Raw genomic sequence first — 144179 nt, 5'->3', positions numbered from 1 at the left:
CTTCCATATCCACTCCACAACAATCTCACCCCCATACCTCAGCATTTCACCACACACTCCATTAATTCCTGGGGCCTTTCCCAACTTGATCTTCTTCATTGCTTTCACTACTTCCGTCCTACTGATCTCTTCCTCCCTCCTCTCATCTCTTCTTCTCCCAGCCATTCCCCAACCACTTATACTCGCACTGCTGTCACTCTCTACATTCAACAAATCCTCAAAGTGCTCCTTCCATCTCCTCAATTTCTCTCTCTTCTCCACCAACAATCTATTATTCCTATCTTTCACTCCCCTACTATTTCCCCTTTCACACTGCCTTACTTTCTTTACCTCCTTCCAAAACAATTTCTTACTCTCCCTCCATTTCACACTCAGATTCCTCCCAAGCTCTTCATCCACTTTCTTCTTACTCTCCTTCACCAGTCTCTTCACCTCCCTTCTCCTACTCACATATACCTCTCTCTTCTCTCTCTCATCTTCTCCCCTACCTCTATACGCTACCCATTCACTATATGCCTTCTTCTTTTGTTCCACAGCTCGTCTCACCTCATCATTCCACCATGCTGTCCCTTGCACACCCTTGCATCTCCTCCTCACTCCACAAACCACTTCACAGTATTAGTAATAGATAGATATACACGTATAACATTTATCAAACTATCAGGTAAAGTGACAATAAATTCAGCTTTAAAATTTTGGAAAGCAACTGCAGTATCTGTAGCAAAGCAAATGGAGACGAAAGCATGTGAGATGGACAAGAAAATAACATGCATTCATGGATTTATGGAAAACATGTATAGCCTGATGAAAAATGCTGTGAGGAGTTCTATGATTGCACTAAAGCATGTGTAAAAGTGGAAGGGGGTTTTAACGAATACTGTAGTTTAATATGATGTGAAACTACTGTGTTGTGTTCCCACAGATTTTCAGTGTATACAATAAAGGAAAATGAAAAAGGTAAAAACCTGAGTAACACAAAACTGACTCGAACTAGTGAGGTTAACAGACTTTAACTAGATCATATTAACATTACAGGTACACAAAACAGGGCTATTAGCTAAAGATGGAGTAATTCATACTGGATAGTTTTGCGAGACTCTGAACAGCAATGACTGGTACTGAAACAGAGATGGAAAATGGCCACATCATTGTCTGGATAGGCTATGTGCACTCATCTCAGAAGGGTTGTTTCTGAGGTGTAGATTTCTGCTGGTGGCTCATCTAGCTAGAGGTGCTGGATAGTTGTGGCAGCTATAGGCTTATGTATGTGTTTATGAAGCATGGTGTTGGGTGAATGAAGAGGGACACTAATGAGGTATGCCGTGTAGTGTTGGAAGGCTGTTCTTTTTTCTTTAAAAGGATGATACATAACATGATAAAATACAAACTAATAACTGACATGTGGAGGTGTAGGAGGACTACTGGGCCTTGGGATAGGTCGGTGCCCCCAAACAATAGGCTCTGAAGCCTTTGCCCAGAGTCGGACACATTAAAAAAAAAAAAAAAAAAAAATATTAACCTGAACATCAGACATAACTTTTGTATACTCAGTGAACCAATTTACTTATCTTCTATGCAGATTCAGCTTCATCAGGCTGAACTATTACTAAGGTTTAGTTTAATTCACCTAAATTTGGCCCACCTGTTATTCTCCTGTCTAACCTGGACCTGGAGCGTGAAGAATGGGATGATTCAGAGCGTGATCTGGAGCTATGGCGGCCTCTGGAGTAAGATCGAGAACGAGAACGTGAGCGAGAGTGTGACCCAGACCGGCCACGAGTCTTATGTTCCTCAGAAGTGCGGCTCCCATTTTTCTTCTGTAAATAATAAATACAGAATATGTAAATCTATGTGTGTACAGACAGAGAGAGAGAGAGAGAGAGAGAGAGAGAGAGAATGAACATTAGTATATAATCAAAGGATGCTGAAAAAATTAACACCTTCAATATGGGGACATTATATTAATCTTTTATAATCACTTAACAATTCTATTCAACACAGAAGCTCTTTACACTGGAAAGATCAAATATTGCCTTCATTTACCCCTTCCCTACAAGAGGCATCCTCTATATGATAAAAGTTTTTTTTTTTTTTTTTTTGTGGGGGGGGGGGAGTCACCTGTCTGAAAGATAATACTGTATTATTAGGAGGGCAGCTTAAATCTCAAAAAATCAATACAAATGCAACAATTCCCCCATCTTGGTTAGTGGTATTTACAATGGCTAACAACAGGTGGTGGCAAAATCTTCTCATCCCGTTCAATCCAATGATGTAATTTCTATTCCATTACTACCACTAGTAGGCTATTTTATTGAGTTTTTGGAGAGACTTTTCTAGCTGGAGGAGTTAGACACAGCCTTCAATAACCAACACTGTCAAGTTCTTCAGCATGTACTTTTCTCTTACAAGGAAAAGTCAATTTCTTCTCATATCTTCCCAGCAACATATTATGGTAATTTGTGCTACTGTGCAAACTACACACTTGCAATGATTAAGCATCCTTAACTAGTCTCCTATCTAACTTTCTAACCAAAAGGTTAATCTGACAACAAAACTCCCCAGACTCATATGCTGTCAAGCTACCATCTTTTCTTAAATATTATTAACTACCATGTTCTGTGCTTTCCTGAACTCGTGTTCTCTCCCCCTCCACATTCCTAGTTCCTTAACTCCACTTCCCAGGTATCCCCTTATATACATAAAATTTTCAAGGATGACCATACCTAAATACTATTAACAGTGTCCATGCGCTCATGGAAAAGTCAACTACAGACATTCTAAAGGTGCGCACTTTTCATTCCTCAGCATACAATTATGAATGATCATGACCCAGTACAAACATAAAGTCTTGACTTGAATACAGGGTAGCTGGCAACACCTCAATACTGCTTGCAGTAGCTGATTTTTTCTCATCCAACCATTTACTGCTCCTGCTCTGCATGGAGCACAGAGGCCTGGGGCTATGCTATTCAGTCCATGCGTTTAAGGGGAGATCGACCAATTACTGCTTCACAGTAGTAGTATATGCGCAATAAACCCCAACCAGTCACTGGATAAGTTCCCTTAAGGATGGGCCACAACTGCGTGGAGCACCTTCACCCACTTTACTACCATGCATCCATTTGTTCATTATTTGGGTACCACATAGTGCAGTACTGCTACGATTGCTTTCTTTAAGTTTCAGACAAAATTTCTTGGGTTTGACTGGGAGTGAGGAGATGGAAACAGTCCTTACCTGCCCACAAACATTATTTGTGGTGTAAAAAAAGCTAATCTTGCGAGTACATTAGTTAAGTTTAATGTGTACATTTTATTAGGTCAGTAACAATGATTAAATAAAATAGCGACATCTGACACGTTTCCACTCGTCGTCACAATTCATACCAGCAGTGTTATCAATGTAGCAATGTTACGGCTAAATTCAGAGGTTTTAAAAGCAATCTATCCAGTAAATATTTAAATATTTTCTGTACAGTATATGGATGGATGGAAGGATATCTAGCGTTCATTTAAGTCCTGTCTAGCATTTTTTCCCTTAACTTCCCTCAGTCTGGCAGATTTTTACCACTTTTGAGACCTATCCAGCAAATTTTTATTACTTTCCTTTGGCAACACTGCACGCCAGCCAGGCCTAAAGTCAGCCATTATCACGCAATGGATGGGAGTAGATGTCTCAGGCTTTGTCACGATTCCCCCTTCCTCCCCATTTTTACAACAATCCTTTTTGGCTTTAGTTCTCTTCATTGTCACACTTTTGCTTTTGACTCTTGCCCTCTTCCTCTTAAGTTCTTTCATGAAACTGCCCCACATATTTTGTTCATTCATCCATCCATCATCCAATCCTACATTGCCCCATGAGGAGAGCAGGAGCCCGGGGCTAGGCAAGTTGGTCCTGATATTTAAGATGAGAGTGACCAGCCTCACTTATCCCTGAGTGGCATTGCATGAGCAATAAACCCCAACCACCCCTTGGATATAAACCTTCACCGGCTCAATCCAATTGGAGTATCATAATTACCCACTAAACCACCAGGTGCCATAATTTGGTTATATGGTTATCACCCAATGTAATAAATGGTTTCCTGGTGTACAGGAAACCATTTGGCTCATCACTCCGTGTAGACTCACCACAAGCAGACAGAAGAGGAAAAAATGAAGAAAAGTAAGACAGAAGAGGGAATGTAAAGTCACTCATAGGCAGAAGGATGAGGAAAGAATGAAGGAAAGAAAGACAGATGAAGATGAAAGGAAAGAAGAATGGAGGAGAGGAAAGGGCAGACACCTAAGAGCAGCATTACATCGAGTGAGTGGATGGTGAGCGCCCTCACCCATTTTGTTACATGCTGAAATTTCATCGTGTGAATAAAAATGACCAATTTTCCCCCAATAGTTACACTGGTTTCACTAACTTCACTGAATATCGGCAGATTAATTTGCTTCTTGATAGCAACACACGTGGTTAGGGGTTGTTTTTAGGTACATCCAATAATCTCTCTGCCTTGATCCTGCATTGTGCTACGAGGTGCTCCATTTGACAAATTTTCAATGTTCTGCCAGTCTCTGTATCGCTTATCTATCTGTTAACTGTCCTCTTCTTGATGTTAAGCTGCCAGGATATCTGTTTTGCTCGAATATTTGCTAAATAAAGAGCAATAAACTGCTTGCATTGACAGGCTGTAGTATCGTGTTGAAGATCCATCTTGCTTACAGTGCTCACAGGTTCTCCTGTGTAAATATCATCCCATACAGAGAATTAAATGTGGATAATAATATATTTTTAGATGTTTATTTTTCCGATTTGATGGCACTCGTGATATCTGCGGGTTTTATTTTATGGGACATTTTTCCTTCAGTATTGCTGATTTAGGACATAAAATAGGAATTACGAGAGTTTTTCCGCATTTTAACCCTGAAACCATTGAACAATAGGCTGTGTGTTTCACACTTCGTATGGCTAAACCTTAACATTAGTATATTGTGGATTCCTCTTCCGTAATGTGAGATATACATGGTAAAAACATTTATACTGTATACTGCTTTATGGTGTTGTTTACCTAAATACTGCTCTTTCTGGTGTGCATTTTTAAAAAATATATCTGAGCCGTGGCAGTTGCCAGATACCACTTTCTGGGCGAAAAGTACTGGGAATTGGGTAATCAGGTACATGGTTTCCTGGTATACAGGAAACCATCTAGAATATTACTCTACAGCCACCTGATGGCAGCGCTGCATCAAGTAAATTGGGTGCTCCCATCTGTCAAAAATGATCCATTGTTCTAACTGAAATTAAAGAAAGTTTTAACCATGTGAACATGAATATCAAAGAAACTAATGCAGTTTCACAGCAAGACACATCATTATCAATGGATATTAAAGGTAAGAAAAAGCTTTTATGCTAAAACAAACAAACCACCAAAATGCTTCTGCCACATAACAATAATTTTACGGCATGAGAGATAACCAATCTATCTTACAATAACTGTTAAAAACTAGACTACAGGAAATCAGTGCTCACCTTGTCATCCTTGTTAACACTGGTATCATCATCATCATCATCATTCCATATGTCATATTTTGACAGGTCACCATCATCATCATCATCATCATCTTCACCTTCATCCTCTTCATTATCAACAACACTCTGCAACAACAATATGAAATGGAATGTCAGGACTATTTTTAAATATGAAGTAACACTGGACATCAGTTAATCTGGTCAGCACTCTTCAAATTTATGTAACAAGATGCAGAATACAACTTGAATAATTTTATTTCTAAATCCAAAAACTGTACATACATTGCACCACATCAAATAACAAGAGCAGCATACAGGTATATGTAACAGGCTACATGCAACACAAATTCTGTATGAAAACAGAATGAAACCTTTTTCTCTGATGATGATGACGGGTTCTTGTTACGGAACTTCTTTTTCTTGCGACCAAACTCATCATACTCATCGTCAGATTCTTCTCGCTGAATATATTCCACACCTTCACGCTCGTTAAACCCTCCACCATATCCAGTGCGCTCCTCCAGGTCACCAAATTTTGGAGCGTTGCACATATTGCAGGTCTGCCGCCGAGCCCAGTTTACGTTGCCACATCTGAAACATGGAAATAATGGTTTACCACACTAGTGTATTTACAATTCCTTTTAACCTCTTAAAACCAGGGGTATCTTTTATACTTTTTGCAAATACTGTAATTCTAACCAACTTTGGTAAGACATCTTGAATAGAGGGAAACTGTGCTGTACTGAGATGGCAGCCACGCCAAAACAATGCTGGCGCGTAGGAGTTACACTACCCATGTCTACTGTACGTGTTTCTGATACTTACTATAACAGTATGTATTTAGTGGGTATAATCTGCTGTAAGTGGGAACGTTTGGGTTTACAAATGGGATGTCCAGTACCAATTAGGCTGGGAAAAATCCTGTAGGATCTGTGCTTTTGTCATCATGCATGAGGTTTAGTACCAATTACATGCGATAACCAAAGGATCACTGAACATGCCTAGCTGCTTGACGTATTTCTGCATCAGTTGTTCGCAGACTAATTAGTGTGCAAAGATCGTTTCAGATAGATACACCCTAATAATAATCAAACAAAACTTACTTGCTGCACTGCCAGTCATCAGCACTGAAGAGTCCATGCGACTTTTCTGCTGCAGCCTTTCCGATCTCCATGCCTAACTGACGCTTCTTGTCACCTACTCCTCCTCCAGTTCCTCCACGCTCTGTGGTGCAAATATTGTCAGGGACCACTTGCACTAAAAACTTAGTGTAATTATTAACCATGCTTGTATAAGACAGCATTCTACACAGGGACGATGAAATGTATCATAGTAACCACATTTACCTGGAGAACAACGGAATAACCATGCATATCAAAAAAGTCACTGCACTCATATCACAACAAAAAAGCACATATAATAGATACTTTCAATTTTACGCAGTGTAATATCAACACTGGCTGCCTAAACAGTCATGTTAAATCTCAGAAGGACATCAGTGTCAATTAATCCTCTAAGCATCCTGTTTTACTGAACATTCTGGGGCACTTTTGACAATTCAACTACCAATACATTATATGTGCATTCATCACACAATATAATTTTCTTCTCAACTATGGCCTGATAACTTTTTACCTGATACCTGATAATATGCCAATTTACTTCATATACAGTAATACCCCAATATACGATACCCATAGATGCAATACCTCGGCTTAGCAATGGGGATACAAATTGCACCAGGCCCCAATACCCGATAGGCGAGCCCCAGTTTAACAACGGGCCCTCCAATGTTGCGCTCACAGACGACAGGCCAAAATTTTGAATCGCAAGTGTTCCAGCGGCCAGCTGAGCCCACCTGCCTCCCAGGATGCACAGAAATGTTCACGCAGGCCCCATAGCCATCGCTCACCCCGCGCTCAACCATATTGCTCTTCTCGCACCGGCCATCTCAGAGTGGGGACCTCCTTTGCGCTCGCCCGCCACGCACTGTGTTGCACCACCAATGTTACACAAGTTGCTATCACAGTGCATCGTTACTGTGTTTGAGCAGTGCCATGAGTAAAGCAGTGATATTAACCATGTGTGGAGTGCAATATTGTGTGATTCTGGGCTCAAATAAATGAGATAATGTCTGGTAAGCATGCTGCACGAGGTGGGAATAGTGGTGGTGCTAGTAAAGACCCTAGTCGTGGTGGTAAGCAGCCTGCTAGTGGTGGTGCTGGTGATGTTCCTGCAAAGCATGTACATAAGACTGTGTCACTGGAGGTGATTTTGGACATCCTTAAGCGGCACGACAAAGGCGAAGGTGCGTGTTCTATCGCCTCGGCTCTCCACCTGGTCAAGTCGACAATCTCCACAATCATATAGAAGAAGGAGGCCATTAAGGCTGCTGCTAGGGAGGATGCAACCTTATCCACCTCCTGTACCACCCGCCAGTGAAAGCCTGCAGTGGAGGAGCTGGAGTGGATGCTGCGCACGTGGGTGGAAGATCATAACCAGCGGAAGGCACCCATGAGCCAGGCTATTATTTGCACTAAGGCTCTTTTGCTCTGGGACAAGCTAATGGTCAGGCGTGAGCTTGATGAAAATGAGACCTTTAAGGCGAGCCATAGGTGGCTTGACTAGCTTAAGAGGCGGGCAAATCTCCACCACGTGAAGATGTACGGTGAGGCAGCGAGTGCAGATACGGTGGCAGCGGCAGCATTTCCTGATGTGCTGAAACGCATCATTGTGGAGGGTGGCAATAGCGCGAAGCAGGTCTTGAATTTTGACAAGACTGGGCTCTTTTGGAAGAGAATGTCTTCCAAGACATATCTTGCAATGGAGGAAAAGTATATGCCAGGATTCAAGGCCTAAAAGGACCGACTGACACTGCTGCAGGGGGGCAACGCCGAGGGTGACCTCAAGTTGAAGAAAGCCGCTCCGTGTCTACCACTCCGAGAACCCCAGGGCTCTGGTGGGGTATGTTAAGGAGAACTTTGGGGTTATTTGGAAGTTGAACAAGAAGGCTTGGTTGACTTCAGATATCTGTTCGTCCTATTTCCACTCGTATCTCTCTCGTGTGCTGAAGAGGTATGTGTCCCATGAAAATTTGGCGAACAGATTTCTCCTGGTGGTGGATAATGCGCCTAGCCACCCGCCTGCGATGATGGAATGGGCCAGCAATATTGAGGTGGTGTTCCTGCCCCCCAACACCGCGTCTTTGTTGCAGGTGATGGATTAAGGGGTGATTGGTGCCTTTAAGGCCTACTACTTCCGCTACATGATGAAGCAGTTGGTAAGGGCCTGCGCCAGTGATGACAAGACAACAGTGCAGCAGTTTTGGAGGGGGTATAAATATGCCATGCCATGGAAAATACAGTGCTCCCTTAACATCCACAGGGGTTAGGTAAGAGACACCCGCCTATGTTAAAAATCCACGGATATCTGTTGCTCCCCTTAAAAACACCCCTGGACCCCCCTTAACCCTTTGGCTGCTGTGATGACAACATACTGACTGTGCTCATTGCGAGAAATAGGAAAAAAATTGTGTGTTTTCAACTCACGTTTTAACCCACTTATCATTAATCTTGACAGCTAAGACTTCTGTCAGTCAAATGTCAATCTTTCTACAGTAACTCCTCATATTTCTATGCAGTTTACTTCGACGCCTCGTTTTTCATGCAAGATAAAAGTTTCCAAGTTGTCTCACACTTTGCTGATTTCCCTACGTTTCACTGCTCCCAGCCGGCAGCCAACGCCGACAAAGTTACCCCAGCCACTATACCACTTGGGTGGAAGAAACTTTTCCTTCACCTGACTGTGGAAGGTGAGTGGCAGAGGGAAGACGACACTCTGGGGGCCGTTATGGAAGCTATCAGACACACAAGCCAAGACACATCAGAGGTGGACGAATCGGCTGTAAGACAACACTTGACACACTACGACCTAGACTCAGGTGTGGCAGACATGACAGAGGAAGAGATGAACTCTAGTGAAGAGGAGAATGAAAGGCCAGAGCACACTGCAGAGGGCAAGATGAGCATGCAGAAACTGTCCCAGACCCTGTCCACAATAACCGACATGGCAACCACCTTTGATGCATACTGTACACCAGGACTACGCCTGAGGCTACCACCATCCTATTGACCTTGACTGATCTGAAGTCTCAAGTGATGGCTGTCTACAACAGAAACATACAGGAGCAGAGACAAGCCCGGATCACACGATATTTTCAGGAGAGAGAGAGAATGTGGCTGCTATTCTGCAAGACCTGGACGTGCCAGCAGAGGTGGACGAAGGAGAAGTGGACAGAGAGGAAGTGGAGGTGCTGGAGCCTGAGTTCGACTTCAAGGGCTTCGGCCAAAGTGTTGGGGCTTCCATAGAGAGGCCCATGTCACCTAGTAACTAGCCCATCTACCCTCAACACACCTTCACTTGCCACTAAAGCCAGTCTTCACTTTATTTCTGGTAAGGATTTTTGGTGTTGCAGCTCTTTAGAACAGCTTTAACGTCTTTTCAGGTACATGTTTATTGTGTTATGCTGTTTTAGCACTAGTAAACACTCTTCATTTCATTTTGGGTAGGGCCTGTTTGGTGTTATAATACTTTATGACAGGGTAGGTACATGTCCCATCAGAATGCTCCTCTATATTTCCCACTGATTCTCAACTTCACACTTCAATGTTTCACATTTCGTGTGGTTTTGGCGGGAACATCCAAGCAGCGAAAAACGAGGAGTAAGTTACTATTATTTGCAACAAACTGCATGTCCGTAGGCACTCCAAGCACGGAGAACAATTTGAGAGAACACAAGGTGTGTTTTGACAATCTGACGCAGGAAATAGCCCAGGGAGGTAGAAATTTCCACCAAATCACAAGATTTTTCCAAACAAAATAGAGTTACAGCGATGTTACCTCATCACAGTAACTGCAATAATAATAAAAACAAAACACTTCTAGCCAGTCTCCTATGATTTTGTTATGATATTCCAGTGTTTATGTTAGACTTTAGCGAAACAGTAACCATTTGAGGAAAATCATTACAAACTTTATCAAACTTCATGAATGACTTTTATTACCACTTACTTTTATAACACTTATTGATATATATAATGTCATGAGTCATTCCATACCACACCTGCACAGTTTGAAACTGCAAAAATGTTCACTAGCTAATGTGCTTAACATCATGACCTCTCTGATTATCGCAAAAATATCACTAAATCTATCTATCTATCTATTGCCAGACGCCTCAATTCCGTTCGGAGTGGCCACAAACAAAGTGCCTCCACGTCGCCCTGTCCCCCGCCATTTCACTGCCCCGCTTCCAACTCACACCCCTCTCTCTCATATACCTCTCCACCCCATCCCTCCATCTCATCCTTGGCCTCCCCCTCCCTTTTCCCCCCTCCACCTCACTCACATACACTCTCTTCGTCAGTCTTTCACCCTCCATCCTCTCCACATGGCTGTTTTTAGGCTCATCTGGGTGGGTTTTGGACTTGGTTTGGGGGGAACCCAAGATGGTAAATGGTCCACATTGAAATACATGTTAAAAGTACCCTGTTACATGATACCCCACCTAACGATGGGGTTTTACCTAACCAATCAGATCGTTAAACCGGGGTATGCTTGTACATGCTTTGAATATAGTACACCTTACATCTTTCAAATCTGTTCATAGCTAGGCTGGCAGACCCATGGAATCATGGTACTCCTAGCAAGTTAGCCACTGTAAAAAAAAATAAAAAGCTGCCCACAGTTAAAGCTGCTGTAACGGTACTAACTAGTATGAAATGAAGAGCTTAATAAGATGTGAGGTGAGAGCAGTTGAACAAACAGGGAGTGGTAAGGGTAGATGAAAGAAAACAGGAATACAGTTAAACTAGAGACTGATTGACTACACACAAAAAATCATGGTAGACTAACAATACAGGTCACTTATGTCATACAACAGGAGTAAAAGCAGAAAATGGATGGCTAAAATATATACATAGTGTATATACATAACACTACTATATAATAAATAACAAATAAAGTCACCTAACATTAACATTCATACAATACATCACGAACACACCATAAAACTATGAATAAACAAGTTAAAACTACACATAAAAACTTAAGCTGACTGCCAAAGCCTTCAACAAACAAGAGAGTGGCTCCTGTCATAGATGTCTCTTCTCAATAACTGAGGAGAGAGGGGAAGACCTACCTTCTGCCCAAAACCTGGAAATGTATCAATAGTAAGCATCGTCAAGACTGGGACACTCAAGTAAGAGATGCCACACAGTCAATAGGACCAGACAGTTTTCTCAGTAAGGAGAAAGTTCTCCCTCCAGGAGATGGTGATACGTCAGACGTGTATGACCGACCCATACATGTCAAGGCAACTTCCCAGTGATGTGTTTTGGATCTATATCACTGTATATATATTTTGGTAATTTTCTTTAACTTTGGGAGAAAAATGAAATATTCCAAACAGGAAATGCTTATGTGCCAAAATCTAATTCTGAGCACAATGTAACTCTGGTCACAAACGACCGTATGAGTCAGGCACACACCTCACAGAGTATGTTTTGTTACAGTTTTTTTTGTAATTAAATTGCTTGACTATGAAAGCTGAAATAATTTATGACTTTATAAACTGAAAAATCAACTATGTGAATGTAATCTGTGTAAGTTGTACGGTGACCATCAAATAAATCAAAGTTACAAAAATCTGGCAGGAAATATCTAGACTTTCTGGCATTGTCAACTTTGCAGCCTGCTGTCAAGTAAAGGTATATGTAGTTTAGTGTTTACATGGAAGGACAATGAGGTTATGGTGATATTAGCATCAGCCAATCAGTAACATCAGCACATTGTATAATTCATGCCAACCGCGCCACCAGAGCTCAGTGCTCAGTGAATGGGCTTGTCATTACTGAATATAAACAAAACTGAAAAATGCAGGATCTTTGAAATGGTTTCTTTTCAAGGTTATCCTCCTATAGTAGGACTTGCCCACGTTTGCGGCTGTGGTGTTGTCCGCACCTGTGTACAGTGTTGCCACGTTTTCTATACCGTTATCTCTCTCTCTCTCTCTCTCTCTCTCCTGGCGGGAAATGTGAGCCACCCTGAGTACTTTTGATTCTTTTATAAGTTATTTATAATTGTGCTTTCATTTGTTAATTTGGTTTTGTTATATTTAGTGATGCCGACAATGCATTCAATGCATGCCCCTCTCCTGCCTCTCTCTCTCTCTCTCACCGACTGGGTGTGGAAGTGTTGCCGCTCGCGAGTGAATAATGTTTTTTTTTTTTTTCTTCGGTATTGGCATATGCCTACTATTTTGTCCTACATATTAGCTTATGATTATAAATGTGATTATTCCTCGCCCTTAAAATTATGGTAAAAGCCGGTAAATGTGAGCATTTTTCCCTAGCAACATCTGTACAAGATATGCTTGGGTCTACGGAGGTACGTACTTTATCTTAGGCCAGTGTAAGTGTTGCCACTCACAAGAATTACATGAATTATTTCTTTTACTTTGGATATTGGCATATTTCTTCTTTTTTCAGGCTCATTCTATTATATCCATAACTGTGATATTATTACCCACCCTAAAACTACGCTAAAAACTATTAAAAGTGACTACAATTTCTTTTAGCAACACTGTACAATATGTATGCCATGTTTCTGTGTTACTGTATAAATATTTTATGCATAATAAGATTACTGTTAATTCATCCATCAAAATACACAAGTGTAAGTTTTATTCATCTGAATTTATCGAATTTGTGATGCCTTGTACATAAATAGCTTCCGTTTCACATCGCAAGTTGGGGAAACGTGGCACCATTGTACACAGGTGCGGCCACACCACAGCCGCAAACGTGCGCGAGTCCTACTATAGTGAGCTAATTAGTGTTTCTCCCCCCCCCCCCAAAATTTAAAGCTATCTTGATGAACACTTGTACATTTTCAACTGACTTTTAAATTTATTTATCTTCTACTGTACTTTAACATCTCCAATCATGACTCGAAAGAGGAAAGTTTGAACACTTGTAGGACATACTGTAAGGGTAAAAGTCTTACTTTGCTGCAATGACATCTACAGTTCTTTGAAACAAGTGCATATCCAGTCACAATTGTACACTTACAGAAGTACAGCATCTACAACAGAATTCAAATTACATTTAATAAAACTTGGGTTACATGGGGTTAGGCTCAGTGGCCATACTGTGCAGGATTATCATGTGTGGTTTAAGTCACCACCTAGGTACATATGAGGCCCCTAATAACATAGTGTACTGAGCGCCACTGCAAGCGAAACTGAGTTAAGTATACCACTATGTAGCCCAAACCCTCTTTGATCTGGAAAGCAACCACGAGGTACAGAAAGCAACTGGCATTAGGGTCCAAATTCCCCTTCTGTAACATGGTCTCACTGCCCGCTTCACCTCACTGCATCGACAAGCCTTCATGTTGGTCACAGGATGTACCAAGTGCCTCCCAGTAATGTGTTGTCTGGTGTTACCGGATACTAGCATTTCTTTATGCTCACTGTCATGCATTTTTTTTATACCATTGGTCAGTCCTTGTCCGAGGCTCAATAACCACACTGGGGAAAAACGCAGCTACTGTTGTACCTTTCAGAATGCTACTAATTTCTCTTCTACCAAGATTAGCATGACATGAAAGTACGAACGTAAAAAAAAAAAAAAAAAAAAAAAAAAAAAAAGCACTAAAAAATATTCATTAGTTCCAAAGTTTCTCCGTTTTCAACATGTGGTGTTCGGTACACTATGTTATTAGGGGCCTCATATAAATATCCACTCATAACTGCACACTTAAAGAACCAAAGCACCAGGAACATATTTTAGATATTGCTCGGTAACACCTGCGTTACAGTTAGTTATGTCCAGTAGCCATACTGTACAGGGTCATCATGTATGACTTTAGTAACATCCTAAGTACACACAGTAAAAAAGTATATATCGTGCAGGAGGGGTACGATGATATCCGAAATGATCAATATAGCCTGTGTAGTACTTGGAAATTTAATGGTTTATCATGTGAATGTGCATCCAGGGACAATATCAATCATAAATTGTCATATGAAACCTATCTATGACATACTTAGATAAGCATGTTTGACAACAGGGAAAAACCATCAAATTGTTTCGGGCCAAATGTGCACCAATACTTTTTTTATCATGTGTACATAACCAGTTATAACTGCACACTTACAGAAGTGCAATGTCTGCAACAGAATTTTAAAAAATATTCAATAATATATGGATTATTATGGGGTTATGTCAAGTGGTCAAAGAAGGTTCTTCCCAGATACAAAGGAATATTGATTCATGTAATAGGCTAGTGCAAAAAATATAGTACAGACACACTTCCTAAGGGTTTCTCTGGGTATTTCTTTGGGTCTAGCAGCTTGTACAATAAACATAAATTTTTTCTGCTTTTTTTTTTTTTTTTGAGTATTCATGTAAAAGGGAAAGGATGCTGCTAAATGGGCTTTAGTGCAAACAATGGCAGTTTGGGGCTGCCTGTACTACATGACATGTACCCCTCGTACCATTTATAAAGTACTGTACAGTACTTCTTGTGAGCAAAAATCCTTAATTTAGATCTAACCTGTTACTGACTACTTTACAACATCATTCATTCATTCATTCATTGCCAGACGCCATGTATCCCAGACGGGGTGGCCAAGGGCTTAGAGTTAATTGTTTTTATAGGGAGGGGCACTAATCCTCCACCAACCCCACTTGACACGTAGGGATGCCAACAGCATCTGGTGTTCCCAGGCGGTCACCCATCCAAGTACTAACCAGACTTTACAACAATTATCTTAATTATCGTGGCAGCTTTGGCACAGCATACAAAGTATCTGGTGGCACTAGGCAAAATAAAAAACAAAGCAAATCTTACCTTTCCCACAACGATTACACGTGCTGCGTCTGGCAAAGTTGACATTTGAACACCTGAAATAACAGTAATTTATATCTCAGCAATGACCAAAACAATACATCTAAGGTTGTGTCCGCAACAAATTCCTACTGGCAAAAGCTGTTGCAAGAAGGAGTTTTGCATCACTGTGGCCTAGACAAGTGACCCCACTGGATGCAAGCAGATGCAGCTGAGTACTTCATTAGGTTACAGTTATGTAGAATTCCCACCTGCACTAGCAAGCACCTGCTGTAGACATGGCCCAACAGGGTACAAAATAATTATTAAACTATGATAGTTTATGACAACCTTTCAGCATTATATCTGAAATTTAATAGCTGGGGTACCTTGAGTTAGTACTGACACACAGTATTAATAAGTACCTACTGTAATTCTTTACCAAACAGGAACACCAATTTCAACAAGCTACAGTACATTAAAACTCATGATCTCAAGGTACCCTAAGTAATAATGGTACATATGCAACGCAGATAGTTAACTGTTGAATTCTGAATGCAGTAATTGATTGGAGCAAAATATATATGCCTATTCTGGGGTATAGTAGTTAAGGACGTGGCTAAATCGCCCGTGGCAGTGTTTATCGATGATCACTCCAACCGGCCGCGTTGTTTACCAACCATCGCTCCAACTGAATGCCTCAGTATATTAAACACTCAAAACAATAATAACCATGACAAAGCTATGGGAAACTTAGTGAATTAACCAAACTTAACCTAACCTTAATTGCATTTGAAAGACAGCTTTCAAATTAAAAAGAAGTGCATTAGAATGTTACACATGGACAGCTACTGGTAGTCGTTGGCGGAATATTTACGCATTTTAAATCCTGATTTATATTCAGATACAAGTTTATAAAAATGCCCAGTAGCTGTGATAATCCAGGAAAAATAATAAGAAACCTGTGAAAGATGCATTTCAATAGAAAATATGGAAAGGCCGTGCCCGTCTGGTAAAGAATTAATTATTAATAGTTGTGACAAGTGTTCGCGGGCCCTCTGGGCCCCTCGTACTTGCTCCTGCAGAGGGCTCTTGCACTGTTATGATACATTTTAGTTATAGCTCTGGGCAAAAAATTCTACGGAGATCCTATGCCGGGCGCCTGGAACAGCATTTTTTGGTCAAAATTGATCGCTCATTAAATATAGTAAAAGTTTTTCAATCGTGATGGGACCAAGTTTTTTCACATCGGTGAATTTTTTGCGATTTTTGTACCAATTTTGGTGCGATTTGAATGTGTAGTTTCAGCTGCCCAAAATACACACACACATCTACTGCTATAGTATATTAGATAAATGGAATGATATACATGATGTTGGGAATCTAATCAAGTTGTTACAGAAGAGGACCTAGTGATCTGTGTAGGACTGATTTAAGAGACCAACTGACTCCAAAGCAACATCACCATCTAGCAGAGACTTGGAAAGATTGATATCCTGACAGAAAAGAACCACCTGTAAGCCTCCAGCCGTCAGTGACAATGTTCAATTTTAAACCTCTGACCTCTTGTGCTAACTATTCAAGTCAATACAATCATCTCATCAGGGTAAATACCACTCTGACCATGAAATATTTTCCAGTACTTTAATAGATCTGTGTATAGCACCTGTACTTGTACAGAGTAGAGATCAAGTAATACAAGTCATTCAGTGTAAACCAGACCAGGAGACCCTCAATGTGCTTAGACCAGTTTCCATGGAGTGACTCCAAAAGCCTGACATCACCAAGGTATCCAGTGTTCCACAGGCAAGAACCATATTCTAACAGGGGTCTAATATGTAACTAATAAAGACAAATCATTAACTCCCTAGTGTGTACAGTTCTACAAATCAGCTGACAAACCAGCAGCTTTAGTAACTACAGACCTACAGTAATGTGATTATGGAAACGAAGTGGTGTCAACTAACATACCAAGGTTTCTATGGGGGGCAACCACAGATACCGTATAGCACAACCTTGGAGTAGATATTCTATTTACCCTTAAAACCCTATGTACCATGATCGTTGTTTTCCAAGTTTGGTACGTAAAGTCCAATGTATTGTGATTGCTGCAAGGTTAACTACATACAACTGGACAGCTGTAACCCTACCTCTGTAATGATTTAAACTGTACTGGATACCTAGCCAATGGAAACTAAGAAATCTGGCGGTGGGAGGCATGATTTGGCCCCCTCCCCGGGTGTGGGGACCCTCCACTGCAGGCCATCTCTCCACCTCCCTCTGCCCCACTCGATCCTGCCCTCAGTGTCCCCTCCCACCTAAATTACCCCCCACACCCTCTCTAGCCCATATTGGCCATGTGTGGCAGGCAAATTCCCTCCCTTTCCCCCCTTCCTGATGCCACCCCACACTCCCTATTCCCCCTTATTTCTCAAGCACATTCCATTCTCACTCATAGCAAGGAGTGCCATCTTTTTATTTTTGACAGTTGATTGTGCAACTAACCATTAGACATATGAGTGAAATATCCATTTTCTGGTGTGTAAAATCAAGCTCTTCAAATCTATAAGACCAAAATTTACTCTGATGCAATTTTTTTTCTTTCTCTATACGTGAGGGGGTAACAGTTTTTATTCCGGCATTCTTTGACAGTCGATATTGCGGTAACCATTAGTCATGTGAGTGAAATATATATTCTCTGATGTATATATTCAAGCTCTTGAAATCTGTCAGAAAAATTTTTACCTTGGTGAATGTGAAAAATCGCATCCTTTTTGCAGTTCCGAGGATAATGGGGCTGAGAGATTTGCAGACTTTAGGGGTTAACCCTTTAAGATTCAAAGGACTATTTTGAGTCATTTGTAATCCAACCTCAGAGATTCGGATGACGCTTTTAATCGTCATTTTAAGAAACTTTTGTAAAATATTCACCATAAATCGCATTAATGCATCATAACAAAGAGGCTCGAGCATGATGTCACGGAATGGTTGCTCTATGTGTGGCGGTACTGCACAGCTGGTCTGACTCATGGCTTTGTTTCTTTATAACTTTATTCTTGGTGAATATTTTTCTACAGCAAGGTATAAAATTATTGGTTTTTGCCTAACTTCAACTTGTCACTTTGACTTTTTATTTTCTTTGTTTTCCTTTTATGAACACTCTATGATAAAGTACAACTATTCAGCTTCAAAATAACACCACAACCAGCATCCTATCGTAAAAAGTGTATTTTCACTGACCAATCAAAGAAAAATATCGCAAAGCAAATATACGGCTGAGACTAAAATAAAATTGTGTATCTCTTTCCTTTCGCTTTACTGCACAATGAAATGCAAAAATTACCATAATCTATACATCATTGTAAAGGTCTATCTATCTATCTATTGCCAGACGCCTCAATCCAGTTTGGGGTGGCCACAAACAAATCGCCTCCAAGTCGCCCTGTCCCCCGCCATTTCACTGCCCTGCTCCCAACTCACACCCCCCTCTCTCATATACCTCTCCACCCCATCCCTCCATCTCATCCTTGGCCTCCCCCTCCCTCTTCCCCCCTCCACCTCACTCACATACACTCTCTTCGTCAGTCTTTCACCCTCCATCCTCTCCACATGGTCAAACCACCTCAGTGTGTTCCTCATAACGCTTCCTATCACATCCACATCAACACCACAACGCTCCTTTATATCCTCATTCGTCAGCCTGTCTCTCCCTGTGACTCCACAGGCTCCTCTTAAATAACTCATTTCCACTGCTCTCACTCCTGACTTGTGTCCTTCCAACAACGTCCAAGCTTCACTTCCATACGTTAGAGTTGGTATCACAATACTGTCATGTAGTAACTTTTTCACTTCCATGCTCACTTCCCTGTTTCTTATCACTGCTTTCAAAGAACTAGCAACCTTTCTTCCCTGCTGTACTCTTTCAAGCACTTCACCCTCCAAACCTCCATCCTTACTCATCACACTACCCAAGTACTTAAACGTACTCACATTTTCCAATTCCTCACCATCCAACCTCGCTGTCCATTCACTGACTTCACCTCTCTCAAAGACCATCACTTTACTCTTCCCTACATTCACCTTTAGATTCCGTTTCTTACACACTCTCCCAAACTCTTCCACCAAGCCTTGCAGCTCCCCTTCGTCTTCATCAACAACACAGTATCATCTGCAAACAACAGTACAGGGAGTTTCCAAACACTATCCTCTCTCACCAGGGCCACTCCAACATCCACTACCCTACCTTGTACCTCTTTTATTACCCCATCCATGTACAGATTGAACAACCATGGAGACATGACACATCCCTGTTTCAACCCAACTTTCAGAGAGAAAAATTCACTTAGTTCCCCGTCTACACGCACTGCAGCCTTCGCACCATCGTACATACTCTTCACAGCATTCAACAACTTCCCATCTACTCCATATATTCTTAACACTTTCCACAATCCTTGTCTCTCCACCCTGTCATATGCTTTCTCCAAATCCATGAAAGCCGCATACAACTTCTTTCCCTTCTCTAGAAACTTTTCCACTAAAAATCTAAGAATGAATATCTGATCTACACAACCTTTTCCCTTCCTAAAGCCTCCCTGTTCTTCTCCAACTAATTTCTCTGTTCTTTCTCTAACTCTGTCAGTAAGTATCCTACCATACAATTTTCCTATTATACTAAGAAGACAAATGCCCCTATGATTACCACACACTTCTTTTTCCCCTTTTCCTTTGTACAAGGGAATAATTATACCTGACTTCCAATCCTCCAGGACTCTACCTTCCTCCCAGGCCAATCTGCACATCTTCCACATCCATTCTACTACCATCTCTCCCCCATGCTTCAGCATTTCACCACACACTCCATCAATTCCTGGGGCTTTCCCTGATTTAACTTTCTTCATTGCTTCCACAACTTCTATCCTACTGATTTCTTCCTGTCTTCTCACCTCCCTCCTTCTCCCAGCCACTTATACTCGCATTACTTCCATCCTCTATGTTCAACAATTCCTTAAAGTGTTCTCTCCATCTGCTCACTTTTTCTCCCTTCTCCACTAGTAATCTACCATTTTTATCTTTTACTCCCCTGCTAACTTCACTTCCACCCTGTCTTACTCTTTTCACTTCTCTCCAGAACATTTTCTTACAGTCCCTCCACTTTACACTCAAATTCCTTCCAAATTCCTCATCCACTCTCTTCTTACTCTCTCTTACTAAACTTTGCATGGTTTAAACCAAATTTGCATATCTTTACTCATTATTTTTTTGCCGAATATTTTTCTACGGCAAGGTATAAAATTTTTGCTTTTTGCATGACTTCAACTCATCATTTTGACATTTTATTTTCTTTGTTCTCCCTTTTTTTTTAACATACTACGATAAAGTACAACTATTCAGCTTTAAAAGTGACACCAAAACCAACATTCTATCATGAAAAGTGTATTTACACAGAGCAATCAATGTAAAATATCGGGCTGCGAAGATGTGGGTCAGTGCGAGTTGCTGACTCTGGCACAGACAATAATCTGCCCGGCCCAAAATTCTGATAGGGTCAATATCAAGAATATGAATTTCCACAACTTTGTATGCTCACTTCTATGGCAATAATAGTACACTCTATAGCCTGAATTTTAATCATTAATTGATTTTCTTATCTTCTGATACTGCTGGTTCTATTATATGGCACTGCCACTGCATATAAAAACTAAAGCATGACATGAAAAATCTAATGGCACTATTGCATGTATCAGCACTTGTCCATGAGCTAACAAAACACGTGACTTTGCGTTTCATCCTATAATTATCAGAGTCGTGTGCATTCAATATCAAATTTTCGAAGACACTACAGAACGGCTCTGCAGAGGACGTGGAACCCTCTTTGAAGTCATAGTTATTATGGTATCAGCCCACAACATTCGTTTCCACCATACTACTCAACGTGATAAATCTGTTTAAAATAATTCCCCCAGTACCACCGCTGAGTAATAAAGCGTTTATTAAAAGTAAGTCTAACCTCTGCCTGGGCGACAATTTCAACCAAAGAGGTCGCCGAGCATAAACAACGCTAGGTTCACAAACCATAACATCGTTTTTTCCTAACCAAACACCCAAATTTCCAATAATTCAGTACTTACTTTGGATCCACGCAAACCCAGTCCCCTTCTGAAGCTTTATATTTTGTTGACATGTTACAAGATGCTTCCACTATGGATTAATAGACAGCTTAACTGGCATAAACCTCTAGCAGCCTCCCTACCGAGTCTCCCTCGACAACGACGCAGCGGTTATTCTTACAGCGCCCTAGGACTATTTACACCAAGGTCGTGTAACCCTTTTTATCCAGCTGCACCGCGGTGGTTAACTTTGTTGTACAGCACTATCCTCACAGCCTATAAATGAGGAGCCTTTTTGTACATCACTATCCTCACAGCCAATGAATGAGGAGCCTTATACCCTGTCACCTGTCTCACAATCGTCCCACCGTGTATTTTGTAAAAGGACCACTTCTCCCTTCTATCAGTCAAGAAGGGGTAAACCCCGCAGGGTGCACAGTCTCATTCATCCTCCGACTCCACCCACGTGGGTTCCTCTGTGCGACCCTCCAGGCAGCGACTCTTTCCTCTCTAATCTTCCGATAGCAGTGAGCGACCTGCTCCAGCCATGAGGAACGTGGATTCCCCTTGGCCTCCTCCACCCTGGGTTAACTCTGAAATACCCACTCCAAGGGGAGACCACAGGGAGGCGCCCGGACGGGATGACGAAACACTAACCCCAAGGAGAGACACAGGGAGGCGCGTAAAGGCCCCAGGCTAGACGGGACGCCCCTCACTTCCCCCACACCCCAAGGGACGGAGCTCTCTCCCCGGTGGAGTCCCTGTTGGAGATTGTCTGGAGTGGCCCCATCGTGAACCTGGGGGTGTGCTCGCTACAGCCAGTGCCCCGACATCACCAGCTGTTGCCAGACTCCCCGAGGAAGAGACGCCGCAGACAGCCCCTGACGATCTCTCGACGCCAGCAAGAATGCAGCCCCCAGCCGCCGAAGGATCCTCCCAGGACTCCCGGCCGGGACCTACTCAGACCAAGCAGCGAGGTGTCCTCCTCCTCAAAGGGCAGGTGCAGAGCAGTGTGCCCGCTTGCCCCGTTCAGCCCCAGTTCCGAGGGCTGGCGCATGCACCGAGGCCTCACTAGAGAAAGGCCTTCCTCTACGCAGCCCTGCAGCCCACGGCGGACGATCTAGCACACGATGAAGGACCCGCGCCTCTCTCAAGAGTGCGCACCTGATGGGACACCTCCCACATCTAAGTGACACTTGCAACTACCTGGTCTCCCGTAGTCCAACTCCTATTCTTATGTACTGATATTGTGTTTGTTCTGTCTTGTACTGTGTCCTGCACTTGTATCTTTTTGTGGTAATATATGTGTAAGATTGGCTAGCCTGTGTTTGAGCCCTGTTCCCTTGGTTGCATGCTCTAGACCAGGTCTTGGAAAGAACCCAAGTCAGTTACTCGTACTCAGAGGACAAGAAGTTAATCTCTGAGTACGCAGCATAACAAACTTATTCAGAGATCACCCTGTGAGCAGGATCAGCCTCAAGAAAGTGGGCCACATGCCCATACAGCTGAAGTTGGTGTTGACATACCTCGATTCAGTCTCATGGAGTAGTTGCTCGCTATGCATCCAGTTGTACCAGCGATATCCCATGGTCCTGTGAAGGCAGTACCAAAGGAGTCAATTTCCCACTTCAGGTCACTGTTTAGTGTCCATGTCTCACAGCCATAAAGTAAGACAGGGAGAACCAGCACCCTGAAGATGCAAACTTTTGTTCTTCTGCACAAATAACGACAGCGCCAAATACCCAAATTGAGTGAATCCATAACCCCGTAGGCCAGACCAACACAACGAGAGATCTCACTGTCTGATCTACTGTTGTTATGGATCACACCACCACGATAAGTGAATCTTTCCAAGACTTCCATACCCTCACCACATGCTTGAACAGACTGAACTGCTTCATCCAGCAAGCCACCAAATGCCCTTTAATCCCAATGGCTCCGCATTCTCGTGAAATTCCTCGAGGGCACTCAGTAGTATCTCCAGCAACTCTGCTAGGATAACTGCATCATCAGCAAAGTCAAGGTCAGTAACCCTGAATTTGCCAACTGATACCCCACAGTGACTCTGACTAACAGCCCGGTCCAGTACCCAATCCATACATGTGTTGAAAACTGTGGGGGCAAGGACACATCCCTGTCCTACCAGAACTTACTGGGAAAAAGTCGGATGTTACCCCCCCACACACACACACTTTGAGAGCACTCTCAGTGTTTGAGTACAAGCCAGCAATCAGTCGGATTATCCCTGTGGGGATCCCACAGAGTTGCAGGAGTTTCCATAGAACCTTACAATTTACAGAGTCAAATGCCTTCTTGAGATCCACACAGGCTGCTATTGTCAAAACTCAAGCTGGCATTGCACAAGCACTCAAAGAGCTAAGATACGATTAACAGTAGACTTCTTGGGCGTGAATCCAGATTACTCAGGCCTATGAAAGTTTAGCAGATGGTCCTGGATACGCATCAGGAGAATGTGAGCAAGAACTTTGCCAGGCACACTGGGCAGTGTTCTCCTGGTTGGATGGCTCATGTTGGGGACAAGCGAGTATTGGGCTTGCTGGGCTGAGTACTCTGAGCAGCTGTACATAGCCGAACCTCCCGGGGGAGAGCTTCTGTCAGCTGGTGTACAACAATTGACTGCTGTCATGCTGTCCCTTCTCTAGATGAATCAAGAAGGCAGTGGCTGGGTTGAAAAGTGGTAGAGCAACTGGTGTTTGTAACATCCCAGCAGAATTGATCAAAGCTAGGGCGAAGCCATGGTCAGGGGGTTACATGCAGTCATAGAAGCTGTTTGGCAGACTAGTATAATTCCTCCTGACAGGACAAAGGATTTGGTCACCCCTATCTGGAAAGGGAAAAGGAGACCAGCATGGCTGTTAATTACGTCACCCTTAAGTAAATGTTTAACGAAGTATAGAGTACATACATATACATCATGGGTATTCTTTTCTTACTCATCTCATTCAAAATGAATGGTTATCACTGATTTAATCCCTAAATACGCTCAAGCCCATCGACAAAGCAGCTGAATGCAGTTCACGTCCAGACTCCATGACATTGGCTAGGGACAGAGGTCATGAGGCACTTTAAGCCCCTGTCACATACTTGACTCAAGGGCCGACCGCAGCCGGACTCAAGGTCGTGTCCTAGTTGGCTCCCATGCCTCCCAACTGGCCCCGAGTCTGCTCTGCTCATGACTGCCACACGACCGCGTCATGACTACCTCACGACTGGTCATGACGTCTTCAAGAATGCGACAAGATTGCGAGGTGACCATGAGGCGATGGAGCTATGAGTCTTCAAATTTGAAATTTAACGAATTTTTGTCAGCCACAACCGAGGCACGACCGCCCACGAACGCAACACGACTGTGTGACGCATTTGGGGAATGCACCCCGACCCCCCCACGACACCCCCATGACCGACCCATGGGGTAGGGCATTACATCTGGACCACCAATGACACCCATCGCGGGGCAGGGCATCACACCTGACCCACCAATGACACCCAGCCTGGGGTAGGGCATCACACCTGGACCATCAGTGACACCCAACCCCACCTTATATAACCATCCTACCCCACAACATCCACACCAACCCCTCATCATATTGTTAACAGGTATAAAGACAGGTAATTGATGTATGGTAATAGATTTCCAGATTTTATTAAACAAAAATAGGTTTTATTTTGAGTTGGCTTCATCAGCAGAGTTGTCAGGGATCAGGAAGGCTCTGGTGGGTCGGTGGGCAGGTGGGTGGTTGGGTGGTAGGTGGATGGTAGGTGGGTGGTTGGCTGGTAGGTGGGTAAGTGGGTGGTAGGTGGGTAAGTAATAGATGAATAAGATGGTGGCAGGTGGGTAAGTGGGTGGTGGGTGAAGGCAAGTGGGTAGAGGCAGGTGGCAAGTTCGTGGAGGCAGGTGGCAGGTGGGTGGTGGCAGGTGGCTGGTCAGTGGTGGCAGGTGACTAGTGGGTTGTGGCAGATGGCAGGTGGGTGGTGGTAGGTGGGTGGCTTTTTGTTGGTGACAGCATCATGACACGCAACGACCCATCACGACACATCCGATTGAGCTTAGACTGCTTCACGACCGACGTATGACACTCCCGACTGTGACACAGCTGTGACACGACTTTTGGCAAGTCGTGAGGCGGCCACGAATTTTTAACGCGCGCTTTAAAAAATCTTGAGGTGCGACGAGCCGTCCCAGCGGCTCATGAGTGCCCTAAAGAGTCGGGGCTTTGTCGGCGAATCAAGGGACGATTAATGAAAAAATGCGTTACGACCAGGGGCGCACCCAGGGGGGGGGGGCCGGGCCCGGGCCCCCCTTTAGCTCTCTGGGTCCTTAAAAAATTTATATATATTTATTATGATAACAGCAAAACATGAAAAATTGGCAAGTACAAACAAAGAGTAATACATGAGCCAGCAGCGCCCTGACTCTAAACCTGCATATGACCTCCCAGTAATTATTGGATTACCTGACCTCACCTCACTACGGGCCCCCCCCTTAGAAAATTCCTGGGTGCGCCCATGGTTACGACCTTGTGTTGCGCTGCGGTTGGCCCTTCAGTCGCATATGTGATAGGAGCTTTAGCCGCAGGGTTCTGGTTGGCTATCCCCTTAATTCAATGGCCACAGTCAGAGTAAAAAATACAACATAAGTGGAGCAGCCCTAAACTGCACGAAGTCTCCGTGACAGGTTCTTCCAGATAATGATGTTGGATGCAAGGGGCTGAGTTGTGCGCTATTGCAGCATACTAGAAATGCTTGGTGTAGGCTATAGAGAGAAAAATGTAGGCTACAGTTTTGTGTACGTAATATAGAATGGATATAATTCGTTGGAAAATGTGCAGAGAAAAATGATAAATTATACATGATGTTTGGAACGTTTCTTATAAAGACAGATTGAGAAGACTAAATCTGCACTCACTAGAAACGCATAGAGGAAGAGGAGACATAATTAAGGTGTTTAAATGAGAATAAATAGTTGAGATATTAGCAAGAAAGTGAGCATGCAAAATAAAACGAAGTAATGGTTTCAAACAACATATATTCCGTTTTTAGTAAGAAAACAGGTATAAATTGGTTTGCCAATATAGTCGGCGAATGAAATAAGTTACCTAGGGATGCATTTGCTGCCCCTTCCTCTAGACAACCATATAACAAGTTTCGGGTCCCTCGACTAGTCCCCGCGATAGAAGAATGTACCCCCTTCCTCTTGGCGAGATTAAAGGGTGCTAGAGATGGTGAGTTTACCTTCATAAATCCTATTGTTTGAGTGGTCATGTAATAACCCAACTGAAACTTAATAAATTAATCACGCTATCCTGGCCGAGATTCGATCTCAGACCCACATGCTTCATAGCTGCACAAGTTACCATTGAGCCAGAGAGAATCCCCTGCTTTGTCTCTAAGCAACATGGGCATTTATAGACCCCATTACATCACTCTTTTCTTCCCTTGGTGATTAATTTGGTCAGTTTCGAACACATGTGGTAGCGTAGCTCATTGGAGGCCACCATGGGGCCGTTGCGGACCACACAGGACAGCTCACCCTCGGGATGTAAGGACTAAGACGCTGTCAGCATCATCGCCCTCTAAGCCTCGCCTCATATCCCACACCGCTGCCAACCAATATAACAGCTGAAATGGAACTTAACAAATTAATCACACTATAGCTGGCCGAGATTCGATCTCAGGCCCCTGCGCTTTAGAACCGCGCACGTTACCACTGAGCCAAAGAGAGGATCCCCCGCTGTGTTTCTAAACAACGCGGGCGTTATTAATCTTGACCAGTCAAACTGGCAGCACAAAAATGCGGCGTGTCTACTCTGGCCCTTTCGTCGAGGAGAGTGTTGAGAAATACGGGGTGCAACTCCAAAGGTATACTCACAACTTTCCCAGGGACACTTTGCTCCAGCACAGCAGCACCTAGCCAAGACAATCGACACTTCAACAGAATCTGCAGTTAATAAATGCATGGGCAGAACTCGTATTCACACTCTTCTACCAGTCGAATGATACTGAGCCCTCATTCAAAACAACACTAATCAAATAAGTTTTACTAATTGTTATGCTAGATATTTAAGGGTCGGCTTCCCGTCCCTTGAACGCCTATTCTGCAGCTAGGTTCCCTTTCTAGACCGGAGCTTAGTAAACTAAGAGAGACACATGGCACAAAAACTCAGGGCAGCAACCTTACACATATATTGTTAAATTCTGAATGTGGAACAGGTAGATGTCACAAACAGGAATCTAGGCAATTATATAACATGTACTGAGATCGGGAGTAGCAGTATCTCACAGGATACTATTGAGACAATAGTTCAGGATAAAAGTGAATAGTACAATGAACAGCACTTAAGGTGTTGGGCAGGGGAATCGGTCACTGTAACTTTGAGGGAAATTTACACAGTGGTTGAAATAGGTAGCTTGGCTTTAGGTCATATGTCGCGGAAGAATTATATTACTAGAGCCGAGATATGCATTCACTGAGGTCACTGTAATCACTGCTAGGCTTCTCTCGCCCTGCCACTGTTTCACTGTTGGTCTATACTTCCGGTACTGTAACACTGATAGAATTTGGGCTTAGTTTCCCTCCAGTATTCTAACCCTACCCGATGTCTAAGTCACTGTTTCACTGTCACTGCACTTCCACTGTCACCCGCTGTCGGGACTGGACAGGGTGGCGGCGTTGGTGGAGGGCGGTGGGAGAGCTTACAGCCTGGCTCCTGAAGGGGGCTGAGCTCCGCCAGGGGCCTCCGTATCCTGCGGCCACGGGATCACTCGTAGGGGCGTCCTCAATCGTCCGGGGCTGCGTGCGGCGAAGGGCCCCACACTGTCAGGGCTGGGAACTGGGGTTCGGCCCTAGGGACTGGGGCCGAAGAGTTTCCTGAAGCGCTCACTAAGGCACCTGCTGGAGAACGAGTGTCGTCTGTATCGGGGTGGGGAGAGGTCTCGTCCAGGGGTCCTGGGGGCAGCCTCAGGGGCCCGTCGGCCACGGTCTCCTGCTGTCGGGGACGCCATCAGGAGTGAGCTGCAGCGTCGGCCTCGGTAGGAGTCCGTCAGGTAGGGGCCCTCTGGGGCTGGCTGTATGAAGAATAGTCCCGGAGATAGTACAGGGCCTCTCCACAGATCCTCGAGGCTGAGGCCTTCCTCCTGAAGGTTGCCTCGCTGGTGGTGGACAGTAGAGTCGTCTGCGCCCCCACCGGTCGGCAGGTCTGATGGCAGAATGCTCTTTCGTAGTGGAGTCACAGGGGGCGAGGGGCTTTGGTGCTCCTCCCTGGCGCAGCTGCCGGCTGTCGCTGGGTTCCCATGGGCAATGAAACGAGGGCGGCTGCAGGCTGTCCCTTCATTGTAGGCGCAGCTACCGGCCAATGCCTGGGCCTGACTCCCTGACGGGGGTGTAGGTGAAGGGCGGCTACCAGCCGTTACTTGCCTGTCGGCATGGCTACCGGCCGTTGTCTGAGTCCCGTACGAGGACGACTGCCGACAAGGAGTGGCTACAGGCCGTCTCCTGCCGACGGGCACAGCTACTGGCCATTGCCTGTGTCTTGTCCTGAGGCAACTACAGGAGGAGAGGGGACATACCCTTCCCTCCCCAGCGTGGCTACCGGCCGTTGCTGGTTCCTGTAGGGGGGTATAGCAGCACCTGACGGAGGAGCAGCTACCGGCCATCTCCAGCTGTGTGGCCCAGCTACAGGCCATAGCCTTTTAATAAGGGTTCCTGCGCCAGTGTCATAGCTCAATACACCTCTCTTCTAGCTCAATGTTCAAGTTAAAAGCAGTCCTCCATATGCTTTGGGAATATGATCACCTGTGAGAGAACTGTTATGAATGGGATGATGAAAAAATTGGCAATCTATCAGTTTTATTTCAACATACAAGTACAAAGTAATAATGTGGAAGCTTCAGAGCCCTTTGGATATATGTCCCTGGTGGGGGAAAGTGATTGTGTCACATGGTGTAAGAGGGGAATATAGTGAGTTGTGTGGTGGTGTATGGCTTCACTGTATTTAATAAGCAGTCAAGGCATTCTTAGAGAGTTTCTCCAATCTAAAAACAATGTGCACTGCAATGACTACAGCGAAAATAACGTGTACTGAAATATATTTTTCTATCTATACTGTGTGTGTAATATATATATATATATATATATATATATATATATATATATATATATACCCACTAAACTACCAGGCGCCAAAATTTGGTTATATGGTTACTACCCAGCGCAGTAAATGGTTTCCTGGTGTACAGGAAACCATTTGGCTTGTCACTAAGTGCAGAGTCACCCACACGCAGAAGGAAGAGGAAAGAATGAAGGAAAGAAAGACAGAAGCAGGAGTGTAAAGTCACCCGTAGGCAGAAGGACGAGGAAAGAAGGAAAGAAAGACAGAGGAGGATGGAAGGAAAGAAGGATGGAGGTGAGGAAAGGGCAGACACCCGAGGGCAGCACAATATTGAGTGAGTGGATGGTGAGCGCCCCATACATATACACACACACATATATATATATGAAGCCTCTGTGGTACGGTGGTAAAGTGTGCGTTTTCGTACACTGGAGAACGAGGGTTTGTGCCCTGCCAGGGTAATAAACTTTGGGAGCGTTCTTCTGGCTACGTACTGCATTGGCGGACACAAGGGGTGCTGTGGTTGAACCAGTGTCGCATACTATAAAGTATGCTTGCACTCAGTCGGCTTGCTTGGGCCAATTACATTTGGTTCACAGACTACACACACATCCAAAGCCACTTCAATACTACAATTACACTTACAAGCACTTCTCAACCTACATACAATCTCTACCAGACAGCCTAAGCCACTTGGTACAGATACATTGGCTGTATCGTCCCCACTTCGGTCGGGATAGGCCGGTCCTGCAGTGGACATTCAAACGGCTGATGAGATGAGGTGATATATACTGTATGTATATACAGTATACTGTATTTATATAAAGCCACGTTGTTTGTCCTTTAATCACGTCCAAACCAAGAGGCAGAGACCCCCAGACCCATATATCTTCTGAATCACGGTGACCCAAGGATGGTTTTACGAGAGTCAAAATTCAGATCTGAGTCATTTGAGGTCACCAGTACTGTGTTCATCTTTTTTGGCCCGGGCAACACCGGGTACCCCTGCAGCCCATTTATGGCCTGGAGACTCACATGACCTCCAGTTTGGACACAGGCTATGTGAGGTTGACCTCCGAGGTCATTTGAGGTCACTGGTCGGATGTCATTTGTCACCGATAATACACGCTTGAATGACTGGACCCAACAGCCCAATTTTTGGCATGGAGACTCACATGACCTCCAGTTTGGACACAGGCTATGTGAGGTTGACCTCCGAGGTCATTTGAGGTCACTGGTTGGATGTCATTTGTCACCGATAATACAAGCTTGAACGACTGGACCCAGCAACCCAATTTTTGGCATGGAGACTCACATGACCTCAGTTCGGACATAGGCTATGTGAAGTTGACCTCTGATGTCATCTGAGGTCACCGGTTGGAGGTAATTTGAGGTCACCAGTAACACATGCTCGAATGACTGGACTTAGCAGCCCAATTTTTGGCATGGAAACTGACACGACCTCCAGTTAGGACATAGGCTATGTGAGTCTATGTGAGGTTGACCTCCGAGGTCATTTGAGGTCACCAGTTGGAGGTCATTTGTCACCGGTAATAGTAAACAGGTGCACACAAATACTGTGCGTTAGTCTGTGAAAGCTGAAGTAGAAAGTTCCTGGAAGTCTTAAAATCCCTCTTCAAAAGCATAAAGAGGTACACCCATACCCCAATATCCGGCAGTGTTGTGTACCAGTGGGAGTGTTCGGTCAGTGAGTACGTCGGATATCGAAGCAATTTTCCCTGTAAGATGCTGAAGAAAAGCCAGAGATGCATTCCAAACCCAAACCCAAACTCTCATAATACCTTAATCAATAGAGACTGACACAGAAACACCAGAGGCAATGTTATTATTATCATAAACAATACTAGTGCTAAGAAACAGATCAAACATCACATGCAGGAAGGCAGGGTGGTGGAGGGCTGGGGGGTAAGGGAGGGTGACGACAAGCAGGGGTAGGGGAGAGAGACACACAGGGATGGGGGAGGGTGCAGGGACAGGGAAGGAGGCAAGAAAGCCAGACAGCCCTCCCCCATTAGTCTCACTCCCTCACCACCTTCACTCATTCACAAGGAGGGGTGGGGAGCGTGGCAGGATGGAGAGGGAGACAACCAGGGGTGGGAGACGGCAAGGGGACGGGAAGAAATGCTTGGCAGTGCCGAGTGTAGTGGAGGATGGAGGAGGGACGGGGGGGGGAGAGGAGGGACAAGAAGGGGGAGAAGAGAGGAGATGGAGGGAGGAAGGGACGACCAGAAAAGCCTCGTTTCAAACTCACGGAGAGGCGAAAGGTGGGACTGCAGAGGCTGGTGAGCGACGGACATTCAAAGTGTTCAGATTGTGGGAATGTTCCCCTATTTCTTGTGTTCAGTCTACCAAAGTGCCAGTTATTGATGTGCCAGATAATGGGGTATAGGTCATGGCCTTTCTGGAGTAGAAAGAAAGACTGAACTAAAACAAATAGGATTAGAGTGTTCGCCTTTCTGGCCCGGCAACACCAGGTACCCTTGCTCTATCTATCCATCTATATACAGTATATAGCGTGATCTGTGCCCTATCCTTGAGAAGAAAGTCCATTATATGTCAGACAGGATGCATTATTAATCCCTCGTAAGTAGACCCTATGTCTTTCAACTTTGGTATGACAAATTATTTGTAATTTAGCGTACGTTACGCAAAAATCAGAGGATTAATTCATGTTTTACAAGGTATTTCATTACATTTCTGTCAATAATTATCACAATAAAATAAAAATTACACACATTCAGTACTGTATTCATTCTACTTTACTAAGGCATCTTTCATAGTCATGCTACTTCACAGTGTCAGATTTGGCACAAATAAGTAAATGTGAGGGAGAGTGGTTGGAGCTATAGACAACTTCTGCCCCAAGACAGTTTACCCCTGACTTCATCAGCTTGGTGTCAGCAAGTCCGTGAAGTACCTTCACTCCTGGCACCTTTGCAATCACCAAGTTCACTACAAGCTCCCACCACAGTAGAGGGAAAACTTCCATGGGGAAGTAGAGACACAAATGGCTGGACCAGGGCCAATTCTTCACTAGGGCTGCCAGGGAATAAGGGTTCCATGTCATTATGGCGACACGGGCTGTCCTGGATTTAATTTCTTCAACAATATCAGCAATCTTGGTAAAGTTTGCAAAAGAGTCAATGACAAGAGTCACCTCCGGTTTGCAAAACATACTGTTCAAAAGGTCAAGTAGTGGTATCATTATGAGCACCGAGGTGACGGAGTTTTGAAGGTGCACATAACGAGGCACACTTAGAGAGGTTTTCTGTAAAATCCAATGAATACTTTCAGGGTCATATCCTTCCAAGAACTCGCTCAACACTTGCCCTTTAAGCATTTCTTTGAAAACATCTCCTTTTTCCGGGACGTCAGTCAACAGGTTTTGAAACATTCTCCTTGCAGATGCAAATGACCATGGTGCCTGTACCTTTAGTGTTATCTCTGCTATTTCCTTCAACCTGTTCTCATCCATTTCTCCACTGTGATAAAGGAGATCAGAAATGAATTCTATAACTGGAATCAATCTTTGTAATTTCTTTTCCACATCCTTGCTTCCAGTAAGTCCTAAAATATTCTCAAGTGGCTCCTTGGATTCAACTGTGTGATGACTAATGTATTCAGCAGCAAGAAACTCCTGGTGACAATTATGTGTAAATGTCCATACAGTGCACTCTGTTAGACTTGCCTGGGTGCGACAGTGCAGGAAATAAGGTAATGCTTTTGTACTGTCGATATTATGATCTCGACCTTTTCTCTTGAGCTTTTTTATATCCATTTCACTGAGGTGATGCTGATTTTTCTGGAGGCTGTTCCATGCTATCTCACCCAGCCACTCACGAAATAAGTCATAATCAGTCACATTTTCCTTATCTTCAAACCTCTGCACTATAAAATCTGTGAGGGTCTTGTATAGCTGAGCAACAGTCCTGGTCTCCTTGGCTTTTGCTGAGTCACTGATCCAAAGACAAGCAAGGAGTGCAAGGGTAAGGGGCTTCTGTGTAAGCGCCTGTAGCTTATCTTCCTGGTCACTCAGAAAACTCAGGAAGGCTTCACACTTGTCCACTTTCTGTGGGTCTTCTTCCAAAATTGCAAAAAAGTAGTTTTGGATGTACTGATAGCGCATGGCCTTGTTGCACCAGGCAACACTGAGAATTGTGTAGCTGGAAGTCACTTGATGAACTCTGGACTTAAGTTTTGGGACCCACTGAGGCTTTGAAGTGATGATTATTCTGCTTTCTGGGAGGGAATGCAAGATGTCATCCAACAACTTCTTTGCATTTTCCTGGGCTTCATCATAGCCATCCACTACTAACAATAGTCTCGGATCCTGGAGCATGGGTATGACATCGGATTCATTAACAGAACTAAATGTCCTTGGAAGATTGGCCATTAGATAAGAGGAGAGTGATGATGACGATGTGATATACCTGCACTGGATATAAAGCAATAAATCTACATCTTTTAAGCTGGATGGTGGTTCATCCTTTGACCACAAGTGAACAATATACTTGCACAACGTGGTTTTCCCAACTCCTGATTCTCCCTGAACAACAATGACTCTTGCATTTGGATTTATTAAGTCTTCCAGCGAATACTTTCTGGTCGTTCCTTCATCACTAGCATCCACAACATCAAGATGCACATACACCTTCTCAATGGTAATGCTTTCATATGGCCTTTCATGGATCCAAGTGACGGGTGAGGAGGTCTTCACTGAGGCCCTTTGGTAAGCTTGTTTCAGTTCCACCTTGGCTTCAGTTACCATTTTATCTGACAAAATGTTTTTCATTTCCTTTACACTCTTGCAATAATTGACAGGATCAAAGGCATTACTCAGAGCTTTAAGTTCTTTCTTCATGTCATCTATCTGCCCTTGTAGATCAACAGATTTTCTTTCACTGGTTTTCAACAGAATATTTTCTAAGTAAGATTCTAAATTCTGAAGTTTAGTTTTCAGTTCCTCATTTGTGAGAGAAGTTAGCTCATGTGCAAATTCATTTCTTTCTTTCTTTACACAAGTGATATAATACTCTAGTGTGTCCCCTTCGGTAGTCCACACAGCATTACCACTGGATGCCAAATTGCATGTGACTCGCAACAGCTTACTCAATAAAGTTATGTCTGATTCTTTAATGTTATCTCCAGTAACAATCTGTCTTTCAGCAACTGTAAAGTTTCTTAAATAATCAGAATCAACGAGACTAGTATTTCCAGACAATTCAGTGTATGCTCTGTACAAAACTTTAGCTGCAGTGCCTCCAGGACGTAGAGCTTTAAAAAGGACAGCCATATTGAATTCTTCAGGAGTAAGTGGGTTCTCTTCATTGAGATCACGACTACATATTGCTGATATGGATGACAGACCAGGTCTAATGTAAATGGTGTCATGCTGGTCTGAAGTAACAGTGCCCCCTCCTGGCTGTGGTGACTCAGGTGCAGATGGACAGTGATGGCTGGGAGTTTCTTGGGGTAATTTTTGAAAAGAATCATCAAGATACTGTGTCTCCTTTGGCATTTCTGCAATTACATCACTATAATGTTTTCCGGTCTTCTCAGAAATCTTACCTATCACAATTTCCAAATGCTTGTGTATTCTGCGTGAACGATCCGTTATCGATTTACTGTCCATTAATACAATAGTATCAAACTCCTGCTTAAGAGTATAAAGTGAATGTTCAAGGATGTCAGCTTCTATGGCCCACTCTGTGTGGTCCTTCAAGTCACACACTCTTTGTAAGAGTTTGTAGAGGAGACCAATGGGCATACATTCTGGCCCAGTACTCTCATGCTGCAGTAAACATCTTTCCGTGATTGAAAATGATCGCATTGGTCTGAGAAACTTACTCTTTTCCTTCAGGTAATAATCAACCCTTCTCCCATCCAGAACATTTAGCTGATTGTATGTTAATCTAAAAACTTTATGTATGAGTTGTTGTGTTGCTATTTTGAAACAACAATCAACATCAGAGAGCATGGACTGAGATGCTAGGGAACCTAACACTTTTTTCTTGACACTGGTTAGGTCAACATTCTTCTTTTTCTCTACCTTTATTAGGATCCCAATCAGGCACTCAACCAACTTGTTCAGACGCTGGTTAAGGTTGTAGTCAGTGATGCCAGAGGCCTCTTTCAGTGCTTCAATTTCACAATGCGTGAAGTAGATAAGGTACTCAAGCGTGTCTGAGTTCTTTTCCCAAACAGGATTCTCTCGTCGGGCCAGCCCACTCACATATCTCAACAATTTGTACAACAACTGAATATTCAGCTGCTCTACTGGTCTTCCTGAATCCAGTGTCTCTATCTCCTTTGGCAAGAATACATTTGATATGTACCGTGGAACATTTTCCTGAGAGCAGTACTCCTCAAAGGTTTGTCCCTGTAACTGAGAGAGATAACGGACTCCCTCAATGTAGGTAAGATGAATGGCCTGCAACACACTTTCATTGCGGGCCAAAGTTGCTGGTGCTGGGCAGCCAGTGTTCGGCATCTTGGACGAAGCCATAGCTGAAAGAAGAAAAAAAACTAGTCAGGAAACAAAATTACTCAACAACAAAAAAGTAAAACCCCTTCAAGCTGTACATCCCTGATGCTGTAATAAGCCGCTAGAGTTCAGTACATACTGGTATAAGGGGAGATGACCAGCCAACTCCCCTTGATGTCATTACATGAGCAAAAAAATTCTAGCCACCCGATGAAGACTGAGCCCATAAGCATGGCAAGACCATCATTCCATCTGGGCAGTCTACTTACTAGACCATCAGTCCATAGTAAATATGGAATGAAAAATAATTCCAACAAAAAGTTTCTATCTTACGTATGTATTTTTCTTTTTCTTTCATTTCTCTTTTAATTCTTTAGTATATTAGAGTACAAAAACATTGCTATTTAACCAACTGAATCCAATGATGACATTCTTTTTGTTTTCTTGCCTCTTTATCTATTTATTACTAGTATTAATCTTTCAGCTCACTGTTGATGCTGATATCTCCAGATGATGTTATTCAACTAAGGACTGGCATCTCTTTTTGAAGGATTAAATGAAAGCTAAATTTAACACCCCTGTTTGAAAAATTTCTTATAAGGTAAATAAACTCATCTGGAGGTAGCAAGAATAAATGAGCAGTATGTCACTAATCAGCCATTTCCCTTAATTTACACCATCAATGTATGGAAAAAAGAAGCTGTGATATTTTGGAACGCATCCCTGATATATAACAAGGATCAACTGTACAAGTAAGGAATTTAGGACCAGCCCAGAATAATTACGAAGTACTGACAGTCTGCTGTTGTTCTTGCTTAACCCCAAGTTTTCTGGCCAGGCAGACCTGCTGGGCAAAGTTAAGCAACTGCTTCTGTGGGGTTGTCCTGCAGGTGCAGTGCAGTACAGTTCATGCACCATGTAGGGATCCTGTGACCCCTTATGGTAGACAGCACCTCACCAGGGTCAGACTTGATTCCTTTCCATGGCACCAGAGGTGCAGTATAAGAGTGAAGAGAAGAAGTAGAACAAGGGGACAGAGGAAAGGAAAAAAGGAGGTACAGGAAGCAGGAGGACGAAGAAAAGATGTGGTTGAAAACGAGGCAAAACAGATAAGAGATGGGGTAGAAGGATGACCAGCGGAGGCAGAATTAAAGGGAGAAGAGGTGGAGGGAAGGATTAAGAGAATGTATCTAGTTGGAAGGAATGAACAGCAAGGAAGAGGAAAAAGGAGGTATCTGGAGAGAAAAAGGAGGCAGAGAGAAAGAGGAAAGAGGAGGTAATGAGAGAGAGAGAGAGAGAGAGAGAGAGAGAGAGAGAGAGAGAGAGGGGGGGGGGCAGGAGGGAAAGGAAAAGAAGAGACAGAGTTTGACAGCAGGAGAGAAAAAAAGTAAAAGTATGGAGGGAGGAGGACGAGAAGGGAGGGTTATGGAAGGAAGACAAAGAAGTCACAGGATACAGAAAGGAAGTAGATTGAAGCAGGAGAGACAGGGGAAGACAGAAGAGGCAACGGTAAGAAAGATGAAGCAGAGAGGTACAGAGGTGGAAAAGGAAAGCAAGAGACAGGAGGTAGTAGGAAGGAGGATAGAGATAGCAGGAAGGGGAAAGGGGGCAGCCACAGAAGGAAGGAGAGCAGATAGAGGAAGGAGGCAGGAGACTGAGGAAAGGAAAAATGAAGTACACGAGGAAAAGAGAGGAGGAAAAGGAAAAGAAGAAAGAGGGATAAAGGAAAGGGAGGGAGGTGGAGGAAGAAAGAAGAAAGAGGAGAGAGAGGAGGAAGAGGGAGGGATGATGGGGGAGGGAGATGAGAGAGACAAGGTAGAAGGAAGTGGTAAAGATTACGTGAATGGAAGAAAGAGATGGGAGGCAGTGAGAAGGAAGACATGGAAAAGAGAGTGAAGGCTGAGGGAAGGAGATGCGGACAGGTAAGAGGAAAGCTTAAAAAAAAAATTATAGTTTTACACTTCATTCATAACTCAAAAGAATGACCATCATCATCATTTTCAACATCCTGGGGACGTGTCACCTAGCACTTGTGTGTGTGTGTGTGTGTGTGTGTGTGTGTGTGTGTGTGTGTGTGATGCTTAACTTTTCCCTGGAATTTCTGTCTTGGTTACATAACTACTCAAGAAAACTTTTAAAGAAATACCATGGCACGAATGTCTCCAATTGCCAAGAAAGTCATCTGCAATCCCCCAAAAGTTGCTGTTAAGATCGAGTTGCCTGGGTGAAGCTGCCAGGAAAACCACTCGTGTAACTAAGACTACCTGTAATCCCTTCAATCCGATGACCTTTCTTATTTTATAGTAGCTACCGCCAGACGAATTACTCTAGCACTGAAGAGACATTGCTATAATACATGGCTTAGATACAGCCTGTATTAATCCCAGGGCCGGATTTCGACATGGTGAGGCCCTAAGCTACGGGAAACTGCAGAGGCCCTTTATGACAAGTGTTAACAGCATTAGGCTCTGTAACAACGGAACTTGAAAAGAATGCCGCCAAGATGCATAATATATCCATGCCGAGTGGGTTAATTAGGTTACATCATACCTTAAATATAAATTATAATTAAACTGTAACAAACCTTTTAAAAATCTTACTTTGAGAGGCCCCTCCAGGTTGTGTGGCCCTACGCTGTAGTTTGTTTAGCTTAGCCTATGCCTAAATCCGGCCCTGATTAATCCCTTCACTACAAACAGTCCTCCTTCCGCTGATTAACAACATGAGAAAACTTAATGACACTGCTGTGGAGTTAAATGGGATGGATAAGATCCAGGGACAGGAAACGGGAGAAGGCTTCGAAATACAGTAATGCCTCCTGACTGCATGAAGGGTTAATAAGGCAGACTACTGCCCTAGAATGACAAGCAACAATCGAAGTTACATCGGTACCGGTGGGTGAACTGGGAAGAAGGAAAAAAAAAAAAAATCGTCCACATGAAGACACAAAAAAATAAAAATAAACTTCGTCCACATGAAAAAAAAAAAAAAAAAACGTTCACATGAAAAATGCACAACTAAAAAAAAAAAAAATAAAAAAAAATAAGTCCATGGGAAGAGAACAAAAAATTGAAATATAAAAAACCAACTTCGTCCACAAGGAGACGCACAAAACTAAATGAAATAAACTTTGTTCACATGGAAAGAGCAAAACTTCATCCACGAAAAAAACAAGAGGTTCCAGGCACAACAAACCTCGCCCGACAGCAGTTATTTTATCGGTGTTAAATGCTGACTCGGTACTCACAGGCGACTAGATTCTGAGCGGTTTTCCCGGGCAACTTGATTTGCGACAGTTTTTGGGAGGCTTAATAACCTCTTTTCCTTGCAACGACAAAATCAAAGTTTTTTTTTTTTTTGTACCGCCATATATACGGTCTAAGCTAACATCAAAATGGTACAAATTACACAGTTATAAGAGATAATTAATGTGTGAGTTAGAAAATAAATCGTTTAGGAAAAGATGTTACAAGGCCTCCTAACGCTATGGGAATAGCGCAGTCTTGGCCATTAGCTGAAGTAAAAGGGGTTAGAGATGTCTGTCAGGTTTAAGTAAACGAACTTAAGCAAGAATAAGTCTGATAAGGGGCCACCAGACTGAATGGGTTAACCTCTTAAACCGAAAGACGTATTTTTAAAACTTATTCTAAACAGCTGGGAAATGTTTCTTAATGAAAGGGTTACTAAGGGCAACAGGAAATCCCTGATATATAGAAAAAAAAACGTAGCCTACACTGAATAAAATAATCTGAAAGTAGCGAGAATAAAATACAAAATAAGTCGCCCAATGGCAGGGGTTACGGGATATTTTTGGAGCATGAGGAGGTCAACGGAGCTTGGCAGTTGCTGAGGGCAGATGTACAGTATATACTCGCCTCAGAATACCATATAGAGGCACCGTAAAACCACTTCCTCGGCGATTTCTTCTGCTTATTAAATCGAATTATTTACGTGTGTATTTTTCATTCCTTTGTCATACCTACACTGCATAAATGACATCAAAGATAATATTAATGTTCCATGCGCAGGAATAAACTAGAAAGGAGGAGGTGATACGGACGAGAATACAGTAGCTGTCACATACACGGTATCCATGGTAACGATGCCTGGGAATATCCAAGGTCGACGGAAATACTTTACTTCTGTAGAGCCCGTTTACTTTAACTTGGCTCAGATGTGTCATTCAGCAGCTTACGCAAATCAATAGCAGAATAACATTATAATCTAGTTTTAATCCCTTGCTACATCTCAGTACTGCAGATGGAGAAATGCAATTTTTTGATATAGTCTGGAGTTGAAAAAGTGTAGGACTAGGGAAGGGATCTACGAACAAACATCTGTTACCACCGGGAGAGACTTTTCGAACTGGAAGAGGTTAAACTATGACTTTCACTAACCCCTTTACCACCACATGTCTCCATTAAGCTGAATAAAATCGTATGGTAGTGAGGGGAAAAAAAAAAAAAAAAAACGCAGGGCCATCGTACTGAAGGCCTTAACTGTTGGGGGAAATATGAAAAAGCGTGAGGATGGACTCCCTCGACCTCTTGTTTTTGTCATCAATCATCAGTACAAAAACAACTATTACTACTACTACTATTCCTACAACTTCAAGTTATTACTACTACTACTACTACTACCACCACCACTGCTACTATTCCTACAAGTTACTACTATTACTACCACTGCTACTTTTCCTACAAATACAACAATTACTACTACTACTATTCCTACAACTACAGTTACTGCTACTACTACTACTACGATATTATAGTCGCGGCGCGCGACTCTGAGGTTATTATCGTGCCCTGGCAACCTATCATTTAAAACTGCGTCTGATTTCGTGTGTAAGACGCATGTGATTCGTGTATAATATGTTCGCATTATACTATTCGTGCATAATAATATGATTCGCGTATAATGATACGAAATCGGACGCACTTTTGAATGGACGGTTGTCAGGGTACGATAATGACATCAGAGTCGTGCGCCGCGACTATAGTTATATTATTATTATTATTATTATAGTTTGTGGTAGGTGGGGGCGCTCACCATCCACTCACTCGATGTAATGCTGCTCTTGGATGTCTGCCCTTTCCTCTCCTCCATCCGTCTTTCCTTCCATCCTCTTCTCTTTCTTTCCTTGTCCGTCTGCCTACGGGTGACTTTACGCTCCCTCTTCCGTCTGTCTTTCTTTCATTCTTTCCTCTTTTTTCTGCCTGTGGGTGACTCTGCAATGAGTGACAAGCCAAATGGTTTCCAGTACACCAGGAAACCATTTACTACGCTGGGTGGTAATCATATAACCAAATTTTGGCGCCTGGTTGTTTAGTGGGTAATTATTGCACTCCAATCGGATTAAGCCGGTGAAGGTTTATATCCAATGGGTGGTTGGGGTTGATTGCTCATGTAATGCCACTCAGGGATGAGTGAGGCTGGTCACTCATCTTAAATGTCGGGACCAACTGCCTAGCCCCGGGCTCTTACGCTCCTCATGGGGCAATGTAGGATTAGATGATGGATGGATGGATGGATGGATGATGATGATTGTTATTATTATTATTATTACCGGTAGTAGTAGTAGCAGCAGCAGCAGCAGTAGTAGTAGTAGTAGTAGTAGCTACTACTACTACTACAATTACTACTGCTTCTACTACCACATCATCATTATTATTCTTATTATTCCGCCACTGTACCTTTGAGTTTCAGCTGGGGGCCAAGGACGGGTTTCTGACGATCTTCACACAACGCTGGCCTTCTACTGCTATCTCACCTGCGGGTAGACGATTCTATTTCATTAACATGAAAGTTACAGCTTCACCCCATCAATTACTTACGAGTTCCTTCTTGCCACCTTCAGACGATTTCATTAAGCTTAAGAAAGACTTTTAAAAACAGAGTTAGATATAGCCTTCATTTCTTCATTCAGTGAGACTATCCCTGACATAAAAAAAGAATCGTCTGGAAGTAGTAAAAAAAAAAAAAAAAAAATACGTCCCCTGGTTGAATGAGTTTATAGGCAGTTTATTGACAATTCTATGTGAAGGTAGGATGTTTATTTGGTACCATTTCCCATTTCATGATAAGAACAACTCTAGTATATCATATAATCTCCATTTTTAGCCATTTAGCCATGTGATTATTTTTATCCCATTCTTGCTATCTCCAGACGATTTTACTCAGCTTAGGAGACACTTCTCCAGCTGAAGGGGTAAGCCACAGCCACCAATAACCCCCTCACTACTTGGGTGCTTCCCTAAACGGAATCAGTCGTCTAGAAGGCAAATTAGGAAGTAAGGATGCTATTTGGTTTTGAGGTGGATGAGACTGGGAGTACTAAGAGAAATTACTCTGAGATGGTTTGGCCATGTGAGGAGAATGGAGAATGATACTGAGTAGACGAGTGTACGAGTATGTGAGTGAGGTGGAGGGGGAGACCAAGGAAGAGATGGAGGGATGAAATAGAGCGATGAGATAGGAAGGTGTGAGTTGGAGGAAGGGCAGCCAAACGGCGGAGGACAGGGTAACGTGGTGGCGATTAGTCTTTGGACACTGCTTACAGGGTTAAGACGTCTGGCGATAGACAGATAGACTGACTGAAGTCGCCCAACAAGAAATAAAAAATACATCAGACTGTCGGGGTTAACTCTCCAACCTGAAGACGCCTTTTTGTAGTTTACTCTGGTTACTTCCCGACGATTTTACTCGGCCCGGGACGCTTTTCTAATTGGAGGGGTTAGATATAGCCTTCCTTCATCTCTTTAAGACTTGGGTGCTTTCCTAGGATGAACGAAATAGTCTGGCAGCAGAATACACTGAAAATGACGTCCTCGGGCTGAAGAGTAACAAAGCTCATCAGAACGTTTCTTTCCTCCGTCCTGTTCTCTCTCTCTCTCTCTCTCTCTCTGTTTTTGTGTCCCCTTTTAGTTTACTATCCACGAGCCGTATTCCCAAAGGCTCAACCTTCTCATGGTCGGAGCAACTCTGGTACTTTTCTAGCTAACGCTGGACGATTTTATTCATTTGAGTCATAGAAGCCTGAGCGTTAATGCTGTCTCCATTAACCTCTCATCATTGGGACAGCTCTTGTATGTATTAATTTTTCCAGTTAACGTTAATTTCATTCAGATGAGAGTGAGTCGCAGGAGCCTGAGAATGTATGCTAAACCACTCTCTCTCTCTCTCTCTCTCTCCGATAAACTAGTCTCCAGCAACCATATATTTTCAAAAAATTTAGGTTCCTTGTATTCTTTGTGTTATTATTGAATCTTTTTTTTGTGACGTGTTTGGAAGCTGCACACACACACACACACACACACACACACACACACACACACACGTCAACTAAATAATTCTCGCTCTTCGCAAGGTTATAAAATGCACGGATGATGATAGAAAAAAAAAAGAAAGAGAATAAGTGTAAGTTAAACATGACAAGAAAAGGGCGATAACCATATGGAAAAATATAAAAATGAATAACAAAGAATCATGTACACGACTTCGGTTCACGAAAGTTTATGCACACCTACAAAGTACTGGTGTCAGGATTTTCCGACTTCCTCTAGCGCCCTTGAACGCGCTCTCTCTCTCTCTCTCTCTCTCTCTCTCGAGCGTTGTTTAAATATCTGATAACGTTTAGGCCTTAACTCCTTCAGCACGAGGACGTCATTTATCCTAAACTCGTTACTATAGACCTTTCATCTGAACTTGATTCAGATTTTCGTCTTTCTTATTTTGTTTCTTGTAGCTCGTGACAATATGCTACAGCCGTACATGCTTTCCAAAGCACTTCTTCATGACTAGCATTATATTCTTTTGTTAATAGTTACAACTCAGCACTTGGGATGGAGATGGGATAAAAAAAAAATTCTGACGAAATCAAGAGTACTCGAATTGAAGGGTAACGATAGTCTTCACTATACTCTTTTAACCTTACTTGTCCCAAATTTTCCTTTTGTAGCTTTACGTGGGCCAGTGGCAGAGTAAGACACTGCTGCGACACGACATCATTTGCATGACACTTCTTCGTGACTAACAGTTAATGCTACAACTTATCATTATTGACAGAAAGCAGTTTTTGGCCAAGTTACAGTAAAAGGAGCATATTGCGTTTACTGTAACCTGACAAAGATCCGTAATCCCTTTCAGTTCAGTTCATGGCCAAGTGTAATCAGACTGGTGGGTCGATTTAACTATACAAATAGCTCTTTCACCTTAACCTGGCCCAAATTTTGGTATTTTGCAGCACATTTCCCGTAGTTTAGAGGTAGTATGACTGTTACACGGCTCTGCATCCTTCCCATTGCATGTCTGTAATTAACTGTATATTCTAGTGTTAAGTTTTCGTTACAACTCTGCAGTCAAAATGGAGATGTGAATTTTAGTCGAAGTTAGAGTGAAAAGAGTACAATAACAAAGGAGATCCGTTCCCACCCTATAACTACAACTTGTCAAATTTCACGCATCAAGTTAATTCAGGGCTGGGTTCCGTCAGATGAAAACAAACCGACTATAATCATGTCACCCAGCTTACGGAATTTAATCATCCCCAAGCTAGGCAACTATGGCCATATAGCCTCGCTAGGTTACAGGAGCGCACTACCGGTACCATTTCCGACAACGGTAACTCATCAGAGGCTCCAACTTGCACCCTCGCGATTAGGAGTCGGGCGCTCTACCTCCGAGCCACCGCGTCCCCAGCCAACTTAAGGCCGCTCGATGCATGACGCCTGAGAAATTTAGTAATATTTTAGTTGTTTTGCTATGTTTACAAGGTTTTCAGGATACATGTGTATTTAGCAACTTTGCGATACGTTTTGAGAGCATGATTAATGAAGTGAAGTTTTGCAAACCAGGACAGCATGAGTGCCGCCATGGCATCGGCCTTGGCGCCGTGTTGTCTGGAGCAGAGTTGCTAAGTTTGGATTACAGCGTGTTTTCTCACAGTTCATAATGATGCCTAATTCCTTTCAATTCGGTTGATGGCTATGTTGATATGACTAGTAACCACAGCAACTTACTCCTACCTGATAACTACAGTACGTCCCATCACAATGCGAATGATGGCATAGGCTAACAGGACCGAAAATACTGCCCTACAAGTCCTGGCAGTTCAGGCACACACCGGTCTCGCTCATTTCTTTTTTTGTTGTACGCTCTAACACATGCTGCTCGTGAACAAACCATGTTCACCACGAAATTTTTATAATGCTCACACACAAAACCACTGATTTTAACAGCAAAATGAAAATGTAACAATTTCACTCCTGCGCTCTGATATCATCACTAGCACTCTGTTATAACGAGTAAAAGCAGAAGTTACAAAGTTGTGATGTCTTTGGCAAACAAAATATTATGCTGAACTTGCTAGAATGCTGCCATATTTGACACAGCCCTAAAGGATAAATGCTGCTAATGAAAATAAACATCTAGTTGTAAGTTATCTGGCTACTCTTGCATTCTTAAGTCGCTAAGGCATCACACATCAGAGCTGCCAGCTGCCTTGAGATGATAATTTGTTGGTAAACAGAATAAATGGAGGGTTTGGTGGAGGAGGGAGAATTGAGGGAGAAAAATGAGGACCTTGGAGGAGAAAGGAGTGAGGGACAGAAACGACGAAGGGACTGAAGAAAGTGGGGAAAAAAAGTTATGGAGGGTTTGGGCATACGGGAAGTGCGGGAGAAAGTGATGGAGAGCCTGGAGATGGGAGACGTGTTAGACAAGTGTTGGCGGGCTTAGTGAAGAAAAAAAAGGGGGGGGGGGAAGTGACGGAAGTCTTGGAGAAATCGGGAAAAGGTGATGGCGAAGTGAGGGAGGACTTGGAGAAATGGAGCAAAAAGTGAGGGAGAAATGACAGAGGACTTGGAGACAATGGAGGGAAAGATGAGTAGTGAGAGAGGACTGAAATGGAGGGAAAAGTGAGAGAGAAAAGTGATGGAGGACCTGGAGAAAATGGAGGGAAAACTGAGGGAGAAGAGTGATGGAGGACTTGGAGACAATAGGGGAAAACTAAGGGAAAAGGGTGATGGAGGACTTGGAGACAATGGAGGGAAAGCTGAGGGAGAAAACTGATGGAGGACTTGGAGAAAATGAGGGAAAAGTGAGGGAGAAAAGTGCAGAGAAGTGATGGGGGACTCTGAGAAAAGGGAGGGATAAATGATGGGGACTGGAGGACTTGAAGAAAACCAGGGAAAATTGAAGAAGTGATGGATATAGTAAGACATGTCAACAGCAATTCTGAAGTCCCTTCCTGATTGACTCCCAGGTTAGTTGGCCCTCCCTTTCTCTCTCTCTCTCTCTCTCTCTCATACACACACTGTGTTGATGACGTGATGGTCCGTATTACCGTTCTTTTCGGAGATATCGTACCGTAACAGCACTTCCTCTGCGTTTTTTTTTTTCTTCTAGAACCATACCATCCTATTCTAGGCTACTGATACAGTGATGCACACTGTAACGATGTTAGAAGATATAAATAACATACTAGATAATATTAACTTGTGGTGAGGAAAATAAATCGGTCAGGAAGAGGTGCAACGGTCTCTTACGCCAACGAGAATACGGCTCTAAGTAACGAAATTTAAGGTGGCATAAGAAAACACCTCTTCTGTAGCGACTCATTTTGCATTTTCCACCTTAATATTCTCTTGCATGTTACTCATACCGCTTTAATATCTGGGGAAAGAGGGTACATTAATGACATACAAGATGATAGTATATATATATATATATATATATATATATATATGCGAAGGAACAATTGCCATGGAAGAGGTGTTACGATATCTCTGTAGTCACCGCTAATACAATAATCACTACTTATATATATATACTGTATACGTAGGCGATGCGTCTACACAGCATAAGTCCATCACTATCCTCCCTGACACCTCATTTTAGTGACAAGCATCTATCGGCAGTGAAAAGTAACAAGCCTCTCTCACCCTACAAATCTTAACCAACAAACATAAATGTGAAAGAAATAAGCGATACACAGGTGAAGCTTCGTCACTAACCCTTACCATCAACGAAGCAATAAAACAAAGAAAAATGTGAAACGGTCTACAGTTGTAGCTTTATCTCTACACCTTATCAGTGCTGGTACCGCGAAGGTTTATCACACAATGAGGAAGTGACGATAGCAATTATCAGGGCCACGGATACTACACACATACCGTAATAAACACCAGGATCCTGTGTTGATGGTAACATGAGATAACGAACGTATGACGAGATGAAAAGACAACCTGGGAAAAGGAGAGCAACAGAAAAAACGCCAATAAAAAAGATGAAAATAAAGAAGAGAGAAACGAGAGAAATTGATGGGCATTGCGAAAAATATTCAGACATGAATAATAACGAAATACTGAGGAAAAACAATAAATGCTTGTAGTCTACTGAGGAGGAATAACGGAGGGGGATGAGAACCCAGGAGAAAGAGAGAGAGAGAGAGAGAGAGAGAGAGGAATGGAAAATACTAAAGGTGACGAACTATCAGAAATATATGGGCACAATTATGCCCGCCTTTTTTTTTTTTTTTTACTCTAATTTGGCCTAAAATTGCAATCTCTTTATCACAGCTGACCAGCTACAAAAGATAAGCATCAGAATATGATATTAGTTACCCGGAAAGAAAAAGTGCCATGGAAAGGATGTGAGCCTTAGCACTGTCTTTTTTCCTGACACTGAGCTGAGTGAAAACTAGAAGAGGACTCAAATCTGGAGAAAGTTAAGGCGAAATGAGTATAACAACAAAATAATGTCCTTGGGTTGAAGGCGTTAATTTTTTTCCGTTCTTTTTTTTTTTTTTTAATTAAACCAAGAATAGATTATTGTATTTTCAGCTCCGGAGAGAATATTCGAATTCTGACTTTAGCCTTCATAAACCCCTTCAGTACCCACGGTCTTTCCAAAGTTAAATGCAAATCGTCAGGAGACTGAACGAGGGGAAAAATTGTGGGAGAATAACATCGAAATCCAAAACGAGGGGATAAAAGGAGAAATGACACTGAAATGCAAAACAAGACAGAAAATGAGAACTTGTGACTATATCCCATTGGAGCCCGGTATATTGGACAGAACTGGGATTTTTCAAGTCTTTATGAAGTAGGGAACCCCCCGGTAGGGACCTATAAGCTTTGCGACTATGAGCCGATAGGCGGAGGGCGGTACGCTTAGTACCCACCCATAGCCATGCCTCGCCCAGCATCCCCGGGATCCAATGGGATAAACAGACGTCTGCTTTGAAGCCATTCAAAGTACCAGTATATAGTCAAACATACTAGTAGAATGATGTAGGTTCAAAAAACTAAAAGTACAAAACTATTCTAAAATGTGATGTGAAATACAGGTAAATACTGCATACGGCATATTTATAGCCCACTGCTGCTGCTGCTGCTAGTACGACCATATATATATATCTATGAGTACGACGACGACGACTGCTGCTGCTGCTACCACAGTAATTACTATTACTATTATACAAGTTAGGAAGAACCTTTACCACTGAAGGGGTTAATGAAAGCCAAGTCTAACCCCTCCAATTCAAAACGTTCCCCTCCCAAGTTAAATATAATTATTCCAAAACGTTTCTCCCAAGCTGAAAAATTCTGCTCTTGGTATAAACGTTTCCAAGTTGCATAAATACAAGTGGCTATAGTAAGAATGAAAAACAAAGTCATACGAGTGAAGGTGTTAAAAGTGAAGTTACGAGGAATTATATGGGGTAAAAGGAAAAAAAGGTGTTAAGTGAAGTTACGAGAAATTATAAGGGGGCTTAAAAAGGAAAAAAAATATAGTGAATTATATTCTTTTCATTTAAACTTCGCTACGATTTTCATTTTTTTGTACTACTGCAATTTATTCCGCGTAGCTAAAAAAAAAAAAAAAAAAAAAAAAAAAAAAAAAAGCTAAGGTGATATGATAACTTTCAGGTTCTTACGACTCAGCCGAATAAAATCACATGGTAGCTACTATATAGCTGAATTAAAGGACTATAACTGTCTCAACGTACAGGGATACGGTGACACGGTCTTTTATTCAGTCTTGCTGCCTGCTGACGACTTCTTCCAGCTAAGAGGAATTTCCACCCTAAAGAGGTTAGATACAGCATTCGTTTTTACCCTCTTCATTACCAGGGTTCCCCAGTGATAAATTATCTGTATATAATAATAATCATAATAATAATAACAGCTAATAATAATAATAGTAATAATAATAATCTTATAAAATAATACAGGTACTACTACCTCTACTACTACTACTACCTGTACTACATCTACTACTGCTACTACTACTACCACCACCACTACTGCTGCTGCTAATAGTAATAATAATAAATCAACATAGTGGGTGCAGAGAAAATGCTTAAAAAAAAAAAATAATAAAACAATTAAGGAACTGCCATATAATAGACTACCGGTACGGTAAGAACTACTGATAAGAGTCTCGTCACTACGATAACGCATTTTAGATGATACCACACTATTTCATTCAGCTTGAGTCCCCTGGTAATAAAGGAGTTATGGACGTACCGGTCTCTAACTCCTCTGCTTAAAAAAAAAAAAAAATTTACGTCCACCCTAAGGTGAATAAAATCGTAAGGAGGATGCATGAATAAGTGCATATTGACTTTAATGAACTATGGCACTAGTAATTAAAGATAAGGATACATTAACCCTTCCACTCCAATGGCTATTATCATTATTAGATCTATTATTATTATTATTATTATTATTAGCTGTTATTATTAGCTATTACTAATATTGTTACTACTCCCGCTACCACCAGTACTACTGCTATTACTACTATTAATATATTATTATTCACACTTACCAGATGATTGTAGCCTACCTAGCTTTGGGAAGATCTTTATTACTGAAGTGACTAGGTTAGTGAAGACTTATTTAATCCATCCAGTTTGGAAAGATGAATGATAAGGAAACAATACCCCCTCCCTTGGATAACCTATTTTATTACTTTTTTCTTGTTAACGATCACACGATTTGATGTAGCGTAAGGGAAAGATCTCGCAATGGAGTAAATGAAGGCTTTATCTAACGCCTCCAGGTTTAATCATTTCTTTGAATATATACATGTAAAACTGTCTGCAGATAGCAATAATGCGAAAAACAGGCTACACAGAACTGAAGAACAGGAAAGGAGCAAAACATAACATATGGATTAATCCTTCTTGCGCGACGACGAAAATTATACTTTATTCTTACCTCCAGACGATTTTATTCTGCTTGAGAGAATGTTGGAACTGGAGGACGGGCCATTCACTGCTACAGCTGAATAAAATCGTCCGGTGGTAGCAAAAATTTAACTGATAAATGCGTCAGCAAAATTTAACTCATAAATGCGTCAGCGGATGTTGGGAAATTGACTCTCTCTCTCTCGTTTATTCATGCTGCCTCCTGGTAATATAATCCGTTAAGAATCGTCTGGCGATAGCAAGAATAAAAAATAAAAAAAAAGATTAAATGACGGGGAAAAAAAAAAAAAAAGCATGCAGTTCACACAAGGATTACCGGTCCAAGCCCCCTCTTAGTAAAACCTGCACGTCCCTGCCCTTAGGAGGTAGTCTACTCAGGGGAGAGGATTCGCTAACAACCTTGGAAGTCATTTGTTTTCTGCTGAAATGACATCGAGAGTAGGACCATGATCCAACCAGCACGATCCTCTTGTCGGTTCAACTGCGTGTGAAGGTGGTCTACTCTTGCACCTTTCCTAGAAAACATTAGGGCTTCGTAGAATGTCATCAAAAACGATTTTCATGGCAAATCCCACCTTACTTTTGTTCTGCGCTGTACCTATTTCCTTCCAATACCATTAAAGTACGCACAATTTGTATTAAACACGAGCATGTGAAATGTAACGTGTCAAATAAATTGCTTACTTGCTAACTTATAAAATCGATGGCAGCGAGAAAACGCCAGTATCACCCCCAACCTTTTTACGATTAACACCCCATAAGTCTACCTCGCTTGTGCCCGGGGTCAGAGAGTGATTTCGGTTTTATCCTAATGGCAACTGTAAGTTAAATCACGGCAAACTACAGGACAAAACTATGTGGGAAATACCGTAAGGTTGGGAGCTTCACTGGTTAAAGCCTACTGCTGCCTCGTCGTACGGTATATTCTACGACTAGTTGATGTTTGAAAAGTATTAAAAAAAAAAAATAATACTTACGAAGGAAGATTTAGATATCCAACACCGCAGTCCCACCATCGTAACTCCCAACTCTATCACCACCTCAAGCCCACTAGTGTACGATATGTGAGTGAGGAGGAACGCGCCAATATCACTGAAACGTTTCGTCCATGTCATGTGCTCGGGGATTAACGCATAATGTATTTTCTTTTTAAATTTGTTTTACTTCTCTTAAATGTCTATTAATATAGAGGCGTTAAGGAATGGAGACAGCCTAAATGTTTTCCTTCAGCACTTCAAGTATTGCATAATGCTACAGTAAAAGTCCAGTATATATGTATCTACTTCACTTGCATAATTTCAAGTGATTTTCATGCTCAGAGTTTCAATTACAGCAGTGTGAACAACGAATGTGGGTAAAAATGTGTTAAGATAAACACTAAACGGTACGTTTCCTCTCGAGATCACTGCAACTACACATGCTACACGGCCGCCGCGCTGCCAGGTGTATGAATAAGGGTGTTCTCCCACTACTGGGGTTAGGACTCGGAAGGGAGGGATTTTCAAAACATATTTACGTTCGGTGTCCAGATGTAGCCATGATTTGGATTTCGCATGGATAAGGAAAGGACAGTGCAAGATCTACCTGTGTATCTAATTCTTGCCTTAAAAAAAAAAGTTACGACTGGAAATCGACCGTAAATGTTTGGGAATCCCACTCTAAGGGACGTAATCTGAAGTCTCTTCCTGAGCTATAGATTTTCCAGATTACACAATATCCTTTTGAATTTGATTAAATCTACTTAATATCAACAGTTTGCATCAGCAGCCTACAAGAGGATTTTTAACACCTTCAATCTGGTGTAGTTTCCATTTTAATCTTGCTAGCCCAAGACCCTTTTATTCCAGTCTGGGAATATCTCTCGTATTAGAGGGATTAACAAAGTCTATATCTAACCCCTCCAGTGCGAAAAGTATCTACTGAGTTAAATATAATCGTCTGGAGATATCATCACCATCCACTCGCATTTTCCCACTCAGAGGTGAGGTGAAGTAGGGTCCATAAAGCAAGAAGAGAGTAAAACAACAGTGACCCAGTGAAATGGGTCACACACTCATTCACTCGTCATTCAAGCCCCCGGAATCTTGACTCTGCCTTAGGCATAACCACCACCCACGTATTATAAAAGCTGCATACTATTTATCAGATATAGTCAGTCCGATAAAAAAATAAAAAAAAAAGCGGGGGGGGGGGGGCATCCTTTGTTATGCGCTCATTACAAAATTCATCCAACCAGCACGATTCTCTGTCAGTTCCCTGCCCTCATCGTCTTCCATATCTCGCTTTCTATACACTCATTTATCATAATAATAATAATAATACCAATAACGTTAAGGGGTGATGTGCACAATAAATCACAATAAAAAAAGTGCAACGAAGAGGTCGTATCAAAAAAATAAATCGCTACGGATGAGGTGCTAGGGACCCTCCTAAAGTGACAAGAATACGGGCCTGAGTTTTCCTCTTCAATCATAATTACAGCCTTTAAAAGTCAAGTAACTTTCTAACTGCATCGTATCATCTATGGAGATTACATGTTTAACTATATATTTTTTCACTCTATCTGTCTATCTATCTATCTATTGCCAGACGCCTTAATCCCGTACGGGGTGACCACAAACAAATCGCCTCCACGTCGCCCTGTACCCCGCCATTTCACTGCCCTGCTCCCAACTCACACCCCCCTCTCTCATATACCTTTCCACTTCATCCCTCCATCTCATCCTCGGCCTCCCCCTCCCTCTCCCCCCCTCCACCTCACATACACTCTACTCGTCAGTCTCTCACCCTCCATCCTTTCCACATGGCCAAACCACCTGTGTGTTCACTCTAACCTGGCCTAAAATTACCATCTGTACACCCTGAATGCTGATTTATAACGACAGACTAACTAGAATATGATGTTAGTCACGGAGAAGTGTTATGGAAAGGATATAGAGCACGTACCAAAGTCTTTTCAGGCCCTGGTCTAAACTGTGTGGAAAAAGTTGCAAGAGAACGAATATCTGGGCCAAGTTAAGGTAAAACAAGTATAGTTTTCAACCCGAAAACGCCTCCCCCCCCTTATTTCCCTTATTCCTGTTACCACCCGACGTTACAATTCAGCTTAGGAGAGCACCCTAGTAGTGAAAGGGTTAATGTCGGCTATAACTCATCCAGGTCGAAAGTCTCTCCTGAGTAAAATTATCTGGAAATAAGGATAAAAATTATACATGTCATCGGACTGTTTTATGAGGAAATTAAAAAGTTACAATATTACAAAACATGAGGTATTCACTTACCATTAAAGCCAATAAAATGCAGGAAGGTGCTGGAGACGAACTGAAAGTCTGAAGGCTGCATAAATTAATGTGACTGAAAAGGATACAATACAAAAAGGAAAAGTAGCACCTCACTCACCATTTACACTTTTGAAATTACAGGTAACATTGTGGTACTTGGGTAGTGTGATGAGTAAGGATGGAAGTTTTGGGGTTGAAGTGCTTGAAAGGGTCCAGCAGGGAAGGAAGGTTGTTGGTTCGCTGAAAGCGGTGATGAGAAATAGGGAGGTGAATACGGAAATTAAGAAGTCACTGCATGATAGTACTGTGGTCTCTACCCTAACGTATGGAAGCGAGGCGTGGACCTTGCTAGAGGGGAACAAGTCAAGAGTGAAAGCAGTGGAAATGAGCTACCTGAGAGAAGCATGTGAAGTGACATAGTGGGACAGGTTGACAAATGAAGATGTGAAAGAACGTTGTGGGGTGGATGTGGAAGCGACTGAGATAATTAGGAGAAATACACTGAGGTGGTTTGGACATGTGGAAAGAATGGAGAATGAAGGACTGACTAAGAGGGTGTATGCAGGTGAAGTGAAGGGAGGAAGAGGGAGGGGGGAGACCGAGGATGAGGTGGAGAGGTGGAGTTGAGAGGTATATGAAGGAGGGGAGAGAGTTGGGGGAAGGGCAGTCAAATGGTGGGTGACAGCGACTTGGAGGCGTTTTGTCTGCGGCCACCGTTTGCGGCATTAGGACGTCGGGCTATAGACAGACAGACAGATATATTTTGTAATGTTTCATCCGGAGTATCAAAACGTAGGGAAAGGGGAAAGGAAACGTAACAGTATTAATTTCGGAAACTGAAAACTAAACCTTCACTCACCATTCAGATCTTTTACATCAGGTGTTGGGGAGGAACGCCTTCAAGTAGTGGCACTGATATGACTGGGTGGTGGTGCTGTCCGGTTATGCTAATGCCCTCCAGCACCCTCTCTTATCTTCCGAAAGAATGGTTGACTGTACAAGGGTAGCTTCAGTCTGCAGTTCACCAGGTTCACATTCACATGAGCTTGGGGTCGTTACTACTACTACTACTACCAACTACTACTACTACCACTACCACCACTATTACTACTACTACTGCTACCATCACCACCACTGTTACTACTACTACTACTACTATCACCACCACCAATACTATTACACTACTACTACTACCACTACTACTACTACTACCACTACCACTACTATTACTACTACTACTGCTACCATCACCACCACTGTTACTACTACTACTACTATCACCACCACCAATACTGTTACACTACTACTACTACCACTACTACTAACTACTACTACTACTACTACTACCACTACCACCACTATTACTACTACTACTGCTACCATCACCACCACTGTTACTACTACTACTACTATCACCACCACCAATACTGTTACACTACTACTACTACCACTACTACTAACTACTACTACTACTGCTACCACTACCGCCACTATTACTACTACTACTGCTACCATCACCACCACTGTTACTACTACTACTACTATCACCACCACCAATACTATTACACTACTTCTACTACCACTACTACTACCACCACTATTACTACTTCTACTGCTACCATCACCACCACTGTTACTACTACTACTACTATCACCACCACCAATACTGTTACACTACTACTACTACCACTATTACTACTACTACTGCTACCATCACCACCACTGTTACTACTACTACTACTATCACCACCACCAATACTGTTACACTACTACTACTACCACCACCACTATTGCTACATACAGATAATATTCTAACTGCGTTCCGTTTTACGATGTCACTTTGTAACGTTATATCCAGCGTTTCAAAAAGAAAGGACAGGAGGAGACCTAACACCTCTCTCCCCATTCCTGCCTTATAACACTGAGGTAGAGCTCTAGCACATTATCTCAGGTAACATTACAACGCATTCTGTTTTATTGCTTTATTAGAGTGTTCCCATCCTTTGTACCATACACAGTGCATGAGAAGTATGATACAGGCATCAGATATACAACTAGGTGGTAAATTAGTTCGTAACATCTCTCCCTTAGCGATTTATTTCTGCTTATTACGCCTCGGTTTCCAAATGTATATTACTGATGCACAGTATGTCAGTTAGAGATACAAATTTCATACAAGTGAACTGTATTATGTATTCTTATATATATATATATATATATATATATATATATATATATATATATATATATATATATATATATATATATATATATATTCTTGCTACCTTTAGACGACTTTGCTAATTGGTGCGCCATTCTCTGTGGTAACGGGGTTAATTCAGCCTACATTAACCCCTTCACAAACGATTTCTCATCGTAAGATGAATAGAGTTGTCTGAAGGCAAGAAAAATAATGATGATGATAAATAATAATAATAAATGCGTCATGAGAGTGAACGAGAAAAGGTGTAACGCGCAAAGTTAATCACTAAGATGAAGGTGCTACGGAATCTACGCCAACGAGAAGACAGTAACTGTGTCCCTGGGGCTTTGGAGACTCGTAACGCCTCTTCGTCAGCGATATATTTTGCTTACTTCACCTTAATATTCTCTTATAAGTAATTCACATATTTATTTTTTACATAAAAAAATCCAGTAATAAATAAATAATACAGTAAATAAGACGTATGTACCAGAGACATTAATCGGCTAGCTAATATCCTTTCTCTCGCCATTTATTTTCACATATTAACACATCAGGGCGTATTCACACCGGATCGCAGGCCAAGTTTACGATAAATAAAACTCCTATGCCGTTAGCTTTCATAAAGGATCTTTGTTAATTCTTACGATACATAAATTCCCATGAGTTATCTATTATAAGGAATATTATTTACATTTTTCATCTTAATGTTCACAGTAATTTGGTTGTGGGGTGTTTGATACCTGTGTGAGAAAAAGAGAAAAATAAATGCAGCTAATCTAACATATAACTTAGGCTTAAGAAAGTCTATGAATATGCCTCCTTATCACCTTCACCCTGATGACGGTTTGTTTTACTCTTCTCACTCAGACGAATTTTCTTGAAACTTAGGGAGAACAGTATGTAGTGAAAGAGCAATCTAATATTCCCCATTTCTTCCTTCACTACGCTGATATTTGATTTTATTCTTGCCACACCCAGAAGAGAGGAACTGACCGTACGTGTTTGTGAATCCTGGTTCAGATGGCGTATTCCCTTAATCCAGAGCCCGGTTTATTGCCAACAAAATAGTATGGCTACCCTCGTAATTTTAAATTTTGGGATACTGTTCATGACGAAGAGTTCCTACTCATATACTATACTGATAATCTTTCTCAGTAACCATATAATTTTCTCTTATATTTTCAGTTATTAAATTGAAACGATCAACCTGGATAATTAATTACTTACAATTAGCACACATACCGAAACATGTGAAGATTAGAATTCATCAATCCTGTGGGTACAGATACTTTTGTTGAGTTTGTAAAGCTGCAGTAATGAGCCTCTCCAAAAATCTAGCGGAAAAAAAACACTGAGCCCGGGCAGGTACACAAACCCTGTGGAACATGAGCTCACACATCATCACCATCCTAATACATGGGGTGGATACAATTATGCGGCTGTAGGACAATTTCACTTAGCTTATGAAGTTCCCAAGTAATGTAGGCTAACGGAGGCTAAAATCTAACCCCTTAGGGTCGAAAAGTCTTTTTCAATTTGAATAAAATCGTCTGAAGATAGGAAGAATAATAAGCTGTAAAAGTGTCATCTAAGTCAAAGGGTTAACTCGCCTAAGCCTCGTAACACAAAATCGCTCAACACAGAGCCATACTGTTACGTGTTCGTAAAGGTTCGTAAAGCCTTTTTCTTACAGGTCTATTTTGTGCTAACCTTCCCCTGTATGTTATTTATATAGTTTTTATATCAACACACTCTGCACCAGTAAATATACATGTAATTAATAATGTTAAGTATAATTAGCTAACAGAGGTGTTTTGAAACCTTCAAACTCACAATCTCTGCACAAGTACCAACACAAAATACAATGCACAAACAAGCATCTTTGTCCACTAGTAACGCATCTCGTAAATCGTGTATTTGCCAGCATCGTTTTTCACTACACACACAAACTCATATCCTCCTTTCCTTGCTGTAATGCTCCTCCCTCCCATAACATATTTACTCATCTCACGGGCAGGCACACACAATGAAACACCCACACACCCACACATGGAAATACTACATCCTTTCTCTCTCCACCCACCCACATGGAAATACTACATCCTTTCTCCCTCCACCCACCCACCCACACACATGGAAATACTACATCCTTTCTCTCTCCACCCACCCACCCACACACATGGAAATACTACACCCTTTCTCCCTCCACCCACCCACCCACACACATGGAAATACTACATCCTTTCTCCCTCCACCCACACACCCACACATGGAAATACTACATCCTTTCTCCCTCCACCCACCCACCCACACACATGGAAATACTACATCCTTTCTCCCTCCACACACACACATGGAAATACTACATCCTTTCTCCCTCCACACACACACACACACACACACACACACACGGAAATACTACATTCTTTCTCCCTCCACACACACACACGGAAATACTACATCCTTTCTCCCTCCACACAAACACACACACACACACGGAAATACTACATCCTTTCTCCCTCCATACAGACACACACACACACGCACACACGGAAATACTACATCCTTTCTCCCTCCATACACAAACACACACACACACACACACACACGGAAAATACTACACCCTTTCTCCCTCAACACACACACACACACACACACACACACACACACACACTTGGCCACGATGCAGTCAAAATACCTAAGAGGTCTCTCTGCTGTTACGTCAAAGGGGTCTCTTAGCGAAACTATCTTCTGTAACACCGCATGACCTTTCAACTTGACAAGACTCTCTCTCTCTCTCTCTCTCTCTCTCCACACGGACTGAATATACTGATGGCACTAAATATTTCTCACTCCCACATCCCTTAGGCTTAGGGCGTACTCTCGTGTTTCTAGGAAGCTCCCTTAACTCCTCTTTCTTACCAGCTTATCTTTAAATATGGCAAGGTAATATTTTCATCTAGAGTACTTAATATACAAATGTCGATATTAACCCTTTCTATGCGACATGCGAACTTTGTATGCTGCTCTCACTATCCTCGGACGATTTTAACTGGCTTAGAATAACTCACAACAGCAATAGTATTAAGAAGCAATTATATTTTTAACTCTTATGCTGTTAGTTCTGAACTTCATTTCACTTCATGATAGGTAATACAACCACTTTTAATTAGATCACGAAAACTGGCTGCAGAAAATTGCTTTTATAAAAGATGTAAATAACACCAGAAATATACTGAGGTGTAATAAGCAAAGTATATCGCTAAGGAAGACGTACCAGAAAGCCTTTTGTGCCTCTCTGTCCTATGAGGTTTTCTTCATTACATTACTCCTGCCACTAGACTACTTTATTCAGCTTAGGGGAGACCTCTTGTAATGAACGGATTAGTAAATGACTGCAGCTAATCACGCCAATCCCGTCTCTCCTAACCAGAGTAAAATCGTCAGAAACTAGTGTCGTTACCTTATTAAAGGCAAAAATACAGTTCATTTAGACTTATATAAATTTAAAGCTATATATATATGAGGGTAAGTACGTGTTTACTACTCTTAATATTTACTGTATATGTATTTATCTATACTGTATGTATGTAATGTATCAATCATGCAAAAATGGTACAAGAATTTCATATAAATATCTACTTTTTACTACCACAGATATGTATATACCTACTATATTCATATATAAATTTTATCGAAAATACTGTATATATTATGATCGTAATCTGTGTAAGTACACTGTTTCACCTCAGCCCGAGCGTTCCTTGGTAATCAAATGAGACCCTAACAACAGAGGGACCCTAGCCACCACAAGCGTCCCTAGCGAAAGAAAGAAACCCTAGTACACGAATTCTTCCTTATGGTCATTTTTTAAATTTTACTATATTTGTGCGAATTACCTACTTTCCATTTCATTTCAGCTAAAGTCAGACGCTTCTGTTTATGTTCAAGACGTACCTAAGGCAACACACACACACAGAAGATAATAATAATAAAATAAAATAAAAACTTCCACAATAAAGTTTGTACCGATAAGCGTTTTGTATTCCTTCCACATTAAGACTGACAGTTTTATAACTCACAGAAACTAACGATAGTCATAAGGTTAACTTGACAAAACACAGCAACGTAACCAATAAGAATGCTGAGTTATGATTGGGTAGTGTAAGGTTTATAGTGCAATTAATGACCAATATAACGTAATAAAATGGTGACACGCCGTAGAGTCACCATTCCTGCTGTAATTTCAATCTATCAGCTGCAGTGAGGGTGGGGCATTGCAGGAAACTTAAAACGGACTAGAGTACTCAAATGGATCCACAATAAATGAGTGCATTCCATGTAACCAAATTGTGTCCCTAGTATCGGAAGCCGTCCCTTATCGGTGCAGCTCTAGTAAGAGAATGTGTCCCAAGTAACCAATTAAATCCCAAGCAACCAATATGTCCAGCCCTAATAGTAACTGGCTGCATCTCCAGTAACCAAATATCCCTAGTATGGAAGGAGCCACTTGTCAGTGGATCGCTAGTAAGAGAATGTGCTCACGGGTAACCAAGTATGTCCATAGTAACACATGTGTCCCTAGTAAACTAATGTGTCCCTAGAAATCCAATGCGTCCCCAGCAACCTCATGAGTCTCAGGTAACCGAATGCGTCTCTAATACCCTGGTAACCCAATGAGTTCCTAGTAACTGAATGTGTCCCTAGTAACCGAATGTCCCTAGTACGATAAATGTGTATCTAGTTATAAATAATGATAAAATGAGCTACTTTGCCAGTTTTCTCGTCTGTTTTGTGCTTATGGCTGCAGCGACCTATGCATTTGGATTCACTGTCGCAATTCAAACTATGAGCTTAGTTTGCTTAGTCTCCTGTGTTTGTAAATCAACTGATACAAAACTGCCTGGATTCTCTGAGTGACCCACCTATCTTATTGCAAGTCCCATATGATGATCCGTATCATTCTTCTGTTTCATTTACTTCTGTAAATAAAGCGACACAAAAGATCTTGGATTCCTTCAAAGACTTTGTTAGAACACTGCCAAGGATAGTGGTTTATATTCGTTCCTTAGTGAGAACATAATTTGTACCAATGTTTTCGGGCCTGCTCTCTTTACAGCCATGGCATATCTAGGGTTCCAAACTAATAAAGTGAAATTCCAACCAACCCATTAGATACAAGACTGCTTTAGGTTTTGACAGTTCTCAAGCAATATAACATCTCTTTAAGTTGAGATAGTTTCGCCAGAGCTTATAATATTGACACAATCTTGAGAACATAACATCTCTTTAGGTTCTGACAAACTTTCAAGACAATACATCATCATCTTTATGCTCTGACACAATTTTGAGACGATGTAACATCTCTTGAGGGTCTGATACAGCTTGGAAGCAATGTAAAAGGAATAAATGACCCCCAACTGTACACTATTTAATGATCTGTCGTATCTAGCTATTGTCTCGGCTGGGCTATAAAAAAAAAAAATTGTCGAGGCGAATCTGTAAGGCCATTCCGAATCATTCATCGTACGTAGAGGAGGTCTCTGAGTTGTCACAATCACAGATACTGAATACATATTGTCGTTTAACACGTTATCTATCCCACACTACTTGGATACATGGGACATGAGGCGATAATGTTGGTGTCCGAGACTCACAACAGCAAGACAAGGTGATATGACCCAGCTACATTGAACACTTCGCAAGTACCTCATATCCACGAGTCGAAAGCTTCACTGAACACCTGTAAATCAAGATTGTCACTGGAAATTTAATTATGAAACAAAAAAGAAACCCATGCATCATCTTCCTCTCTAAGTTTCCACTGCAGTTCCTCCTACTGCTGATTTAATCCCTCGGACAACAGTGGTTATTCTGCTTTGGGAACTCTTTCGTGTTCGTCTCGCCCCCCCCTAACTTCCAATTAGGTTGACTGAAACAACTACAGTCTTATCATTAAAACTACAAGCAAATACACTAATGGAATGTCTAGTCTACGGGGGTAAACTACGAATTCTATTTCCTCTCAACTCAACCAAACTTACCATAATCAAGGGATATCTACTGGGCCTGTGTATCAGTTATACCACATCTGAAATGAATCCGAATGCAACAAGCAACACACCAGGAGCCAGATTCATCAAAGTTGCTATTTACTGTCACAGTGGTAGGTAAAGGTGGTGGCAAATCTACTTTACCATACGGCAGAGCTCATGCTGGCAATACCTGAACAAACAAATGACAAACATGCTATACGCTTTTTACCACAACCTGGCCTAGATTACTGTTCTTTTGCAGCTTGTTTCATGTGACACAAGTGGCAGGATAAGACAATGCTACGATTCTACATTCTTTTAACTACATGTCTTCATGACTAGGATCATATTGTAGTGTTAATCTATTGTTAGAATTCGGCATTCAGGACAGAGAGATGACAACTTTAGGCCAAGTTAGAGTAAAAATATTATAGGAAGCTGACTGGATGGTAATGGGATGGTACTACTGAAGAATCTGGGCCCCAAGCTGGTTGTGGGGAGAACCTAGTGAACCCAGTTTCAATTCTTCTGAGGTATAACAGATATTTGGCGCTCACAGAATTAATGGTACGGTACATGAGTTGATCTACTGGGGTTGTGTTTCAGCTAAAATAACATGTGAATCTTGGTGCGTCAAATGATGACGCAAATGCATACTGGAGAGAGACAATGAATAGTAGTCCCTCATTAAAACAAATAATGGTGTATGATAACCGCTTAACCTGACAACCATAAATGATGAACTACTATTATTATGAGATATGTGACGTGGCACCCTAAACAGAGCTAGTGGGTAAAATTCAAAATGTTTTAGTGGTAACACAGAAACTGGGGGTGATGCAAGGCCCTCCAGTGAGACCACGACACAATATTCACTACGTAAGGATGATGCTCCAGTAGATTATGTTGAAGACGATGAGAATGACCAAGACGAAGACTCGGGCACCCAGGATCATCTTCTCATAGGTCAATCGCTTCCTGTTGCGCTCGGGTATCCTCGCCACCGCCTCCTTCAGGCAAAGGTCAACCGTCTCCCACCACTTTTTCTGTGGCTCCTCCACATCTGCAGGCTGGGTGGCCTCTGCTGTCTCTCCTGAAGGATGGACGGTGTTGGAGGGTGAGGATTTGTTAGAAGCTGACAGGTCTGTGGGCACGGTGGGTGGGCCAACGATTGGTTGCTTGGCCAGTGTCAGTTCCCACTCCCGCACACGGTCGATGGTGGTGTGCAGGACGATAATGATGAAGATGAAGAAGATGCTGGATAGGAGCCATACATCCATCATCTTGAAGTACGAGGTCTTAGGCAATGAGGACGACGCCTGTAATAAATACAGACATGAGAAAAAGATGCAGTGTATATTTACACTTCTAACTACACACAGTAATGCTCTTTAGGGAGATGCTTGGCAAATATCTATCTATTTACTGCCCGACGCCTTAATTCTGTAAGGGGTGGCCACAAACAAATTGCCTAAATGTCGCCCTGTCCCCCACCATTTCGCTGTCCTCCCCCTAGCTCACATCCTCCCCTCTCATATACCTCTCCACTCCATCCCTCCATCTCATCCTCGGCCTCCCCCTTCCTCTCCTCCCTGTTTCCACCTCACTCACATACACTCCTCGTTAGTCTCTCATTCTCCATCCTCTCCACATGGCCAAACCACCTCAATGTATTTCTCCTAATGCTTTCTATCAAATCCACATCCACACCACAACGCTCCTTCACTTCCTTATTTGTCAGTCTGTCTCCCCATGTAACTCCACATGCTCCTCTCAAGTAACTCATTTCCACTGCTCTTACTCTTGATTTGTGTCCTTCCAACAAGGTCCAAGCTTTCCTTCCATATGTCAGAGGTGGTATCACAATATCCTCATGCGGTGACTTTTTTACCTCTATGCTCACTTCTGTTTCTTATAACTGCTATCAAAGAACCAGCAACCTTTCTTCCTTGTTGTACACTTTCAAGCACTTCAACAATCAAACTTCCATCCTTACCCATCACACTACCAAAGTACTTAAATGCACTCATATTTTCCATTTCCTCATCATCCAACCTCACTGTGCATTCAGTGACTTCATTTCTCTCGAAGACCATAACTTTACTCTTACTTACATTCGCCTTTAGATTCCGTTTCTTACACTCTCCCAAACTCATTCACCAAGCCTTGCAGTTCCCCTTCGTCTTCACTCAACAATAAAGTATCATCTGCAAACAACAGAACAGGAAGTTTCCAAATGCTAAATGCTACCCTCTCTCATTAAGGCCGCTCCAACATCCATTGCCCTACCCTGTAGCTCCTTCATAACCCCATCTATTTATAGACTGAACAACCAGGGAGACATGACACATCCCTGTTTCAATCCAACATTCAGATAGAAAAATTAACTCAGTTCACTATCCACACTCAGAGCAGCCTTAGCACCCTCGTACATATTCTTCACGGCATGCAACAGCTTTCTACAGTATTTACTCCATATATTCTTAATATTTTCCACGTTCCTTGTCTACCCACTATGTCATTTGCTTTCCCCAAATCTATGAAGGCCGCATACAACTTCTTTCTCATCTCTAGAAACTTTTCCACTAAAGACCTAAGGATGAATATCTGATCTTCACAAGCTCTTCCTTTCCTATAACCTCCCTGTTCTTCTCCTACTAACTCCTCTGTTGTTTCCCTAACTCTGTCAATGAGTATCCTACCATATACTTTTCCTATTCTCTAAGAAGACAAATGCCCCTACGATTACCACACTTCTTTTTCCCATTTTCCTTTGTACAGGGGAATAGTTATACCTGACTTCCAATCATCCAAGACCCTACCTTCCTCCCAGACCAATCTGCTCATATTCTATATCCATTTTACTACTATCTCTCTCTCCCATGCTTCAGGATTTCACCGCAAACACCATTAATTCCTGGGGTTTTCCCGATTTTGACTTTCTTCATTGCTTCCACTACTTTCATTCTACTGATATCCTCTTCCCTTTCATTCCTGGAGTTTTCCCCATTTTGACTTTCTTCATTGCTTCCACTACTTTCATCCTACTATCCTCCTCCCTTCTCACATCACTCCTTATTCCCCAGTCACTTCTGCTCGCATTACTTTCATCCTCTATGTTTAACAATTCCTTAAAGTGTTCTTACCACCTGCTCGCCTTTTCTCCTATCTCAACTATCAATCTACCATTTTCATCTTTCACTCCTCTACTACCTTCTTTATAACCCTGTCTAACTCTCCACCTCCTTCCAAAACATTTTCTTATATTCCCACAATTTTACACTAAATTTCTTTCTAAATTCCTCATCCACTCTCTACTTACTCTCCCTTACTAAAATTTTCACCTCTTCCTCTCTACACATCTCTCTCTCTTCAGTCTCTCAGCTTCCTGCATGCCTCTGCTTCCCATCCACTCACTATATATTTTCTTTTGGGCCACAGCTTGTCTCACCTCTTCATTCCACCATCCTGTTCCTTGCACCCCTTTTCGTCATCTCTTCACCCCACACACCACCTCACATGCTGCACTACATTTCTTCTGTGAATATTTTGCACTCACCTTCCACATCCCCCATCTGCTCGAAATCGTATTTAACTCAAAGCTCCTCCACTTTTCTCTTGTATTCTGCCTTCTTCCCATCCTCTTGCAACCTTTCTACCTTTCTTGTATGGACTACTTCCTCCTGTCCTTCTCCCCTTCTATTCATTCATTGCATTTGTAACTTGACTTTCACCACCAAGTGGTGGTCAGAAAGTCCACTCCCCGAACCTCTGTATGCTCTTGCATCCATTACATACCTTCTCATTCCCACACACACATAATCCATCACTGCCTTCCGTTCATTCAATTTACCACCAACCCTTCTCATCACTTGCCACGTATACCTGTGGATCATTTTGTGCCTAAAGAGGGTGCTGGCTATCACCAACCCCCTCCCGCACTAATGTACAGTACACTAGAGCACTGCATGCACACCCCACTCACCAACTACTCCATCCACCTTCACATTCCCTACTTTTCCATTCATATCTCCAATCAAAAACATTCTCACTCCTTTCAAACTTTTCTATGCATGCTTCCACATTTGCCCAGAACTCTTCCTTCATTCTACTCACACTGTCTTCCGTTGGCGCATATACACACACAAGCGCCCACGTTTGTATTCCTACTTTAAGTCTTACCCACATAATCCTTGAACCAACTGATCCATACTCTCTTACATCCCTCTCCCAGCTTTTGCGCACAATAATACATACACCCTCTTTTGCCTTCTCATTTTCATCTGCTCCCACACATATATCCCAAGTATACAGGGAATAATTCATTAGGTGTGTGTGTGTGTGTGTGTGTGTGTGTGTGTGTGTGTGTGTGTGTGTGTGTGTGTGTGTGTGTGTGTGTGTGTGTGTGTGTGTGTGTGTGTGTGTGTGTGTGTGTGTGTGTGTGTGTGTGTGTGTGTGTGTGTGTGTGTGTGTGTGTGTGTGTGTGTGTGTGTGTGTGTGTGTGTGTGTGTGTGTGTGTGTGTGTGTGTGTGTGTGTGTGTGTGCAAGGAAACTGAAAATGCGTCACTGTAATAAACACAGCGTCATTTAAGTGGATATAATTTAACTAAACAGTTTATTACACATTTACGTAAAATTCTAAGACTACTGACTCATGATGCGTACAAAATAAAAAGATACTCGTCATACCTGAATTCAATGTGTTCACTGAAGGGAATTAGGAACTCACCTTCATTCACTCAATAAGTGAAATATCCCGCAACTCTCGTTACCGGTGGCAGTTTGCTTCAACAGAATAACATCGTACAGCATCACCCACAATAAAATATACCTATGTGGTGCAGAGAAGTCAAAAGAATAGAAGAACAACGAGAAAAATAATCTCAGTTGATAAAACAGACTCATACGACTGGTGATAAACTCAAGGATTCTAAGGGATGTTGCTGAACTTAAAGGCATATAACTACGAACAAACGGCAAAAAATTCTAGGAGTCAGTAATATGAACTCAAAGACTGAAGGAGTTGACCATTTACTGAAAAGAAAAAAAAAATCAAAACCAGATTCACTGAACTAAGCAGACTCTAAACCGAACTTAGGCAATCGACTTAAATCCTGCCAATGACCATGCATCTCAAAAAACAAACTTACAAAATCGACTCAAACCACAACCTTGAAAAAAAAAAAACCCTGCTTACCTGTGTGTAGAGGGTGGCCATGACGAGGAGGGAGGTGAGGGAGGCAAGAACCCGAACCTGAAAGTTGGTTGGGGTGAAGTAGAGGGTGAGGTAACTAATGACGAGGAGCAGTAGTGACGGAATGTACACGTTCATGATGATAAAGCCGGCACGTCGCAGTAGTTGAACTGTGGACAAAACAAATTTATGTAGGATCGTTCATCATTATCATCATTCTGACGTTATCGGGCAGAAGGGGTTTATGGTGCGCGGGTAAAGTCACATATTTATTCCTTTAACCCCCTCCTCTCTCTCTCTCTCTTACTTCATTCTCAACACCACCAAACAACATCAACTTCCTTCAGCTTTGGGGAGACTTCTCCAACTAAACGGATACAGCTTATCAAAAAGCATTCTTCATAACACGAGAGAGAGAGAGAGAGAGAGAGAGAGAGAGAGAGAGAGAGAGAGAGAGATCACATCCAAGCATACCAGCCAAACACACACAACAATCAACAGTGCTCATTCTGAAAATCATCGTACCCAGCTGTTTGGATACATCTTTGGATGACTGTACTGAGCAGACTGGATTAGTGGGACATGGTGATGAGTATGATAAATCTGGAAGCTATATTTTTATTAATTTTTTTATTTTTTCCATCCGTCCATCCATCATCCAATTCTACGTTGCCCTATACGGAATACAGATTAAGTTTGGGAAAGGGAAATATACACCTTTCACTCTAACTTGGCCTAAAATCGCCATCTCTCTGCCTTGAATGCCGAGCTGTGTGAAAAGATTCCCACTACATAACAATGCTGGTCACGAAGCGCCACGGAGAGGATGCAGGGCCACAGTACTGTCCGTGTGAAATAAGCAGCAAAAGGTAAAAAATCTGGACCAAGTTAAGGTGAAATGAGTATCGGCAAATAGGCATAGAAATAGTGATTTATAACCTATACTGTCCAACACCATGTACGGGTTGCTAGACATATATATAAAACGAGGCTACATTTATTCAGTGACCCCCCAGCGGTAAAAATTAACATAATCACCGGCTCTAATATTTCAAACCATGGCCGACCCTCTCTTACCGCATCATTTAAAAAATCTGCATGTTTAATTTACTGTGGGTACATACATGGTTAGTGAATTATTTTCCCCTTCAGTCCGAGAGCGTTTTTTTTTTTTCTATCACCAGACGATTTCATTCTGCTTAAGTCAGGCCTCTCGCAGTGAAGTTAACCCTTTTAATTCAAAGAAAGATTTAGTACAGTATTTTATTCAAGCTATTTTCATATATCGTTAAGTTCATGGAAGAATTTTAGAAGTGAATGGGTTAGATACTGCCTTCCTTGACCCCATCAGTGCAAATGGCCTCCCAAAAGCTGAGTACATTCGTCCCGAAGTACCGAGAATATATCCACACAGCACGTCACCGGGCTGAAGGGGCTAGTGGCGGCTCTACTGTATCTCCTTTTCAGTTGGCAGTTACGGTTATAGTTATTTCACCTTAACTTGGCCTAGATTGTCGTCCTTTTGTAGCTTATTTCACGCGGCTCTGTTGAAGAGACAATGCGTGGGCTCTATATCCCCTCCATAACACCTTTTAATACTTGCATAATATTCTAGTGTCAACACATTGCTACAGCTCAGCATTCAAGATGGAGATATGATAATTACTGAAAAGTGTAAAGTAGCAATCTCTATTATGATGCTGCCTTATCCTAAATTGTTCATGCAACGATTACACCATATTATCCAAATTAAATACAGCTCCACGTATCGAATTGGTTAAAGAGACAACCTCGCACTGAAGAGGTTAATCCAGAGACGGAATTTCAGAGTAAGGTAAATTAATTCCTGTAAAGCTTAATGGGTCTGCACTACCTTGCTACCTGAGTCATTAGCCTTGATTAAAGTGTCAACGACCTTGTTCTCAACCTCTGTTTCTGCACTACAGTCTTCCACTGAATCTTGGCACTCTATCGGTCTTTATCTATTATCCCTTCTACAGTATTATCATTACCATCTACCCTTAATTAATACTATATTCATCATTTCCATTACCTTCATCACTACCGCCCTTAAACAACATCTTCGTTATCATCATCAGTGCTACTTATTTTACAAGCCACAGAAACGCATGGCGATGTTACTTAATTTCCAAGTCACAGAGGTGCATGGCAATGTTGCTTAATTTCCAAGTCACTGAGGTGCATGATGGTGTTGCTTAATTTACAAGTCACAAAGGTGCATGGTGGTGCTGTTTACTTTACAAATCACAGGTGCATGAGTACTGTCTGCCTGCTCTCATGCAGCAGTTTTCTGTGCGTCTCTGGATAACCCCGTATCAACAGCCACATCCCTAACCCAAACCACAAAGCAGGTATTTAAAATTACTGTATACGGGGATCACGAAAAACATCTCGGAATATTCACAAACCAGATCACTTTCATACTGTATAGTTCGAGAACACTTAAACTCACCGAGGACCTTTATGGAGATCCAATACATCACTTAAGCATAGAAGTGTGATTTTTAGGATTCTTAAGTAAAGTTTCGGACATAAACATTGATTAAGTTCAAGATGAGTAACGACTTTAAAAACCTTGTGTTGTGATCCTCGGAACCCATCTAACTTTTCAAATAGGCCTATGTAAGTTTCATAATTTAGACTAAAAGTGGAACGCAAAATGTTGTCCACAACTATACATCTATCAACAAAAAACACAACCTTAAGATAAATTAGGGTCTTCTCACCGTACACATACTTGAAAAAATTTACATGCGTGTGACCATGCTGGAGTTTAGCCGCTATTAAACTAACACCCGCACACAATAATGGAAGGGGAGGAGGATATATGAACCTCAGAACATTCTCCGAAGTATAAACTGAACAATTTCAAACTCTACTGTTACCATAATTTCAGCTAGGCATTTTTTTTGGCTTGCGTCTCTCTCTCTCTCTCTCTCTCTCTCTCTCTCTCTCTCAATTCATCCTACCTTTAACGAATATAACGGCGAAATCTCTGTCGTTATGGAAGTCAATGTCGACGTCGCCTACGAAGTACTCGACCAGCTGCTGATTGCCCTCGAAGATGGCCTTGGTGGCTCCACTGTCGAACACCAGCAAGCGCGACGACGCAGACAGCATCGTTAGCTCCATGTGGCAGTACTGGCGGGAGAAGGTAAGTTGCAGAAAACCAGGAAGTATTAACATTCTCAGGCTCGCATGATTCACCCTCTTCATAAAATCGTTTGGCGTTAGTCGGAACAGAATAGAATACCGTACCAGTTGTCGCGACCGAGAGAATAATCGTTCAGACTCACACTCAGCTGGTAACAAACACATAAACATACAAGAAGTCACCAATGCAGAGACATAAAAGTTGGGTCATTTATGTCGGAATATCTTCTTGCTGACTTGTAAAACGAAGAGAATGGCAAAATACTTAGGGAAAGATTTTGAAATAAGGTTAAAGTTAGCCCTTTTTCCTTACATTCTCTTACACTACACCTGCACAGAAAATGGGATACTTAAGCATAACTAATACATAAATCGCTATACTTCCTACGCTTTCATTTTTTAATAAAAAACAGTAAGAAATTAAAAAGAACCACAAGTAATAATAGCAACAATAATACCAGCAGCCGCAGTTGTAGTAGTAGTATTACTAGTAGTAAACTCTGCTTTCTGTTCCCACTTAATGTCAGAATACACAGTAAGCCCTGACGTCGCGAAAAAAGCTCATCAAAGCCACCGTTTGCCTACAGGTCAAAGGGTTGTATGGAATTGTACATGGTATCAAAGTCGAACATTGTGACGATGCACGACAGAGAATTGGACGCCACTCGATAAAGACTAAAAAACATTTCTAACAGTTTGTCAAAAAATTCCAAGTATTATGTTACTGATTACAGGATTGTAGGCTATACTGTAGGCTACTGGGGAAAAGTAGCCTACAGTATACAATCCTGTATAATTCACATAAGTAACCGTACTGTTGGCCATATATCTACTGTACATCGTCAATAATGCTAAATTTTTACCGTATGATACTGTACTTAATTTCAACTTGAAACAACCAAATGAAAACCGATATGCAAACCTTGAAAGATTTTGGAGCCATGCAGAGGCCTCGCCATGGTTCCTGAACTTAAATAATTTAAAAGTACGCATAAGACTAACTTGTAGGTCTTGCAGCCTGACAGGAACAATGCTAGTTCATGATTTCCTTTGCTGAATTTGTTCGAAGCTGTGCAATGAATGACTAATACTATACCCTTTTCATCTTAATTTGGCTTGATTTTCGTCCTTCTTTTATACATAACAATGCTGGTCACGAAGCGCCACGGAGAGGATGCAGGGCCACAGTAATAAATCACGTTGCCCCGTATCAAAATAAGACAACACTACCTATCAATATTCTTTCCATGGAACTTTTTGGTGATCAGCATCATATTTTAGTGTGGTGACTAGCATCATATTTTAGTGTTCATCTACTGTTACAATTCACCATTCAGCAAGAAAAGAATACAATTTTTGGCCAATTTAGAGTAAGAGGAGTAGACACTAATCCCAATGAAGCTGTCAGAATCAATGAATATATTAAGTTTCATCGCGAACAACTTTATAAAGGATGGTACCTGGCTGTTGGAAAACATGAATACACTTACCCTTTGCCAACTTTAATTTACAGTAAAAAAAAAAAAAATCCTCAATGACTATGATTCTTTCACTTTAACCTGGCCCAGATTTTCGCCCTTCTGCTGCTTATATCACGTACCTCAGTGGAAGAATAAGACAATGCTACGGGGTCTACATCTTTTTCCATAGGTCTTCGCGACGAGCATCATCTTCTAGTGTTCGTCTCTTGTTACGGCTCAATATTCTAGATGAAGAGATGGCGATTTTAGGCCAAGTCGGAGTAAGAACAGAAAGGTCACACTATCACCGTCATATACACTACATATCCAACGTATACAAAGGACTATGTTATACAGTTTCTTATTATCCGTATACATTGATGCAAAGTGAGCCTGTGGGTTCAATTTCCTGTGACGGGGTCAGAAACTGAAATGACGGGGTTAGAAATAATGGTGACGAGATTAGAAACAGTAGTGACGGGGTTAATGTCACAAAATCACTAGTGACTGGGTTAGAAACGGTAGTGACGGGGTAAGTAACAGTAGTGATGGGGTTAGTAACAGTAGTGCCGGGTTAGTAACAGTAGTGACGGGGTTAGATGCTGCTCTGATGGGGTTATATTACCGGGATGAGAAACTTTTTCGCTGCTGGAGCCACATCACCAAACTCAGTTGTTGACTTAACTGTCACTCGGCACGGAATACTGACATGACAAATACAACAATGTTTACTAGTACTTTAATGTAAGTATTCTGTATTAATAAATTTTTCGTAACAACGAAAAATGCAAGAAAAAAAAAAGACTATCTATCTATCTATCTCCATTATATATATATATATATATATATATATATATATATATATATATATATATATATATATATATACATATATATATATATATATATATATATATATATATATATATATATATATATATATATATATATATATATATATATATATATATATATATATATATATATATATATATATATATATATATATATATAGCCTATACCCTGAACGTGTCACTCGCCTGTCAGTAAACATTGGCTTTCACCGGACCAGGCCATCAGTTTGATTGGCATTAACACACACACACACACACACACACACACACACACACACACACACACACACACACACACACACACAACGTTAAACAATGAAAACGGAATACAAGCTAAAACTGGTGGGAAACGAATTTAACGAACCACGGAAAGGTCGATATATAATGGAATTAAAAACAGATAACGCTTACTCTATTTATCTATCTGTCTGTTTATCTATCGACATTGTACCTGTGACTGTATTTCCCTATCTATCTCCCTATCTCTGTATCTATCTAACTATCTATCTACCTGTATGTTTTTATATTCCTACTTAACAATCAATCTACTTACTGGGTGACGCACAGCCTTATGCGGGGTGGTACCAGACAAACCTCCAGGCATTTATGTCCCTACTCAGCAACGAATCCTCCCACGATAGGCACGCGACCCTCTTAAGGTCTCTCTTTCTCCCCCACCCTTCCTCATATTCTGCCCCCAACCCTTTTCTTGGTCTCCCTCTCCTTTTTCCTCCAACCATCCCAGGTAACATAAATCCTCCCTCATATACTCACCCGCCTCATTCTTGGTCTAACACTTCTCCTTTCAACCACCCACAATGGTACACGAAGAAGGATGACGACAACAACAACAACAACAATAACAGTAAAAGTAGCGGCCAAAAAAACAAACAAAAAACAAAAAAACAAACGAGACAACACTATCGAGCAACAAATATAACAAGAGTAGAAGCAACAGAAACAAACAAAAATAACAGCAGAAACAACAGCAATAGAACAAACAGAAAAGGGAAGCATTAACAAAAACCACAAAACTAACAACATTAACAGAAGCAGCGGAATCAGTAAACATTATAAATCAAAACCCTGAATAATCAAATAAAGAACATTTATGATCGTACAATATTTTTTCTCTGTCAACATTCACCCAAACAACGCAACCAAAAAAATAAATACTGAACTAATTGCACAAAATCTGTAAAAATGAATGCCAGAATATGTACATACAAAATGGAAAAAACGACCTGATGCCACGGATGTTACGAAAAAAAATACTGAACTGAAATGCCAGGAAACATGCATTAAAAAAATTCCGAGCTACTGACACAAATACAAAAAAAGCTGAACTGACAGAAAAAATATATATAGAAAAAATACCGTGCTAACATGAAAATATATATAAAAAAGATGAACCTAATGACTGAATATAAAAAATGGAAAGAAAAGAAGACCTAATGGCAGAAAATTTCGAAAAAAAATGCATTAATAACAAGAAAAAACAAAATAAAAAGAACAGAAGAAACATGAAATAAACAGAGGTGTAAAAGGGGTAATAGTGATGGATGAAACGAAATACTTCCTCAATGACCGTGAGATTATTAGCAGGGTGGAAATTAAACGCAGCTGAGGCAATTATCTACAGAGAGAGAGAGAGAGAGAGAGAGAGAGAGAGAGAGTGTAACCTACCCTATCAAAATCGACGCAAACTTCAGCTAAAGTAACCACCTTTACATTAAACAAACTTACCAAACCTTACCCTAAATAAACCTAACCCAACCAAGCCAAATCAGTCTAAGTAATGCCAAATTAAATCAACCTAAGCCACCTCAACACTACCTAAATTAACCTGACCAAAACAATGACACAAGGAAAAGCAAAGTGGCACCTATTCAGCTTAACCCATGCATCCCACACGCAACCTGATCTAACGTAACGAAAACTCATCCAACCCAACTAAATCCAATCAAACCCAGCCTAACCTCACCTCACCACACTCTCACGTAAACCTGGCCAAAGCAACAGAACAATTCACAGTGGTAATATTGGGCACAATCAACGAAAATCCCCGTACAACAACCTCATTTAACCTAGCCCAACCTAACCCAACCAAATGTAACCCAATCTCACCTAAGCCACAACAGGAGAAACAAAGTGACATTACGAGATCCAATAAAGTTAATCCACATACCAACCTCATCTAACCTAACCCAACCCAGTCCAATCCAATGCACCCAATCCAACCCAACGCAACCACAGCCTAACCTAAACCAAGCCCACTGCAACAGAAGGACAGGACAAAGAGGCAAGATTCGGCCCAGCCACCAACACACTGTAACCTGAGCCTAAAATGGCCTGGAATCGAAGGGTCCAGAAGGGAAAAGAGATTGGAGGAAGTAGCAGAGGGCAGGAAAGTGCATTCAGTGTAGGGAAAGTAGTTACGGTGTGAGGATTGTAGTTGTTAAGAAGTAGGGAAGTGGTAGTATGATGTGGCAGTATGACGAAAGTACCATAAAGTGAGAGTGGTAGAAATATGGTGACAGGCAGGGTGTCAGACAGTGAGAGTGAATGCAGACTGGTTGAGTGTACAGCGTGTAGAAATATGTGAACAGTCAGGAATAAGTGTGTCAGGAGAATGTCAAAGTGTGAGAGTGTGAAGAATGTGTCAAAGTGTTAACAGTGTGTCAGTATGAAAGTATGAAGAACGTGTCAAAGCGTGAGAGTGTGGAGAGTGTGTAGTGCGTGTCAAGGTGGAAACATGTGAAGACCGTGTCAAAGTATGAGAGTGTGGAGAGCGTGTGAAAGTGTGAAAGTGTGCGAACGGTAGCAGGCAGGATGTTAGAATGTGTGAGGGTAAGTGCGGGGAGGCGGAGTGAACGGCGTGAGAGCTTTAGGGTGAAGGGACCAGAGTAAGGGCGGGACGGGGCGGGGCGGGGCGGGGCAGGTGAAATGAGATAGGGTGGGGTGGGGTGGAGACTGCTGAACTGAGGGAACCTGGAATAGAGAATGGGTGGGAGAGGTGTGAAGGGGAAGGCAGGGTGGTACGAGGCAGGTGAGGTGGAACAGGAGAGGAGACAGGTGTGGTCAGGTGAGAGGAGAATGGGTGGGAGGGATGAGAGGGAGTGGGGAACGGGGTATGGGGTGGTGGTGAGGAGGAAGGGAGGGGTGAGGTGAACAGGAGAATGGGTATGAAATGCCAAGGGAGGGAAAAAATGGGCAGGGTGGGGGGGGGGGAGGCAGAAGCAAATGACTGGGTGGGGTGAGAAAGAGAATGGGTGGGGTAGGTTAGGTGAGGGCAAGGTAGAGTGGAGGGGAGGCCGAGTAGGGGTAAAGAAACGGCCAAAAAGGGGAAAGGACGGGATGGGTGTGGAAGAGGAAGAAGGGCCGGGTAGGGTGAGGATGAAGGGTGGGGTAGGACAACGGATGGGGAAAGCGAGAGGATGGGTGTGGTGGGGGAGACAAAGAGTGGGACTGGGGTGGGGTGGGGAGAGACAAAGGTAGGTGAAGGGGCGGGATGGGTGGGGAGGGGCCAGGTAAGCATGGGTGGGGCGGGGGCGTGGAGGGTATGCCACGCCCACAATGCCAGCAGGAGAGAAGCGATCAATGTGGAGCATCAGCATGTGGCCCAGGAGAGGGGGAGGGGGAAGAGGGTGAGGAGGAAGAGGAGAGGAGAGGGAGAAAGGGAGGGGGGGGGGCACTGTTACTCAGAAAGCAGATTTAACCACTTCAGTACGATGACTTTACTCCAACGTCACACTATTGTAACCCTGTCGCTGCGATGCCTTATTACCGCGGCCCTCAGACGGTTTTGTAACCATTTCCGTATTATAACTTTACTACTACAACCACCACGACGCGCGTAGAGTAAATCCCTTCAGTACGATTAATATTTGAAAACTATACTGCGGTTTTCAGAGAACGTCAGTCGTATTTTCGTGGGCTAAGAAGGATCATTATTATTTCTTTCTTAGTTCGTTTTCTCCTCCTCAGAGTCCTTCTCAGGTGAATAAAATGGTCATAAGCTTGTCAGAATTACACAAAGTTGGACAGTCACACACACCAGGTCAAGTGTGGTTAAATTATGCCTGCTTGGGTAATACTATTCTCGTCGCCTAGGGCTCACTCCATCACCCTTCCTTACCAGTGCATTTCTGCATATGATAAGTTAGTATTTCCTGTATATTATGCAGGGAAACTACATTGATGCTTACCCCTTCACTTGCCCACACCATTTTATTATTTCAGTACATTCCGGCAACTTCCGAATGACTGACATCGGGATATATTCACCACAGTTAGGAAGTTTGACAATGCCTTCGATCCCTTCCTAAAATGAAAAAAATTTGCATGGTGCTAGCAGCAAGAGAATATAAAAGGCATCATCGCACAGGAGGACTTAAACCTCTGATTGCCACGATTTCCTTCAGAAGAACAAATCGTCTGTTGCTGAGAAGAGTATCTGTTATTTACTGTATTTACTTCAACTCAGATACAGACTGTAATGAATGACAATCAGCACGTGTTACAAAAATTACATCTACGAACAATCACACTGGTAAAAAATTGACTGCTATTAGAAGGATGAATGTTAATCTGACGCAGGGAAATAAGTTAATATCTATTTTGTGAATTACTGCCCCATCACCAGCGCAGGGGGCCGGGGCTAGGATATTCAATCTAGATCTCTAAGGCAAAGAATGACCACTCGCCCGCTCCTATGTGCTATTATTCTATGTGAGTAATGAAGTCCAATAATTTCCTGGATTTAAACCCTTGCAGGACATATCAAGTCAGACCGCCTTAAACCACTAAACCACCAGGCATCTAACTGTAGGTGATGTCATTACCACTCTGAATATTAGCTCCGTAACTTCCTGGGCTACACACACACACACACACACACACACACACACACACACACACACACACGACAGCAATTAGACGAACAAAAGCTAATTAGATTAATGAAAAAATACTCCGATTACTCTCTCTCTCTCTCTCTAATTTTGCTACCTCCACACGATTGTATTCACCTCAGGAGAGACTATTCTAACTGGAGAGGGTTAAATACACCTTCTATTTACCTCCCCATTACTAAAGCTCTGTCCTATTTAAAATATAATAGTGTGGTGGCTGCAAGAATATTATGAAAAAATGCGTTATGAGACTGACAGGGTCAATACCAGTTTTGAGAATAAGAGATTGACTAGGAGTGTAAGTGAGTGAGGCGGAGGGGACGGGGGAGACCAAGGATGAGATGGAAGGATGGGGTGGAGAGGTATTATGACAGAAGGGGATGTGAGTTGGAGGAAGAGCTGCCAGATGGCGGAGGGCAAGGTTGCATGGAGGCGATTCGTCTGTGGTCACCCTTTACGAGGTTAAGACGTTTGGAAACAGACAGACAAATAAGTAGACAGATATAGACAGACAAACAGAGACGACTGGATAGACATAAAAAGATACAGACAGCTAGACAGACAAAGGCAAATATAGGCAGACAGACAAAATTATATCTATTTACTCCCACTTCGAAAATCTGGCCCTAGTGTACTTTAAAAAATTACTTATTAGACTACCTGTTCTGAGAATAACACCTATAAACCATCGCCCCGATGAAAATGGACTGTTATTATGTGCATGGAAGCGTACTGTACTTGCTATGAGAATTACATTTACACATCATCACTGTGGTAAGTACGTCATCATCATCATCATCATCACCACCATTGTCATCATCACCAAATAGGAGATAATTTACCTATTTTAAGCATTTAAAAAAACAAATCTTCGTTCTGATAAAAATAATCCGTAATTTGATGCCTGAAAATGACTTTGTACCTGTTTTCTGCATTACCGTTCCAGTTTACTATCACTCAGGTAAATATATATAAAGAAGTTAATACGAACCAGTTTTAAAATTAACAATAAATCATCTCTAATTAAAGAAAGTATAGACATCCAAGACAACAAAAAAATATCTATTTTCTGAATTATATGTACGAAATTACTGGTAAAAATTCATTGTAAATAAACCCAATATAACTAATTAATACCTGTTTTGACAATTAAATCAGTTTCATCATCACTCTGGTAATATTAAATGGTAATTAGATGCATGTAATTTTAACAGATATATGAGTATAAAGACTAATTTGCGCCTGTTCTGAGGACTATACTATGAAATGTACGATAATATAAATCTGTGCCCTCTTTGACAACCATTTCAACAAGTCAGGACTCTGCTATAATGATATTAAATTCATTAAAAATTCAGGGGAAACAAATTAAGGTGGTTTGGCCATATGGAGAGGATGGACAGCGAGGGACTGACGAGGAAAGTGTATGTGAGTGAGGTGGAGGGGGGGAGAGGGAGGGGGAGGTCAAGGATGTGATGGAGGGATGGAGTGGAGAGGTATATAACAGAGGGGTGTGTGAGCTGGGAGCAGGGCAATGATATGACGGGGGGGCAGGGCGACATGGAGGCGAATTGTTTGTGGCCACTCTTTACGGGATTAAGGCGTCTGGCAATAGATGGATAGATAGAAAATACTCAGTACGCACTTGTTCTCGGAATTACATAATAAACCACAACACTGAAAATAATTGTAGTTATCAAATACAGGAAGATGTATCGTTTATAAACATTCCAACACGCTTGCATGTGTCGGCCTTGGTCACCTAATGGCGGCTCTCCACGCTGCTCGATCTCTGCTGGCAGCCTACCTATTCAGTCCCTTATTCCCAAGGCCACACTCTATGACCTCGTCCTAGGTCTTTCTCGGTCTGCCTCTCGCAACCCTACCCATGAAGAGATCCAGTTTTAATATTCTCATTTTTAAAATCACCCCAATATGCAGCACGTAATTACTTCATGCAGGATGAATTGATGCAGGAAAAGTAATCAGAATCTGTTTTTCGAATTACACCACGACACAGGTAAATATTGTATGAACAGTAATTTAATCACGGAAATTATTCAGTACCCGTGTTCAGAATTACATTTGCTTCCCCTCAGCTCCATAAAAACAAGCAGAAATTAACTTCCATGACTTACTGTCAGCTTAATACTCGTAAAATCATCTGGTGTCAGGTAGAAGAGAACTGGCTTACTAGACTTGTTCCGACCATGAAAGGGGGTTAAAATTACTAAAATTAATCAGCATCCGTGCTGAGAATGACATCTTTCTACTCTCACTTAAACAAAAAGTAATATTAATAGAATTCGCCAAAATGAATCAGTACCCGTGTTGAGAATTACACGTGTTTACTCTCGATGGTAAATATCAGTGGCAATCAAATTCATCAAACAATACTAGGCTTTTTATAGGCCTCCAAACTCTATTCAGGGCGAGGTTTTAATTACACCTGGTTACATCTCTCTAACAAAGGCATTAATAAAACTTTTCAAAGTAATCGTACTGAATTCGTACTGAAAGGGTAATGCAGACCGCTTCTAACCCCTTCAGTATACAGGATCTCGTCTAAGTTTAATACACGTATCTAACAAGAGCAAGACTCAAATAAAAACTGGTCATCATCGGAGAGAGGGTTACTGAAAATGGCTTCTCATAAATTTGGTAAGATGGATAATAAAAAAAATCGTGATCCCTTACGTGGGAGAAGACGTCTGACGATGATGATGGTGATGAAAGAATGGTCTAGCAGCAGCAAGAATAAATAAAAAGGCGTTATTATACTAAAAAGGTCAATGTGGACTGCTTCAAACACTTCCAGTACAAGGTGAGAGAAGAATTTAGTAAGAAAATAAACGCCTTGCATCTACAGAAAAAGACGGGGGTAACAAGCGAAATGAACTTGTTGTGTAGGATGGAACTGCCCCCTGATGTGCAAGCTTTCCAGAACACCAGGCCATTCACGAGATTCCAGACAAAGGGGATTCAATAATGGGGAGGTTCCAGCGAGACGGGGTTTAAGTGAGGGTGTTCCAGCGAGGGGGGGGGGGTCAGCAAGAGGGGGTGCTAGTGAGGATGTTCCAGTGAGTGGGTTTCAGAGAGAGTAGGTTCAAGGGGGGGGGGGTTCAGTGAGGGCGTTCCAGCGAGAAGGGGGGTTTCAGTGAGCATGATTCAGTGATGAGGTTCTCGTGAGGGGGGGATTCCAGCGCGGGAGAGTAGCAGTGAGAGGAGAAAGGTTCCAGTACGGTACAGGAAGAAGAGAGACGGTGGTTCTAGATAGGTTCCAGGGGGTTTCAAGGGATTCCTGTGAGTTTTCAAGGAGATACATATTTTCAATTAGTTCAAGTCAGATTTTACGGGGTTCTAGTGAGGTTCAAGGGTTCCGGTGAGCCTCCTGAGGTTTTCGAGGTTTAAAGGGGTTTCAGCGAGATTTCAAAACCAGGGGTTCCAGTAAGGTTACACGGGTTCTATTGAGGTTCCATGGGGTTCCAGTGGGGGAGAGGCGTAGCGGTGGTTCGATTACGGGACTGTCTTGGATGGAGCCAAAGCAGTGACTGGTGCCCTGATAGTAAGAGGTGTGTGTGTGTGTGTGTGTGTGTGTGTGTGTGTGTGTGTGTGTGTGTGTGAGAGAGAGAGAGAGAAATAGGGGGGAGGGGGTCGATAAAACAGAACAAAAGAACACCTGCACGAGTTAACAAGCTAGTACAAAGAAAAGTACCTCTCAGTCTGCATGATGTCCACTACCACCACCACCACCACCAACATCACTACCACTGACCTATCTCAACCTCACCAACAATGAAGGAAAAGGGGCCAGAACCCATCATCATCATCATCACTAGCATCGAGAGGGGAGGAGCTATGCCATCATCAGAGGCATCAGCGTACAAGGGGTGAGCTAAAGAAAATGGAAAACTATCAAACAGGAGGAACTATCAAGAAAATATCCAAAAACAATTAGGTCGCACTTCCATTCCCTTCCCAGCCAAGACTCAGGAATTTCTGGAATCGGGATGCTATCAAGCCTAACCCGGTCCGAGGAGCTTAACTTTAAATAAAATCGTCTGGAGGCAGCAAAGATTGAAAAGAAAATGCCACTGCATGGATTAAAGGAGAATGTTTCCGACCCTTTCGTGACGAGATCTCCGTGGCTGAATAAAATCGTCTGGTAGTGGCAAGAAAAAAATCGTCTGGAGGTAGAATACAATGGAAAAGAAATTGTGTCGTATGTCTGAGGCGGAAAGTTTGCTTTACGGATGATCACCTGTGTACGTGATGGTCTGTGAATACCGATGAACCACGTGATTTGGTGAGGGAAGTCTAGGAAGGGATGAACTGAATGCTTAATAAGAAATTCTCTTCGGCAGGACGGTAGAAAAGTCTGTATGTAGCAGAAAACTGTGCCACGTCTCACACTGCCACACCTCATACTGCCAGGCTTCACACTGCCACACCTCATATTAAAAGGCTTCACACTGCCGCACCACACACTGCCATCCCTCACACAACCACAATTCACACTGCCACGACACACACTGTCATCCTTCACACTGCCACACCTCAGTCACACCACATACTACCACACCACTCACCACCAAGTCTCACACTGCCACACTTCATACTATCATACCTTACTTACATTTCTCACTATCAAACTGCATACTACCACATCTCACACCTTGTCACAGACTACACTACCACACCACACGTAATTCGACCACACTTCACAGTTCCACACCTCCCGTTTACCACACTTTACACCTTGCCAAACACACACTACCACACATCATTCGCCCATACTTCACACTGCCCCACCTTCCGTCTCCCATTACTCAGACACCTTTCCAAAACTCTTTACATGGACAAGATGAAAAATTATATACTCAAAGGAAACAATGTTCTTGGCAGACGCGGTAACACAGAACGTAAGACAACAGTGCAGCGGAGGAAAAAGTGGGCAGAGAATAGCATAATGGAGGGTATGGGAAAAAAAACAAATCTTAGAGGTCCAGTGGTCAAAAGTTGCCTCCTTTCAGAAACTTTGGTACCCGGAAGAAGAGGCCATATTCTTGTAGGTACGGAAAAGAGGAGGGATAAGATGACATTTTCAATGGAGAAGGGAAGAGAAGAGACCATTTGCTCGTGAGGAGGGAGGAGGGGGATTTTTTTTTTTAAGGAAAAAAAAAAAAAACTTTTGTGATGAATGAGAGGATGATGACATTTTCTTTGGTGAGGGTGGAAAATGCACAGGCTATTTTCTCGTAACGATGAATGACAAGAGGACGTTTGCAAGCAGGGAGAGAAGAGAAAAGGCATTATATCAAGGAGGCACAAGCAGGGGACCATTCTCTTCTACCCAGGATGGCAAGACGATCATCTAACTTCATAAAGGCGGCAGTGGCAATGACAATCAGTGAACCCCGCCGCGATGAATACCAATGGAGGGAAGAGAGGAGGAGGAAAGAGAGGGAAAGGCAACCTCAATTTCATTTTTGTTACCTTCAGACGAATTTATTTAGCACCTCATATTTACCTCATTCGTGCTGCTATCGGACAACTTCTCTCCTCAGTAAGTCACATTTATTTCATTACTTCTAGACGATTTTACTTAGCACCCCACACTTATTTTATTACTGCCGACTTCAGACGATTTTATTCAGCTTAGGAATACAACGACTGAAAAAATCACTGGATACCGTCTCACTGAACACTTACGGAAAGTCTGGCAATGTATGGGGAAGGAGTTTGTTAAAATGGAATTCTTGCTGTCAGATAATTCTATTCAGTTTTTTTTTTTTCTTTTATGCGACAGAATCTGGGCATAGGCTTCACAGCCTGTTCCCAAGGCCCAGTAGTTCTACATATCATACACCTCCACATTTCACCACTTCGGCCCTAACACCCATCGTCCATACTGAATACACGCTAGAGCTGTCTCATACAGGACTGGTATATTGGTGTTGGCGGAAGTATTTTTACGACATGTCGACGGGTCTTCCGGTGGATCAGTAGAGTCTGATTTATGAAATTCAAATCCTTAAACTGTTCTCTGCCCACAGTGGGATTCGAACCCTGAGCCCATTACGACTGCAGGCCACTCTCTACCGATTCTACCACTGCCTCCTCCAGAACATTGCAATCAGTGAATCAAGCTTCACTGAATACTAATGATAAGCCGGGGAATATTTAGGGAAGGTGAAGAAAAATGCCTTTTCTCCCTTTGCTATCGGAAGACGATTTCACAGAGTTCAATGGCACTAAGGCCGCATCCTCGTTCCCCAACGCATTTTTCTACACGATTTATTTTGTTTACAACACCTTACTGTCCTCCTCTGTGTTACATATATTCTTCCAATTTCGCCACACTCTCCATAAGCAAGTGTACAAAAGGATATTAACCATCCAAAGTTAAAAATAAATAGCTATGGAAGAGTTGTCAGGGAGCTTCCTTAACCGACGAGAAAATAAACCTAAGAATAACAATCAATGGACCACACCTCACTGAATACAAACAGAAAGTCTGGCAATTCAGGATGAACAAAGGGAAAGTGTAACGAAACGAAATTATTTTTTGGTTTGGCGCCAATTTTTTTTGGGGGAGGGGGGGGGGCTGGCTGGCACTTCGAGAGCTATGAATTTATCTTCCCTGAATGAATATCACTAGAATTCCTACATATCCTGAAAAAAGAAAAAGTACTTTATTTTTATATATGGAATAACATCATAAGTTTTTGAGTTACTGATGCTCTGAACTAGAAGACTTTTTGTCCTTTGACAGAATGAACGAAAAGGAAACACACACACACACACACACACACACACACACACACACACACACACACACACACACACACACACACAAAGCGAAAGAACTAATCTGTGTACAATTTAAAAATGTATAACCTGACTACGCTACTGTACATGTACTGACGCCATAAGCTATTGGAGTATTCTTTATTTCCCTTCACCTGAACACAAAAGGAATTTCATAAAAAATACTGAGAAAAGATGGAGGACTGAGCATTGCCCCTGTAAAAAAAAAAGAAAAAAAGAAAGAAAAAAAAAACTGGCCGAATTTATTTTCTCCATAATGTTTTTACTTTAACTCGATCAAAAACTGCCATCCCTCCATCCTGAATACTGATGGGTAACAATATACTCGTACTAACAACAGATTATGATGTCTGCGAAGTTACGTAATGGAAAAGATGTAGACTCGTATTTTTTTCCCCTGAGGTACGTGAAATAAGCTACAAAAGGACGAAAATCTGGGCCAAGTTAAGATGTATAGGGTATAGGATTTATCTCGGCAATGAAAATGGTATGGTGATACCATGAATAATGTATCCATGTTAGTTTATAAAAGCGAAAAAAAATGACATCTGTGACTCCCTCTGCAAAAATAGAAATAATATAAATTCAATAAGCAAATAAATACTTTTAAAATTGTTTGACGTTACCTGGAAAAGAATACTTGAGCTGTTTTGACCAAATTTGAAATCACACTTTATCCACGTTAGGGTAAACCGTGTCACAGTGAATGGGTTAAAAGTCAAGCCTGAAATAAAATCGACCTACCAGAAGTCTGAATGAAGCAGGGTTGCAAGAAGTTATATAAAAGATTCCTTCACTACGAGGGGTCCTCCTTAGCAGAAGCAAAATTAACTGTGATAAAACATAAAAAGAAAAAAACTATGCAAGAAATTTCACGTGTCGGCAGTCGGAAAGAAGTGGGGTCTCGGCATAGAAAAAAAGAAGAAGAAAAAAAAAATAGCATTCTCAAACGGGCTACAGCCAAACGATTTCTTTCAGCTTAGTGACTGGGGCAAAAGTCAAGCTATGAAAGGAAAAATGAAATACAATAAATCCACGCACCGCCAGTCAGAAATAAGGACGGACGAGTCAGCATAAAGGCAGTTAAGAGTGCTACATACAAAGCCACTCTAAAACTTGCTGAAAAGCCATTGTATCTGATAGTTGGACAGTGCTGGAAGAAGCCATTCCCTCCCTCCCTGGAACATCCTGGAACGGGGGAGGGGTTAAACTTTCACCAGGCAGGAAAAGTAGCGGGAGAGGCAGAGCGGGGACGGTGGGAGAAAAGTACCTTGTGTGTGTGTGTGTGTGTGTGTGTGTGTCGCACAGGTAGAGAGAGAGAGAGAGAGAGAGAGAGAGAGAGAGAGAGAGAGAGAGAGAGAGAGAGAGAGAGAGAGAGAGAGTGTGTGTGTGTGTGTGTGTGTGTGTGGCACAGGTAGAGAGAGAGAGAGAGAGAGAGAGAGAGAGAGAGAGAGAGAGAGAGAGAGAGTGTGTGTGTGTGTGTGTGTGTGTGTGTACAGCTCAACAGGGGAGAAATGTGCTGAGTAATTAGTGGGCGTAATTGAAGGAGTATGAAGACTAAAAGATGAAAGAAGAAGAGGAAGGAAAGAAGAGGGAGGAAGGGGATAAAGTTTCTGAGTAGTGGAAGAAGAAAGGGAAGAAGGAAGGAAGGTATGAAGGATGAAATAAGATACGAAAGAAAGACGGAAAGAAGTAGGAAGAAATGGTTAAAGAATATGGAAAGTAAGGGTGGAAATGAAAGAAAGAAGGAAGAAAGGAAAGAACGGAAGAAATGAAAGACGGAAGGAAAGAAGGAATAAAAGAAGGAACGGAGGACAAAATGACTGAAGGAAGGAAGGAAGGAAGGGAAGAAGTAAGGAATGAAGGAAAGAAGGAAGGAAGGAAAGAATTAAGGAACGAGGCAAAGAAGGAAGAATGGAAGGAAGGAAGGAACATAGGAATGAAAGGAGGAAGGCATGACGGCAGGATAAAAGGAAGGATTAATTGGACTGGCAGTATTTGCTTTCATCTGTGCTTCATTACCACTCATGGCTGGGGTAGGTCAGGTTGGGTTAGGCTACGTTACGTCAGGCGAGGTTAGGTTAGGGTGGGTTGGGTTGAGCTGGGTTGGAATGGGCTGGAATGGGCTTGGTTGGACTTTGTTGGAATGGGCTGGAATGGACTTGGTTGGAGTGGGCTAGGTTGGAATGGATTGCCTTTGGTTTGGTTTGGTTTGCTTAGATGGACTGGGATGGGTCAGGCTGGGTTGGGCTGAGTTGGAATGGCTTGGGATGAGTTGGGTTTGGTTGGACTCGGATGGGCTGGGTTGGGTTAGGTTGGGTCAGAATGGAGCAGAGTTGACTATGGTTAGGTTGAAAATGAATGGGATGGAATGCAGTGGGTTGGGTCTGAATGGGATGGGTTGGGCTGGGTTGGATTGGGCTGGGTTGGGCTAGAAATACATACTATTAATATTTAAAGTTTGCTGGATATTCACTCCAGAATATTAGTAACATCCCAATATAAATAATAAGCAATGGTCTGAAAAACGAGAGAGAGAGAGAGAGAGAGAGAGAGAGAGAGAGAGAGAGAGACTGTGTGTGTGTGTGTGTGTGTGTGTGAGTTGATGGGATGAAAGAGTTAATTACATTTCGTTTTCTATTACTGCCTTTGACGTCACTCTCTCTCTCCCTCTTTCTCTCTCTCCACATACATATAGCTTAACTCATACAAATGTTATATATATATATATATATATATATATATATATATATATATATATATATATATATATATATATATATATATATATATATATATATATATAAACTGATACACACACACACACACAACGCTTGAAAGAGATCAACAGCCAGAGCAGAAGGGAGAGGAGGAGGGGGAGGAGGGGCGGGTAGGAGTAAGGGGAAGGGGATTTAGCCTTTGTCTGTTCTCTCCTAATGATACACGACATACGGTAATTAATCCATTTGTATTCTGTTCCTCCCCGCACCACACGACATACGATTACTCGTTAGCGGGAGCTCACGTCTTGGAGGGATGAGATACTCGTATACCCTTCACCAACCCCTTTAACTCCCTCTTGTGTTTTTGCCACCTACAGACGATTTTACTCATTCCAGAGGAGCATTGCGATACAGGCGGAGTTAATGAAGGAAATATCCAACCCTCAAAGTCTCTCTCAAGCTTATGAAAATCGTCTGGGGATGGATATAAAGTGGAACGGACGCAATAGGACTGAATGAGATCGCTCCTTCGATACCACGGTGTTTTGCTACCACCAGACGATTTATTCACCTTAAGAGGAAGGCTTTCGTCTAGGAGGGGTTACATGCAGCCTCTATCAACACTTTCAGTACCGAGGATCTATTTCTAGTTGAGAGAAATCGTCTGGTGTAACAATAAAACATAGTGGTGGTGGTGGTGGTGGCAGTGGTTGTGATGATGATGATAAATATGTCTCTAGGTTACTACACTGTCCTCTTTAATTAATGAAGCCAACGTAAGACTGACTCGCTCTCTCTCTTCCTCGTTTGCATATCACATTTTAACATTACTGACATGTAAGTGAATGCATATTAGACACACACACACACACACACACACACACACACACACACACACACACACACACACACACACACACACACATACCGGTATTAAACCATTTTCATCATACATATTCTTATATTTATGAATACTTTTGGCACACACTATTTCATTCGGTAATACTTCCAGTGATCAATTGCCCTATTTGGGAAACTGAATTTCCTTACGTCTTTGTCACCTCTCATGTTACGCAGTTTTTTGCAGTGTCCTCTTGCTGATGCTTCCCCATAGGTTATTTACTCAATGATGTGTATTTTCTCCTTCCCTGAAATGCAATTATATAACGTAATCATGTCTCCTCTTATCCTCCTCTCTTGTAATGTTGGTAGGTTCAGTTTTTCTAGTCCTTCTTCACAGCTTAGATCCTTTAAGCTTGGTAACCATCTTCTAGCAGCCTTTTGCACTTTTTCAGTCTTATCTATGAGTTTTTTTAAATGAGGATGGCAGACCACTGAATCATATTCCAGGGTTGGTCTGATGATATTATCTTTCTCACTATGTCAAAATTTATGTATGTGATTGCTATTCTCATATTAGCAAGCAGTGTGTGCATGTTTCGTACCTTCTCATTTATGTAGTCAGTCGGAGATAGTCTGTTACTGATAACCACTCTTAGGTCCTTCTTCTTTTATGATGTGTGTGTGTGTGTGTGTGTGTGTGTGTGTGTGTGTGTGTGTGTGTGTGTGTGAGAGAGAGAGAGAGAGAGAGAGAGAGAGAGAGAGAGAGAGAGAGAGAGAGAGAGACTCCTAAGCCCACAAAAAAAAAAAATGTTGCAAAGATAGAGTCCCTTGATTAAGTTACATCAGAGGGGAAAAGTAATAGGCTAGAAGATTACACTGACTTAACAAGGATCTCTCTCTCTCTCTCTCTCTCTCTCTCTCTCTCTCTCTCTCAAAAACTTGCTCACATCGTCAATCAATACTTTCACGTAGGCCTATTCCTGATTTCTCTCGCTTCTTCTCTCCCTACCTCTCCCCTCGCTTCATCCCCCACCTCTCTCTCTCTCTCTCTAATACCTGTCCGCTCAGGAGCTTCCGAGTCGCAATTTTCTTTCCCTCTGTTCTCATCTTCCCTCTCTTTTCTTTTCATTATTTCTCCTCTGTCCAGTCTCTCTTCCTCCTTATCCCTCTCCTCCTTTCTCATTTGTACCCATACCTCCTCTTCTTCCTCTTTCTCCTCTCTCTTCATCTAGCCTCTCTTCTCATCCTTTTCCTCTCTCGATTTTCTCTTCAGTTTTCCCCTCGCCTTCACCACTCTCTCTTCTCTGTCTCAGCTCATCTTTCCCCTCTCTCTTCCTTTTCATCTTTCGCCTCGCCTCCACCACCCTCTCTCACCTGATTCTCTCTCTCTCTCTCTCTCTTTTCGCCGTCACCACCCTCTCAACATCTTTCATCTCCCCTCCACCACCCTCTCTCCTCCTCTTGTTCCTCCTCTCAACTACCCTCCTCTTCATCTCTCTCCCCTCGCTTCATCTTTCTCCCCTCTTTTCATCTTTTCCCCCCTCTTCATCTCTCTCCCCTCTCTTCATCTTTCTCCCCCTTCTTCATCTTTCTCCCCACTCTTCATCTTTCTCCCCCCTCTTCATCTTTCTCCCCCCTCTTCATCTTTCTCCCCCCTCTTCGTCTTTCTCCCCTCTCTTCATCTTTCTCCCCTCTCTTCATCTTTCTCTCCCCTCTTCATCTTTCTCCCCTCTCTTCATCTTTCTCCCCTCTCTTCATCTTTCTCCCCCCTCTTCATCTTTCTCCCCCCTCTTCATCTTTCTCCCCTCTCTTCATCTTTCTCTCCCCTCTTCATCTCTCTCCCCTCTCTTCATCTTTCTCCCCCCTCTTCATCTCTCTCCCCTCTCTTCATCTTTCTCCCCCCTCTTCATCTCTCTCCCCTCTCTTCATCTTTCTCCCCCCTCTTCATCTCTCTCCCCTCTCTTCATCTTTCTCTCCCCTCTTCATCTCTCTCCCCTCTCTTCATCTTTCTCCCCCCTCTTCATCTCTCTCCCCCCTCTTCATCTTTCTCCTCTCCTCCAGCACCTGGCCGGCGTGTCGATCAATACAAGCCAGAAGCCCGGGATTTGATTTTGCCTCCAAAGTTGCCAGAGTGAAGGCCCAAGATTACTACCCATGGATCAGTGGGCGCGGCAGCCTGACGCTCCTCTCCCCGCCCCACCCACCTGTCCATACCCGCCCGCACCCACCCATTCACTCACCTGCCAGCGCCCGCTACCACCAACCCAAGTACCCAGATACGCGCGCACTTACGAACCCACCTCTCTCACTCACCCACCCAATCCACCCACACCCACCCGCATCCACTCACCGAACCACCTACTTACCAACAACTGTCCCCACTCATCCACCCACCTACCCACACCCACGTATCCACCCACCTACCCACATTTATCCACACACTCTCGCACCCACATGTTCACCAACCCATGTATCCTCACGTATCCACTCCCACCCACCTATCTACCCTACATACCTATTGACCCTCCAACCCACTCACTCATCTATCCAAGTCCCAATCCACCCAGGAACCCATTCATCACCCGCCCATCCACGTACACCAATCCATCCAAAAGAAAACGTGGACTAAAACAGAACACCAAAATGCCAACCTGCAGGATAATAATAGACGAGTTATACTGGGAAAAATTACAAGGCAGGGTCCATTTTCTGTGCCATCTTGCCTCCCATCTTCTTCATAACGACACCCATACTTTCGAAATAAGGACTAAAATAGAGCACTAAAATAACTAACCTCCTCGCTAAATATAGCTCAGAGGTACAGGCATCAGCAAAAGTTTGGGTGACACTTCTCTTCCGGGTGTGGTGATGGAAGAATGCCACATGAACTACTTTTAAATGACTGCAAATAGCAGAAGTAAACAACAAAACAGTATGGGAGGGACTCATAATTTTTGCTGTTTTGGAAGGATGAGAAATACGGAAGGCAGGACACAATGCTGCCGGAGAATTGTAGACGAACTTTTGCTTATGGCTGCCCTCCGCAGCGACCACAGTGCCTCATTGTCGCCTGTTTCCCTCACACGACACCTGTATTTAAGGACACATGGACGACAGGAGTACATCAAGACAACCAACTTCCTGAATATAAATACCTTAAGATACAAATACAGTCTATCTCCCCCGTAGCCACATTTATACTTCCAGAAATTAAGTTTAAAATACAACACAGAAACATCCAGCATCCCGGAAAAACTAGTTCAAGAGATAGACACAGTAGTTACAGGGCCGGAAGCACTGTTATTACGGTAGCAATAATTTCTTCTCGTAGTCTACTTTCCTCGCAGCCACAAATGAAGACTGAAATACACCACCGAAATAGCCTAACTTCCTGGATATAAATAGCTGAAGAGACAGGTGAAGTCACAGGGTCGGAACCATTGTCTGTGCATCAATAGCGCCTACTTGTGTCCTATCTCCTTCAATCTGACACCCGCACTTCCCTCCATCTCATCTCACTCTTCGCCTCTTCTCTTCTCTCCCTTAGTTCTTCATCCCATCTCTCTTTTCCTTTCTTCTTCTCTCTTCACCACTTTTTTCTCCACCTCCTCGCATTTCTCCTCATCTACTTTCCTCTCTTCATCTTCTTTCCATCCATCCATCCTCTTTTCCTCTCTCTTTTTATCTCCTTTCTCCTCACCTCTACTCTCCTCTCTCTTTATCTTCTTTCCATCTTCTCTACTTTTCTCTTTCTTCGTCTCCTCTTTTCTCTCTTCACTTTCTTCCATATCAACCAACTTTCCCTCCTCATATCTCTCATTATCTAGTCTCTTCCATCCTTATCTCCTTTCCATGTATCTCCTCTCATTTCCTCCTCGTCTTATCTTCTCTCTCTTCGCCTCCCTTCTTTCCATCTCCTCTCGCCTTCCCTCCTCTCATCTCTCCTTATCCACTTTCGTCTCTCTTAATTCCATTCCATCCGTCTCCTCTCCCTCTCCTTCCTCGCCTCTCTCATGATCTTCACTCACATCATCTCACACTCTCCCTCCAGTCTTAACTCCATCTCCTCTCATCTCTTGCTGTCTCCCTTCTCTCCATATCCCTTCACTTTCCCTCATCTCCCTCTCTCCTCCAGTTACATTCTTTCTCCATTGCATCTTCATTTCCATCTCATTTCTTCCTCTCTCTCCTTCTTCACCTCATCACACTCTCCTCTCACCTTCCCTCCACTCCTCTCTCTTCACCTCCTTTCTCTCCATCACTATCATTTTCTCCTCCTCCTCTTCCTCCTCCTCTCTCTGTCTGTCTGTCTGTCTCTCTCCTTGCACCCCATCCTCCCCACAGCATCAGCTACTTTGGAAAACATGGGCGAATCGAATTTCAAGCAGTCCAAAACAATAGAATCTAAATAGCCTTCTTTCCACGGTGAAGAGACAAGGCAAGAATGTCTGTCTCTGGAGCGACCATAATTCTTTCCTGTAATTCTCTTCCCTTATATGATCAGTTACTTGAGAGAGAGAGAGAGAGAGAGAGAGAGAGAGAGAGAGAGACAAACACACACACACACACACACACACACACACACACACACACACAACCTTTTTTACTACAAATTATATTGTTATATACCCGTATGTAAAGTGTAGTTATATACGCAGAGTGAAACTGTTAAAATCATCACAATCTTTTCTTTACTTCCACCTCCCTCATGGCGACACCTACTCTATACCTCCGGAAACGGAAGGAGCTAATAAAGAATGACAAAACAGGGCCCGATGACTGAAATTAAATACCTTTATTGTATACCTGCAGTCTGGAATATTGCTCCACTTTAAGTCGAACAGTTATGAAACTTTAAAATACTATTCTAAAAACTATGTGCAGTTCCGAATATATCATCACAGGGTTTCTGATGTCATGGTTCCCTGTCTCGTCATCGGCTGGTACGAAATGCATTAGTATTTATCTCTGCAATCGTACGCGTAGAGGGAGCAAAAAATAATAATCACTGCCTGTGCATTAACCAAAGTTACTTTCTTTTACCCTACATCACTCGCACCGGCAACCATACTTCACGGAATGGAGAGTGGTCACCGTCGCTGGCTTTGAAGCTGCCGGCCCGTTAAAGCATGGGCTCGAATCCTGGTGCGTGCAGCTGGCGTCACTCGACTCGTGTCCATCCACCCTTCATCGGTAAGTAAAATGAGGACCCAGGGTAACACCTAGGGGAGGTAACTGTGGTAACTTAGATGATGCAGTGGCCTTGTATCCAAGGACAGTGGGTGAAAAACCAGTCACAGGCTCAAAGGCCTAAGTCAGAGAGATAAGGAACCGCGGCAAAGCGCCTCAAGACGTTTGCCCCCAACCCTTATGTTTAGAGGGAAAATGAAGGAATGATCTGCTATTCAGCAACCATAGTGCCTTTTTTGTATCCTACTTCGCGTGTCCTGACGATACGTCTGGAAACATGGGGTAACTGAGAACAGAACGCTGAAATACTCCCTTACCTGAGTACACCAGCCTTGTTGCACACGTACATGTAACAAAAGATGCACCCCCCCCTTTTTTTTTCTACCTCCTTCACAACGACACATACTTCCGGAAACAAGGTGGGGGGGGGGGACAAAAATCGAACGTCAAAAATGGCCACCCTTCTGAGAAAAAAAAAGAAAAGAAAAAACTCATACGTCCAGCTACCTCAATTCCATTCTCGAGTCGCATCTCTCCCACAGTGACTCTTATACCAAAAATAGCTGCCTTCCTGAATTTAAATGGCTTCGTTGTGTGCGCACTGTAGGAAAAAATAGTATGTACTGCAGTATTTTGTTTATTGTGCGTCATCCATAATTTTAATGTGTGGGTGGGTGAGGACAGGGGGTCAAAGAAAAAAAAAAAAACTGCCACCAGAATTTGAGAGAGAGAGAGAGAGAGAGAGGGGGGGGGAGGGGAAACTCAAATCGAACGTCAAAATAGTTAGTCTCGCGCGGCCGGAATTTAAATAGACCTGTTGTACACCGAAGCCGGCACTGGGTTTTGTATTTCGCCTTTTGTAACCAGGCATCGATCGGAGGCAGGAGGAGGAGGAGAGGGTGATGGAGGAGGAGGGGGGGAGGTGGTGTCCGGTGGGAGATTGAATTGAAGGGGAGGGAAGAATGGGAAGATGGGAGGACAGAGGGACGAGGGGAAGAGGGGAAATTAAGAGGGAAGGAAAGAAAAGGGGAGGACCGAAGGAAAGGCGCAGGGAATGAAAGAAAAGGAAGAAAGAGAGAAGGAAATAGACGAAGGGAGAGGGTGAGAAGAGAGGAAGAATGAAGGGGAAGGAAGGAAAGAATGCAAGTATGAAGGAAGGAAGGAAGGAAAGAATCTGAGTCTGTGGGAAGAGGGAAGGGAAAGAGGGGAGATACGTGGGGAGGTCCGGTGGGAAACTGAACTGATGGGGTGGGACGCATGAGGAATCCGAAGGGAATATGAGGTTGGAAAAAGGGAGGGAAGGAAGACGGCAAGGAGAGATGGGAGGGAAGAAAGGGGGGATGAGAACTAGGGAGGGAAGGAGAAAGGGGAAGGGGAGGGGAGTGGAGGGGAGGGGAGAAGGGCGGTTGAAAAGAATATGAGGACAGGAATGATGAAGAGAGAAGATGAGACAAGGAGGAAGAGATGAGTAAGGGAGGTGATGTGAGAGGAGGAGACGGGAGAGGGAAGATGGGGATGGGAAGGGAAGGGAGGGGAAAGGAAAGGAGAGGGAGAGAGATTGAAGAGATAAAAAGAAGAGGGGAGGAGAGGAGAGGAAACGAGAGGAAGAGAGATTGGGGGGGGGGGCATGAGCGAAGGAAGAAGGAATCGGAGGGAGAGGGAGAAAGAGACGTGATGGTATGGGAGGAGGGAGAGAGAGAGAGAGAGAGAGAGAGGAGTCGGGGGGGGGGGAGCAAGTGGAGGAACTCGAAGGTGGTAAGTAGTCTTGAAACTGAGGGCAGGGATTATCCTTCCCGCACCCAGCTCGAGGTGGAAGCTCACACCTTCAACGAAAGTGGTAATCTTAAGGGGTTAGAGCTCACTCCTCCGTGCGGGTAGGCGCGGCAAACAGTTGGTAACACTGGTTAATTTAAAATCTAAAATCTAAAAAAAAGAAAAGACAGTTTCTAAGATTCATATACAATATAATCTCTTAAATGTTAGCAATTCTTACCTCTTTTATTATTAAAGACTGGCATTTGTTCTTAACTACTCTGTATAAGAGTACGCATACAGGCTTTGGAGAACCTGTACCTTAGGAAAAATTCGGTGTCAGACATAGCTTCAAAGGGGTTCACGCGGTCCGTAATAACCCTACGAATACGCCTTGGCTGGTCATACCGATTTTGACTATTTCTGCCGCAAATGCTTGTTTTTGCCATTTTTTCCACCCAGAACCCCGAAATCCCACCAGTCCCTCAGGACACTTGGGGAGGGGGGTTGATTTGAAGACCAGTCACGAGCACCAAAAATAAAGGTTAAATTCGTTTAAATCATACCAAAATATACAAGAAAAATATATTACCAGGCCAAAACAAAATATTGCAAAATTCAATGGAAGTGGATACAGTATTTCACTTCTGTTTTCGTCTCGTCGTATATCAACCACCTTCGGAGAAGCGAGTAAGTCTTTTAAAACGATAAAAATATTAAACGCTTTATTTTTTTCTTTACACGATGTTTTTACAGTAAATTAAAATTCCCATCGCACACACCATACGGTCCTTCAAATTCTACATAGTTTTCTCTGCACAGGGGTACTATAATATTATGACGAAGGGGCATGCGAAGGGACGCTATGAGACTCGCCGCGGATTCCAGTCCTACGCTGCGGTAATCCTCTTCCGTTCGCCTGGGAATACTCATCCTTTCGTGCGTTAAGATTACCAAAAGATAAGGATAGGGCAAGGTGAACGCCGGTCCACAGTTTAAGACTACGGCCCTGAGTATAACTGCTGCTCCACGCCCTCTTAATAGCTCTGATTTACTGCCCTGCCCTTCCGTGTCCCAGCCTTCCTTGCCTTCCCTTCCCTACCTTCCCTGAGTCTGCCCTTCCCTACCACGCCTTAACTGGACCTAATATGGATGGAATGGACTTACACTGGCTAAATGGACCCGCACTGAATTAAATGAGCTGGAATGAACGTGAAAGGCTTCGTGGATATATGGTCCGAAATGACATGAACGTACCGGCACCGACAAGGCTGGGCTGCAGCAGGTGTGAAGGGCCTTAGTGAATCGGAACTGGCCTGAATCAACTTAGATGGACGTGAATGCATTATGGCCTTGAATACATGGACCAGATTTCACCAAACTGGACCAGAATATGATAATTTACCCATGAAACCTCCCTGGACAGAAGTGGATCTAAAATGGTACAAAAGACCTGAAATAACGTGAGTGGACCAGCTCAGGTATGTTCGAAACTGGGCACAAATTACCCAGTCCATTCTCAGAGGCCCGGTTCTCCTATAGTAAGAGCCACACACCTGAGCAGACCTGAAATAATTACACCTCACCTAAAATTATCGGATCTGCCTGGACAACAACTGATGTGAAGGGCCAGGCAGGAAAATAATAGGCCACTTGAACTGTTTCACTTATGGCGGTTAGTTGGCACGACACACGAACGCGGCCGACGAAAAGCCTTCTCCCTCCTCCCCTCTCTCTCTCTCCATTTTTTTTTATATTAGGGGTGGGACAGCTCGTTAAAGCCGTACGGACTGTTTGGCTAGTGTAAATATGGGCAACGCTCTCTCTCTCTCTCTCAGCCACCAAGCAACCCATCCTCTTTATCCCAGCGCTGTTAGTCTTTTGTCCCTCCTCCCCTCCACACCACCCCCGTCCAGCGCCTCCCCCTCCACATCTATCTTTACTTCCCCCTCCGCCATCACAGGGGCCTTATGCGTCTCCCCTCCCCTCCCCTCCCCTTCCCCCACCCTCGCTCACCCTCACCATTCCAGATAATATGCTTTGAGCTTCCTCCCCCTCCTCCTCCCTCTCACCCACATTCTGCCTTCCCCTGTTATAAGTCTAAATGTGGAAAGCTTTAGGTACGCATTCATCTCCCCTCGCCTTCTCCCCCTTCCCTCACCTCACTTTTACCTTACCTTTCTGAACCCTTGTCTTTCTCCTCCGCAATCTCCCCCTCATTTTCCACCTTCATCTTATTACCTCCCTTGATCCTTTTTTCTTTCTCTGCCTCATTCTCTTCTCGCTTTCCCTCTTCCTCTCCCTTTTCTCCTATTCCCTCACCTCATTTTCTTCTCATTTCCCATGCTCCTCCCTTCCTTCTCCCCATCACCCTTATTCTCCCTCTCTTCACAGCCTCTCCAACCATCCCACCATTTTTCGTCGCTTGCTGTTATGCGTTTGTACAGTATATACAAGCTCGGTGTTAGGTAAGCAGGCATCCCCCTTCCATTCTCTCTCTCTCTCTCTCTCTTTCTTCGTCGTCTTCTGTAGTTTTCGTCTATACATGGAAGCTTGGTGTTGGCTATGCACTCTCCCTCTCCCCTTTTTGATCTACCTCATCCTTCCTTCCTCTCCCTTCCTCCAACTTTCCCCATCCTCCCTCTCTCCCTCTCCCACACTCACCTCCCTTCCTCCCTCACACTTTCCTCCTACAACCTCCAACTTTCCCTCCCTTCACACTCTTCTTTTGTTCTCCCTCATGTATTTCTCCTCATTCTATTTTACCTGCTTCACAAAATGTAAGGTGTCTGTGAGGGATGCGGGCTTGTTTACTTTCTGCATCTTATTCTTGGAGAAAATATTTGATGGAAAACTTTGCACCTCCAACACTGCAAAATTTACAGCGGCCATCTTCACGGGGTGTGATCCCTCCACCCCTTCTCCTCTTTAGTTCAAGTGTTTCTTGGTAAATTTTTTTTCTTTCTTCTTTACTTTTTCCTAAAATTACTCTCTCCCCTTTCCCCCCTTCTCTCTCTCTCTCTCTCTCTCCTTATGCATTTTTTATGCAAAGCAAAAAAGAAGCAAAGGCCTATAGTCTTACGCTTCTGTTTTGCCCCTTCGCCCCCGGTTATTGTCAGAGCCGAAGTTTTCCCACATGTCGACATTTTACGAGGCGGGCCGAAAGTTGAAGCCTGCCGAAATCTTATTGGAGCCGAGACTGAAGTGGCGTGGGTGAGTTTTGAGACGTCTGAAGTTGGTGGTTATCTTTGATTCTGTTTTTTTCTTCCAGTCGTAAATAGCTCATAGGCGAGGTAATGATAGTCAGGGAAGGATGGAGGACTAGGCAGGGCAGGGCAGGGACAGAATGCAATGGAGTGGAATGGGATGGGATGGGATATAAAGGACAGGACAAAGCAGGATAGGGCAGGTCAAATTAAGGCAGGGGTAGGACGGAATAGGGCAGGGTAGGCTATGGAAGAGAAGACTGGGAAGAGCAGAGCAGAACAGTGTAGGGCAGGGTAAAACAAGGCATGGCAGAGGCGAACAGCTGAGCCCTCTGGTTTTCCTTTTTGTCGCTTTTTTTCACCATAAAAGTTTTGTGAGCAACTCGAGGGGCCATTTTAGAACTCAGCACCAGAGAGGACAAGGGCGTGGGCGGAGTGGGGCAGGACAGGGAGGGGCAGGACCCAGTTGGCGTATCCTGTGACTTTATTTTTTTATTTCAAAACCCCGAACATTCCACAGGCAGGGCAAGGTAGGATATGAGGAAGGGCAGGGCATGGAAGGACAGGTTAGGGTACGCCAGGGAAGGGAAGGACACGGCAGGGAATGAAAGGATGGGGCAGAGTGAGTTGGGGCACACGGGGACACAGGAACAGGGCCGATTTAATTTGCTGCATATATTATTTTGCATTTTTTAAAATCTTTTCCATCCTTTCATAATACAATAGTTCAGAGAGCAATGATCTGATAGCGAGGCTTGGATTGACCTATGAGGAAATCTGGGGCAGTGTGGCGCAGTGAACAGGATGGGACAAGACAAGGTAGGAGAGCGTAAAGTAAGGTAGGGTACGGTAAAGCTGGGTACGGTAAGGCAGGACAGGGTAAGACAGGGCTGGGCAGGATACCAAGTCGCACCCTTTGTTGTTTTTCTTGGCGATTTATTCCAATATCATAATATATTCAGGGGCGACCTCACACCTGTTTAGGGGTAGTAAGGCGTGAACTAAGAAGTTAGCACTGAACCAAACTGAATTATACAGGTAGGGATTGATTATTGAGCAAAAGAATAAACTCATACATGGAGTGTACTTCGACAACATGGAGAAAGGTCAATTCTGAATATCACTCTCCCTCGGAGGAGAAAGTCTGGTCCTGTAATGGCCTTTGAACTTTGTATGGATAGATGCAGAGAGACAGATGGAAACGTTATATCTTTCCGGTCAACAACATAATATATATGAGAGAATAACTTACATTTGAATAAGGTACTGGACTGTAAAATAAATACACACGACTGAATAAACAGTTTTAATATTCCAACTCTGTATTTCGAGAGTAAATACGCATATCATTACGTGGCTCAAAAAGGAGTGACTTTTTCTTTCTCTTGCGGGTAAAGGTGATTCCTAAGAGGGGTGGGGGGGTGGGCGGATAGGAGTGGGTGGGATGTGATATAGGATAGTAGGAGTGGGGGCTGGGTGGTAGAGAGTTATGCCAAAACAGAGAGAGAGAGAGAGAGAGAGAGAGATTTGTGAACGAAGTGGGTGTGTGAGAAAAGAGACGAAAGACTGAAAGTTATAATCCAGACTACTCCCCCCCTCACCCACAACATATGAGTCAGAGGCCCTAGGTGGCTGTTCCCTGAGCCCATGACTCAGGAAGGCGTGACTCAATGACACTCACTCACTCTCTCTCTCTCTCTCCCCACTTTTCTTTCTCCCCTCTAGCTGTCTCATAAGCTGCTGACGGAAATCAAAGACAAAGGGGATCTGAAAACTGTTAGCACTATGTAGAAAATCAGATCAGTATATACTAACAAGCAAAAGTTAACAGACAGATAGGTACCAATGCTGGGAACTTCGATCCATTAACGCAACATACTACAAACTCTAGTCTTTATGCGTTAATAACTAGATCAGAATTGCGTCCAGTACTGGTCTTTGAACCTTATTAGCACCCTCAGGCTCCTATGACTCACTTCCAGCTGAATAAAATCGTCTATTGTCAGCTGGAATATACGGTAATACCAGAGTTGTCTTGACTCAGAAAAAAAAAAAAAAAAAAAGACGTCAGTAAGAAGAGGCTACTTGAGTTGTCCCGACCATGACAGGGTTAAGGACTATGATAAGCTCGAGAGGGTGCAGCGAAGACCTACTAAAATAATCCATCACAGCTGCATTCCTAAGAACAAGTAAATAAATTGAATATATATAGCAGAAAAAGGGGGAAGGTTTAAAATACCTTTCTGATAAATATTTCAACATTACTGGATTAAACAGATTACGTGTCGTTACTACTAGCTTGGTGATTACAGAAATGCTTCACAGATTTATAAACAATGGGTATGTCGTAGTATTCCTCACGTCTTTTCAATGAAATTATATAAAGTCTATTCTCTTCAACAGTCGAGAAGTGCAATCTTATTCTTCCGACGAAATTGGTATGGTTTAGGCACACGCAGGTACCGTACTGACGCCATCTGAACATTTTTTCTTTTTTTAATGCAGAGAAGGAGTCACAGGCCAAACTGGCAATGTTGTTCCAAAAATTAATAAACAAAAGCGAGCCAAATTTAAGACCTGTTAATTTCGTGATGCATGCACACAATGCGTTTAAAAGACAAGGGTGATTGCTCTTATTCTATTTACACGTGATCCTAACCTAACCTAACCATACTAACTCAAAGCAACCTAACCTAACATCACGTAACCTAACCCAAGCCACCCTAACGCCCTGGCCTAACACACTAACCTAATACAACCCTCGAAGAGCTTCCTGGAAAGAATAAGTGGCCAAATCGACTATAGCCTGGAAATCTGGGGCAGGAGGGAATATTCCTCTTCTCTCTCACACTCTGGTTTGATCCTCTGCGCCATTAGCTTTACCCCAGCAGGTAACCTCATTTTGGGCCAATAGGCATCATGTTATCTCTATCTCCTATGTGATCATCCGCATCTCCCCCCTCTCTCTCCTTGCCCTCTTCTCTCTTTTCACTCCTCCCCATCATCTCTGAGCATTTTCCACACTGTGTCTACAAGCGCCCCGTTGACTCAACATACCCAGACATAACGTCGTGCCCTAGTTATTTTTATTTATTATCTGATTATCCAATTTAGTTTACTACTTTCTCTTTCAGGTTATTCAAACTGGTAGCTTATAAAGTATTACAGAATGCAACTTTTCCTTTTCAGTCTTTCCTATGAAATTTCCATGTTAGTTTTTCCATGCTGAATGGTGGTTTTTCCAACTTTTCCTAAGAGTTTTAAATGGAGGGTTTGGAGGCGGGGGGAGTCTTCTTGCTTTACTATCCTTATCCTTCAGCATATAGATTTAGATCTCGTGGTTACAGTCTATTCTATAACAAGCAACCTCGAAAGGACCATAAGGTCTGCTGCTGTTTGCTTTCCTTTGTACTCTTTTGTACTCTTTCTTCTCTCCCGCTCCCGCCTCTATTCTCCTCCCTCCCTCCCTCTCTCTCTAATACCCTACTCCCATTCACTCTCTCTCTCAGACCCTTCCCTTCACTCCTCCCCTCTATCTCTTCTCCCCTCTCTCCTCCCGTGCCTTGTCCTACCCTTCTCTCTCTCTCCTTCCCCCCTCCCCTCTCTCTCTCTTCTCCTCCCCTCTCTCCTTCCCCTCCCCCCTCCCCTCTCTCTCTCTTCTCCTCCCCTCTCTCCTTCCCCTTCCCCCTCCCTTCTCCCTACCCCAGCACGGTGAAGTCAGGGGTGGGGGAGTAAGATCGATCATGGAAGGCTGTGAAACTGTCTTGGGTTTATTTTTACTCTTTTCTATACATGTCATTTATATTGCTCCTTAGAACAGGACTCAGTTTCACATTTTCGGTCACGGTTTTCACTACTTTAGGCTTCTTTATTTTCACCTTCAAGAAAATCTTCATATCTACCATCCTTCATGCCTTCTCCTGTCTGTCTATCTGTCTGTCTGTTAGACTCATCTATTTATCTATCTATCCCTCCACTTAACGAGCATCAACCTCGAGTTAGAGTACTTCTGAGGAACACTGGAAACTGTGTGTGTGTGTGTGTGTGTGTGTGTGTGTGTGTGTGTGTAAATATATCTCTTGGATATCCATGAATAATAAAATATGCTGATATCATTAAACAAAAGCGAAAATCGAAGCATCCCACGCGCTTTCGTGTATTCATAAGAGCCATCAGAATTCATGAACATTCTGCAGCGCCGATGATTTCAACGCGGTGCCCGGTACGAAATTTTATCAGAAAAACAATCCTGAGAGAGAGAGAGAGAGAGAGAGAGAGAGAGAGAGAGAGAGAGAGAAAGAGAGAGAGCAACCCCCTCTATTCACAGGATGAAAGGAACACGAGGGTTTACATACACATACTGACAGAGCGTCGTGAATGGGAAACAAGAGAGGGAGAGAAGAGGTGAAGTGAGGAAGTGAAGGAAGGGGGCAAGGGTAAAGGTAGGGGAAGGGAGAGGAAGGGGGGAAGGGGAAGGCACGGAAAGGGGGCAAGGATAAAGGAGGATAAGGGATAAAGGGAAGGGAGGAGAAGGGATAAAGGGAAGGGAGGGGAAAAGGTAAGGGGAAGGGAGGGAAAATGGTGAGAGGGAGAGGAAAAGGTACAGGAAAGGAAGGGGAAGGGAGGGAAAAATGGAAGGAGAAGGGAAAGGAAAAGGTAAGGAGAAGGGAGAGAAAAAGTGAGAGGAGGGGGAGGTGTAGGGGAAAGAAGACAAGCGTGAAAGTGAGTGAATGGGTCATGGGGAGAGGGGATATGAGTGAGAGGAAAGGGAGGGGGAACTTTTTAGGGAAAAAAGAAAAAGTAAGAGAGGATGTACCGTCAGCGAGACTGAAGAAGGCTGACTGGAAAAGATGTGAGAGGGTGAAGGGAAGGAGGAAGGTGTACGGGTGAGAGAAAGAGAGGGATGAGAAAAGGTGGATGAGAGTGAAAGAAGTGGGATAGGGGTTGACGGGGCAATGGAAGGGAGGTGAGGGTAGGGTGATGGGATATAAGTGGAGTGTTGGGGTGTGAAAAGATGGGTGGGGTGGGATGAGGGTGTAGGAAGCAAGATGAAAGGGTGGGTGAGAGAGGGAGGCGAGTGAGTGTGAGAGAAGACAGAACCGGCAAGAGTAGGGTCAGGGGTGAAAGATGCCCAGGTGAGAGAGAGAGAGAGAGAGAGAGAGAGAGAGAGAGAGAGAGAGAGAGAGAGAGAGAGAGAGAGAGAGAGACAGACAGACAGACAGACAGAGCACGGGTGGGGGAAAGCAGGGGTGAGGGGAGGGCAGGGGCGAAGAGCAAAGGCGACTAATATGAATTACTAAAGAGTTCCTTCTTCCCTGTTAGAGAGGGAGAGGGGAGGTAGTGTGTGTGTGTGTGTGTGTGTGTGTGTGTGTGTGTGTGTGTGTGTGTGTGTGTGTGTGTGTGTGTGTGTGTGTGTGTGTGTGTGTGTGTGTGTGTGTGTGTGTGTGTGTGTGTGTGTGTGTGTGTGTGTGTGTGTGTGTGTGTGTGTGTGTGTGTATCCATCAATCACCCACTTTTCAAAAATCAAGAGTGAAGTGGCCGGGGCTACGCTGCTTATTTCCGACATTTACGGCAAGGGTGACCAACCTCATTCGCCCCTGAGTGGCGCTATGTGAGCACTAAACCCCAACATCCCTCAAATGGAAACCCTTACAGACCCCATCCTGTTGGAGCGCCTCATCCAACTAGAACATCTGGCGTCATTGGTTACATGGTTAATCCCAGCATAGTACATGGCTTTCTGGGTTACAGGAAACCATTTGGCCTGTCACTCGGTATCAGTCCCTTGAAAGTAGCATTACATCGAATGAGTGGATGATGGGCTCCCCATCTACCACAATACCAAATGCAGATTTATGATGAACGCGCGCGCGCACAAGCACGCACGCACGCACAGTACGCACGCACTCACACGTACGCACACGTACGCATGCACGCACACGCACGCACGCACACACAAGCGCACGCACACACACACATACACACAAACTATATATATATATATATATTGCCAGACGCCTTAATCCCATACGGGGTGGCCACAAACAAATCGCTTCCACGTCGCCCTGTCCCCCGCCATTTCACTGCCTTGCTCCCAATTCACACCCCACTCTCTCACATACCTCTCCACTTCATCCCTTCATCTCATCCTTGGCATCCCCCTCCTTTCCCCCCCTCCACCTCACTCACATACACTCTCCTCGTCAGTCTCTCACTCTCCATCCTCTCCACATGGCCAAACCACCTCAGTGTGTTTCTCCTAACGCTTCCTATCACATCAACATCCACACCACAAAGCTCCTTCATATCCTCATTTGTCAATCTGTCTCTCCATGTGACTCCACAGGCTCCTCTCAAATAACTCATTTCCACAGCTCTCACTCTTGACTTGTGTCCCTCCAACAATGTCCAAGCTTCACTTCCATACGTTAGAGATGATATCACAATACTCTCATGTAGTAACTTTTTCACTTCCATGCTCACTTCCCTGTTTCTTATCACTGCTTTCAAGGAACCAGCAACCTTCCTTCCTTGCTGTACCATTTCAAAGCACTACACCCTCCAAACTTCCATCCTTGCTCATCACACAACCCCAGTACTTAAACATACTCACATTTTCCAATTCTTCCTCATCCAGCCTCACTGTACATTCACTGACTTCACTTCTCTCGAAGACCATAACTTTACTCTTCCCTACATTCACCTTTAGGTTTCATTTCTTACACACTCTCCCAAATTCATCCACCAAGCCTTGCAGCTCCCCTTCGTCTTCACTTAACAACACAGTATCATCTGCAAACAACAGTACAGAGTTTCCAAACACTGCCCTCTTTCATTAGGGCAGTGTGTGTGTGTGTATATATATATATATATATATATATATATATATATATATATATATATATATATATATATATATATATATATATATATATATATATATATAATGAGTGTGTGTGCGTTTGAGAAAGTGTGTATGTGTATGAGTGTATACTAAGCAAACAGGTGGGCAAATAAATGTCAGATGGAAAAGGGTGTGGGTGGAGGGTATGAAGACAAACGGCAAGAGGAGGAGGAGGAGGAGGAGGAGGAGGAGGAGGAGGAGGAGGAGGAGGAGGAGGAGTGAATGAATGAATGAATGAATGAATGAATGAAGGAAGGAAGGTAGGAAGGAAGGAAAGGCCACCTGGTAGGAGGAAAGAAAAAAAAAAGAAAAAGCCAGAAGGATGGACGGAAGGAAGGAAGGCAAGATCATTTGGGAAGTGGGTAAGAAGAGTACCAAGGGAAATGAAGGAAGGAAGGAAGGAAGGAAGGAAGGAAGGAAGGAAGGGAGGGAGGAAGGAAGGAAGGAAGGATGGAAGAAAGGAAAGAAGGAACGACAATCTGAGAAAAGGGTAGGAAGAGTACCAGGGGAAATGAGAAGGAAGGAAGGCAGACAGGAAGATGTACCTGGGGAGGTGTCAGGTAGGCAGGAAATGCTGGGAGAAAGTGTAAGTGGTTGAGGATGGGCGAGGGAGAGGAGGGGAGGGGTGGTGAGAGGCGTGGGAGAGAAAAGTGGTGAGACGGAACGAGGAATGGAAGAGGAGGAGGGCAGGAGGCGTGAGAAATAGAGAGGAGGAAAAATACTGGCAGGAACAGGTTAGTGATGAAAGAGGGGGGAAAAGGAGAGAAGAGGAAGTAAGAAATGAGGGATAGGTAGAGGGAAAACTGAAGGAGGAGAGAAGTTGTGAGAAAAAAGTGAAGCGAGGAGAGGAGGAGGAAAATTACGAGGTATGATGCAGACAGAGGTGAGAGGGGAGAAAACGAAAGAATGTGAGAGGCAGGCAACAAGGAAGAGAGAGCGGGAACCAAGGAGGGAAGGATAGGAGGGAAGGATGGGAGGGGAGGTATAGGGGAAAGAAAAAAATAAAGGAAATGAGGGGAGATGGAAGCAGAGGAGAGAAGAAGCGAATGAGAGAGGAAGAAAACTAGAAACTTGTGAACGGAGAACTGAGAGTGGAGAGAAGCCGAGAGAGGACTGAAGCTGAGAGAAGATATATATGGTAAAGAATTTTCACTAAAGACTGGAGTAAAAACAACGAATAAAACACATGACAGGGTGGGAAAGATGTGGATAAACCTAAAAGAAAATACATTAAAAAAGGCGAGGCCAAGAACTAATAAGACAAACATACCAAGAAGAAAACATCTCAGTGGACGAACATACAAAACACGGCGAAAACAAATAAAAAACAGCACAAAACGGAAAAAAAATCTGAATAGGAAAATCAGAACAAATATATGTTTTCTGCACTAAGATGACGTATTTCTTCTTACGTTCTTGCTATTTGCTGACGATAAGATAAAGCTTTGGCGTACTTTAATTTGCTGACGATAAGATAAAGCTTTGGAGTACTTTAACGAACTAGAGATTAGATTATGGCATTCATTATTATAGTTACTATGAGAGGGGTGGGGAGATCCAAAGATGACTAATGCTGTCTATCACAAATCAGAATAAAAATAAAAATATAGTCCTCTGGTTGAAGGGCTTAAAGAGACCATTAAGTGTATAAACCCTTGAAAACGAGGCTAACAGGGAGGGTGGAACAGGTTTAGTGGAGCATAAAGCACATGAATGGATATATAAAAGTGCCTATAATACTTAATCTGAACAAACAAGAGATGACACACCAAAGAAATTAGAAATAAACGAATATAAAACTTGATTTTTGGGTCAGTTAAATATATAACACCTCTAGAGAATATTGGAATAAAATAAAAAGAACGAACGATTAACATACTTGATTTCAGAGTCTGTGAAGTATAAAAATCTGTAAAGAATAATGGAATTAGAATAGCGAATATGACCTTGATATATGGTTCAGTGAAGAAACGAACGAATATAATACTTAAAGGCCCAGTGAAATATAAAACACTTAATTGGAATACCGGAACAAAAACAAATGAATATAACTGATTTAAGCTTCATTCAAATATAACACACTGGCTGGAAAAAAAAAAGCATAATACTTGATTCAGGGTTCAGTGAAATAACACACGATTATAATACAGTACCTGAGTAAAGGTTTAGTGAAATATAAAACACCGGTAGAGAATACTGAAAAAAAAAGTAACACTTGATATTAGGTTCAGTGAAATATAAAACACCTGCAGAAAATACAAGGAAAAACAAACAAACGAATATTACGCTTAACTGAACGTTCAGCGAAATATTGAACACCTATAGAGAACTACTGGAATAAAAAGAAAAAGGATAACACATGACTGGAAGGTTAATGAAATAAAGATACTCGACTGGAAAACTGGAATAAAAATGGGAATATATAACTTGACTGGAAGGTTAAAGGAATACAAATCCTTCAGTGAAAATTCAAAGCGAAAATAAAACTTGACGGGACAATTAGCAGATCAAACAGAAGGAGGGAACAGGAAAGATATATAAAACGCTGAAAAAAGGGGGTGTAAACAGGACGTATGATACCATGGAAAGAGGGGCTACGAAACACAGCAAAGAAACACTATGACGAGGAGTAACACACTGGAAAGAGGAAATATGGCACGGTATAAAGGAAATATCAGACATTAGACAAAGGAAATACGACACATTAGAAAGAGGAAATAGGAAACACTGGAAAGAGGAACTATGACACATTGGAAAGAGGAAATATGACACATTGGGAAGAGGAGATACGACGCGAAATATGACACACTGGAAAGAGGAGATTTGACACACTGAAAAAAGGAAATATGACACACTGGAAAGAATATACGAAAATTCGAAGGACTTGGAATATGGAAAACTGGAAGAACTTGGAATATAAAACAGCAGGAAGAACTCGGAATATCAAACTCTTGGGAGGACTTTGAATATGAAACACTTGCAAGGCCACGGACTATGAAAGACTTAGGACCTGTAATGAGGAGGAATGAAACACAAGGGAGGACCTGAAAAGAAAAACGACAATACAACCGAAACGATGACGTGAACCAGATAAAACAACAATATATATATACTCACTCAACAGGACGACTTTAGTATTTTTAATAACATATTCTGGCTGCCACTATGCAGTATTTTCGGCCAAGGAGAGCCCTCTGACTCTCCAATTACTCTGTCAATACGATGATAGCATTTTCGACAATCGCTCAGGGTATCAGCAAAGAGATCCACAAGTGAGCCCTCGTGGCAAACAATGATGGCTGGGTTATCAAAATCCAGTGGGGCAAAGTGTGAGAAAACTCTTATTTCTGACGGTCGTTTATGGAGAATCTGTAGATGTTTACTGTATATGTGATTAGCCTGCATCCCACATTACAGAGTGCAGTCGGCAACGATGGTCACGCATATTCCACTATTACACACTTCAGAAATATTAAAAACAAACAGACGGCTTTCTCGCACCAATACTATCTCGGTTTTAATCAAGCGGTGGGTGGAACAATGGAATAATACCAACTGGGATATAGGAAACACCCACTAAAGCTGGACAGAGAAATACACAAGACCAATGAGGAACGAGAGTCAGGGAAGGAGGGAAGTAGTAAAGGGGGGGAGGGAGGGGGGGAAGGAAGAAAGTAATGAGGAAAGGAAGGAGGGAAGAGAGAGAGGAAGAGAAGTGGGCGAAAGAAGGAAAGGAAGGAGGGAAGAGAGGGAAAGAGGAAAGTAGTGAGGAAGGAAGGAAGGGAGGGAAGGAAGAAGGGAAGGGAGGGAAAGAGGAAAGTAGTGCGGAAGGAAGGAGGGGAGGGAAGGAAGAAGGGAAGGGAGGGAAAGAGGAAAGTAGTGAGGAAGGAAGGAGGGGAGGGAAGGAAGGAGGGGAGGGAAGGAAGAAGGGAAGGGAGGGAAGGAAGAAGGGAAGGGAGGGAAAAAGGAAAGTAGTGAGGAAGGAAGAAGGGAAGGGAGGGAAAGAGGAAGGAGGGGAGGGAAGGAAGAAGGGAAGGGAGGGAAAGAGGAAAGTAATGAGGAAGGAAGGAGGAGAGGGAAGAAAGAAGGGATGGGAGGGAAAGAGGAAAGCAGTGAGGAAGGAAGGAGGGGAGGGAAGGAAGAAGGGAAGTGATAAGAGACGAAATGAGGGGAGGAAGGCCAGGAAGAGGGAAGTATTTAGGGGAGCAAAGAAGGGGGACGTGGGGATGGAGGGAGGGACCCTGGGCTGTGGGGAGACAAGACAAGATGGATGGAGTAGATTTAGAAGATTACTTTTAAAGGAAGAGATTTTGTATGGGTGAAAGAATGACGCAGGTATGGAGACGCACATGACGGGCTGCACCTCTTTTGTTTTTGGTTTTGTTTTGTTTTTTACCCAGGAAGTCGAGGGAATTTTTTACCCAGGAAGTCGAGGGAATGGTTTGCGTCCCACGTGTATTTGAGGCACATAAATATTTGTGTGTTTAATCAGGGTTGGATGAGGGAGTTTAGAGGTTCGAATATTGAGGGAAGGAATATGTGGCTCATACGACTGGGCACTAAGATGACTCTCTCTCTCTCTCTCATTCTCTCTCGTTTCGTGCATCCTTATTCATATTTTTGGATCCCTGTCACTTTACGTATTACGGTAGCGAATGACGACGACGACGACGACAACGATGATGATCAAGAAGACTACGATGATACGCAAGAGAACCAAAGGAAGGGAATTAGATGACGATGCTAAGAGGAGACAGAAACGAAGGGAACAGTGTAAGCCGAGGAGGAGTGGGGGAAGGTTAGGTGAGGCATGGAGGGTGGAGGAGATTTACTGGGAGTGGAGGATTAATTACAGAGGAGGAGGAGCAGGAGCTGGATGGCGTGGATATATTACGGTGGATGAGAAAGGATGAGGGGAAGGGATGTGGTGGGAAACAGAAGTGGGTTGGCTGGATATATCAGGGTGGATGAGCGTGGATATGCAGGGAAGAAGGCAGTAGATACGGAGGTAGGAGGAGAGCTGGTTGGGGTAGATATACAACTCAGGTGAATGTGGAGGGAAGAGAGTGGATACAGAGGTACGATGTGGATGTGGATGGAGGGGCAGAGGGATGTGGTGGGTGGCTGGGGGAGAGTTGGGTGGAATGGGTATATTAGAAAGGATGAGAGTGGATGTGGAGGCTGGAGGAAGTGGATGGCAAAGCAAGAGTGTCGGCTCAGGTGGATACAATGATACAACAGCGGATGAAAGCGCATGTGGTACTGGATGAAGCATAAGTGGAGGGCGGAAGGAAGGAAGGAAGAAAAGAGAGTGACGAAGAGTGGATGTACAGACTGAAGGAAGTGGATATGGAGGGAGAAAGATGGTAAACAATGAAAGAAGAATGAAGGAAAGGTCTGGAGGAAGGAAGGACGACGGTAGCAGGAGACTTGGCTGGATGAACTTGGATATGTAGGATGAAGGGGGTGGATGGAGAAGGAAGGAGGGATGAACGTGGGGGAAGATGTGGAGCGAGGAAGATAGCATGTACGGAGAGTGAAGGAAGATTAGTAAAGCGCAAGTTGGGATAATGTCTTCCGTCTCTGTCACGCCAAATGAGGTTCACTACAGAGCCAGATCTGCACGGAAGGAAAGAGCTAGTGAACCCTTCTCTAAGTTGGCAGAGTTCAAGCTGGGGTCTGTCTGCAATAAGAAAGGTACAAATGCAATGAGAGACGTACAGGTGCAATGAGAATGGTAAAGGTGCAATGAGAAAGGTGCAGGTGCAACGAGAAAGGTGCAAGTGAAATAAGAAAGGTGCAAGTGCATTGAGGATGGTACAATTGCAATGAGAAAGGTACAAGGGGAATGGAAAAGGTACAAATGCAAGCAGAAGTGTTAAACTGTGTGTGTGTGTGTGTGTGTGTGTGTGTGTGTGTGTGTGTGTGTGTGTGTGTGTGTGTGTGTGTGTGTGTGTTTAAATGCCACCTGTGTGAACCGACATGGTGCCACTACATACCAGCATACGAGAGGACACACTACCAACACCCTCTTAAATGTCCGCCACGGGTGAGCTTTGAACCCAGACCCAGGGCACGTCAGAAACTAATGAGGCGCTGTGGTTCCTGAGGGAGAATTAAGGGAGTGGTAACATGAGACTGGAGGGGGCGTGAGAGTAAACGTGGATGCTGGAGGAGGGAGGGATGTGGATAAGGGTGGAGGAGGGAATGGATGTGGAAGAAGTGGACCTAAAGGGATGGAGCGGATGTGAAGGAGGTGCATGAAGAGGTGGTGGGTGTAGAAGGAGCCGATGTAGAGGAAGTGGATGTGGAGGGAATGGATATGAAGGGGGTGGATGTGGAGGTGGTGGATGTGGAGGGAGCAGATGTGGAGAGTGTGTATGTGGGAGGATGAATATGGATGGAGGAGAAGAGTGGGTAGGGATAAAGTCGATATGGAGGAGGACTAAGGGTATACGGAGGGAGGAAATAGTGCATATGGAAGGATAAAAAAGTGGATATGGTGGGGTGAAAAGTGGATGTGAAGGGAGGAGGGAGTGGATGAGGAACGGAAGGTTGATGGAGACAGAGAGTGAATACGGAATCTGGAGTGAGGAATATGAAGAAACAGAAAAAAAAAAAGTGAGGCAGATAGGACGAGGGGCAGAGACAAAGATAGGAAGGATGGAAGATGAGGGTGATGTGGCATGAGAGTGAAGGTAAGGGTGGTGAGGTGAGAGTAGGGTACTGTGCTGGAGAGGGTGTGGAAATGACGGGGAGGAGTGCGGAAGGGAGTAAAATTAGAAAATGAAGCAGTGCAAGGACTGATACTGAGGCCTGTCGGGAAGGAGTGAGGGTGACGGTGAATATGAAGAAGTGTACGCAGAATGAGCGAAAGTGCATGGAGTACCATATAGCAGAGAGGAAGGAGTGAAAGTGTAGGCAAAAATGAAACAGTGAAAGGAGTAGTAGTGAAAGAGGAGTATCATCTAACAGTGAAGACGGAATGAAAGTGAGGGTGAATACGAAGCAGTGTATGGAGGATGACTGAAAGTGGGCAGTACCAGTGAAGATAATGGGGAAGGACAGGAAACCAACCACCCTTCATAGCTCCATCAGCAGCTTAGGGGACGGGCTGGGCTACTCAGTCTAGACAATAAAGGAAGAGTGACCGGTCATTTTCTCCTGAGGATGGTAGCAGGGACCAAAGATAGTTGTTGTTATTGTTGCTGTTATACTCCGTCTGTCTGGTAGAGCAGACCAATCGACCACTGGTAGGTAGCTGCCTTCCTGTGGCAGAAAGCGCCTCGCCAGGGTCGGAACAGGGCCCTTCCACATGGTGAGGAGCAGGGAAAATGGAGGAGGCATTGTTCCCAAGAGAATACGCTGTGTATAGGAGGTACGTGTGATGAGTACTCTCAGCCCAGAATTTGAATACTTGGTATATGTAGCTGCATTCCCCGCCTGATAGTGTTGTGCAGTGCCAGGTACCCGGCCTGGTTCCACGTCACTCACACAGTAATTCCTCCAGGGACGATGTTAACCATCCTCCTACTACCTTTTAGGTGGGCTAACGGGTGCTGCACCTTGCCCAAGGGTGGCACGGGATCATGCAAGGCAGGAGCTCCATCTTCCCTGAGATGGATACATGGTCAGGCAGCATACCACGACCAGAGATAGTGAAGTACGGAAGCCGACCAGAGACAGTGAAGTACGGAAGCCGACCAGAGATAGTGAAGTACGGAAGCCGACCAGAGATAGTGAAGTACGGAAGCCGACCACAGATAGTGAAGTACGGAAGCCGACTACAGATTGTGAAGTAAGGAAGCTGACCCGAGATTGTGAAGTAAGGGAGCAGAGAAAAGTGAAAGTGAGGATGAAAATGTTTATGCTGGGAAGAGGCTATAAATGAAAGTGTATTATTAGTGAAGGGCAGTGTGGCAGAACAGAGAATGAGAAAAGGGAGTGGGGGAAAGAGAGAACAGATGGAAGTAAGAACAGGTGGAATGAATGAGAGAAGGAGTAGGGGAGAATGAGGGGATGGAGAGGGTAAAGAAAGTGAGGGTAAGAGATAAAACAATCTAAGCAAAAAAGATAAGTAAATAAATAAAAACGTGGTGAGTATATGTGAATCCCACGAGGCGAGGAGTACGCTAAACGAGTCATCCCTTCAATACGCAGAATTTTTTTCATGTGACCTCACTGTTTCCAGGTGATAATATTCAGATCGGGGGAGATTTTTGGAACTGGAGGGTATGAAAGAGCCTCCATTAACCTCTCCGCTTCTCTAACCTAAACAATTTGACAGCAGGAAGTATATAACAAAACTAAAAGCTAACCTGAATAATTCAACGCCAGGAAGTATATATATAAAAAAAAAAACTGAGAGTGTGTTGAGAATCAGTGAAGCGAGTGAGGAAGAAGAGCGATTGAGTTTAAGTTGGTGGGGGGGTCTCTGAGGGATGCTTGAGGAACAGTAAAATGGCTTCCTTACACCCACCTCGCCTCAAGGAATCTCCCACTTTGACTTAAATTGGGGGGATGCACATGAATTTAGGGCTTTAGTTTAAGGGTCCTGTTTATATTTTATTTCTGCTATTTAAGGGATTTTATTACGCTTATGAGAGATTTTTTTGAGCAAGTGAAGTTAGAGAGAGAAAGAGAGAGAGAGAGAGAGAGAGAGAGAGAGAGAGAGAGAGAGTTCTATAGGCATTTCCTTAGCTGAATAAAATCGTCTGGCATCAGCACGAACAAATGGGGTTACACAGGGTTAAGGGATGAAATTAAAATGTGTTGAGTATTAGAGAGGCCATGAGGCAAAAAGAAAAAAAAAAGTGAAGGTTGGTGCAAAGGCCCGGAGGGATGATTAGGGAGTCTGGCGCTCTCCTCCCTCTCTCTCTCTCTCTCTCTCTCAATCCGGGACACCTACTTACCTATTTGAATTACAGGCTTCTTCACTCTGTTTAGTTTCAGTTACTTCCCGACAACGTTACTCAGTTTAGGAAAGCCCGTCAGTAAGGAATCAACGAACGAAAGCGGTATCAAACTCCACATGACAAAACAAATCCATGTAAAATTGTAAATAACGTCGTATGGAGATAACAAATTAAAAAATAAGAATGACGTCTTCCTGCTAAATAAGGTTATGTAGGGAGAAGGAGAGAAATAACGTGGTGAATGAGTAAAGGGAGAGAGGAAGGGGAACCAGGGAGTTAATAAAATTGGTGGGGTGGCCCTGAGGGATGGTTGAGGAGCAGGAAGATGGCTCCCTTACCGCCCCTCACCCCTCTTTCCTCCCCACCCCTATCTGCTTTGCCTCCCCCCCCTCCCTCTCTGTCTAGGTTCCCCATCCCCTCCGTCTCGCCTACATTCCCCTCTCCCTTCCCTCCCTCTGTCTCCCCTTCATTCCTGTCTCCCTTTCCTGCCTCACTGTCTTTCCTCCCCACCTCCTCCGTTTCTCCACCCTTCGTCTCCCCAAAACTTGTCGCTTTACTCGTATCTCTGGATCTCTTACCCTCTTCCTGTCTTGTCTCTCTTCCCACCCCTCCCTCTCTTCCGTCCTCCTGTCTCTCTTCTCCCATTTCTGTCTCTCCACCCTCTCGCCCACTCTAAATCGTCTCTCCACTCCCTCCGTCCACTCTCCCTGTCTCCCATCCTCCTGTCACTCCTCTCCTCTGTCTCTCTACCACTTCCATGTTTCTCCTCAAGGATTCTCTCTCTCTCTCTCTCAACCACACACACACACACACACACACACACACACACACACACACACACACACACACACACACACACACACACAACATTAGGGCGACGCATTTGGATTAAGGGCCAAGCTTTCTCTGCCCTGCGCCTCCTGAATACTCCACTGTTTGCCTATTTACCTCCACAAAAAACCTGGTTATTTCGTAATTACTTAGGCGGGGATTTCCTACCTGCGATAAATTACGATGCTACCTGGATTTCTTCGTGGCGTAATGGATGGGTAAAAATACTATTACGAGTCCTTACTACTACTATTACTACTACTACTGCTGCGACTATTACTACACCACCACCACCTCCACCACAACTACTACTATTACTACTACTACTGATGATGATGATGAAAATGAAGACAGTGACGGCGACAACAACGATGATGATGATGATTAAAGCAAAGATGAGAGGAGGTGGATTGAACTCACTGAATCCGGTATCATTTTGTTGCCTCCAGACGATTTTATTAAACTTGTTAAAAGTTCTCGCACTGGAGGGGTTAACTGGGGCTGCATCTAACCCCTCCAAGTCTGAAACTGAATAAAATCATCTGGAGAGTGAAAGCACGAAAACGTCATCGGTCTGAAGGAAAAACGATTCACTTAATTTTTTCTGGTCACCATTTGCTAATAAGAATGAGGAAGTTTGAAATGGAAGGAAACGTTGAAAAAAGTGAGAGAAACTTAAAAAAAAAAGGCGAGTGCGAAAATTAGAGAAAAAACAAAATACAGGGATCTATCTATCTATCTATTGCCAGACGCCTCAATCCCGTTTGGGGTGGCCACAAACAAATCGCCTCCAAGTCGCCCTGTCCCCCGCCATTTCACTGCCCTGCTCCCAACTCACACCCCCCTCTCTTATATACCTCTCCACCCCATCCCACCATCTCATCCTCGGCCTCCCCCTCCCTCTTTCCCCCTCCACCTCACTCACATACACTCTCTTCGTCAGTCTTTCACCCTCCATCCTCTCCACATAGCCAAATACAGGGATAATTATATATATATACTGGAGAGAGAGAGAGAGAGAGAGAGAGAGAGAGAGAGAGAGAGAGAGAGAGAGAGAATATGAGAACAAAACAGGTCAGGAAAAGACAATAAAAATAATAATTAAAAAAAAAATAAAGAAAAGCCAGACCACAACGCCCGAACATTCACATTGTTTTCCAATTTAGCGGCAAAAAATACTTGAATAATTCGTGATCATTTAGCGGAAGAGACGCCTGTGGAAATTATTATTCAGTTCTGTGGGAAGTGAAGACGAAAAATGCGAAAAACGAAAGTGAGGAAAAAGAAAAAAGTGCGAAAAACGAAAGAAATTGGGGGGGAAATAAGTGAAGAATGAAAGTGCGAAAAACAATAAAGTGCGAATAATGAAGTGCTAAAACGATAACATGCGCAATACGAAAAAGTGCGAAAAACAATAACGTGCGAAACACGAAACGTGCGAAAAACCATGAAGTACGAAAAGTGCGAAAAACGATAATGTGCAAAAAATGAATAAGTCCGAATAACGAAAAAGTGCAAAAAAATAAGTGAAAAAAAAAAAAAGAAGGTGTCCATTACGATAAAGTGCGAGTAACGAAAAGCGAAAAAGTCTACAACGTAAATGAGTTAAAACGAAAAAAACAATCAACAATTATATACACAAAGATAGGGTGTGATTTTGAAGTATTTACTGACAGGTTAAAAAATGAAGAATTCCATAGAAGTAAAATAAAAAAAAGAGTACCAAAGTACGTGAGAAACAGGAAAGTGTGAAAGACGAAGAAAAGGTTAACAAGAAGCGGTGTCAAGGCACAGCAAACCGGTCCCCGGCAGCCATTTTAGTGCGACGTATAAACACAACAGGATATCTAGTCAAAGATGTCACATAACAAATTTGGAGTAAATCGGGTGAAAATTGACGTTTTTATGCCCATTTGAAATTTTAGGCCCGAACCACCTGACACTGACCCCCCTACCGCTAACTGGGGGGTGACCCCCTCGACGTAATGAGGCATGTTATAGGATGCAGATTTGAAAGATGCACCTTCAGGTTTGGATTTCATGTCGATATAACAAATCTGAAAGGCTTTATGGCCAAAAAACGATATTTACCTGTCCGCGATTCTTTACATTTTCTGGGGCCTACAGCCCAGGCCTTGAGGCAATTTGGCCTAGAATTTAATCAAGTGATCAGAAGGTCATAGCCCATCATCCCCGTAATTTTAGTTAAAATCGCACCAGTAGTTTTCGTGTAAAGTTGTTAACAGACACAGACACACAGACGGACAGACAGACAATCAGAGACAAAAAAACAAACAAAGACAAACCGAGTGAAAACAATACCCGTCACCGAGCTCCCAAGGGGCGGAGACGGGTAAAATAGGGGAAGATGTGTTGACAGAAAAATGAGTGAAAAAAAAAAAAAGAGGGTCAAGACAAAAGGAAAAAAAGAAAAAAAAAAAAAACACTAAGGATAGCAACATATGGATTATTCACAAGTTGTTTTATTGTTTTTAAGAGAGAGAAGGAAGTTTGCGAAAGAGAGAAAGTGACGTGAAAGATGAGAGAGAAACACGAACTGTATGAAATATGAAACAACAAAGAAATGGTGTAAGAAAGCGCGAAAAATAACACAAAAAACACGGGGGGGGGGGAGAGAGAGAGAGAGAGAGAGACGACAAAACGCACAAATGGAGGAAAGAATAGGGAAGAAAAAAAAAGTGCAGGAGAATTAAAAAAAAAAAAACTAGAATATTTTAAAATCTGGAAGAATACTGTAACAATTTAAGTGCCTATGATAAAAAAGAAAACGGGGGGGGGGGTAAAAACGACACAGCAACTACGTCATAAAAAGAAAATGGCAATAACAGGGATGACAATAAGAAAAACGGAGCAACATAGGCCCCCCCCCACAAAAAATGAGAGAGAGAGAGAGAGAGAGAGAGAGCATCCATAAACCTGTGGATAGAGCCAACACTGCAACCTGTCTGACCCATGAAAGGTCATATGGGACAGTGGCTGAGGAGACTGTGTGTGTGTGTGTGTGTGTACAGAAGGATGAGTGTGTAGGTGATAGGTGTGTCTGTACATGACTGTTTAGGAGTATATCTGGACGTGTGTAAGATGGGTGAGTGTGTAGATGACTGTGTGTGTAGGTATGTATGGGTATCCAGGTGCGTTGATGTGTGTGTGTGTGTGTGTGTGTGTGTGTGTGTGTGTGTGTGTGTGTGTGTGTGTGTGTGTGTGTGTGTGTGTGTGTGTGTGTGTGTGTGTGTGTGTGTGTGTGTGTGTGTGTGTGTGTGTGTGTGTGTGTGTGTGTGTGTGTGTGTGTGTGTGTGTGTGTGTGTGTGTGTGTGTGTGTGTGTGTGTGTGTGTGTGTGTGTGTGTGTGTGTGTGTGTGTGTGTGTGTGTGTGTGACTAAGGTTGCTGGCTGGTCGACTGGTTAAAGTAGATGGAAGGAACTAAAAGGTCCTCAACTCCTGCGTGCAGGCCCTGGACACCACCATTTCACCAACATGTAGACCCTACCCACCAATTTCCTCCACCTACAGGTATATCTAGCCGTTAACTGCTTCCTCTTGCAATTAATATTATTCAATTCACAATTTCATCTGTTTTCTCTTAAACTGCATCCACCTACATGCTGCATCCACACATATGTTACAACTACCCACATCAAGCATTCTCCCACATGTTGCACTACCCACACGTTGCACCTATCCACGTTGCATCCCCCACATGTTGCACCAATCCACGTTGCACCTACCCATATGAAGCATCCACCCACATGCTGCACCTAGCCACATGAAGCTTCCATCCACATGTTGCACCTACCCAAATGAAGCATTCACCGCACCTACCTACATGTTGCACTTACCTACATGTTGTACCTACCCACATGTTGCACCTACCCACATGCTGAACCTACTCACATGTTGCACCTACCCACATGCTGCACCCACCCACATGTTGCAACAGCCCACATGTTAAACCTACTCACATGGTGCATCTATCCACAATGCATCGACCCATTCCATGCACCCACATGCTGCATTCACCTATATGTTGCATGTGTCCACAAGTTACGCCCTCTCGTAAAATACCAACGCATTAGTTACATTCTCCCCCAGCAAGTTACTCCCTGCCGTAACATACACCCTGCCGTAACATACACCCTGCCATACGTTACCCCCTCACATACATTCCCCTCTCCCATAACTTACACTCTTCTATACGCTATACCATCACATAAGTTGCAACACTTAAAAATCGTACCCCTTATCAGCTTAAATTTTTAAGTAAGCTGCACCCCTTAGAGTCAGATCCCTTGTAAGCTGCACCCTTAAAATTCGTACTCCTTATAAGATGCACCCAATGAAAGTCGTACCTTTTGTAAGATGCACCCCTTAAGTCACATCCCTTGTAAGCTGCATCCCCTAAAAGTCACATCCATATTAAACTGCATCACTTAAAAGTCACATACCTTGTACACTGCACCCCTAAAACGCCGCACGCCTTGTACTCTGTAATTCATACATGTCGAACTCCTTATAAATAACATCTTCTTCTAAGTCCCGTCCACCCACCAGCCCCACATATCCCACCCTTCCATAAATCAACCCGAGGAATTCTATCTTCCCCTGCTCCCGTCCCGCCTCACCTGCTCGTCAAAGGGGTACATTTTGAGGTCGAACTGGCACTGGAAGGTGATGCTGTATTTCCTCCTCACGCTCATCGGGTTCTCAGGCCCGCTGTACACCTCCACTGCACCACCAACAGACGGCGAGAAGAATCAGTTTATCTATCTACTCATTGACACAAATTTACAGGGCAAAGTTTTAACAAAATATACAGAATCTTAAGTTCAAGATCAAGAAACACTAATTATATTCAGGATTCATTTTTTTTCTTTTATATATGAGCCTGAGTGGGAAATGCTAGGTCACTGATAATAGCAATTTCCTTCTTGTAGGTGGAAATGTTGTCGATATACATCGTGAGACTAAGCTCGCTATCACTACAATACAATCATTATAAGAATTATAATCTTTAAATGGGTGAAAATGCAATAATGTTGACTCATTCAGACAAAGAGGTCCTCGTCTAACAGCAGCATGAAAAAAAATATAATAATCAATAAATAAAATAAAGTGATATTGACAGGGTTAAAGGAGACTGATTCCCATCTCCTTCACTACGAAAGGGCTTCCTACAGTGAACAAAATTGCCTGGTGGTAGAATCAAAACCCCAATGAAAGGTCTTAAACCTGAGAACACTAAATGCCCTAAAGTTTGATATGCCAACACAAATGTAATGGAAACTAAATACCTTTTACAGACCTACACATTCTGACAGGGCTAAACCTAATTTATGAGACATACAAATTTTGACAGATCCACACCAACTGTAACACACGTACGCACCACTGATAAGACACGTAAATCTGACAACACCCGCACAAATCTGATTATACCCACATACTTTTGACACATATTTCAAAAGGCTTGCTCGAAATTCAATATACCTACATTCTTCCGGGTGCTTGTCCTCCCCTAAAGTTGGGTTGCCGAGCATGTTGACGACCAGGGTTGCCTGGTAGTCCGTCTGGGTGATGTGGTTGCCCTTCGTGTTGGTGAAGTCAATCACGGGAACCCACACCTGCTGCATCGTCTCGTACGGCACCCTAAAAGTTTGGTTGGGTTAAGTTAGTTAGGTTAAGTTAGGTTAGATTATGAAAGGAAGGGATGGGATGGGATGGGAAAGGTTGTTGGGTGTCCATACCTTCCGAAAAAGTGCCTAATCGAGATGAAACAATACTATGGGGAATTCTGATATGTTATTATTCGAAACTATTCTCCTTTCCCCTCCGCCCAAAAGAGGAGGAATGTGTGATACACAAACTGAAATACGAAATCGTATACATGAAACAAGAGAACTACCGACAGTGCCCGGTGGGAAAAAAATCTACATAACATTTTAATATTTAAGGAAAAGGTACGTTCTGTTATGAGAAACTGGAGTATGATAATGAGGATAATGATGAAGGAAATGGTAATAGTATCAATGGTATTCTGAACGAGGCTAGAGAACGATGTCAGGAGAGAGCAAATATGCTGCTGCTGCTGGTGCTGCTAATAATGATGGAGAGTCAACATTACAGTACACTAGTGATTTATCCTCTTCAATCTGATGACGTATTTTACATTTTATACACGTTCTTGGGACTCTTTATCCAGGTCAATAGAGGTCAACTTTAGCCTTCACTGACCCGTTCACTATGAAACGTCTCTTTAAAGAAGAATACAATTGTCTGGAGTTCGCTAAAATAAACCAATAAAATACGTCAACTGTCTCAGATATTTAAACGACAGCCAAGGCATGACAATACCAGGAGAAGGCTAAGGATTTATGCCTATCGACTGGACAAGGGTCATTAGGGTAGACAATAAATTTTTTCCTAAGTCCCAATTTCCCCCCAGACTATGGCAGGATGTTGGAATGGACTAACCTGTTGAGTGTGTAGTCTTCGTTGAGATTGAGATAGTTTAGTCTGGACTCTTGCCACGTCATGCTCATGTTGAGATTGACGTGCATGTGCATAGACGGAGTGTCAACATCAGCGCTCTCTATGATGATGAGCAGGGAGACCGGCAAAGGCTCAGACAAGTTGCTGCGGCTGTTGATGACGGGGGGAAGGTCGCGTCGGTATACAGGGGGGAACCTTACCAGCTGGCACCCACTCTCGTCGCTCTTGTCGGCGCAGTCAAATTTGAGGTCACAGCGCTGCGCAAGTCGGATGCAGGAGGCGTCGTCACAAGAGAAGTAGCCATTTGGGCACGGTGTCAGGAGCAGCAGGCGTGTGTCCCCCTCCTTCTGCCCGCACATGGGCTTCCGCAGCGTCCACTCTTGGCGTCCAATTGGCACACCGTTGTTGGCGTTAATAATACTGGCCAATGTCTGATTGTTGCGCCAGTCCCACCATAGCCATTCCTTGCCATCGTGACTCGGCATGACGTGGTAGTCGGAGTAACCACGGAAAAGTAACTTGCCGGAGTTATCTTGGAGTGCCACAAAATGAGTGTTGCGCTTGTGCCTCTCGCAGGCCCCCAGTATGGTCCATACAGGGCGCCGCGGAACCTCGCACACCACACACCGCAACTCATCACAACGTTGGTCAGCCATTTTCTGCGGACCCTCAGCCACTGCGCAGTTTTCCAGTTTACTGCCATCAGGTTCGTCCACAGCCCAAGGAGGGTCCACCCTTGACATTTCCCTCATCAGCGTCCACACCCCTTCCTCTGGCTCGTCCGTAATACCCACCCAAAATGGTTTGCACAACTTCCCATTATTTCCAGGATATTTTTCCACTGCCTTCATTATGGTGTCATATTCAGTTTCTGTCTGAGGGGTGGGCACGAACCCACCCAGGCCCTCACACACGCGGAAGGCCGTGGTGGCTGTGAGGTCTTTGAATACGAAGTAGTCTGTTCCCGATGCTTCCTGGCACAGCTGGCTGGTGGTCTCCTCTGAACGCGACACGTCCCCCACTGCCTGCCAAGGACCCTTCCACGACACCACGTCTCCCTCCTGGTCGTCGGTACACTCTGCCAGCGCCATCACTTCAGACGGTGTGAGGGCACGGCTCCAGATGTTGACCTGAGAAGAGCAACGCGTTTGGTTGCACAGCATAACGAGGCACAAAACACAAAAAAGAGGAGCAAGGAAGAACATACACGAGAAACAAGAAAAAAGAAGGTCATGGGCTGTCTTCTAGTTGGCGTAGGAGGTAAAGGTAGAGGTCGGCTCAGAAGGTAAAGATATATTTTTACATACTGAACCCCTTCAGATTTTAAATACCCTTAATACGGTTTCTACACATCACGCACACTCATTAAGGAAAGCTGTCTACTGTATGCTATTATTATCTTTACAAGTCCTGATTTTCATGTAGTTCTACCTACTTTTAGTATGCTTCTATATACCTTACACGGCGCTGCAGAAGGACACCTACACGTGGTAGCATTGATATAACCATGCCGCTCTGATGTCCGGTATACAAAACTTGTCTTCCAACTCTTTCCCCATTCCTTGAAAGAAGGGTGGTGGACTGTCTGTGAAGGACAACTTGCCCTGCAGTTCATCGGGTTCACTTCCATATGAGTCTGGGGCCACAACAACAACAACAAGAACATCCCTAACACTATCACCCACCTGAGAAAGATATCCACTGCAGTTGTTGTCATCGTTCCACACACACACACACACACACACACACACACACACACACACACACACAATCTTAGATATATCTCTACTTACCTGTAATGTAGTTTCTATATACACCACGTACAACCTATCCTGTGAGAGTTGTCTGCTGTAGCTGTTGTTAGCGTCCTAAGCCCTACCTCAATGTGTTCTATATATACCTTAAATGTAAGTCTAAATTACCTTTAATGTAATGTAATTTCTAAATACACCACAAATAGACTGACCTGTGAGAGCTGTCCACTGTAGCTGTTGTTATCGTCCCAGGCTCCAACTTTGATGTGGTTTCCCGTGATCCCCTCCACCAGTTCGTACTTGTGCCTGTCCTGCACCACCCCGTCCAGGTAGGAGACAGTCATGTCGTTGTCGTAGGTGAGGCACAGGTGATGCCAGGTGAGCGCCCGCAGCCAGTGCTTCAGGAAGTGGTACCGACGGAACTGGGCAAGGGTCACGCGGATGTAGTTCAGGTTGACTTCTGCGAGAGTGAAAAATTTCTGGGGTTAATGTGAGATTTGAATTTTTTGTCTGTGGTTATCTATCTATCTATCAAACTGTCTACCCACCCACTTACCAATTTATCTATCCGTTTGTCTGTCTGCCAACTTACTCATTTACCTACCTACCTATCCATCTAGTTATCTGTCTCTGTCGGTCTACCCACCCAACCATCTACATACCTGTTTGTCTGTCTACCTATCTGTCTATATATCTATCTATCCATCTATCTGTGTCTCTGTGTCTATCTACCCATCTGTGCATCTTGTATTACGCAGATGCTGTTTACATTCACCTCCACAAAGGATAAAATGAAGTACAGGTGTTGACAGAATCTCGTACTATTCACCTTTCTGTCTGTTTTTGTACCCACTGTCTGTCGTCCGTCTGTCACTGCCAAACACCAGCCCTACAACTCCAGCAGGGTACTAGAAAACTCATAATTGAAACCCTAAACAGCCATAAACAGCCAGCATTCTGTTTTGCCTCTCCACGTTTCTTCGCTCCTCACCAAACGACACGTGTATTCTTCCTTCACATACTCTCTTGTTGTGTGCTTCACATTGCTCCCTCGAAAAAAAGAAAAAAACAAAAAAATCATGTAACACCATCCACTGCCACAGCCGGAAGAGAAACCTGTCTCAATTTTTGCTCGTGGCTGTACATTTTCCTTATAAAATAAAAAAGTTTATATATTTACTGTGCCTCCGTCTCGAAAATAGCCAAAATTATATTAAACACAAAGCTGTAACTTCACACACGGTTTCACATCATAAGTACTGTAGGCTACATATTAACACTCTCAGTCTCCTTTGACTCACTCTAAGGTTAAACAAAATCGTCTGGCGTCAACTGGAATAAAATACGAGTGCTGTCCAGACCGTGAAAGGGTTAAGAGTATCGGAAATGAAAAGCTCAATACCCCATGACTCTTAGCTGAAAAAAAATCGTCTGGTGCTAGATGGAAGAAAGTACTAGAATTGTTCCGACCTTGAGAGGGTTAATGGTTCCACAATTAACACTATGAGGCTTTCTGTACTCACCCTCAGCTGAATCAAATCGTCTGAGGCTAAATGCCATAAAATACAGAGTTGTTCCGACCATAAGAGAAGCAGAGACCAGTATTAAGAGTAAAAACATAAAAAAGACTAACTAGTAAAGCAATTTTGTCACCGTGTCATATTCAGGAAATTAATTACAAAAAAAAAAAAAAAAAAAAAAAAAAAAAAAAAGACAGAAAAATCGGTATTGGATTTTTGTCTATTTGTGAAAGTCGAGCGAAAAGAAAAAAAATACTGTTACAAAAAAGTATTAATGTGTTGCGATAGGGCTTAATTGTTTGGCACAATTCATGTAATTTATTTTGGATTAATTTTCTCATTAAAAACAGAAAAACAGAGAAATTATAATCTACAAATATATATCATTATAAAATATTAATCAGTGTAAATACCGGGAAAATAATTCAGCGCAGTCGTTATCATCACCATTACTATTATTATTATTATTATTATTATTATTATTATTATTGTTACTACTACTGTTACTACTACTGCTACTACTATTCCTACTACTATTACTACTACTACTATCACCAGTTTAATTACTGTTATCAAGCGTGATTTATGGTAGGGAAGATAATGTCGAGGATGAGCGTCATATCATATTATCATTCTTACGATTATTATTTTACAAGAGGAATGACCGAGTGTTTTGTGAGAGAGAGAGAGAGAGAGAGAGAGAGAGAGAGAGAGAGAGAGAGAGAGAGAGAGAGAGAGAGAGAGAGAGAATCCATATGAAGAAGCGAGAATGAAAACACACAAAAAAAAATAAAAAATTAAAATAAAGCCACAGAAAAGAGATACACACACACACACACACACACACACACACACACACACACACACACACAACTGACAGGGAAAAATTACTGAAACACACCCTCTCCAACCCTTTCCATCCCTGTCTACTCTTGTCAGTCCATTTACGATCCATTGCAGGGTCGGACCTTTTCCACGAGCAAGGAGTGACAGCCAGAATTAACCTTTTCACATGCTGGCTAAGTACGAATTGGGAAAGGGACGTCTGTATGAAGAACTATGCATGTGAAGGTCGAACTGCTGACACGACTGCTCTGTGTGTGTGTGTGTGTGTGTGTGTGTGTGTGTGTGTGTGTGTCATCGGTACAAGCGACAAGGTGCAAATATTTGATAACATTAAAGGATATACTGTACTATGATCGTTTTGTTTTCATTCGACGGAACTGGTCCACTCTCACAGCCCCAATGCCATGTCCTGGTAGCACGCAAGACGATGTGCTTTTGTTATTAGGTAGGGATGAGTCTCCTTGGTTGCTAATAAATCAGTCCTCCAGTCAGACTACAGCGGATCATCAAGAGCCGAAAGAGGTTACGGATCCTTGTAAAAAAAAAAAAAAAAAAAAAAAAAAACCGCTGAGCCAAGACCCACTTTCATCTCTTCATAGGGGATGGTGCACTTACTGATACGGGTTTTATTCAAGTTGACAGGAAAAGAGTCTATAATTGAGAAAAATCCTAGTCTTATTTTATTTAACAGGAAAAGATTATGTGTAAATAAGAAAAATCCTGGTAGTATTTTATTTAACAGGAAAACATTCTGTATGAATGAGAAAAATCCTAATAGTCAGCTGCTAGAAAAACACCGGTAACTGATTCTGTTTAATTAAGAGACCTTAATATATTCCTTTTACTCGAACCTGGCCCACAACTGCCATCTATCTATCTATCTGTGTGTGTGTGTGTGCTCTGAATCCTGAATACTAGCAAGAGATTATCACTTGTAGGAGATTATCTCTAGAATATGGTACCGGTACCTGTCACGAAGAAGTGGTTACGAAAGGATGTAGAACGACACGATTGTCTTATTCTGTCGCCGATTTACAGGACATTAGATACTCAAGGTAAAAAATCTAGGCAAGGTTAAGGTGAGGGAACTATAATATTCAGCGGCTTGAAAGGTATCTCTAGTTAACCTTTCTTTCCTACTGGCATTCCGAGCGACGTTACTTAGGTCAACACCGGATAATTCAAGAGAAAAATCTTGTATAATAAATAAATAGAGAAATAAATACACCAATAAATATATAAATAAATATCCACAGAACTGCAGAAGAAATCTTGTGTAATAAATAAATACATAAATACATAAATATCCGAACGAAAATGCAGGTTATCACTGAACGGGAAGCAAACGCAACCCCACTGAGCCACCAAGACTCCACTTTTCCTCCTTACCTGCCGAGATGGTGTGCACGACCTTTCCCGTGACATTGCTGGACACCTGGAGGAAGCCCGACACCTCCCACAGGTAATAGAACCGCAGACGCAAGCAGAAGGTGAGGGTGGTGAGGGGCTGGAGGGAGAGAGGCTGCTGCAGGGTGAGGTAGGAGTCGGACTGCTCACCCTCTGCCTGGAATTCGTACACCTCCACACCCTTCACACCTGTAGATGTAAAGTACACTTGGTTCAATATACAGTACCTGCTCTCTCTCTCTCTCTCTCTCTCTCATCATTTAGACCTCTTTTTCCACCTAGGATGGAGCGAGGTGGGGTCCACAGAGGAAGAAAAAAAAAAAAAAAGATATACTAGGAAACTAATCAAAGTCTGCCTATGGATCACACACTCATTCATTTGCCCTTCCAGCACACAGAATCCTGCAGTTTGAACATAAAAATACTGTTTCTTACACATTTTTTATCAAGAAAACTGATATACACTTGTTTCTTGCACGGGTATTATAAAAGGCTCCGAAAATATACCAAATGTACACCTGTTATTTACATCTGCATTAACAAAGAACCTGAAATACACTTGTTACACCTGTATTATTAAAGGGCCTGAAATACACTTGCATCTTCCATATGTCTTATTAAAAAAACTCAAATATACCTGAAATACACTTATTTCTCACACATGTATTATCAAAGAACCTGAACTGCACCTGAAATACACGTCTTGACACCTGTATTATTAAAGACCCTGAAATAAACCAGTCTGGGCACCTAAACACTTCAGTCACCTGTAAATACATGTTTGTTACACCTGTGTTATTAGAGTCCTACTACACTTGACTACATATCTTTCAGTGTTACATATTCAGCGTACTATCAAAGGCATGTATCACCTCAGAACCTCAAAAAAAGACGTCTCTTATGTGCAAATCATTAACATTTTAACACCTGTCCTCACTGGGAGTCTCTAATATGTATAAGTGGCTTCGTAATAAACACCACACCCACGCCACAAAAAAACCCACACCCACACCATGACACACCTACACCCACACCATAACATATTCTACACCCACACCATGACACACCTACACCCATACCATAACATATTCTACACCCACACCATGACACAACTATACGCATATCATAACATACTTTACACCCACACTACAACACACCTACATCAAAAACCCTATAATTGCAAAACACATCCCACAATTGCAAAATGCACTACACCTTCACCACAACCTTCTACGAGCTCTCCATAACGCACCCCACACCTGCACCACAATACACACCTGCACACCCCGCACTCTACACCCAAACATACATAACAATATACCGGGTACACACCACATGACACTTGCAAAACACACCCCACACCTGCAACACACCCTCCACACTACACAAACCCACACCTACGGCACACCACAACACATCAAAACTGCACGACGCAACACAGCACAGCACCTTGGATCAGCAACATAATTATCCCAAATTTAAGAAGGGCATCCCACATCTGCGACAGACAACGCAGTTCACACCTGCAACATAACGCAACACAACACTTCAACACAGCACCTAGAAGCCCCACAACACATCCTACACCTACACAACATACCTCACTCCAATAACACAACACAACGCAGCAGCAACATACCCACACTGCCCCACGCGCACACCTGCAACGCACAATAGCAACACAACGCACTATTCTCATACTATTCGAAACCCTGCACAACACAACAAAATAACAACACAAGCCACACCCACACCCGCATCCCACATCAGCAACTCAACACATACTACACCCACACCACCCGACACCCTGCACAACACAACACAACACCACACAACACAGCAGCAACGTAATACATGCCACACCCACATCTACGAGTATATCCCACATCATCAACACAACATACTACACCCACACTACCCGACACCCAACCCTACACCTCACATCATCAACACAACACAGCACCTGGGAGCCTGCAACACACCCCACACCCTGGCTGTTAAAGGAGAAGGGACAGCGTGGTGTTCTTGCCCCCTCCTCACCCCACCCCCTCCCCCTCTTTCCCCCTTCTACCCACCTCCCTGCCTCCCTCCCTCTCTCTTGTGCTTCCTCTTCCCTCTTCCCCACCCTTCCTTCACTTTCCCTCCTCCTGCCCTCCTCTTTCCCTCACCGCTACTTCCTCCCCACCTCTCCTCTCTCCCCCTCTCCCCCAGGTCACTCATCACCTACTGCCCCTAATTAAAAGATCAAGGCTAGGATCCGCAAACAAACTTACGCCATAATCCCTCTCGTAACTACGATCACTTTTGAAGGAAGACTAAAGAAACAAAGGAGGATTCTGTATACCTTTCTTACCCTTCCCTCCCAAAACCAATCTTCCTTACGCTCTTCCCCCTGTCTTACAAATTTTTTAAAAGGAAGAATAAGAGACGAGGGAAGAATGTGAGCGTTCCTGCCTTTCTCTTTCCTGCCAAAACAAATATTAGCTAAGGCGGGGAACTATAATTAACTCTGTGAATCTTGGGCTGGTACTCCGACTTGCATCAGAGGCTTTGTACCAACTTTTAATGCATTTTTCCCTTTTATTAGCCATGCATTTTCATTTTTTAAGCCATGTATTACACCTTACATTATTATTACACCCTAAGATTCCCTTGTACGGTATTTATATCGTTTAAACACCGACACAGTTTGCATCAGAAATATTCAAGAAAATACTGACGTGCAATATCCAGAAAAAACTGCTTAGGAAGGTGTGTCACGAAACTCAACATTCCTCTGTATGATATTTACATCGTTTCAATATCGACATAATTTGCACCAGTAATATACAAAAAAATTACGTGCAATAAAAAAAAAAAAATGCTTGGGAAGGGGTGTCACCAAACTCATAAACTCACTTAAATTACGACAGATTCACAACTAACGTTAAGCGCTATTTCCCGTTACCTCTTCGCGCATTTTTCCTGGTTAATTAGCGAGCGCAGAGACTAACGAAGACATGTGCTACACTCTGTATACCTCAAGGCTTAGTTTACGATCTGTGAGTCTGCGGAATGAAGAAAAATGTCTGTCCTGTTTCCACCACTTGAATCCTATAAATCCTATCTCACTGCAATGCCCTCAAGGAATGTTTTTTTTTTTTTCCTCTCTCTCTCTCTAACAAGGCTGATAATGCAGCTGGAATAGGACGTAGTCTCTCTCTCTCTCTCTCTACGTATCTGTCTACCTATCCATCTATCTACGTACTAATTTATCGCTTTACCCATTATACTTAACCAATTTATGAACCCACATCGTCTATACAAAATGCTTCGGTTTCTCTCAGTGTTATTATTACTGAATATCTCCTTTTGTTAAAGTAGAAAAAAAAAAACTAAAATAAAAAAAATCCTAACATATTTCATCTCCCAAATAATCTTTTCATTCATTTATTCATTTATTTATGAACCAGCACAGTGTATAAAAATGCTTCTGCTACTCTCGCCATTTTTCACATTTCAATTACTCTTTTGTGAGACCAGAAAATGAAAAAACAAGCACGCATTTATTTTTTTATTTATATATTTATTTATTACCTGCTAGGGATTCAATTCTCAACTTTTCATATATTATCGGTATACCTCTACAATTTACTCTCCTAACTATAGTGAGTGTAAACGAGTAAGCAATGCATTTTTATTTGGACATAAGATTAACGTAATTTAGCCCTTTTACTGCACTGTGCTTCTCTGCTAAAGAAAATCGTCAGAAACTGGCAAGAACAGAAATATCTACGTCCTACTTTTACACGAGAAAGATTAAGCTTTATACCAGAGGAAGTTGCTCAGGGACTGGTAAAATGATATGGTGTTACGAAGAGCAAGGCCCCCAGACCTCGCCATATTTCTCAGTGGCGATGAAAATTTCCTATTATTCTTTTACCTTAATTTCGCCCGCATTTATGTCCTTTTGCAGTTTATTTCATGCAGTTCAACTGAAAAAGAAAATAATGCTATGGCTCTTCATCCTTTCCATAACACATTTCTGTGACTAACATCAAACTCTAATGTTAATTTACTGTTACAACTCAGCGTTCAGGGTGTTGAGATGGCAGTTTTTGGCCAAGGCAGAGTAAAAGGACTATAGTATTGTCCAGAGTGAAACACAAGTCATCGGCCGAAGTATAGAGGTTGACCAAGACAGAATAAATAAATAATTAAATACATAAAAATGGGGGCTTTTGATACCCAGCCAATCCTTGCACTGTTGTTGTTGAGATAAAAAATAAATGAATACGTGAATGCGGAACTATGACGCCCAGTGTTGTAAAGTAATAGTGATAATAAAGAAATAAAGATAAATAAATATATAACTAAATGTGGAATTCTGACGCCTAGCTCCCCCGTCCAGTGTTGTTGTAGAGAGTAACGCTGATTAAGTCCCACGAATACAGAGGCCAGCCAGGTACTTTGGCCAGAACGTAAACACTCTAAAATTACCCCAAACCTGTAGTCCCCGCCGATCGTAACAGATGAGGAGGTGAGTAGTGGGAAGGGGAGTGGGTGGAGAGTAGTGTGTGGAAAGTAGATGGGTATGTGGAGTGTGGTGGAAGGAGAGTAGGGGGTTGGAAAGTATGTGGTGCGTAAGGGGATGAAGAGTAGTGGGTGGAAAGCAGGTGGAGAATAAGGGAAGGAAAGCAGGTGGAGGGCAGTGTGTGAAGAGTACGTGTAGGTGGAAAGTAGTGTGTGGAAAGAAGGTGGTGAGTAGGGTTTGTTATTTTAGGAGATTATTATATTTAGGGATAATTATTTCCATTCAGCAACAATTCTTTTTTTATGGACCATTATTGAGTTTTAATCAATGTAGTTTATTCCTTAACGCTTTTACTGAGATTTCTGTGGATATCGACTTACCAAGTTTAGCAATTTCTCTCTCTCTCTCTTACACACACACACACACACACACACACACACACACACACACACACACACACACATTCTCATTCATATACACAAAAAACGCTCACGCTGGCATAAACAGCACGTATTATTTCACGTAAGTCACAAACAAACACTCCCCTTACGCAAACACAAACACGAAATTCTCTCTCTCTCTCTCTCTCTCTCTCTCTCTCTCTCTCAGCAGTAAACCAAACGAGGAGAGGTAAACCACGCCGTTACCCTGGCAAACACAGCACCTCTGAATAATACACTCGCCACTCTGTTTTCATATTCATTATTTACCCACAAAATTATTCATTGTGCTCACATGGCGGGCTTCAAGTTCACCCACATTTTAACCCTGACTCCCGGATAGAATATTAACACGTCCGCCACTCACTCTACAGTTCTTTCACTTTAACTTGGCCCAGAATTCCGTCCTTATGCTGCTTATTTCACACACGTCAAAGGCTGAAAAAAAGACAATGCTACGGCTCTCCATTCTTTCCATAGCGCATCTTCGTGACTAGCATCATATTCCGGTGTTAATTTAGTGTTCAGACTTAGTACTGAAGATGAGAGAAGACAATTCCACGCGAAGTTAGAGTGAAAAGAGTATAATTCATTTCTCCCTCCATCAACGCAGAAACGTCGTCTGGATGTATCTCTCTCTCTACACGAAAAACACATAATCGGATTGAAGAGGTTAGGGCACATACGCTTCTCTATCTAACTACCCATGCTCTCCTCAACGTGGCATGCAGACTAATTATATCTACTAATTGCAAACGCTCCCTAACTTACCATAATTCAGAGGCTGGCATAATTCTTCGCTCTCAGTTCTGATCATACGAAAAAAAAAAAGAGTATTCTATGGCAGAGTATGATGTCACTTTGTTTAGCGCTGTTATGGTGCGTGTGTTTCATTGTATGCGAAACTGTATGGCGCGGGAATTTTGTCATGCCATTCATTTCCTCTGGGACACTGCGGTCATCCTGTAAATATATCCTGCTCCCCTCCACTCTCTCTTTCTCTCACTCAACCCTTCACCACGAGGACGTCAGGCGTGTGTGTGTGTGTGTGTGTGTGTGTGTGTGTGTGTGTGTGTGTGTGTGTGTGTGTGTGTGGGTGTGGGTGTGTGTGGGTGTTATTCTTGTTACTGCCAGCCAATCGTTTTCACCTTAGTCTCCAGAAGTGAGTGGGTTCAAAAAGGCTACATATAACCCTCCAGATTGAACCGTACCTTCTTCGATTAACACCACCGCCCGGAGATAACCTGGTACACCTGGTACACGTAACGCAATAAAAAAAAAAAATCGTCATCGTAGTAAACAGACACGAAATTGTAGTAAAGTGACGTTACTGTAGCAGACGTCATCGTAGTAAGAGACGTCATCGTAGTAAAACAGGCGTCACCGCAGTAAACAGAGACGTCATCGTGGTAAACAGTGACGTCACTGTACTAGACGCCATCGTAGTAAACAGAGACGTCACCGTAATGAACAGACGTTAACCCCTTCTCTACCCTGGTATTCTCTGAAGCAGAATAAAATAGTCTAGAGATAGCAAGGATAATCAAACAAGTCCGTCACCTTAGTAGGACAAGTAACTAGGCAGCTAACTGACTCTCACTAACCCCACCCCTCCCGCCTCTCTCCATGGGCAGAACATGAGGGATGTGCGTGTCGAGAAATATTTGCCAAGGGCGATGTGGTGGTGGCGGGAAAACTAACGACCACACGTCAGGGTTCCCAGCTGAAGCCAATGCGAGCTGAATTTCAATTTCGTGGCGCCCCTTCCTTAGCGGTTTGTTCAGCATGTTGAACTTTAATATTCTCTCTTACTGAACTCTCATGTTACTTGCATTTTAGTTTATTTTTTTTTTTCCCGCCTAAAAAACTAACGACCGGCCGTCAGAGTTGCCAGCTGCTGCCATGTTTAGGTCATATTTCCTTAGCCAAAACTTTGCAGAACATTTTCTTTACCGATGTCTTACAAACAAGGCGCTTTCACATTCTCGTGCAAGCTATTTATGTCTTTCTGATCCCTACGGACTTGGTATGTCTGGGAGGGGGGGAGGGGGAATCAACTATCAGGTGCTAGGGTTGCCAATTTTTGTTACTTCTGGGTCGTTTTCGCGCTGGCCTGGGAGATATCGTCGCATCTCTTTCTTGGCGATTTCTTCCATATCTTACAGCTCGATATTAGCTTGGATGTTATGCCCCCTTTTTAATATCTACGTAAAATACAAAATGCAGGAAAAAAAAAAAAACATCGCAAAGAAGAGGCGATTGAGATCCTCCTCAGTCTAAAATAACTCTGCTTATACTTCAGAGGTCACATGTCTACCAAGAATTGAATGGCTAATGACGCGATATCCAGCTGTATTCTACGGTTTATCAATATTCTAGCGATATTGTAGGGGTTGTTGGTGTCATCGTAATATTCTAGCGACTTTAATATTTCAGTAATATTCTTGAGTGTTGTCAATATTTTATAGAAAGAGGAAATTGTCTATATTTAGCAACACCATTTATATCATATTTATGGCAATGTTCTAGACATCTGTTAATTATTAAATATAAATGAAAGAAAACAACAAAAGAGCTGTCAGTCCTTTCGAGGCTGTAATAAGGTAGGCAATAACTATAATCTGTTACACAGGTGAGGATGGAAAAGCATGACATCAGCAATATACGCCCGCCTCAAAGTTCTCTGGCTGAGGTGACTTTCAATGACGACAAAGGGTTGAACTGTAAGTGCTGACTTTAGTGTATAATTACTGTTGTCTCCTCCCCCTACACTCTTGATCAGTGGGAAGCACTTAAATCAGTCCCTCATGGCGCTGCCTACCATGTACCCAATCAATGGGAGTGACCATTACCAGTTACGTCACTTCCACTGGCGCCTCCCACTGTTATAATCAGCAAATAAGAGATGCTTCAACACTCCCCGAAGCTCCAGCAACTGGATGACTCAACAAGTTCTGAGAGAGAGAGAGAGAGAGAGAGAGAGAGAGAGAGAGAGAGAGAGAGAGAGAGACAGACAGAGGGGGGGGGCAGTCAAAGAAGATTTTTCAATACAGATTCTAGACATCCGTTAATATTTACGCAATATTCAACATAATAGTCAATACTTCGGCGATACTGTAACGACTCAACTTTCCTGCGATATTCTACCCACCCACCCCTTTAAACCTGGCAGTGGACGGAATGATTATTTTGTGTGGATCATTTAGTGTGAGGTGAAGCAAAGAATAATTTCGAAGGCTATGTAGAAAATTTTTACTAAACACTGTTAACAGTTCTTTTGCACTTCCTATTTTTCTGTTCCCATCATTCCTTCTCAGGCTCCCACATTCACATGGCTGAATAAAATCGCAAGACGTTTGCTGAAATACACTTCTACATCAGGGCTGCCTCAACTATGACACGGGTAATGAGGACAATACTAACAATCTGAAGCTCGTAAAGTTACTCAGGTGGATGAAATTGTCTGAAGTTATCTGGAACAGAGCAATATACGTCTCATGTCTCGACCTTGCGATAGTTAAGATAAGACATAATGAGACATGATACTTTGGAGTTCTGCCTACTTACCAACACTGTAATACCTAATGAGAGCAAGTTTGGCGGCATCAGTGAAGTTAACTTGACAACTCGGCCAAGCGCGTCCGGGAAGGGGGTAGGGAAGGGGCTGGTGAGGGAAGAGGGTGCAGGTAAGAACAGGGAGAGATTGATGGAAGGGGAGAGCGGAAGGAAATATGAAGTGGGAGGAGGGAGAGGAGGAGGGCAGGAAAGATGATGTGAAGGGAGGGAGGGGATGGGTGGGGAGCGGAAAAGAGACGGGGAAAGGGAGGGGATACAGGTGAAGGGAGGGAGTCAATATGGGAAGGGGGAGGGAAAGAAGTGAGAGGAGGGAGGGAGAGAGAGGAAAAGGAAAAGAGGGAGGGAGGAAGGGCGAGGTACAGGAGTGAGGGGAGGGAAGGGAAGGGGCTGGGAGGAAAGAGACGAGAAAGGAGGAGAGAGGGAGAAGAAGCCACAGGTTGTGCTCATTACTCAAGAAATACACCCAGCCGTCGTTAGTCTGCCAGCGTTATTTTTCTCGCCGCCGCTTTCGGGGTATTTGCGGGTTTTCCACTCATGTATTTTGTATTTCGAGAGTGGTTTTAAAATTTCAAGACACCAAGTGAGTTTGCTGGTACTCATTAGTTATTAAATTCCCTCTGACGCGCCCATTCCTTCACTGTTTACTTTTCTCTGCTCTGTTGTTAAGACATTTTGCTAATTTTGAGCGTAGTTTTAAATTATGTGTATCGTCTCTGTCTCTGTCTGTCTCTCTCTCTCTACTTTGCTGAGGAAATATTTTATGCATTCGAGTTTGGTTTTAAAATTTGTGGATTCCTGTGAATGTGGTCGAACTCAAAATTATATCCTCTCCCATGTCGCTATTTTCACTACTTATTTATTTACTGTTATTCTATCAGGATATTTTGTGCTCTAGAATGTGTTATTATTTTCAAGGATTTCGGGTGAATGTGGTCATACTCACCATTAAGAAATACACTGATGTCATTCCGTCAATATTTATTTTTGTCTTCCCTATTTAAGGTATATTGTGATTTCGATTTAGGTTTTAAGCTTTCGGGTAGTCGTCAATCCGCCAATACTATTTTTCTCTTCTCTGTTGTTAAGAAATCTGGGGGCTTTCGACTCAGGCATTTTCTATTCTCAGGTGTGGTTGAAAAGTGCGAGGATCTTAATTTAATGTAGCCATAATCATGATAAATTATATTCTTATTTAATTTGTTGTTCCGCCACTATTTCTCTGATGCTGTGCCTTTCGTTTTTTTCCAGAATGTGCTACAGAACTTCATGGGATCTAGCTTAGTCTGGTTTTGCTAATTACTCAAGAAACTTACGGACTTCGCTTCTCTGCTCTTGTGTCGAGGTAATTCAAGTTCTCGAATGTAGCCTCATACTTCGACGATGCTAGATAGAGATGATTAATTATTTCAGAAGACACGTCGTTATTAGGCAACTTATCTTCCTCTTGCGTCTTGAAGATAAAAATTGCCCTTTTTGAGTGCTACTGTGTTGAAAAATTTTGCTTCTTCTTATTCTGTTCTGCATTTTTCGGTTCGTTGATATTCTGCCACTGTTACTGTTGTGGGGTGTTGCAGTATTTTTTTAATTTCTATATGAGGTTATAAATTTCGTGTATCCAAGCTGAATGTGACTAGCCTTTACCACTACTAATAATCCATCCATCCAACATCCAAACTACTACTACCACTACTACTACTAACAACAACAACAACAATAATAATAATAATTATAACAAATAATAATAATAATGATAACAATAATAATAATAATAATAATAATAATAATAATAATAATAATAATACACATTGGCGTTATTCTGCAAATGTTAAATTTTTCTCCAGGTATTAACTGTATCATATGAAACCATTATTTTTAGTTTTTCTTGTTGTAGTCAGACGATTTTATTCTTCACACATTTTCCTGTTTTCGAACTGCAAATAAAAAGAATATTTTAGCCCCTTCTCAATAAGAGGTCTCCACAAAGATGAAGTGAATTTACTAACAGTAGAATGATTACAATACTCGTACAAAGAAAGAATGGGAAAAAGTTAATAGTATTGAAGTAGCTTAGTTATTTAATACTTCTGAGTGTAAAAGTTTATCGGCAAGTGATGAAAATAAGAGAATAATACAATGAACCGGGAGCCTGATTCATTTCTTCGTCTCTCTGTGTTTTAGCACTTGTGTCGTAAAGCTCTTAGCAGGAAAACAAAAATAAAAAAATGTAATGTTGTTATCAGCATCTTGATTTTGTCTATCGTGGCAAAGATACTGCAGTTAATTTCCTGTCTACGATATTTTGCCTTAAAGAAAATTGGTGTCACGAAAAAATCTACGGATATTTTAACCCACGTTTTATTACTCTCTCTCTCTCTCTCATAATCTGGGTGCAGAAATAGTTAAACATGATATGGCTGTGTTTGGTTACGTAATGTAATGCTTGGTTTGGTTTGCGTTACGTTTGTTTGGCTGGGTTAGAGTAGCTTTGGTCTGGTTCAGATGAGGTAGAGTAGATTATACCTGGTTACGCTGAGATAGGTTACGTTTGACTGGGTTAATTGAAATCTACAAAAGAAACAATACTATTTTTTGTGGGAGAAATAAGGTCATTACCAGACCACATTTACATGAGTTATATGCCTGGTGGTGTAGTGGTTAGAATATCCCTGTAGGTGTGCCAACCTTGTACAGATTCCATCCCTTAAAGGTGACTGGGGGTTTCCAATCATGAAATGCAACCAATGAAAAGTCTCGCGCCCCTACACTCAGTGGGTGGTCAAACGGGATTGGCTTTTAAGTTTAATAGTATATGCGTATATATATATATATATATATATATATATATATATATATATATATAAATAAATATATAGACATATATATATATATATATATATATATACACACACACAGACACACACAGACACACACACACACACACACACACACACACACACACACACACACATATATATATATATATATATATATATATATATACTCGTATTACTACGGACGCAATTTCGTACTTTACTTTGACAAACACACGAGACTCATTCTGGGGAATAATAAAAAGCTTATGAAGTAACCCTTTTTGTTACGAAGCCCTCCTAAACCAATTAAACACTGTTCGCTCGTGGGAAACTAATGATAATAATAATAATAATAATAATAAGGTACAAAAAATGTTCAGTGGAGAATGTTCACAACCCGTTCAATACTAAAGTATCCAACAGGCTGAAATGGATCACTTGTCGGCACTAGAATAAATGAAACAGACGTCATTGTACTGAGGCTGCTAAATAAACAAAATAAATTAATAAACACATACACGAGTACCCCCTTGTATTCCCTTTTTAACTTTAGCTCTCATAAATCATATAACTTTGCCTTGTACGACTTTTTTCCCTACTTATGACTAACTTCAGCAATCAGTGGGAAGAAATATAAGTCAATCAGTTCACAGACAGCTACGAACCTGAAGATTTAAAATTAGCTGATTCCATACCCTCAAACACACCTAACCAATCCCGCAATCAATGAGATCAGAAATATGTGTTAGTTTAATCGACCCACGGACGTAAATGTGCGTTGTATTCTGACCCAGACCAGATACTTTTATTCATATGGATAAAAATAAATAAATAAATAAATAGAGCCAAAGGACCCGTGAGGAATACAGAATATCCGGTGGTGGAGCGAATATTTACCTTATACCCTTTATTTACCTTATACCCTTTGTTTACCTTATACCCTTTGTTTACCTTATACCCTTTGTTTACCTTATACCCTTTATTTACCTTATACCCTTTGTTTACCTTATACTCTTTGTTTACCTAATACCCTTTGTTTACCTTATACCCTCTTATAGCCTTTGTTTACCTTATACCCTCTTTTAATACAGGAATACTCTACGGATGCTGGACGCCGGGTTTCAATGATTTTCTCTCTTCCCCTCTCTCTTTCTCTCTCTCTCTCCCCGCACCAACAAAAATTGCGATACTACATTTTCCTTAACGCCACTCCTTGACAATTCTCCCCCACGCGCCTCTCTCTCTCTCTCTCTCTCTCTCTCTCTCAACGAAGGTAAGGAAAATAAACATGACATCATTTTCAGCAAGGCCACTCCACTACAACTCTTTCTCTCTCTCAACCAACCACAAGGAAAATACACGGAACTAAATTTCCCTTAACGCCACCACACAACAATTACCTCTCTCTCTCTCTCACACACACACACACACACAAGGAAAATGACCGAGACTAGATTTTCCACAACACCTGTGCGACACTCCACTCCCTCACAAGTTAACCCCTAACAACTTCCCACCGCCGCTGCCAAGTCGCTCCGAAACGCTCCGAACACGACCAGGCAAATGCTCCGGAACGCTATTACAAGTCCCTGTTCCTCCCTCCCTCCCTCCCCTTCCCGCTTTTTTTTTTTTTCTCTCCCTTCCCCGTTTTTCTTTTCTCCCTCTCTCCCTACCCTTCCCCCTTTTTCTTCTCTCCCTCCCTCTTTCCCCTTCCAGCGTTCTCTTCTCTCCCTCCCTCCTTCCCCTTCCCCCTTTTTCTTCTCTCCCTCCCTCTTTCCCCTTCCCGCGTTCTCTTTTCTCCCTCCCTCCTTCCCCTTCCCCATTTTCTTCTCTCCTTCCCTCCTTCTCCTTCCCGCTTTTTCGTTTCTCCCTCCCTCTGTCCCCTTACCCTTTTTTCTTCTCTCCCTCCCTCCGTCCCCTTCCCCCTTTTTCTTCTCTCCCTCCCTCTTTCCCCTTCCAGCGTTCTCTTCTCTCCCTCCCTCCTTCCCCTTCCCCCTTTTTCTTCTCTCCCTCCCTCTTTCCCCTTCCCGCGTTCTCTTTTCTCCCTCCCTCCTTCCCCTTCCCCATTTTCTTCTCTCCTTCTCCTTCCCGCTTTTTCGTTTCTCCCTCCCTCTGTCCCCTTACCCTTTTTTCTTCTCTCCCTCCCTCCGTCCCCTTCCCCCTTTTTCTTCTCTCCCACCCTCCGTCCCCTTCTCCCTTTTTCTTCTCTCCCTTCCTCCCTCCCCTTCCTCCTTTTCTTCTCTCCCTCCCTCCTTCTCTTTCCCGCTTTTTCTTCTCTCCCTCCCTCCTTCCCCTTCCCCCATTCTTTTTATCAATCTATCTATCTATATTTATAATGTACTGGAGGGTTCCGTGTAGTTTGTATGAATCAAGAACCTATAGTAAATCTCTCTCTCTCTCTCTCTCTCTCTTAAAAAAAAAAGATAATGGAGCTGGAATAAGGCGTTCTCTCTCTCTCTCTCTCTCTCTCTCCGCAAGGCACCAGCGTGGCGGGATCAAAAGGACGCTATTTCGCTTCCACACCGCCTATCCTTAAGAGAGTCGGGCACAAGAATATTGAAAGTCGTTATTTTATCTTGCATTCTTATAGTTCGCTTGCTTCGGCTCTCTCTCTCTCTCTCTCTCTCTCTCTCTCTCTCTCTTTATCTATCTCGTTATTTTATCTTTTTTTTTCCGTTATTACGTAGGGAATTCCATTCTAAACTCCTTCAACCGGGTGAATAATTTCTCGACAAAATTCTTACTACCGCCAGACGATTTTATAAAACACTGGACACACCTGTAATGGTGATGGGGATAATGATGTAACTTACTGAGCCAAAATTAATTAAGTAAACCAATAAATATAAAACTTTTAAGCAGAACAAACTTGCAACCTCACTCAAGCGAAGTGTGAATGGGGAAGGGGTGTGTGTGTTGTGGGAGTGATGCGCGTGACTGGCTAAGTGCTACATGCAACACGTCGACTAATATCACCCTAACGTGGCCAAAATTGACCTCTCACCATCTTGAATGAACAGTTGTAACAATGTATCTGCACTGAAATATGATGCCATGCTATGGAGGGGACGTTATGCTGTAGTATTGTCACATTCTGCTATCGAGCTATGTGATTATTAGCTGTAAAAATACGAAAGTCTGGGCGAAGTCAGGGTAAAAGGAATATAATGGCTATGTTGGTTTATGTCAAGAGTCTGTATTAGTCATCAGAGTGAACCGCAGGGTGCAAAAATATGCAAGGGTACGCGATGAAATACTGCCAGCATTTTTAAAATGTCCGCCACGCCATGGGGTGCCGTACCCCCGACTCTGGGAACAATTATATCACGAGAAAGCACACTACTGCTGAACCACTGAGGCTCCTTTAAATTATCTATTTGCACAATAATAAACAAGGAAGATGTCTCAGAATACTCCCTAAACCAAGAAGAAAAGGGCCCGCTGTCATCGTCTACCTATCCCAGCTTACCATAAAATGTTACAGAATATAGGAAAAATGAAAACAAGAGGGAATAAACTGTCAGAGACTGTGTTGGACAGAATCCGAGTTTTTCTTTCTTTTTCTTTTTTTTTTTCTTTTTTCTTTCGCAGTTCCTGATTCTGCACCATAGTTTTATTCGTCCCTGAGTGAAATACAAATGTCATGTTTGTAAGGGAGTGGCTTCTGGTGGATCACTACACGCAGCTCAACTAAGACTTGGGAAGAAGAATAAAAGGCATTTTCGTCGTATCAACTCTCCCCATCCGACTGACTCCCTTCAATCTCACTTGTCGCCTCAGTGCAGCACCACTTTTTCTACTATCGCTGTTATACCGGATACTGTTCTTTTACACTTTGCTTATATGTTTCTGTCAGTGAGGTGGGGTGCAGTACTCGTCTGTTTAAGGATTCTCTTCCCCCCCCCCCTCTCTCATTCAAGATATAATCGGTATGCTATTTCCCGTATTTCTCCTGGCCTACGACCGCTATACCCCTTTTTACTGTAATTTGGCCTAAAATTGTCATATCTCCATACTGAATGCTGAGTTGCACCAGCTGATTAACACTAGAATACGATGCTAGCCACGAATAGCGCCATGGAAAGGATGTAGAGCCACAGTACTGCCATTTTCTGCCACAAAGCTACGCGAAATATGCTGCAAAAGGACGAAAATCTGGACCAAGGTAGAGTGAAAGAGGTACAGTCTTTCCAACGTAAGAAATTCAGACATCGGAAAATGAACGGATCCTGGTTTTAGCTCTAACTTTGTCTTTCTGTGTTTCTTATCTTTTCTTTCTTTTTTGTTCATGTCATTGTCCAGGGTTAAAACTTCAGTGTCGTACTCCACGGATACTTCAATTCACGTTTCAAATCTCTCTCTCTCTCTCTCTCTCACCTCAAGGCGCAAGTCAGCAGTAGGGAAAGAAGGAGTCAAAAAGTTCACCTTTAAGTACATCAAATTACCGGCGACACACCTTCATTACTTTAAATTACCTCATTTAGCCAGGTGTGAGGCCCGGGAAATGAGACGGCGCACACACCCAGACGGAAGTATATTTGCAACACCTCGAAATTATTATATGTTATTCTGGCACTTTTTTTCCGGGCTCTCACTAGCTGCACCGTGTTTTATTTTTTATTTTATTTTAACAACTAAGCACTTTTTCTGAGCACTCACTTCCTACGTTGACAGATTTACTTGCTATGACTTTATTGGAACTTACTTGACACTTTACCACTTTATAGCACTGATGGGTGCTGGAGAGGGACGCCTTCACGTGATGGCACCCTTATACCCGGGTGGCTCCACTGCCGGATACACAAAAGTTCCTCAGCTTTCTCCCTATCCCCCAAAAGGAGGATGGTGGATAGCAGTAGGGTAACTTCTGCCTATATGACACCGGGTTCACTTTCTAATCAACCCGGGGAGACAACAACAACGACAACAACAACAGTTTTTTTCTCTTCTTTTTATCCATTTATAAGCTACTCGTATACTGCACTTTGCCCCTTTACTCCAGACCTCCTATCTTTATTTCCTTCTTGCTACGGTCTTCCTGTTAGGCAATAGGCACTTTAATCATCTACTAAGGTGAAATCTTTACTCATTCATTATTTGAGTGTTCTACTGTAAATGATAAGATACTTGGCGCTTTATTACCTTACTGCACGGATGCTATTTATGTATGTATTCATTAGGTTACGCGGCACTTCTTCACTGCGTTCACTTTTTTCCTTCTTTCTCTTTTCTGTTGCTACTCCTTTAATAACCTAACCTTCTATATTATTCCTGCGATCACTCTACTGTTAATCTTTTGGCACCTGACTCCATTACAATGTTCACGTCTGTGGCTACTACATTACCGCTCCCGCCACACGACTTTTTTCCTCAGCTTCGGCAAGATATCTCGTGGAGGAAAAGGACTTGGTGCCGTATCAGCAGCGGTTTTGTTTTTACCTGAGGGAACTGGGTCACTCCTACAACCTGAAAAATTGGTCGTGGTTGCATGAAACTTAATAGACTTCGCTTATGAGGCAGGCATGAATAAATCTGATTACTATACTCTTTTTACCTCAACCTGGCCCAGAGTTTCGTCCTCTTGCAGCTTATCTCATGTAGCTCACTGACAGAAGAAAACAATATTGCGGCCCTACATCCTTTTTCATAGCACTTCTTCGTGACTAGCATTATAATCTAGTGTTACTCTTTTCTTACAACTCAGCATTGAAGATGGGGAGATGGCAATTTTAAACTTGGTTAGAATAAAATGAGTATAGTTAAATCCATCCTCCTGTCTGTCTACACTTCGACATTAAGTGGTCAGGGATTTTTTTATCAGGCATAAACGCACTACAGAGAAACATTGAAATAATCTCCAGTAAAAAGCAGGAAAAAAAATAAAAATAGGTCAGTCACGTCTCGCTCAGAACAGAGAAAAGATGGACAGGGAGAGTAACAGCGTGGCAAGAGGGAGATGGAGTGAGAGGAAGAGGCAGGCAGGCAGGGAGATGGAGTGAGAGGAAGAGGCAGGCAGGGAGATGGAGTGAAAGGAAGAGGCAGGCAGGGAGATGGAGTGAGAGGAAGAGGCAGGCAGGGAGATGGAGTGAGAGAAAGAGGCAGGCAGGGAGATGGAGTGAGAGAAAGAGGC

The 144179-nt window shown here is 42.8% G+C and overlaps 3 protein-coding genes across 3 annotated transcripts; all 3 read right to left on the bottom strand.

Moving 5' to 3' along the window:
- Positions 1-1053: 1053 nt before the first annotated feature.
- On the bottom strand, positions 1054-21587 carry LOC145404614 (uncharacterized). Its single transcript, XM_080276133.1, has 7 exons — positions 21535-21587; positions 15431-15483; positions 6619-6739; positions 5887-6106; positions 5516-5641; positions 1643-1817; positions 1054-1118 (listed from the first exon to the last, which is right to left on the bottom strand). The coding sequence occupies exons 1-7, from the start codon at positions 21585-21587 to the stop codon at positions 1054-1056; spliced, it is 813 nt and encodes a 270-aa protein (XP_080132259.1).
- Positions 21588-32235: 10648 nt separating this feature from the next.
- Positions 32236-51398, bottom strand: LOC145404735 (uncharacterized). Its single transcript, XM_080276288.1, has 3 exons — positions 51340-51398; positions 41844-41920; positions 32236-36170 (listed from the first exon to the last, which is right to left on the bottom strand). Exon 3 carries the CDS (start codon positions 36166-36168, stop codon positions 32449-32451), a length of 3720 nt encoding a protein of 1239 aa, XP_080132414.1. The 5' UTR covers positions 36169-36170; positions 41844-41920; positions 51340-51398; the 3' UTR covers positions 32236-32448.
- An 11361-nt stretch (positions 51399-62759) lies between these two features.
- LOC145404613 (uncharacterized) lies at positions 62760-128985 on the bottom strand. Its single transcript, XM_080276132.1, has 10 exons — positions 128981-128985; positions 128157-128230; positions 126690-126896; positions 123147-123394; positions 121163-122310; positions 120183-120337; positions 119314-119417; positions 70069-70240; positions 67082-67248; positions 62760-63203 (listed from the first exon to the last, which is right to left on the bottom strand). Exons 1-10 carry the CDS (start codon positions 128983-128985, stop codon positions 62760-62762), a joined length of 2724 nt encoding a protein of 907 aa, XP_080132258.1.
- Between the last annotated feature and the right edge of the window lie 15194 nt (positions 128986-144179).

Source organism: Coenobita brevimanus, chromosome 64, assembly GCF_032717465.1.
Source record: "Coenobita brevimanus isolate Jiangsu-jjx chromosome 64, ASM3271746v2, whole genome shotgun sequence".
NCBI classification, from domain to species: Eukaryota; Metazoa; Arthropoda; class Malacostraca; order Decapoda; family Coenobitidae; genus Coenobita; species Coenobita brevimanus.
The sequence above is the reverse complement of the archived record's forward strand: the minus strand, read 5'-3'. Positions and strand labels throughout refer to the sequence as shown.

Excerpts from the sequence above, each read along its gene's own strand:
- LOC145404614 (XM_080276133.1), bottom strand. The coding sequence starts at position 21,587 with ATGTCAACAAAATATAAAGCTTCAGAAGGGGACTGGGTTTGCGTGGAT. Across the intron at positions 15,484-21,534 it reads TGGGTTTGCGTGGATCCAAA|GTGTTCAAATGTCAACTTTG; the intron begins GTAAGTACTGAA and ends CTGTTATTTCAG. Across the intron at positions 1,119-1,642 it reads GTTAGACAGGAGAATAACAG|TACCAGTCATTGCTGTTCAG; the intron begins GTGGGCCAAATT and ends TCTCTGTTTCAG.
- LOC145404735 (XM_080276288.1), bottom strand. The coding sequence starts at position 36,168 with ATGGCTTCGTCCAAGATGCCGAACACTGGCTGCCCAGCACCAGCAACT.
- LOC145404613 (XM_080276132.1), bottom strand. Across the intron at positions 126,897-128,156 it reads AATTATGTTGCTGATCCAAG|GTGTGAAGGGTGTGGAGGTG; the intron begins GTGCTGTGCTGT and ends TTACATCTACAG. Across the intron at positions 120,338-121,162 it reads GAAGACTACACACTCAACAG|GGTGCCGTACGAGACGATGC; the intron begins GTTAGTCCATTC and ends CCAAACTTTTAG.